The following is a 113,773-nucleotide window of genomic DNA, read 5'->3' as shown; positions in this document are numbered from 1 at the left end:
TAATAAAAGTTTTTTTTAACAATATATTTTTCTCAGTGTCTTATGATATGGGAATAAAAAAATGCTCTTCACACGGATGAACTTAAAGAGCACAGAACTTGCGATCAAATGTCAAGGTGTTGGATAAAAGAGAATGGCGATCAGATAATAAGAGCGAAAGGGGGGGCTTAAGGGGTTGGAGCTTATATGGCAGCCAGAGAGCCGATCGAGAGATGGCCGCCAATCATCTCTTTCCAACTTATCATAACTGTGCCAGACAAGAGAGCGCTTCTGCAGAGCGTCAGAGATGCTCAATTATTTAAAAGAGAGAGGTAACTGCAATAGAATTGAATTTAATTTAACAATTTTCATGTTTTAAAATTGAAATTAAGCTAGAACCATCTAAAATTCATAGGCTAAGCAAATCCTGAGATGTACTGCCACAAAATAAATGAATTTCGCAATCAACAGGTGGTCGGGCAACCGCAAAGTCCAATTTTCATCGACTCGTAGTGGTAAGCCGGCAAATCGCAGTGCGAGCCAGATGGAGATACAAACACAGATACAGATACACCGAAATACAGATACAATTTGATTGGAAGCCTTGAGCTGCTTGGGACACGCCCCTACTCCCTCACTCCCTCACTACCTACCCGACCACCCCCACCCCCCCTGAACCGGGACAGCCTCTTCTCTGGAGAATTTCCACGAAGCTGTTTAATTAGATTTTCCCAGTGAGATGTGAGCCGCGTGATTGAGTCACAGCTGAAATTTTCCCGAGAGAAAGTCTCGTGGTGAAAGTAGTGGTGGCATAGATGGGGGAGTCGGGGGGGGTGGCAGAGTCCTCGGTCTGCATCTTCGGCTTGAATTGAAGTTTTAATTAAAAGGCAACTACACTGGGATTGGGCAATCAAATGCATTTGCAGCACCTGTTTCCAGTTGCCAGTTTTCCAGTTTACAAGCCCAAAGCCGCAACTTATTAAAAACTGTCTGGCATTATGCTAATTAGCCGTGGCAAAAGGGGGCGGTCTAGGAGGGGGAGTGGCCGGAGGAGTAGGCGTGGCAGAAGGCTAACCAGAATGTCGCGGCAAATCAATCAAAATCCATGCCTCTTGAGGGAAAAAATAATAAGAAAAGTCCTCCTGATACATCTGATGATTTAAAAAGTATCCAAAAATTAACAAAAAAAAGTGGTTGCCAAAAAAAAAAAAACAAAAAAGAAACAAAACAAGGTAAGATGAAAGAGAAAGTAACACTGTCATAGAAAGAGATAGCCGCTGATTAGCGTAATAGGACGCCGCGGTTGCCTAATTTTAATGCAAATTTCAAGCTGGCGCCCAGAAGTATGCTGCAGAAAATTTGATCAAATTTCAGGACCAGGACCAGGCCCACCGGACACCCGCACTCCGCCCTGGTGTCAGGTCAGGACCTCTTGTGTGTCCTTCGGGGCTTTGGTTAAATTTGAATATTTAATAGAATCCCTATCACCAAAAACTTAAAGACCTTCCTTCCATAAAAGATTCTTAAAATTAGGAATAAGGTTCTATCATAAATATAATTAATAAATAAATAAAAATAAAGCTGACCTTCGATTTGCGGGGGCAGGGGTTATTAAAAGGAATGGAAGTCGGAGCGTTGGAGCGTCGGAGGTGGCCATTTCCGTTCATGTTCCATTTCCGTTTCCTCTTCACGGTCACGCCTTAAAGTGCCCATCGAGATTCAGATGCAGCCTCTCCTTCACTTTTTCCTTTACTGTTTTCCACGCTTTTCCTTTCTCTTTCTGCTCTCCTTTCTTTTTTTTTTCTCTTATTCTCTTTGTGGGAACGGAAAGAATTTATTTTGCTCTCGACACTTTAACTTTTTCCTTTTTGGCCTTTTATGCGAGCCTTATTTTCCCAGCCAGCCTGGGGCATGTTTCAGGACGACAACAACAACAACAAAAAAGAAAATCGAGAAAAACTTGAAAGTTTCGTGGAAATATTTCTAGAGGGGAGGGGAGGGGAGGGGGCCTGTTAGTGTTATGGCACTTATTAGTGGACAGCTTCTAATTTGTTTTTAAATATGCAACCTCGGGCGATCTCTTTCAAGGATCTCTTTCCTTAATAAACATTATCTAAAGCACATTTCTGCCAGGATATTTAAACAAAAAATATATATCCTGCAATCCGACAGGTTCAAGTGGAATGATACTGAGACACACGGTGGCAACGGAGGATATCTCCGAACAGGAACAACAAGGAGCCGCGACATTATTAGCTCTATTCCTGCCTGGTTGCAAAGAAATGCTGCCACTGAAATAGACAAGCAAACGAGCTGCTCCTTCTAGCAATATTGCAACAACAACAACAAAAAGTGGCACTGACAGTGGCAGTGGATGCAGTAGCAGTATTTGCAACAAAAGTAGCAACATTGACAACGCCGTGTTTATATGCAACATTGACAACTTGGCGTGACGCGAGTGACGCGAAACGAAGTTCGATGCTGCTGTTGTTGATGTTGCAACTTGCAACTGTTGTTGTTGCAGTTGTTGCAGTTGTTGCAGCCATAAGCATAAGCATAAGCATCGCCATTACGGCTGCCTCTTCTGCTGCTTGCAACCAAGTCATAAAAGTTGTCTGACTCTGGCGTAGCCCAAGGTGGAGGCGTCTCCTATCCATCCGCCCATGGAATTTTCCATGTGTGCTCTTCTACAACAACAGCAAGAAACTGTTGTACAAAAAAAGGAGTAGAGAGTCCTGCAAAATGAAATGCAAAATGCAGGGACACCAACAGATACACTGAAACAAAAAGTGTTCTAGAGAATACCAAATCTATATTAAAGAAAGAAAGAAATATGCTCTTTAAAGCTAAAATATCTAAAAATTACTATTAATAATTTTTATTTATAAATTTTATAAATTTCTAATATTTTTTTCAAGTGCATTTCAGTGGCAGCTGCTTTGGCATAAAGCTGACTCCAGTTTTTGCCAATGTGACTGCCTGCAGTCTCTATTTTTTTTCGCCACCTCTGTGTGAACTTTTTGTAGGTGTATTAGTTCGCCAGCTATGCCAGGATATATGTAGGTGTGTCCTTATGTGTGTGTTGGTGAGACTATATTACATTTTATGTCAAACGCGTACGCTTTCAATATTGACAAAGAGCGTCCCTGTTGCCGCGACTTTCTGGATGCGAATGCAAAGGCGAAAGCGTCACCTGTACCATATCCTACATCCTACACACATCCTTATCCCCATCCGTATCCTTGTTGCCTTGCCAGCTTGTCAGACTAATGTTAACTTATTTTCGTATTTTTGTTTTTTTCGTCAGTCCTGACATTCCTGACTGTTGCCGCAAGTTATTCCCGACATGCTTCCCAACCGAAATTTGCCAAAGTTATTTTCAAATAAAGAGAAACCGTAATTTCCCAACATTTCTGCCAACATTTATTTTACATATTACTTGTTTCTAGTTTTTTGGCCAAAAATGGGTTCTGCAGATCTAGAATGGCTCGCCCAACGGCTTGATGGTCAGCTGATGGACCTGGACGTGGGGGGGCGTCCCAAGGGCGTACATGATCCCATCGGCAATGTCGTCCGGACTGAGCATGGGCAGTGCACCGTATCCTCCGGGCAGGATCTCCGTATCAGTTACCAGAGAACTGCACGAATCACATTTTTTTTGTTCATACTCGAGTAATGATAGGTTACTCTGATTGATTTTAAAATTTGATTCATGTGAACAGAGCGATCCGAATGCTTCGTGTCAATGATTTGGAACAATTTTGAATCACTATCGCATCAATTGGGAATGATTTGTTTTGATTTGTTCAGAAGCAAAGCAATACCCGAAAATGATGTAAAATCATACACATATGATTGATTCTGATTCGCCTGCTGAGCTTAATGAGCTTTAATCTGGAGCCTTTTGAGGCTGTATCTGGAGCCTATATGAGGCTTAATATATTTATAAGGTTACGTGGAAATTTGGTTAAACTGATAGCTTTAAAACTGAGAAACTAGTTTGCGTAGAAACAGGCTGCCAGACGGCAAACGGAAATTCCTATATTGACTCAGGAGGTGATCCTGATTAAGAATATATATACTTTATAGGGTCGGAGATGTCTCCTTCACTTGATCCTCCAATTTGATCAATTTTTTCTTGGGTGTACTGCGGAAACTGAGGGTGAAAGGTCGTATGACAGATCTGGACTATGGTTTATGGGAGCCTCAAGGCTAGGGTCTGCCTATTTATTACGTTATCAGCATTTTGGTGATTTTTGACCCCTTCATGCATTTTATTGTGAAGCATTGTGAAGAAATATTATGATAATATGAAACGTCATTATTTCGCTGAATCCCTGTCCCCTTAGTTGATAGAGAAGCTGAAATTCTGTCTATTCTATTTGTATATTAAAAAAATTAAAATAAACATTACTACAAGTCTCTGGTTTCAATCATACATTTTTACTCGAGTATACCTCAATGATTTAAATCATCTGCCTGGATCGTAGCCTACTTCAACAATCATTTTGTATCAAAGTCAGTCAATTATACCTGACGATTTTTTTGAAGCGATTTGATTCAAACCGAGCTAAACTATACGATACAAATCACATCAACCAGAGAACTGCAACGAGTATGATTGAGTATGATAAAATCATCTTTAACAAAAACAGATCAAATCAAATCACATCATATGTCACAACATTTCAAATCGATTCAAGTACAAGTCAACTTTAAATCAGTTGATGTGATTTGTATCGTATAGTTTAGCTCGGTTTGAATCAAATCGCTTCAAAAAAATCGTCAGGTATAATTGACTGACTTTGATACAAAATGATTGTTGAAGTAGGCTACGATCCAGGCAGATGATTTAAATCATTGAGGTATACTCGAGTAAAAATGTATGATTGAAACCAGAGACTTGTAGTAATGTTTATTTTAATTTTTTTAATATACAAATAGAATAGACAGAATTTCAGCTTCTCTATCAACTAAGGGGACAGGGATTCAGCGAAATAATGACGTTTCATATTATCATAATATTTCTTCACAATGCTTCACAATAAAATGCATGAAGGGGTCAAAAATCACCAAAATGCTGATAACGTAATAAATAGGCAGACCCTAGCCTTGAGGCTCCCATAAACCATAGTCCAGATCTGTCATACGACCTTTCACCCTCAGTTTCCGCAGTACACCCAAGAAAAAATTGATCAAATTGGAGGATCAAGTGAAGGAGACATCTCCGACCCTATAAAGTATATATATTCTTAATCAGGATCACCTCCTGAGTCAATATAGGAATTTCCGTTTGCCGTCTGGCAGCCTGTTTCTACGCAAACTAGTTTCTCAGTTTTAAAGCTATCAGTTTAACCAAATTTCCACGTAACCTTATAAATATATTAAGCCTCATATAGGCTCCAGATACAGCCTCAAAAGGCTCCAGATTAAAGCTCATTAAGCTCAGCAGGCGAATCAGAATCAATCATATGTGTATGATTTTACATCATTTTCGGGTATTGCTTTGCTTCTGAACAAATCAAAACAAATCATTCCCAATTGATGCGATAGTGATTCAAAATTGTTCCAAATCATTGACACGAAGCATTCGGATCGCTCTGTTCACATGAATCAAATTTTAAAATCAATCAGAGTAACCTATCATTACTCGAGTATGAACAAAAAAAATGTGATTCGTGCAGTTCTCTGACATCAACTGATTTAAAGTTGACTTGTACTTGAATCGATTTGAAATGTTGTGACATATGATGTGATTTGATTTGATCTGTTTTTGTTAAAGATGATTTTATCATACTCAATCATACTCGTTGCAGTTCTCTGTCAGTTACCCCAGGTGCGATGCTCTAAGGAGGGAGAACATAATTATTAGTAACCATTATTATTTTTAACTTGTGATTAGTATATATACTAGATATTAGCAAATCAGGAGAAGTATCTTTGGAAGAAAACGTTGCGGATGCTTAAAATTAATTCCAACATGGCGTATACTTAATATATAACTCATACGCCATGTTGGCCCAATAAGGGAAAAATTTTGAAAAAACATTTTGTTGCCAGATTTTGATGAAAAATGATGGGAAATCGATCCACAAATCGTTTAAGGTATTCCTTTTAAGAATCTGATAAGAATTAGCCGAGATATAGTCTTCCCAGCGGGCTATGGGCCCAAAATCCACATTTTGAAGGGGTCTCCCCAGAAAAATGATGAAAAAAATTGAAAAAATATTTTGTTGTCAGATTTGGATGCAGATCGATGGGGAATCGATCCACAAAGCGATTAAGGTATTCCCCGCAAGAATCGGATAAGAATTGGCCAAGATATAGCCTTCCTAAGGGGCTATGGGCCCAAAATCCACATTTTAAAGGGGTCTCCCCAGAAAAATGATGAAAAAAATTGAAAAAATATTTTGTTGTCAGATTTTGATGCAGATCGACGGGGAATCGATATATAAATCTTTTAATGTATTCCCCTTGAAAATCGGATAAGGATTGGAGAAGATATAGCTAATAAACTCACCGTAACCTTAATTTTGGTCTTGAAGCCCCTCAGCTCCTGGCGCAGGACCTCCAGCAGGGCCTTTATGGCGTGCTTGGTCAGAGGATACATGTTGAGGACCTGCAGCTCGTCGCCCGGCGGATTGATGACCGTCTCCCCCGTGAGGCTGTTCAAAAGGACGACGTGTCCTGCCACGTCCCGCTGCTGCATCGAGCGGAAGGCGCGTCTCGTGCAGTGGACGGTGCCCATCAGATTCACATTGAGGGTCTGCTGCAGGTGCTCCACGTCGAGGGTCAGCAGTTGGCCCGGAAAGAGGCAGCCAGCATTGTTGACCAAAATGTCGCATCCTCCGAACTGCTCCTCGACCCAATCAAAGGCGGCGGTTATCGAATCCAGGTCCCCGACATCGCAATGAATGGTATGGAAACGGGCCTGGTGTTCCATGGGCATCTGCTCCTTGATGGCCTCCATGCGTTCCACTCTCCGGGCCAGGCCCACCACCACCACTCCGGCCTCCACCAGTTTCCGGGCAACAGCTGCTCCGATTCCAGAACTAGCTCCCGTAACAATAGCCACACGATCCTGCCAGCGATCCATTCTAGAAGATTCCTGTAGATTATCTCTGTAGATTCTTAGCCAGCTGAAGAGCACAACTGAGTCGAGCTAGAACTTGGCCAAGGCTTTATATATGGCCAAGAGCCAAAAGCCAACAGACTGTCATGCAAATTAATTATTTAAACAGAAAATAAAAAAACAAACAAACAGTGACCCGCCCAAGCCCGCAGTTCACACGTGACTTGAATAATTGAATGAATTTTTATGGATTTTGTAGCGCAGTTACCGTCTATAGAGGTAATTGAGACGTTTCTTAACGGATCGCACAAATAATAATAATCGCTTCCGCATAATAAATCATATTTTTTATTAGTGCAAAAAAATAAACAGTTTATAAATAAATTTAGAAAAGAATCCGATATGATCTGCCTCTCTTTATTGGATGATATTTTTTAGGCAAATAAATAGGCATATTTTTAAGGCCATTCCTCTTAAAAACTATAAGTTAAAAATTAAAAATAGTTATACAATTTCTTTCAGTGCCCTTAGCCCTTTTCCAGTTGCAGAAATTATTCAGTTCATAAGTGTACTTGGCCTCAAGAACCAGTGTGTCGTAATGTTTTAAAAATTCACAAAAAAAAAAGAAATGGCAAGTGCGAGGTGTCCTTTTGATGTCCTTCGGCCTTTTGTTCTGCCTAGAAGGGCTCACCCATGGGCTTGATGGTCAGCTCGTGCACCTGAACATGCGGGGGCGTGGCCAGGACATACATAATCGCACTTGCCACATCCTCGGCCTGCAGCATGGGCAGCGTTTTGTAGGCCTGCGGCACCAGTTCCGTGTCCACTAGTCCAGGACTGATGCTCTGAGGGAATAGGGTATTATTAGACAGTATTTTTTATGATATCTACTTTTATCTATTTTTGGAACAAAATCATTAAAACTAGAGATCGTTAAAATAACTATTAAGCTTTGATATTTTGTTACCTTAATGGTTTTTAGTTTATGATGGAAAATAATGGAAAGAAATTAATCCATGTCCTTATTTGTGAGTTAAAAGGCTTTAAAAAATTCCTAAAAAATCGACAACCTCTTAAAACTATGGTGAGTATTAGAAGTCTATCCAGAAGTCTATTTATGAGAAGAAACCCCAATAAATACCCACCGTAACCTTAACCTTCGTTTTGAAATCCCTCATCTCCTGCCGGAAGAGCTCTGTGAGGGCCGTGAGGGCGTGTTTGGTGGCAGGATATATGTTGAGCTCCTGCTGGCTCCCGGGAAGCGGATTGAAGAGATAATGACCCACGATACTATTGATAAGCACTACATGACCTGGGACCTTCCGCTCCCTTAGGGATTCGAAGGCCCTCTGGGTGCACTGGACCACGCCCATGACATTTGTCTGCAGGACTTGCTGGACAATGTCCAGGGGCATGGTGAGCAGCTGTCCACCGGATAGCTTTCCGGCATTATTCACCAGGATGTCCACACCACCCAGATGATCTCTGATCGAATCGAAAGTAGAATTGACGGCCTCCACGTCCGTGACATCACAATGCCGGATGTGGAGACGCTGCCGTTGCTCCTCCTCGGGCAGATCCTGACGCAGCTGCTCCAGCCGATCCAGACGACGGGCCAGAGCCACCACCACCACTCCGGCGGATACGAGTTTCCGGGTAAGCTCTGCTCCGATTCCCGAACTAGCTCCAGTGACGACTGCCACGCGATTCGTCCAACGCTCCATGGCTAAATGAAATCCCCAAGAGCTCTGGAAACGATCGAAAGCTATCCGATCTTAGACACTAGACGGGTTTAGTACACGGTAAGAAAATTCTAGGTTTAAGGGGATTTTATATGAATATATTGGATTTATTTTAATTTATTTGTAAGCTAGTTGGTCTTTAAAAATTAATAAGTTCTTTGAAAGATTTTTGTAGAGAGTTCCCAAAGATAATAACAGATCTATTAGGTATAACTTAATTTTTCTCAGTGTTGATTTTTTCACCTGGCTCATATTCCATTACCTAATCCCATAAACCGCAGATTGTGGGGATCTAATTACCAATAAGCAGTACTACTCGAAGACCACAAAAGTGACACTGGATATTAGAAACTCAGGTGGTTGAGAGGTTTTCGTGGGTGATGTATTCCACTCCTATACCCTATATCCAGATAAACTATCTTATATATATTTTTGTATAATAAAGCCTATAATTTATTTTGGCTTTGTTGGAGCCTGAAAGCCTGTGAAATATTTGAGCCATATTTGAGGCATTTGGCCTTTGGCGGCATCAATCAGTGTTTTTGGCAAATGTGGAAACAAAACAAAGCACTTGCAATCATAAATAAATTTTGCTACCTGATTGAATCTATGAATTGGGAAATTATATATAACTTAAGGTGGACATAGTTCTTAATTTATATTTTATAAAAAAATGTCAGAAAAATAAATACATAAATTATGTTATATGAAAATAAGTTTGAGGGCAAACTTTGATCTTCACTTTCTTTAAATTATAATCCCTTTAACCCTTAATTTCTTAATTGATAGAAGTGCCACCTTAATAAAGATTTAACCCACATACCCTGGCATATATAATATATAAAAATGTTGTATTTGGGTGCTTCGGGGCAATTTTTGTCGTAAGTTGTTTGCTTTTTCTTTCCCCTTGAATGGCTAAATCGAAGTTGTATGAAGAGAAGCCCGTAATGAAATATTGACGGGTCGTATTCGCAACTTTGTCGCAGCTGCAAGCTCAAGCCCAGCAAACAAAAACAACAACATCAACAATAAAAACAAAAAAAATATCACAAACAAAAAAAAAAATGAAAGGGAAGAAGAAAAAAAAAAACTTAAGAAAAACAACAAGCCCAACAGCTGCACAAAAGTTTTTCCTTTGAAATATAAATAAAAATCAATTTGGACGCATTTTACAGCGACGAAACTCAAATATCGAAGATGGTTGACGGTATCAGGGGGTAGGGGTGGAGGCAGGAGGTTCTTTAAGGGGGTGGTGCCATTCACCCACCTTGGCAAGCAAATGCCGGCAATAGTTAACAAATGCCGTTTAAAGGACAACCTGGAGGGAGCTGCTATTTACACAATAAAAAATTTATTTATTTAATCAATTTTTAAGAGTTTTTATAATTTTAAACACAAAAATAAAATGAGTACAAAATTATTTAAACTTAACACTTTTTTTAACTGTTAAAATAAACATTTTGAAACTCATTTTTTGGCCAAACTTTTTAGAAAACCTTTCTTTTGTAATATCTCTCTTTTAATATTTAAAAGCTTAATTTTAAGGGTCTTAGTTTTATAAATATTTTATTTATAAGATAGACTAATTAATTTGTATTTTTTATAAAATAAAATTTAACTTTTGAAACCCTTTTTCTATTAAAACTTCAAAGACTAATTCTCATTGGCTTTTAGAGAAATATCAATGATTTGTTTCTAAGTACAAGTATGTTCAGTATTTTTTTTTTTAAATCAACAAATTGCTTCTAAATTATATTTTTTATAAATTCTAACACTTTCTTTAACTATTTTCTAAATGAAAAATTAAATTTTTAATAATAATTTCCAAGCCTCTACTTTTTTAAAAGAAATACCTTCCCTAGAATTAATTTTTTTGGTGGAGCGATTTTCGTCAAGGGATTTGACGCTTCCAAGGGGTGCCAGCTCTCTCAGTTCCCATGTCCCGAGTCCTGGGTCCTTGGTCCTTAGACCCGAATCCTGGCTGTAGGTGGCTGGATGGCAGTTGCCTGCCACCTAGTGCCTAGGTCCTGGGCACACGTGCTATTTGCTCACGTGTTTATGGAAATTGAGCAACGTATTTCGAGTGGAGCGTCAGCTCAAAGCGCCGTTTGTTTGCCGAGACGAGTCGAAAGAAAAATGCGCATGAAAATTCCACTGATTACGTATTTGCCAAGGAGTAGGCAAGGACTAGGCACAACCAGGAGCAGGAGCTGGTAAAAGGACTGAGAAAGACCCAAAGACAGGAGCAAACAAGGCAAAGTGGGTGCCGCAAACTTTTCGGCAAACAAGGATCTATTAGTCGCATTAGACTCGCCAGGATGCGCTGTGCCTTCCCCTTGGATTTCCGTTTACCACCGCCTCCCTCCCTCCCTCCCTCTCTCGCCATCCAGCAAGTTCCTATCCGGAGAGCTAGTATCCTGGGCATCCCTGGTGTCCTTAGAGTCCCTGGCATCCTGCAAATGCATTTGCGCCAGTGGTCAGAGTTCAATGCATATGCACATGCAAATTGGAAAAAGGATAAAGGGGAACTGCTAAAAAGGAAAAACTGTTAAAGGATAGAGGCCAAATCAGAAAGTGAGGAAAAGCATAAGGAAAATCAAAGGACAGGAAAAGAAAAGAGACTTTTCCAGGGACTAGGGCAGAATGTTTAAAAACTTTTAAATTTTTGTTCAAAAAGGCGAGGGGCAGAGATTTTTATTTAATTTTATTTGGTTATGTAAAAATCTAAAAAAAAATAATTAAAATAGAAATATGTCTTAAGGTTTGAATAAACTAATTTTAAGATAATTTATAGTATTTTTTTTTAAGGAAATATATTAAAAGAAGATAAAACAAGAGGAGTAGAGTTTCCTAAAAATACGATATCGGTACTTTCCTTGTAACTTTCTAAACTTTAAGTTTATAAAAATAACAAACACTTAAATAAAAAAGGAATACCAAACCTCCTAAACAACTAATTTTGGTACTTAAATAAAGGATAGTATTCAATATAATTTAGTATCCTCTTGTTAGTCTCAAAAATTTCAAAGGACTCTATGGTTTCTCTATAAATTGTATTTAAAAGTGCCCTATTTGGTTTAAATTATATACTCGTTGTTGTTGCATTGAAAAGCAGCTGCTGCTGTGATGTTGCTCTGTATCCTTGATCCCTGAAAGTCCTGCAGCACTTGGAGGTCCTGGCATTCTTGTGGTAGTTATGGCAGTGGCTGCCGCCGTGCCTTTGGCCATAATTCAAATTTGCAGTTTTCTATGCTAATTCGTAGTGATATCGCCGAACAGGAAGGTCCTTCAAGGACCTGCCTGTATATGGATGTGGATGTATGTGTGTATGTGTGTATGAGGGTGTGTGGTGGAAATTTATGCAGCCCTGGTTGGATGTCTGGATGGCTGTTTGAATGGGCACATATGTGGAGGGATACGGGACAAAAGGAAAAGGGTTATTCCAAAATTCAAATTTGGAAAACGAAAATACGACGAAATAGGAAATACAGGATGCACAGGATACACTGGATACGGGATACGGGATACTGGATGGTTTGAGGCATCCACAGAAGGCGACAAGTGAAATGTGGAGGAACAACGCGACATTTTGGCCATTTGCATTTGGCCTTAGCTTTTTAGCCAGGAGCCCTTCGGCCCCAGCTGTTTTCATTATGCCAATTTGTCTTGGACCCAGGTCCTTTTCGCTCCTTTTCGTCCTTTGCATAATTATGTAAGCAGCTGGCAGCTGGCAGCATTCAGCAGTCAGCCGGCAGGCGGCAGTCGACATCCTTTCGGATTCAGGCCATTCGGGTATGTTCTGGATGGTTTATGCGTTGGCGTCCCATTTGGATTTTATGGCCAAATAGCAGGTGTTTCGGCCAACACTTTGCCCGGCAACTCGACCAGAAACCCGGAACATCTGAGCCACTTTGCCATTTTGTGTGTGTTATGGCCGCCTATAAACTGGCCAAAAATAAAAAAAAAACTTAAAAAATAACCACAATTCCCCCCCAAGGAACTTGCAACAATGTCACTGTTGCAACTCACATTGTAGCAGAGTTTCTTAAACAAAAAAATAAAATGATTGATTTGATTTTAATGTTTGTTAAAAATTTATTCTCATCCAGTAATTAGTTGTTGGGATTGGCTTTCGGCCAAAACGGATATCCTGGTATCCTTTTCAGCTTAGTTTCAGTTTCGCTTTATGACGGCTGCTTCCGTTTTCCATTCGCTGGCCAGGATCCAAGGATAATGCCACAAAAATTTCTCCTAATTTATTGCCAAAAAAAATAGAGATAGCTTCTAATTCCAGTTATCCTTACATTAAATTTGTAATTTAAATTTCAGGGAAAAGGGAAACTGTCAGTCAAACGTTGGCAATATTATTCAATAACTTGGCCAACACCCTCGGGCAAAAAAAAAAGGAGGAAGGAAAAAGCCAGATGTCAGAATCTCATATTCGTAAACAAGTTGATTTCAATTCGGCAGCTTGTGTCATTTATTCAGCTCATTTATTGATTCATATTTGTGGCAGCAGGAGACACGTGTTTGCCGCCAGGATCTGCCACATACTCGCTGCCATCGAAGGATATAACAAAGGACCCGAGACGTGCAGGACCAATGCTCAAGTGGCCAGAGGAGTGCATGGAAAGAAAAATGCTTCTAAAGGATAATAGTTTCAAGGACAATTATTATGATTTCTTATCCACTTTTTAATAAAAAAAAATTATTACTCCTCAGCCTAGTCTCTTTAATAATTTTTTGATGGATCATTCTTTATTTTTTTCAGTGTCTTGATAGAACTGCCAGATGGCGGTCAGATCTTGCTGGCATCAATTTGCTGACAGGATATTTTCATCACGTGTCCGAGCGAGGATGGGCGGCAAGGATTCAGGATTTCAGGATTCAGAATTGAGGAAGCAAACTCATTAGGCCGAAAACAGGTGCCACTACACAAAAAGAGTCCTGTATGAAAAAGGCCAACCAGAAATATGTAAGGAGAAAAATTAGAAAAGGACTAAGGACGACTGAGAGGGTGGCAAGGATAAAGGGGAAGGGTAGGGAAGCTAAGGCGTGGCACGATTTGAATGGCTGAGGAAAAGAATCAGATTTATTTGACTGCCTGAGCTCTGTGGCTTACACTCCGGCCACTCAAAAGCCAGTCACGTCAGCCGCTGCTGCTCCTTGCTGCTTCCTCCCCCAGGACATCCCCCAGGATACAGAACCCCTTGCCATGCCCCCGAAAAAAAGAAATGAAAGAAAAGAAGCAACCAAGGAGCTAAGTGGCATAACACAAAACACAGCGCAAAAGTTGAACATAATATTTTATGAGGACTTCATGGCCAAATCTCCGCTCTGCACATGTGTGCCCTGTATGTCCTGATTGCAGCAGTCCTGGCTCTCGGCTACCAGCTACCAGCTACCAGCTCCTAGCTCCAGGATTCAAGATTCAGGACTCTAGATGCGGAATACTGGTTTCTATATCTCGGATCCTGGCTAATGATAAATGGCCTGAAACGGCGCGGTCGGAAGGAGTAAGCCGGGGGAGGGCAGGGCATGTGTATCAAATTATGGCCAAGTAGTAATAAAATGTTGCAAAAAGACATCCTGCAACTGCAACAGTGGCAGAGGCAACTCTTCGTGATAAATGAAGCCAAGGGCAAACCCACATTGGGTCACCGAGTTGTTCCAAAAGCCCCCAGGCCCCATGCCACATGTGGCAAGTTGTCTTCCAAGTTTCTGGCCAAAAAAAAATAAATGTATTGACTTTAATTTTAAACTCTATTTAGATAAGACTTTTTTTGTGAATTTTTTTAAGCGAGAGATTTTACAAATAAACCGATTCTCTGTTTATAATTCCTGTCTTTAAGAACTTTATCAGAAAAAAATTAATAAAAAAATATTTATTTAAGCTAAGTTAAAAATATTTCATAAAAATCTATATACTTTGACTATAAATTTAATAGATTTTGATGGAAAATAGACAGCAGTTATAAAAAATATATAAGCCTGAAAGTAGAACCTTTACAAAAGAAGTTATTTTTGGGACAGCTATTCCTCATATTTAATAATAATATAAAATAAGATTTAAAGTAAAAAAATTTATACAAAACTACTGTACAAATTAGGTTGAAAATTAATTTTAATGAATTACTTTCAGGAAGACTAAAATCTGGCCTTTAGAAGAGAAATAAGCAAACCCTTAAGTACCGGGTATCATTATACGAACCAATAAGCCTTTTCTTTTTCATAGAAACTCTATATTATTTTAAAAATTGTCAAAAAAAATAAAAGCCCTTTTAAACCTCCCATAAGTGAACAGCAAACACATTTTATTTAATATTTGTCATTTCAATATTTATTTTCTCATTTGACTAGGTAATGTTTCCATCGTAATGCGTTTGTTTTTTGGTTTGGTTTGTTCGGTTCATAATAATTCATTATATTGTATTTAGTTGATCGGATAATACCATTTTCGCATATTTGTATAATAGCGCCAGCCCCGGCCCCCCGGCAGGCTATATCTGGCTCGATCCGGAACCAGATCGGCCCAGATGCCCCCAGATCGGCAGGGGCCGTCGACTAGTGTATAATTAATATATATTTTTGTATATATATATATAATATATAACATGTGAGAGTGTTTCTGTTCTGTTTGCTGCTGGGGTTTCTGTTTATCTTCATTTTGTTTTAATGTACATAGAATACATAATATGTTGTAGACGATATATAATAGTTATGTAGAATTAAACATAAATAATGTAACATACAATATAATATAATATAATAATAATAATAATATATATATAATATATGATGAAGGGCTTCTTAGGGATACAATATACATAATTTACTATTATCATTAAATCGTGATTCCATCTAGAGTCGTATATATCTGAATGATTTTGAGGAATGGATTTTGAATGGGCCATTTTCAATACTTTAATTTATATATTTTTTTTGTATTTATTTTTTTTTGGTTTTTTAAGGAAATCGAACAGAGGCAAGCGGGGGAGGGCGGGGGGATCATAGAATATATTTTCATTTAACACTCAATTAACAAATCTATTTATGCAATTCTTGTCTAGTAAACTCAATCCATCAATCAATCAATTAATCAATCAATCAATACATCTGGCATATATGTAGTTATGAAATATTTTTCATTTCGTTTTTATTTTTGTTTAAGTTTTTTAGCTTTTAGTTTTAATGTTTTTTTTTATTTATTTTTAGTTTCTTGCTTCAACAAAGTATGATTCTTCTATTTTGTTTTGTTTTGTTTTTTTTGTTAAATGTTTTTCTTAATTTCTTTACCATAGATTTGAATATAATTTAATTTGATTCACAACAATAACATTTGAATATGCATTTCCGTTTCCGTTTCCGTTTTTTCGTTTTTTCGTTTCCGTTTCCGGTTTCATGAACTCTTTCTCTAAAGTTATTTTTTAAATCAAATGGTATACGTAAAGCTTACAGTGTAGCTGATGGATAGCATAGTTTTCCAGAAATTCCAGTTTGTTTTTTTTTTTTTGGTTTTTCGTCAAGTGTAGTTTAGTTAAGTAAGTAGTTATTTTCTTGCAGTGTATGTGTGTGTGTGTGCGTTGCCCTCCAGTTGAGCTTCTTTTCTTTTTGGGTTTTAAGTTGTAAGATATTAGTTGATTTTTTTTTTTTTGGGGGGGTTGGGGGGAAACAACGGCAGCACTCGATGAAATTGCTTTTCATTGCTTACATCAGACTACATCCGATTACGTAATAATACATCAGAGAATATATATATGTTATGTGTTATGTATATGTATGGGTTTTCACTTTACGTACTGAGTCGGAGTCTGAGTCGGAGTCTGAGTCTGATATTGATTAACTTTAACGTGATTTAATGGCTAGAAGTAACGCAGTTTCGTGGTATCTTCTCTGAAAGGACCTTCGCTGGCTTGTCATGATCCTTGCCCCCGGCATCCTTGCATCCTTTGTCTTCTTTGGCTTTTTACACTGTCCTCCTGCTGGCTCTGGTGCTCCTTCTTCTCCTTTAGATCCTGCTAGTTGGATACTTGCTTCTCCTGCTCCTGATCCTTGCTCCTGATCCTTGCTCCTGCCGCCCTTAACTTTATTGTCAACTAATCTTTACCTAACTCTCTCTCTCTCTCTCTCTGATTTGTGTCTTTTTTTGCGAAAAAAAAGCGATGAACACGCTGCCCAAGGAGAGGGGCTAAGGGCTAAGGGCTAAAGGCTAGAGGGGATAAATGGCATCAGACGCACATGAAAATATATATATATATATATGTATATATTATTTAGACCCAGACATATCTAATATAGTTTTTTGTTTTTTTTGTTTTTTTTTTGTATATATAACAAGAACGATTTGGATTAACCATGCTGGGGGGAGGAATATCTACAGAAAGCCCGGATCCTGGCCAAAGGATACTAGCCAGATTAGTTGGTGTCCGTGTCAGAGTCGCTGGGCGGGACGGGAGAGGCAACCGGCTTGCTGCTGGCCGAGCTGGTTGTCTCCTCCCGGATGGGCCGGGTTGCCGCCAGATACGCGTTCGTGGACTCGCCGTGCGTGGTCTCGATGCCAACCCTGGAACAGAAAAGGAGTTGGAGTTATGGATTAGGGATCACTTTCAAGAGAAAAGATAATACTCACTTGTACTCGTGTCGTGCCAAATAGCGGACATACTTCTCCGGCGGCTCATCGGCGTCCGAATCCTGGACACTCACGGAGCGCACGGTGGTATGCGAGACCTGCGTGGCGGGCATCGTAAATTCCACGAATGCGTACGGCGCCAGTTCGCTGGGTATCTGATCGTAGGAGGTGAGGGCCATCCGGCAGACCAGCTGGTGAGTGGTATAGGCTCCTGCAAGAAGGACAAACACAAGTTATCCTTGATCTCTCTCAAGGATAATAGACAAACTCCTAAGCAAACTCACCCTGACCCTCCTTGGGCAGTCGAGGACACCGCCAGACAATGGCGCGATGATGATGCTCGTACTTGGCCTGTCCGGATGTGACTTCAATGAGGGACTCCTGCAGGGTGTCCACTGCTCCCAGGATCCTTTCGATGCCCTTGATCTTACCCGTTCGTCGATGGGCCGACTTCACCGAACCATATCTTTAAAAAAAGGGATACAAAAATTACAAAAAGGACATGTAAGAAGGACAAAACGCACCTAAAGTGCTTCTCCACACGGAACAGATAGATCCAGCACTCGGGTATGGGGAAGCGCACCGACACATCCTCGCAGGGTATCTGGCCCAGCTTGCGGGAAGTGAAGCCCGGCACCAGGATATCGGCCCGGAGCTCCACCTTGTTCCCAGTTACGCACCAGGTGGCCTTCAGCTGGAGCGGAAGTTCACGATTCTTGGGCGGACGAACGCGGAAGCGCAGCAATTCAATGTAGTTGGCATCAGGTGGTTGGAATCTGTCGAGGATTGGACAGGATTATGGGACTATTTCAATGAGAAGTAAGGAATTAATACTCACTTGATGGTACGCGTTCGCTCGTACTCCTGCTGATTGACGACGCTGTGGAACTCGACGGCTTCCAAACGGATCCACTCCTCGGTGGCCACTGGGATGATGTCGTGCCGACCCACCACCTCCTTGCCCTGGCGCCACATATCGTTGACGCCCAGCTCGATGGTCGGCATGCCGGTGAGGAAGGCCAGGAAGAACAGACGCACACGGGCGATCTGCTTGAGGATCTTGCCCTCACTATCCTGCTCCACGGTTATCTCATCCACGGCCGTCACCTGGACCTCCTCCATTTTGTAGGTGAGTGCCCGTTCCCTCAGGGCTGGCAGCTTGAAGAGCGCCTCCTCGATGCAGACGGAGAACTGTTTCATGTCCTCGTAGTTCATCGAGCCGATCTTGAAGAGCTGCGACGACTGGGGGGCATGCTCGACGGGCAGGCCCAGTTTCTTGAGATCGCTGCCGAACTCCTTGACGCCCTCGTAGTCGCCGGCGATGGCGTATTGTGCGAACTTGGTCAGCTTGTTGGTTATCCGCTCGGCCTTGGTCACCTGGCCGGGCCGGACGCCGGGCCGTTCCTTGTAGAATATGTACTGCAGCTTCATCGTGAAGATCTTCCCAAACTGATCGTACTGCTGGGCCCCGATCTCCGACACCGAGTAGGACGGCTGGAGGGGCAGCTCCTGGAACGGTTGCTTATCGCCCGCCTGGTTGAGCAACTGCACCACCGGCACATCGTTCTGCACCACCAGACGGACAAAGATCTTCTTCCAGAATCGCTGGCCGGTGATCTTCTTCTTGTTCGGCTGTCGGAGCTGCATCTCCCATCCGGGACCGATGTAGTGCAGCCTGGGGAACTCCTCCAGCGGCTGGGACACATCCTCGTCGTACAGCGGCGTCTGTGGTGTGTCCTGGGAGTCGGTTCGCTTCATCGGAGTCTCGCCCGCCGGCGGTGGTGCTGGCGCCGGGAAACCGCTCACATCCTCAAAGGGATTCACGGTGGCCGGCGGCGATGTAGTGGCCTGATTGGAGATCCTGGCTGGGGGTGGTGGTGGTGCCAGTTGCGGGGCCACGCCACCCACACCCTCCGCCTTGGGGCGGATCACGACACTGAACTCCTTGTCCACGGACTCCACGGAATCGGCACGGGCGGGCGCCTGCATCGAGTAGAAGTCGTCGTCCTCGTTGCCGAAGCCATCGTCCGCCGAGTTGGCATCTCCGAAGGCATTGGCCGAGATCGTGGCAGACCCGAAGGCACTGTCGCCCCAGGCTGAAAGAGAAGGGAGCTCTGGGATTAGAATATCCTGAGGATGGGGGTCCTTCACTTACCATCTCCGCCCGTGGGCGTTATAGCGCCAGATCCTCCAAAACCGTCCAGGATACTGATGTTGTCCTTCTTCACGGAATCGAATTTGGCCGAGAAGGCATCGAACTCGTCCGGCTCGGCGGCGAATATGTTGGTCACATAGCTGGGCGCCACCGGGGGCTCCACCGCCGGTTCCGGCTCTGCTTCCGCCTCCGGTTCCGGGTCGTCCACCGCAAAGATGTTGCCCACCACCGGCACGGGCGCGAAACTGGGCTCGTCCTCCTCCTCGGGACTGGCGAAGGGATTGGCGGACAGCTGGCCACTCGCCACGGGCGCGAAATCGAGTCCGGTGTCCATTTGCTCGGGCTCTGGCTCCAGTTCCGGTTCCGGCTCGATGGCTAGCTCCACTGGCTCGGCCACTGGTTCGATTTCCGGAGCCACCTCCGTCGGCGGACTCTCCGGCTTGGTTTCGCTTGGTTCCGGTTCCGGCTGCCGCACCACCTCTACCGGCTCCTCGTCCTCGTCATCGGACCTGGGCAGGTCCTCCACTGTGGTGATTTCAATGTCCGGCGTGGGTGCTCTCTGGCGGTTGGTGGCATCCTGGGGAGCGGCCATGTGATTCGACTGCCGGTCCTTCACGGTGGCCGCCTGGGGCTGGGAGGTGATGTCGTGGGTGCTCTCGTCCGGCCGGGTGAGCAGGGAGCTGAAGATGGGCTCCTCCCTGACCGGTTCCGGCTCGGCCTCCGCATCCGTTTCGGACTCCAGCTTCTCCGGCGGCGTCACCGGCAGATCATCGTTCAGCAGATCCGGTTTCGGAGCCACCACCGGCTGTGGTGCCGGCTGCTCGAACAGACTGAGAATGTCCTCCTTGGTCTTGGGCGGTGGCGGCTTCGCCGGCTTGCTGGAGGTGCTGAACATGTCCAGCAGATCATCGGCATCCGCCGAGGCGGCAGCAGGAGCGGGAGCAGGAGCGGGAGGATTGGCGGGCACTGCGGCCGGCGGCGGAGGACGCTGGGGCGGCATATGGCCGGCCGGGGGAGTGGGACGTGGCGGTGCTGGGCGTGGCGGTGGCGGGCGGGGCGGCTGCTTGGCCGGTGAGGCGGGCATGGGCGTGGCACCCTGCAAGCTGGGCACCGCCGTCGGCACCGCAAACGGATTATCCAACGGATTGGGAGGCGGAACTGCCGCTCCCGTTACTCCGCTGATCAGGTCCACCTCCTGGATGTGGGCACTGGAACCGCTGTCCACGGAGACGTCCAGCAGATCGGCCAGCCCGGAATCGGGTGTGGGACTGGGCGAGTGGAGGTCCCGCATGGAGACGGGACTGGGCGATCGGGTGGCCGGTATCCGGCCCAGTAGCTCCGAACTGGTCTCCTCCAGCTGGCTGGAGACGGTGCTGATCAAATCCTGGGTACTTTGTGGCGGTGCCTGGGGGCGTGGCGGCGGCGGGTGGGGATGTGGGTGTGGGTGTGGGTGTGGGTGTGGGTGTGGCGGCTGTTGCTGGGACTTCTTGCCCTCGCCGTCCTCCTCCTCGGCACCGGACTTCAGGCTGAGAGCATCGTCCTCCGCCTCGATGGTGGTGCCGAAGAAGCTCATCGCCGGATCCAGATCGTTGATGGGAGCAGCGTCCGGTTCCACTTCCGCTTCCGGTTCGAGATCATCGCCGCCAAAGGCAAAGGGATTCGAGGCTCCTGCCCCAGCTCCTGAAACGGATATAAATTTTAAATATTTTAAGATTTAAGATTTATTTTTAAGAGCCACCCACCTGCCCCGAAGGGATTATCGGATGCCTCCTCCGGCTCTGATTGCATCAGGAAGGGATTGGCGGCCATATCGCCGCCATCCAAGTCGTCGTCCATCAAGAAGGGATTAGCCATGATGTCTGTTTATGTTTTTTTTAGCTGTCTGGTTACTTGTTTTTAAGATTTAGTTGCTTAACTTTTTTTAATAATAACTTAGCGCTCGATCAGTTCACTTTCGAGCAGTTTGATTTCCGTCTCCCCTGGTCCTAGATTCTCCGCAATGGAGGTGTCGAACGGATCGATCTCCGGGGCGGGCACTGCCGGCTTGGCGTGCGTCGATGGTGTCAGTACCTTGTCGCCCAGTCCCAGCTCCTGGGCGTCGCTCAGCACGTCGAGGACGTCGGTGACTGTTGGCTTTGCGGTTTCCGGCAGCAGTTCGTTCTCCAGCAGCTTCAGTTCCGTCTCTCCTGGCCGGAGATTGGCGGCAATCGATGTATCGAACGGATCGATATCCTCCTCGGAATCGCCAGCACCACCGCCGGCTGAGTTCGTTAGCTTCTTGCGCTCCTGGGCCGGGGTCAGGACCTTAATATCAATATTCTCCTCAACGGCCAGTAGCACTTCCGCCGGCACTGGAGTGGGCGGGGCACGGGGATCGAAATCCGGATCGGAGAGACTGTGCCGTAGGGTCGTCGACTCCTTGATGAGATCGTTTTCAATGTGCTTCAGTTCGATGTCGCTGAGCTTCGCCTCCGGCACGTACGACGTGTCAAAAGGATCAACGTCCTCGGTGTCCTTCTCTTCGATCGACTTACTCACTGGAGCGTAGTACGGAGTTAGTGGCTTCTTGTTGGCACCGGCCTCATTACCCACACCGAGTAGATCCGGAGCTGGCACCAGGAATCCCACACTCTTGGCCTGGATGTTCAGACTCAGCGAGGACTTCCGGCGAGCGGCGTCGAATTCCGGTTCCGGTTGGATCTGATCGACCTTAACCTTCGCGGGTTCAGTGGCAGCAACTGGAGGAGGGGCGTTGTCCTGGTCGTCGGCCCGGGGATCGAAATCCGGATCGCTGAGCGAGTGCTTCAGACCACCGCCGGACTCGTTCAACAGTTCCCGCTCCAGGAATCGCAGTTCCGTGGCCTTGGGCTGCACCAAAGCCGTTACCGCCGATGTATCAAAAGGATCAAAGTCCTCCGGCTCCTGGTCGACGCTCAAAGTGGGCGCCAAGGGGGCGGGCACCACCTTAGTGAGATCGGTGGCACTACCAGCCAGAAGATCTCTCGCTGGCGCCGCTAGCGATGCTCCTGTACCGAAGGATGCGTCCTCGTCGGCACGGGGATCAAAGTCGTCGTCCTCCTCGAGTACGGTGGTCTTCTTGATCACCTGCTCGGCGTAGTTGGTGTTGAAGGGATCGTCGTCGGGGTTCTCCTCCTCGTCGTCGGAGACGTAGATGGCACCGGGTACAATGTGAGGTCCTGTGGCAGGACGAACTGGCGGTGGTGGACGCTTGGGTTTTCCTTAAAAAAAAAAGAGAGAGAGAAGGAAAAGGTTATGGATTTCCAGGATCTTTCCACTACTTCCGGTTAGCTCACCTGTTTCCGGTTCCGGTTCCGGCTCGAACTCCGCCCAACTGGCTTCGGCAAAGGCTTCTGTGGGCAACTCCGCCGGCGGCAGGATCACCTGACTTACGATGGTCACCTCCTCCCTTTTGGTCAGAGACTCGGCAGCTAATTCGGCAAACTCGTCGTCCTCCTCGTCCTTGAGGGCATCGAACTCGGATAGATCGGGTATGGGTCCTAGTCCCAGCTCCTCCTCCTCACCCCCGTCCTGCTCAGCTCCGTCGTCCTGCTCCTTGGGCTTCGGTAGGAGATGCAAGTGCAGGGAGACACTGAGATCGATGGGTGCCGCCGATTCCGGCAATTCCTCGTCAAGATCGTCGAGGAGATTGTGCTGCGGCTCGGTGGCAACAAGGAGATCCGCGTCCGGATCGGCTAACTCGACACTCTCGCTGAGGAGTAGATTCTGGATGCCCTTACGGAGTTTTCGCTTCGGATTCGCTAAGGCGACGGCGTGATCCCGATCTACGCGACCGGAAAGGACCTCTACGGCTGCACCAAGGCTGACTAGCTTCTTGTTGCCCTTGGCCCGGTCGGCGCCGACTATGACCTTCTCGGCGTAGGCGGTATCAAAGGGATCCGGCCCGTCGTCCGGCTGGAGGATGGGCGAATCGGGTACTACGGCTAACTGGAGTTCACCACTGGTTATCGCCTCGATGTAGTCGGTGGCGAAGATATCATCGACCTCGTCGTCGTCACCGGCCTCGTCCTCGGACTCGGATAGCTGGACAACCGCCTCGGCTAACTTATCGCGCTGCGCCTCGATCTGGGCCAGACGCTGTCGCTCCTTCTCGAGTCGCTCAGCCTCGAGGCGGGCGGCCTCCTCCTCCTCCTGTTTCTTCTTCTCGGCGGCGGAGGGTAGACGCTGATAGAAGGACTCCTTCTTGATCCGATCTAGCTCGTCCTGGGTCTTGTGAAGGATGCTATCGACACCGGAGGTGAGAGCCTTAAATTTGGCCCATTCCTCGTCGTTGGCACCGGAAGTATCCGCTTGATCCGCGCCGGTGGCTTGTTCAGGTCCTGCTCCTGTTCCTGTTGCGGAACCAGAACCGGAACCGGAACCGGATGTCGACGCTACAGGCTGGTGTTGGTGATGGTGCTGAGATGTACCGGATGTGGAGCAATCAACGTCTGATGCCGCACCGTCGGATTCACCGGCGTCCGATTTGATGGCCGCCGCCTCCTGTTTGGCCTTAAGATCGCGCTTATACTGCTCGAGCTCCTCCTCGGTGAAGAGCTCCTGATCCTTTTTCGACTTCTTCTTTTTCTTTTTTAGACCCTTTGGTAGCTTAAGCATTATCTAATTGCGGAGACATCGAGATCGGTCTGCAAATAGGGTTGTGGGAGTCACTGGGAGTCGCACTTTTCTGGCATCTACGTAGGACTTTTATTTTTCTATTTTTCTATTTTGTTTTTTTTTTTTGGATTTTCTATCTGGATATCGGGGATTATATATGGTATATCTATAGGTTGGATGGTACTGTTATTTGGTGGAGCGGAGGTAGGATTATGTAAGAAACGAAAACGAAATCAAAACCGGCTCTATATATTATAAAATATCTATAAAAAATACGGGTTTTTTTTAAGCTTATTTTTAATAAATATTTAACGAATACTACTTAATTCTAAAACTATTAACTCACTTTTTTTTCATTGCTTATTTCTTATTTAATTATATTATCTACAAATGTGGTGGAAGTATTTTATTTTTATTTGAGATTTTAAGTGTTAAGGCGAAAATCCCGATGAAAGATGGCATGAGAGTGAAGAAGAAAAAAGAAAGTCCATACATACATACATCATAGCTCTGTCCCGCTTCCACTCAATTGTGTACCTATGCATAAACTTTAGCCCCAAAAAAGCTTTTGGAGCGAGTAGAGCTCTCTCGCTCTCTCTCTCCCACTATCGTGGTATGGCGTGAAAGCTCTGTTTCTGTTGGGGGGAAAGGAGCGGAAATGTGTGCGCCTGCCCCAAGAAGTAGGCAACGATATATTTATTCTTTTCGGAGATAACTTTTATTTACAATTTGCAATTCAAATTTTTTGCAATTTTATGCATTTTTCTTGTCTCTAGTTGTTAGTTTTTAGGGTGGACTTTATTAGAATTATAATCTTTTAAAAATTATTAGTTTAATAGATAGTTTTTTTTTAAGAAATAGGCTGTTGAAAGCTCTTCTAGGCCGTTTTTATGCCATAGCCCCATCCTCTTTAATGTATAAACTTGGCTAAAGGCCAAAGTAAAAGTTATTTGATCTTGATTTTTGATTTTTGAAGGACGAAATAGATACTTTTTCTTGTAGGTGGATGATATCCTAACCTCCCACCACCTCCCACTATTCAACAAATAACGGGGCAGTAGTACCTTTGAATCTTCTTCTTCTAGCTTCTTTTCCTTTAAGCGATACTTTTGTTGTTTTTGTTGTTGTTGCTTTTTTGAGGGGCGAAAAATCGATGATTCAGAGACACACTTTTTGGCCAAAGTGTAAGCGAGATAGAGCAAGATTTTGCAAGAAGAAGAAAAGCACCCACGCACACTCACTCACACACACACACACACAGACACACATACACAGAGGATGGATACAGAGGCCACGAGTTTTCCCGATTATTTTCATATATATTCTTTTTTCTTTTGATTGGCCAAGAAAATTAATCTTTTATCTAGAATCTATCCATTTTCACTTGAAACGAACAATAAAAAATAACTGTAATAATGTGCTTTCTTTTTCGCAATTTGTTTATTTTACCGTTACTCATGGGAAATTATGCAACTTACGTCTCACTCTTGCGCACTTTTATCTCGAAAGAGAACCTCAACTCGACATGGCCAGAAAAAAAAAGGAAATGGAAACCGTTACACTCGGTTTTTCCGTTTATTTTCCACTTTTTCTTTTCTATTCTTATTTTCTTTTTCTCCTTTCTTTTACTTTTTTTGGGAAGGATTAAAACGAAGAAATGAAGAAAATTATTTATAATTAATAAATAACGATAAAGTTTATAGATTCTAACGGTCTTTTTCGGTTTTTCTTTGAAGTAGATTTTAGCGTTCGCTACGCCTTCGTAATTCTCGTATTATTTGTCGGTTTACCTCTGATTTGAACTATCGGGAAATCTAGCACAGAATGAATAAAATGTCATGAAATTCCATAGGAAGTGCTTTTTGCTAGCAGCGACGCCGACAGAGACGCGGCAGAGCGGTTATCCTTCAAAAGCTTTATGCATAAAGCTTGGCCGAAAGCACTTTTTCCGCTTTAGCCTCTCGCCCAGCTGACGCACGCCTATCGCCATCCTGTTCCTCCTGCGGGATATTTATAGCTCCAAAAGCTTTGGCTCCCCCGCGAAAGTGAGAGAGTGCGACTACAGGCGAGAGAGGGAGAACGAGGCCGAATCGATGCCCGCTGGCACAAAAACAATGCTCGCTGTCATCTACGTCACAGCGGCATTTGACACTTGACATTTCGAACGCTTTTGGCCGCGCATGCTCAGTCCCATCCAGGGACTCGCACTCAGCCCTGGATGCCGTTACTCGCTACTCGCTGCCACTGAAATTCAAAAGCACACGGCTCCAAAGTGACACTTTGATGACGATTGACGGGGATTTGGGTTACAAATCCTCAAGGCTAAAGGATAGCAGCAGGATAAGATACAGAAATCGTTTCCACACATATGGGAAATCCAAAAAAGTTTCAAGGATTTTTACAAGGACGAGAATCGGATGCAATTTGGTCAAGAAATAGCCAATAGCCCAGTGGGTTACAAGGGGAAAAGCCAGATTTTAAAGGGGTCTCCCCAGGAAAATGATAAAAAAAAATAGAAAAAATATTTTGTTCCCAGAGTTTGATGCGGATCGATGGGGAATCGATCCACAAAGCGATTAGGGTATTCCCCGCAAGAATCGGATGAGAATTGACCGAGATATGGCCTTCCCAGGGGGCTATGGGCCCAAAATCCACATTTTGAAGGGGTCTCCCCAGGAAAATGATGAAAAAATATTTTGTTGCCAGGTTTTGATGCAGATCGATGGGGAATCGATCCACAAATCGAATAAGGTATTCCCCGCAAGAATCGGGTGAGAATTGGCCGAGATATGGCCTTCCCAGGGGGCTATGGGCCCAAAATCCACATTTTGAAGGGGTCTCCCCAGGAAAATGATGAAAAAATATTTTGTTGCCAGGTTTTGATGCAGATCGATGAGGAATCGATCCACAAATCGATTAAGGTATTCCCCGCGAGAATCGGCAAAGAACTGACAAAGATATAAACATTTCACTCTTCAGAATTAAAATTAAGGCACTTTTGTGTTTAATTAGTTTTAAAAAAAATGCACACTTATTCCTGAGTCTTAAATATTAATTAAATAACATCAATATGGTTTTAGGGGCTGAGGTCAGTGTTCCATGCCCAGTATCCAGGCCTTTCCCGATAAATCCGATCTAAATCTAGGCGGACTAACAGGTGTGTGTGGGTTGTGACTTATTTTTTGGCGATAAAGATCGTAATTAAGAGCCGGGCAAGTGAGTCACTGGAGCACATTAGACCGATTTTCACATACATATTTCATGGGCTGGTGCGGCACTATCTTATCGGGCGGATACTTAACACAAATATCGGGGATTGGTTGTCGATTTGACATGTCACCTAGGTGGGACCTAGGTATGTTTCCGCTTTTTTGTGGTTTTTTCGTGGCCATAAACCCAAAAATAAAACGAAAACAAACAATCCCCAAGAGGATAGAGAGAAATTCAGACCATTTTCCCGGCAGAGGCAGGCCATTTCACTCGGTTTGGTGGGCAGCTCTCCTAAAGCTATCTCTTTCCAATTGAATGCGACTCTGCAGCCGGCAACTGTTGAACCACCAGGACTGTATGTCGCCGTACACCTGCGACTTGTACTTGAAGGCGGGGTCATGCAGCCGGGCGCACAGGTCACAGAACGGTGATTTGCTGGCCAAACTATAGTGCTCCCGCCACCAAAAGTAGCTAACATACTCCGCCGGATCCCCGCCCACATAGTCCATGTGGAGGGCCAAGTCGGCCACTGTCTCGAACTGATTGGCATCGATGTAGGAATGTGGTGGCAGTATCCTGGAGTAGTCCGCTCCGCCAAACACCACGGGTATGATGTTACGCCGTAGTGCAGAGTACAACTTCTCCGTCACATAGTCATCGCAGATGGAGTTCTCAAAAGCCAAATAGAAGAGGTAGTCCGTGTCCAGCATCTCATCACAATAGGGATCTCCGCGAGCGCAACTGGAATTTGGGCATTTTTTTTTAGTTTTTATTTGAAGTTTTTAAGAAATTGTAGAGTTTTATGTGATTTTTAAAAGAAAAGGTCTCTAAAAAATCTTAATTTTTTATGAAATCTGATAGTAGCAACCTTAAGGAGTTAAGGACAAAAGCGGAAAGTTTACAAAAAAGTACATAATGTCCTTAAGACTTAAGAAAGATAATTTTCAAAATCTACAAACTTTTAAAATGCGAAGACCTTAGGAAATATTTTTCAAAAAAAAAACCCACCTGAGAGTTCCGCACTTTCCGTAAATATCCACCGTAAAGTATTCCTTTAGTTTCTCCGCCAGGACCTCTCGCCCCGACAGCGTCTCGCAATGGGAAACAAACCAGGCAGCGGTCTTAGTCTTTCCCGGCCACAGATCCCAAATCTCCGTATTATTAAAGCCACTTGGTGGTTTCCGCCAATGTGGATGAGGACTAGGAGCCACCACATTACCCGTTTCGGTGTCCACCACCTGGCCGTAGGGCCAGACGATGTCCGAGTCCAGGCGATAGGTCATCGTCAGGTTGTAGAAACCGATCTCGTCGTCCAGCCGGTGCTTGGTCTCGCCGGGTGGCTCCATCAAAGCGAAGACATAGGCCTGGTGAGGACTCCGTGGGGAGGGAACTGGTTCGAAAATGGAATACATTTCGGCGGCGTGGAAGACAATGGCATCGTACATGTCCAGACTGGGCAGGTAGTCGTGCTTGTTGCTCAGTTCGCAGGTGTAGACAGGACACTGGAGCTCATCACGCAGCTCCTGCGGACCCAGAGTGTCCCAGGATAGTTTCCAGCGCGGATCCCCAAAGAATTTGTTCCAGATGAGAATGGTGCGTGTCCTGGAACTGGAGGTGGGATGTTCCTTCAGATGTTCGCGCAAGATCATGTACTGATTGAGGATCGGGGAGCGGGAGACCCGGTGGACGATTATGAGTGTCCCAGCTAGCAGGAACAGGAGCAAGAGCAGCGGGACCCGGGACCCGCTGAGCAACCGATTCGATCGAACAGCCATCGACATGTGCCCGGGACGGTCAGATAACGGCCGCCCGTCGCTCTTGCAGCTACAGTGATGACTGGCTAGAAAGGAAATATGTATTAATAGTTATATTTTGTTTTTATTTATGTTTTTTTCGGCTATATTGGTTTTTTTTTATTTTTTAAATATTTTTAAGGTCGATTTTTCCAGTTTATACTTAAATTAAAAATTCTATTAAAGTTTATCTATTTTTGTTAACATTTTGGGTCTTTTTTAATTAACTTAATTAAGAGTTCTTTAAGAAAACTATAGAAATGTCAAATTAAATAAAATTTATAGATATGTAGAGTCTTTTCGGAAGACAATAATAGTTTCTTAAATTTTTTTTTTTAAATAATATATTATTAATATAATAATTATATATTCTTTATTAGTTTATTCTAACTAAGCTTCAGTGAATAATTTTTAAATAAATGAAAAATAAAGCTCTATAAATAAAGAAAATCATATAGTAAACAGTCTCAGTACTCACCTTTCCTTGGCAGCCAGTCTCCACTGTAATCATAGTTTGTGGAGAAAGGTGCGAGGGCGATAAGACCGGGCATTATTGATTGCCCGGCCGATAAGTTCGGGAAACTCATAATTCCAACTCACTCTCCTAGCAAGTTGGGTAAATAAAGTGATGGCCAGATTAATCGGGCGCAGCGATAAGGCTGCCTACCTGCCACATAGTACTCCTCCACCTCCAGGGACTCCTCCTCCTCCTAGGACTCCCCTTCCTTCTAGTCCTCCTGTTGCTCCATAATTAGTACCATTATATGACCAAGGAGTGGGTGATATCCAGACATCGTTTCAGTGTCCAGGTTAGTAAGGTAAACATCAGCACAAAGCCGCATACCAGGAAGCTCCTGACCAGGTTCAGCAATAGCTTCATGCTCCGGCCGCCAATGAAAACCAAATAAAAGTTGGCCTATGAAAATTGTGGGAAATTTTTGATGGAAAAATTGCAAAATCAAAAAAAAAAAAAGTAGTGGAAGGAAGGAGAAATTTCCACATACCCTGTGGAAAAATGAACAGGTGAGAAAAGGCGCACTTGACGCGACAACTTTGTTTGCTTTTCTCCAACTGCCTGGGACTTTGTGGCTTTCCTGGCTTTCGTGGCTTTCAATGTTGACCAATTTTCCATAGTTTCCCCCCCCTCGTCTAATTGCAGTGGTGCAGAGAAATCTCCATCAATTATCCTAATGCATATTCCCCCGATGTCCTGCCATCAGAATTAATGGCACATTGTCATGAAAGCGCCGCCGCCACCGACAATCACTCAGAGCTTGGAGCTCTCAAAACACACACATTACAAGCGAACAACAAACAGAATAACAAATACACTGAAAAATAATGCGGTGGACGAAATGAGCCATCATTAAAGTTAAGTGGAGTGGGCCAATAATTATCATTCAATTGGGGGAATAGGGGGTATCCAACCAAACACTACAGAACTAATCATACAGCGATGGTGTTGAAGTGATCGATCAATTTCGGGGATTAGGAACCAAAACAAGAGCTTAAGGGGATTTAGAATATATATTATAATGTTAAATAGTACCAGCTATTGTTTTTAATTAAATATAATAATATAAATTATAAGAAACTCTCTTCTGAAGCTCCAAATAGCCACTTTAGCAAAGTATTCAATAAAACATAAATAACTTATATCAAGGATAATAATGTACATTTAAAATATAGGTAATAAAAACATATTCTGCCATACAACCAGCTCTTTTTTTGACACAAAATACTCCCAGACTTTATCTTTATAATTCGCTATGAGTCGGCCCTCCAACCATATAATTCTTGTATATATAAATACCATATAACAGAAAGCGAGATAAGTGCAAGTACAAGATAATTTATTGCTTGGCGCACACAAAGAATTCAGCAATTCGAATCGAGAATGTCCGAAATGGCAAACTCTTCATTTCATTTTCATACAATAGATGCCAAAAAAAAAGGAAGAAGCCATAAAGGCTACAATTTAGAGAACAAATGACGAGAATTAACACAAAAAAAAATATAAAGTACACATGTTAGGAGCTAGGGTTACATATTTGGATAACAGAAACACATGCTAGAAGTAAGTAAATATATAAATATATACAAGATGAACATCCGCTACAGGTCTACAAGTACATAATTATGATTACTATCACAATGGGGGCCGGCCATATGCGATCATCATATGCCGCAGCAGGAGCGGTGGGTGCCTGTATTCGGATCACCCTGACCCTCCGACTCTGCTTCCTCTGAAATGCTTAAGGCATCCGTATCGGGACTCTGTAGTCGCAACGGACTAGAGTCCGGTTCGCGTTGGCTTAGCTGCTCCAGCATCAGTTGGGTCAGCAACTCGAATAGCTCGGTCACGCCCTCGTTCTCCTTGGCCGAGGTCTCCACATACTGGGCGCCCACTGTCCGGGCATATTGCATCGCCTCCTGGTGCATCACCGCCCGCTGCTCCTCCAGATCAGTCTTGTTGCCCACGATGATCAGAGCGATGTCTGTGCCGCGCATTTGGCGCAATTCCCGCACCCAGGACTTCACCTTTTGGAACGAGTCCTGATCGGTGATGTCGTAGACGAGTAGGGCGCCGTCCGAGCCTCGATAGTAGATGGGGCCGAGGGCATGGAAACGCTCCTGTCCGGCCGTATCCCAAATATTCAGCTGCGCCTTCCGGCCATCCTCCAAGTTGACTTTCCGGGTCACAAAGGACGCCTGCAAGGTGCTCAGATGCTGCGAATTGAAGCGATCCTCCATGTACCGCAGCACCAGTGACGTCTTGCCCACACATCCTGCCGGATAGCAAAACAAAACATTAATAATAATTATAGGCGTACATATTAATTTTTATCGCTAATTAGATTTACCTTCGCCCAGCAGAACTGCTTTGAAATTGAGCGTCGGACCGCTCCTTGGCCTGTTCCTTGTGCTCATTGTTCTACCTCTGGCTGTTCACCGGATCCTGGGCCTCCTGCAGGGATTCGCATCGGGTGGTTCACGGCAATGGGGGATTCGGAAAACAAAAAAAAACAGGAGGAAATTGCCCGAAAATTTTTCCAGTCGTGCGTCAAGAGTTAGGGATGGGTAAATGTGTAAAAATATCTTAGACTGTAAGTCATGCTAGTTATCGATAAATACAGGGTTCCTTATCCAACACTGTTGTTTCAAAAATAACCAAATTACCTTACATTTTTAATATGCAACAAAATTAATGGTTTCTTTTAGGCTCTCTATGTATTTTGCACAAGGAATTTTATTTTTTAATAGGCTTTGTTTCAAACACGTATTTAATCGATTTCCTGACCACCGACCTATCGCTGTTGCTCCCATCTCTAAGAGCAAGAGCAGGAAGAAGAAGCAGCAAGCAGAGGACGAGGCATAATATTTTCCCCGGCTGTTTGTCTATTAAAAATTCACTTAACATGGCCTACGACCTCAAAAAGGAGTCCGAGGTGAAGGAGTACATCGATAAGCTGGGCGTGGAGTACCGGTTCGGCTGTTATTCGGAGAAAAAGCCGGAAGGTAAGCGCCGCAACAGCGGCAACACAATCACCAGACCACCGCTATAACCTACGTTTCCTCCAACACATATAACCGAATTACAAAACAAATCACGACCTGTGATAATAGATTTAGCCTCTTTTTACAGTCTGCCACCTGCTGGGCGACTATCTGGAGGGTATCAAGAAGGACTTTGAGAAGGCATCGAAGGTATACAAGTCGACGTGCGATGACTACGGTTACGCAAAATCATGCTACAAGTTCGGCAACTACAGTTTCCTCGGCAAGGGTAAAAGTGGTAGCAAGGGTGATCCCAAGGTGGCGTATCAGTACTACGAGAAGGGTTGCAAACTAAACGATTCGGATGCCTGCCTGCACTCGGGCCTGTTGCTCGTTTCTCGATCAATGCCCAAGGAGATCGACCGAGACGTTGCCAAGGTTACTTCCTCTATTTATTTATTCTGTTATCTATTTACTGACTCATCTTATTCGATTTGTAGGGCCTCGAATTCCTTACCAAGAGCTGTGACATGAACAATGCCACCGCCTGTTTCTATCTATCTGGGATGCACATTTCCGGAGTACAAAAGAAGCCAGAAAATGCCTCGGCGGCTGCTGCGGGTGCTGCTACAAGTGATGTCCCCGGCAGCAATGGATCGCCGGTCGGTGGCAAAAGTCAACTGAATGACTCTGATTATATTGTGCTTAAGGACATGAAGAAGGCGTTCCAGTTTTCGCGAAAGGCCTGCGAACTACGGAACATGTATGCATGCGCCAATCTTAGCCAGATGTATGCTCGCGGCGACGGCATCGAAAAGAATGAGAAAGAGGCGGAGAAGTACAAGAAACTGGCCCTAGAGATGCAGGATGAGGTTAAGAAGCAGCAGGAGACGCTCGGCTTCCAGCAGGGCGTTGGCATGCCAAACTGATCCTGTGATCCAGTCACTGATTTCCTAACCCAATCTTCGCTTAGTCCAATCTTTTATTTTAATTCGTCTCCAAGTGTATTTTTATGTTGGCCAACACAACACAACACAGCACACACACACAATTCACACACCATTTGACAATCCTTTGTTTCTATTTTGATTTCTGTGTACATAGAAGGCATTTGCTTGAGAAAGATGGCAGAGACGACGATGAGAAATTCTTAGTTTTAATTGTTAAAGTTATCACGTGACGAATGAAATGAAAATCCTTAATTCTGTTGATACCTTATATATTCAAAAAAAAAAAGAGAAAAACAAACAAAAAAATATATACAAATCAAGTCCGATGAAGGACCTAGACCACAAGGAGAATTTTCTATTTTTTTTTTTTTGCTAACAAGGGCGGTGGCTTTATCTTTGAAAGGCTTGTCGTAACACTTGTGCGCGTGTTTTCAGTTGACAATATCTCAGTCTGGGGGCAATTCTATAAATCAAAATCACAAATCGAATCAATGAAATTTTTCAGCAATTAGAAATTGTCTATGAAGTGCATTTTCATTGTCAACCGATAGTGAAAATGCAATATAGTTTCTAGCTGATAAGGATGAGTCTTTCAGAGGCTAATTAAGTTTTTTCTGGATCTATAGTGTTAGGATCTATAGAGATAATATAATAATTAAATTGAATGTGAATCACTATTCCACCTGGTATACATATCTTTGTATAGAACCTTTTGGAGATCGTCTGATCTACTGTCTATTTTAATAGATGGTCGCTTAATTAAAAACGCTCATGTCCAATTAGTGGCTGTTTAGTCAGATCCATTCATATCTCTCGGATACAGATGCACAGATACAGATACAGATACAGATATGTGTACTGTATACATAGGTATTTGGGTATATTTAAGTACATATCTCCGCCGGTCGGAGATGGGCAAACAGCACGATACTATATGTCACGTAAATCGGGTGGAACTATGTTGAAAGTTAAACAGACTCGTAAATTGTTTGGCGAAGCCATCTCTCCCCAAATGTGGATGGATATATCCGACAGCTCTTTCTGATAACCTGCCTGGGTAATGAGTAATAATATTATATATTTATTTTTTTTTTTTCTGGTTAATTGGGGTAAATAGAAATGGAAGCCTGAAAAAAAAGACCAGGTGCCAAGCCCCAAAAAGCGATGGCACGAGTCTGCGCTTATCTCTAATTAGTTGATCGCTCTTCCATGACTTGACCTTTACCGATCTTCTCTCATTTCTCTATCAAAATGAAATTAACAAAATCAAATGCTAAATACAAAAAAAGAAATAGTAAAAATAAAAACAGAAAAAAAAAGAAGAAAAATCAAATAAAACACTGACGGAACAATGCACCCCCGCACACAGAAAAAAAAAAAAGAAAAAAAAAACCTAAAAACACAAATACTAACATGAAAGCATGCTTTTCACTGATTGCTGGTATTAGTCGAAAAGTCAGTTAAGCGGCATTATTGTTGCACAAACACACACAAACATACACACCCATACCTACACACATCTATAGAACAAATCAAGCTGGGCAAAAAAAAAAAAAAAACAAAATCTGAGCTCGGTTTGGACTAAAGCGCTCCAAACACCGATTCAGAATCAGTTTAACGTCAACGTCGGCGGCATCAAGACAATATAACACACAACAACACAACCCAAAAAAAAAAAAAAATAAATAAACTAAATTCATAATCTCAAAAAGCAGAAAAAAATAAGCAAATCTACAAAAGAAATTTATAAAAAAAAAAAGAAGAGAGAGACAAAGAGGCGCTTATATTTGACAGCTAACGGAAACGGAAACGAGCTTGAGAATAAGACGCGAAGTGCGCGCGCCCGGAACGATACGAAACGAAACACGAACACAAAAGAGAAAAAATCCCCCGCTTCTTAACGGGATCTTGCTAATAAGAGTGAGAGTGTCAAGAGCAAGGATTTCACTTAGAAAGAGATAGCCAACAGGCAAGCCATTTCTTTCCGTTCGATTTCCATTTCATGCCTTTTTTTGTTCCTTTTCCTTTTTCTCTGAGCTTCCATTTTGTTAAGTAGCTTTGATCATAAAAAAAAACAATAAAAAAAACAACAGAAAACAAAATGGCCAACGTCACTAGCGAACATGTTGCTGCAATCTTGTTGCATCGAACATCGAGCCTTGTATGATCTTGATATTTTTTTTATTTAAGCCGGCAATTTAATCTAATTTAGTGTCTAATAAATAGTTAAATAGTTTTTACTTGTTTTTTGATAATATTTATTGTTAAAAGATAGACTTCTTATGATCATAGCTGCTTGTCTTTAAAAAGCTATCGTTAAAATCGCTTGTTATCGATATCATTGTTCACAGATAGAGGCACGATCATTAAACGGATTATCGCAATGCAGGTTCATCTCGCCGAGGCGTGAGCTGTGTGCCTGTGTGGGTGTGGGCCTCTGTCCGTTGCTTTTGTCCGCTTGTCCGCCTGTCCGCCTGTCTGCCTGTCCGCTTGATAGTGTGTGTGTGAGGGCGGCTTCAATTGGCTTCCTCAGCGGGCTTCCAACCTCCTTCTCATCCTCCTATCATCAACCCACCGCCCACCGATGCCACTTGGACTACGTGCCTTGTGGATCCGATCTCCGTACCTCCGTCTACGTCTACGTCTCCGTCTCCGGACCAATTGAGTATACCGCCGCCCGCCAGTTTGTGTCCCACTCGCACTTGCACCTTTTTTGGGGGAAAAAAGAGACTGGGAGGCTGGAGCATAGAATAGAATAGAAAGGAAACGAAAAGGAAAGGAAAAGGCAGGGAAAGGAAAAAGGCAAAAAAGGCAAAGCCAAAGAAAGGAAGAAGAACGAGAGCTACGAGAAAATCAACACCAGTGAAGTGGGAAGTGACAGAGATTGAGATTGAGATTGAGATTGAGATTGCGGTTCATACAACGGCGCATCGCAGTTTACGAGTGTCCATCACCACTACAACACCGAACACCGTGCAGCAATGGAAGACTATTGGGGTCTTAGCAGCACTACGGGTACATTATCAACTCAAAAAATAAAAAAAAAAAACTAAATTAAACTATTAATAAATTATAAATTAATAACTAAAAAAAAAACGAATCCTTTTCAAGAAACAATAATCTTAAAAAAAAGGTGTCCCTAATAAAATATTTTTTATCATAAAAAAAAACTACAAAAAAAAAAGAAGGAAACCCAAAAACCCATTCATTAGAGATTATGCAAATTAAATTATAATTTTATTTTTTTTTTCTGTTCTATTGTTTTTAATGTTTTGTGTGGCGGCGCCAGCGGCGGCAAAAGAAGAAACAAAAATTTAATAAATCAATTAAGACCGAACCAAATGGAATAATTTTAAATGCAATGCAATTATGTACATACAATGTGTGCGTGTGCGTGTATCAGTGTGTTAGTGTGTGTGTGAGTGTGTGACGTCATAATGGACTTACATATACATATATGTACATATATATATATATACTCTAAAAGCTAAAGCCAAAGCTTAGCCGATATCGCCGACATCGTCGTCGGTTAGAATGAAACATTGTTGTTTTTGGTTTTTGGTTTTTTTTTTTTGTATTTTTTTATTCTGCACGCTTTGCTCACGATCTCACAAATACATTTATATATTTTCTATACATATATACCCATATGTGTGTGTAGGAGAGTGTGCCTTTGGGTGTATATGTGTGTGTGTGTGTGTGTGCGCGTAAACTAAGGCATATGGATCAATTGTCTAAATTGGCTCATTAAGTGAATCTTAATGACATTTACTATGCACAGCAACAATAAAAAACTGTGCCCAGCTTGTCTGTTTTTTTTCTTCTTTTTTTTTATTTATTTATTTAGCTATTTTTAAGTTGAAGTCTTTTTTTTATGACTCTATTAGCTAGTACACCCAATTGTACCATGCGGCGTATACGCAATATTTCGAGTTCGAAGCCCACTATGCGTATGCTTGATATTTCTTTCTTTTTCTTTTTTCCAAAAATTCTGTATTAATCTGTATCTTTTATTTATTTTTTTTTTTGACAATCAAACAAACAGATGTGCAATCGAATAGCTGGCGATTTGAATCGTAATCGAATACCTCTTTTTGTGAGCCAGCAGCAAATCAAGCGTAAAGTCAAAACAAACTAGCTGTCAAAACAAAAAATAATTAAGTCGAATCTAGTGAAAATAAACAAATTAAATCTTTAACCTTTTTTTTTCGTTTTTTTCTTTTTTTTTTTTTAATATTGGCTTGGGTGCAGGTAAACCCGAACATAATAGAGCCACAGCCTCTCAAGTAAGACTAACTAACTAAAAATGGAATACACCAATACAATGCCACAAAACACACACACACACACACACACAAAACCAGTCACAGTGAGAGATATATCCGCGTTGATCGGCTGAGCTAAAATATTTTTTAAACGGAACACAAAAGTCATATTAAAACGCATTGTCGCGGTGATTTTCCTTACTTATGTACAGAAAATGAACTTACATATGGGCATAGAAATCTCCCTGATATATATAAGATAAATATATATATATTAAAGGAATATACATATATTTTCGTGGGCGGTCAAGTCGTTTTTAAATAAAATGAACAGAAAAAAGCGAAGAAACAATTGTGACAACGAGGCGGATACGTAATATGCAGTCACCTAGCCAAAGTCGCATGTTATTTAACTTATTTTTTTTATGTTTTAAGATAATTTTTATGGGAATATCTTTAATTTTTATATTAACCAAGATATTTAAAACAAATATTTATAGTAAACGTGTTTTTTATTCATTAAAAATGAGAGTTTTCTTGCTTTTTACTTTTTGGAATCATAATTCTTTGATTAAATGCTTTGTTTTATGGGTTTCTTTTAAATATATTTATGTTTTTTTTTATTTTAAAATAATTTTTAGGTTCTTAACTTAAATAGTATATATTTTTTTTAATTTTAGTAAAACAAAAGTTAATAAAATATTTTTCTTGATTAGAAACATAAAAAATGTTCATAAAACCAATTTCAATAAATTGACCAAAAATTAATTTTTTATTTGAAAAAATAAATCAAATGATATTAAATATATGTTAAAATATTAAATTATTATTCTTAAATCTATAATCTATACTATTTATACTAACTATTTAATAACCTTAAAAATCCCCATTTAGTTTTTTTTTAAATGAAAATGTTTTTCCTAAGTCTAAGTTTATAGCTTTAAAAATATTAAATTATCAATAAGAAAGCAAAACTCCAAAAATTCCTGGAGAACTCTCTTGTTTTGCAGGCACCCTCGGTCGGTAGTCGGTATGGCTTTCTGTTTATGCGTCGCTCATTCAATTAAAGTGAACTTAATTTACCGTGATTGAATGTTTTGCTGATTGTTATCCACGCTAAATTGATTATCATTAACAGACTCATCCCTGCCTCCCTTCCTTTCCTTAATTTTTATTAAATTATTTTTCTTTTATTTATTCTGTCCAAAGGGAACGCTGTAAGTGTTGATTAAGCATTATTACATTATGCGGGTTGACGGTTACAAAATGCGTTTGTCTCAATTGACCCCAGACTCGGATAGTCCCCTCTGCAAGTCCGCTTCAGGGGCAACTCCCATGACTCCCCAAGACTTCTCTACATATCACTTATAGTCTTCGCCAGACATGCCCCAATGCATGCAATGCCTTGCCCCATAACTCCGAGACATGCCACATGCCACATGCCAAAGTCAATGGCTTCGGCAATAATATTTGTGGGGAAAATTCTTCTCAATTATATATCGATATTTATGCAAATTGTTTGGGAATTATTGGGAGTCTTCCACAAGGGAGTACATAAAGTCTACAAAGAAAGAGTGTTTTAAAAGGTAGTCATGAGTATCTAAACTCTGATGACCTCTTTGTTTGCTTTAATTATTTAACATAGATAACATATCGATAATTATCGATAATTGTATGATTAAATCAACTATTCAAAACATTGCCCGAAAGCCCCCAATTCACTTGATTGGATCATTGGATCAATGTCGTTTCATATGCTTCACTGATTACCATCATCGTTCCGTTCAAGCTATCTAATTATTGAATATATCTCGACCTACGGTCATCTACAGTTCCCCTCTGGCATCGGGGGCTATGTCTCTATGTCTCTATCAAGTTAGGCCGCCCAATCGATTGACATTACGAGAGTGTTATTGTGGATGGGCTTTAGCTGTAGTTGGGCCTGTTGTTGGCTCAGCCCATTTATTTATTGTTCCAATTTGCGGCTCCAAGTCGGCACCGCTTCTTGTTTTAGTTCTCTGGTATTTTTTCTTTGTAATGGGTATTACTACGCATATGGGGTATACGGGTTTTCTTGATACTACACTTTCAGCTGCACCTGGAAAAAAAATCAACAATGAAAAAATATATACCATTTGGATATAAATATTACTTACATAGGAAAAGTATAATTGTTCTATTATGAGTTATACTATGAGTTCTATGAGTAATCTATTAGTGTGACCGTTTGTCCAGCTGTCCGCCTGTCCGTCTAATTATTTAAACAATTAAATTATTTTTATAGACTATATTGATTTACTTTTTGATTTTTATTATTATTTTAAAAATTCTTAACAAAATCTTAATAAAGAATATAGTGTTTTGCTTCCTTGTCCGTCTGTCCGTCTGTCTGCCTGTCCGCTTGTCCGTCTGTCCGTTAGTACTCTAATCCATTATTTTCTTGTGAATCTGTTTTAAACATTCCCCAAACAGATCTGTTTTTAGAATCGTTCTCTTTATAGGTTCTTTCTCGGTTCGGATTACACTACACTTATGTACATTTTTAGTATCAGTTACGGTTTTGAGTTTCAATTTCAGTTTGCGGCTTCAGTTTTGTGTTGTTTTGCAATTCAATTTGATGACATCAAAGGCGTATTTATCGCTTCCGCTGGCGATCGCTAGTCGGAGAGGTTTGTCACATATTTGATCGATGATCAAGTACAACTAGTGCCGCGGGATCTAGGGGGACCGACCGGCGATCGCCCCAAATATATTATAGTAATAATAATAGTAAGTAATAATAAGAAAGCGAGGCTTCGTATTTCGGTCTTCGTATATTTGACACACACTCTCTCTTGTAATTGTGTGTATCTGCATCTGTACATGTATTTGTATCTGTATATCTGAAGCTGAGGGGCCATCGCACACCACATGTACATATGAATGTATCTGTATCTCGTGCAGTTTCTATTTCGGCTTCTGTTTTGAGCCGTCGATTCCTTGGGGTTCCGATTCCGATCGGCCAGCCAAGCCAGTCTTGTGGTTTTTCTTGCAGCTCCGCACTTTCAGTTCATTACCGGCGCTTGACTTCGACACAGAAAAGCGAAAAGTCGTTGGAAAATTCGTGGAAAATACGGTTTTCTTTTCTCCATTCCATTGTGGACGAAGTGTGGTGGCTTTCGTAAAAGCCCACCCCCAAAAAATAATTATAAAACAGCATGAAATGTGCGATCAAGTGATTTAATTTTCTTACTATTATTTAAGTTATTATTTATTTTTTTTGTATATTTTATAATTGATTGGAGGATCGCGGTCAACTGTTTAAAAATAATTATGGCAATTGAACAATCATAGGATAATTGATATAACCAATTGATTTAATCGCCTTTGAGGCCACCTAAGATTGGATATAGATATTTTTTTAAATTTTATTTTTTGTCTATCCGATAAGTAGGCAACATTATACTATAATGTGATGTTAATTAATGTGATTGTGTGTTTTTGTGTACTTGTGATTTCTAGATATAAATTGCACTCAGCCCGCCATCGATGACTTCCCCAGAGACCTGTTCTCGGAGGCGCAAAGACAGTCCGGTGCTGTTGTACTTCATGTTATAGCCAGTTTATATTTATTCGTAGCCTTAGCCGTAGTGTGTGATGAGTACTTTGTGCCAGCAGTTGAGAAAATATGTGCAGGTAAGAATATAATATAATTTATTAATATTATAATTAATATATAAGCAAAAAAAAGAGAAGATTTCCGTCTTATTATCCGCTAGTTTTGTGACTTTCCTAGGCATTTGTTTCGGGTTATATTTTCTTAATATATTATGTATATTTTGACCTTTTTTTTAGGTCTGTTTAAAGTCCATTTACTTGTCCCTAAGATGCCTTAGAAGATTCTCTATTCCTTAAACCTACTTCTAGACCTCTAATTTGTCTTTAAATTTCCCCTAAAATCCCCACTAATTATATACAATATTCAACTTCAAATACAGCACTCAACATGTCCAACGATGTGGCGGGAGCCACGTTCATGGCAGCGGCCACCTCCGCTCCGGAACTCTTCGTCAACGTGATAGGGACCTTCATCACGGAGGGCGACATCGGAGTAGGAACGATTGTGGGATCGGCCGTCTTTAATATCCTGGCGGTGGCCGCCTGTTGCGGCATAGGAGCTGGAATGGTAAGATATAGATTTCTATATAATATTTATATTTTTTATTCTAATATCTTCTAATTTCAGACTATACCTTTGGACTGGTGGCCTTTGACCCGAGACAGCATCGCCTATGGAGTCACAGTGGCCATTCTGATTTGTGTAATGCACGACGAGAGGGTCGAGTGGTATGAGGCCTTGATTCTGGTTTCACTGTACGCCGTCTACTTGGCGGTCATGTATTTCGACAAGTCTTTCCAAAAATGCGCCAAAGGTAAGGGTTCTTGGTAATTTATTTAAAAAATACAAGAGAGGTTATATAACACACTAGCATATAATACTAGTGGCATAATGCATTACATAATTATTCACATAGCGAGTGCTCACTGTATAAACAATATTACACAGGTGGCGTGAAGCAGGCGCGCTCGCGCAGCCGGTCCTCCAACTGCAGCATTCACACAAAGAACAGCAATGAAAAGGAACCAGGTACACTGCAACAAAAATATACTCAATAAGCATTACAAAAATACAAAATATACACTGAAAACATTGGGCATAATAGTAACTATACGTACGTATAGAAAACTATACGTTCTCTATAAAATGTATTATTTTTTACCTAAACTGAAATATTAAAAACATTTCTGCATGACTCTTTACGATATTCAAATGTAGAAACCAAATTTATTTCGAATATCCGGAATTTGGCCTCTTGGGAAGGCTGTATCTTGGCCAATATCCATCCGATCCATGAAAGGGTTACTGTTTTGGAATCCTGGATCGATTTCCAATCAAACTGCATTCAAATCTGGAAAGCCATTTCATTTTTCAATTTTTCGATATTTTTCTGATGGAACCCCTTGAAAATGGGCGCATTTCCCCAATTAACCCAATTTGGCCTCTTGGAAAGAAAGTTTATGAGATGAATTTTTTATTTTTGAATAATTCTTTAGTTGTTATAAGTACAAAATAATTGAAACCCCATTCTCCCCCTAGAACTCGTTGAAAATCGCATTTGCCAGAACATGGCCAGCATCCAATTAAACGGAGGACTCAACAACGACCAGGCCAAATCCACTGGCGGCACAACTGGCACCACCACCACCTCGATAACCACCACCAGCACTAGCACCACCACCACCACCCTGTCCACAATTACCACCACCACGCACAGTGTCGTGGGTGGATCGGGAAGTGGACCAAGTGCTGCGGGAACTGGATCTGGAATTATAGCACCGATGGATACCTTGGCCGAAGTTGAGGCCCAACCAGCTGCGACGACTGGCGAGGATCGGGAGGAGGAGGGCTACTCCCTGCTGACCTATCCCAAGGACAAGAGCTGCTTCGCCCAGTTCACCTGGCTGATAATCTGGCCGATCCACCTGCTCTTCCGCATCGCCATTCCCGACTGCAAGAAGGCCAAAAACAACAAGATCTTCCCCCTGACCTTCATCATGTGTATCGTTTGGATCGGATCCCTATCCTATGTAGTGGCGTGGATGATAACGATTATTGGTAAGGATAGTACCTATTAGTCTTTAGATTATATTAAATTTTTTTTATTTTTTTTTCAGGTGATACACTTAAGATACCCGACTCTGTAATGGGTATTACGTTCCTGGCAGCTGGAACCAGTGTACCCGAGGCGGTTTCCAGTGTCATTGTGGCGAAACGCGGTAACTAATTGAATATAATATATTATATAGATATTATTAAATATATTTTAAATAAAATATCACTTCCAACTAGGTCATGGATCAATGGGAATCTGCAATTCGATTGGATCGAATACGTTTGATATTTTATTGTGTTTGGGAGTACCGTGGCTGATCAAGGCCGTCTTCTTTCCAATACAGCCTGGCCAGAATTATGTGGCCATTAACTCGGCCGGACTGGAGTACTCGGCCATAACCCTGCTGTCCACACTGTTTCTGCTCTACCTGACCTTCTCCACGAACAAATTTAAGCTGGACAAGAAGGTGGGCACCGCCTGCCTGGTCATGTATCTGGTGTTCATGGTCTTTGCCTCCCTCATCGAACTCAACGTGTTCTTCCGGGTTAATCTGCCCACCTGTGGCAGGTCATGAATATCCTGAAAAAAAATCTCCTGAAATACCCCCATAAAGTTCCCTATACCCCCATACACTCTAAAAAAAGAAAACAAGTAATAAGAGAAACAGAAAGATGTATACCATAGATGCGGATTATTTTGTGGAGAAGAGATACAAACACCTGGAGAGGATCAGTCGTTTAATTAATTAATATGTATTTTCTGTTCTATTCTATCTACCTTGATAGTTGAGTTACGTTATACGTTATGCTGTTATTGTAATAATACTTTTTTTTTATTATTATTATTATTATTAAAGTAGACTCTTTTCACCAAAAACCAAAAACCCAAAACCAAAAAAAAAAAAATGGAGAGATGCCTGTGGAGAAACCCTAAAAAAAAAAAAAACCAAATCAAAAACCAAACCAAACAAATTCAATAATGTATTTATATGATTAATATATGAGATTTAACAAAGAACAAAATTTATTATTTAGTGTTTTATTTATTGGGAATTTTTTGGGAACAAAAGAGGCCTTGTCTAAGCAGTATTCTCATTAGTTCGAATCATTCTAATCAAAATTACAAAATTTTAAAGTCCTTTTTTTACATTCATTTTGTTAGCAATGTATTTCGGGTTGGAGGGTCACTATTACGAAGTCCAAGTCATTGGTAAGATAAGGATTAAAAAAATAACAAGATATAGGTTGATTATTAAGGCCAAAACTACTAGGAAGTAGAATTTAAATATTTTTGTTTAAAAAAATATGTAAAAGAGTTTAAAAACATAAATTAATATCGTTAATCGATTGTTTTCTTTGAGATACAACGCTGCCCACATAAGTATGCTACAAATAATTCGCATGTCCTTAGATCGCGGCAGAAATCCAAACAAGCATTCCCAAGACCTCAACTGTACATTGCCCGCCATCTTGGAGTTTCCCAATCTAATGAGAAAGAAAAGCGTCGGATTGACCATCAGTGTTTTCCTAATCAGCATTTATCTCTTCGTAGGCCTGGCTATCGTTTGTGACAATTATTTAGTTCCCGCCATGGAGCGTCTTTGCTTTTGTACGATTTTTAATTTTATTTTTTATTTATATTTATTTTTTTTAAATGGATTTGTCGGAATAGTAACGATAGCATCGTCGCAGCCCTGCGCATGACGTACGATGTGGCGGGGGCCACTTTCCTGGCAGCCGCCACTTCGGCACCGGAACTCTTCGTCAACTTTATAGGAACTTTCGTCACCCATGGCGATATTGGGATCGGCACCATTGTCGGCTCTTCCGTTTTCAATGTCCTGGTAATTGCCGCTATTTGTGGCATCCTTACACCACCGGTTAGTTATATAGTTTTTTTTCAACAAAATTATTAAAATATCAGAAATATATATCCTTTTTAGAGCCAGCTTGATTGGTGGCCAGTGACGAGAGATTGTATTTGGTATATCATAGCCATTGCCATTCTGACGGCTACTCTCTGGGACTCTCTGGTCCTGTGGTACGAGTCCATGGTGCTACTGATCATGTACATATTTTATCTGATCGCCCTCATCCTGGATCGTAGGATTCAGGGCTCTATTCGCAGTATGTCCTTGTCTATTTTTCCTTGAGTACCGGATATTTATAGTAAAATACTCCCAGAAATGCACGTAGAATCCGAGCTAATGGACGAGGATCCGATGGAGCGAGAGGAGGAGCCATTGAAATCCTTTCGAGATCACGTTTGCGGAAAACCGGAGCCAGGAGCTCATTGCTGGGCCTGGATCTGGTGGGCCTTCAAGTATCCATTTATTCTGATCTTTGCACTAACCATACCCAGTGTGCGAGGCATTTATTTTCTGTCCATGATCATGTCCGTAATTTGGATTAGCATCATATCCTATATGTTGTCCTGGTTCCTAACGATCGTGGGCTATAACCTGGGCATACCGGACTCTATAATGGGTCTAACGATATTGGCAGCCGGTACTAGTGTGCCCGAAGTGGCCTCCTCCTATATTGTCTCCAAAAAGGGTAACTATTATTTTCTAAATTTGTATTTAATTTTAATTCTTATATCTTATCAGGATATGGATCTATGGCCATTTGTAATGCTATCGGATCTAATACCATTGATATTTTAATATGTCTGGGCGTTCCCTGGTTCCTGAAGAATCTCATCTCGATGGACCATGTCTATATAGACTCTACAGCTATAATGTTCACCACTGGCATGCTATTTTGCACGGTATTCGTGATCTATTCAACATTTCTGTGCACCAGATTCGTGATGGGAAAGCCACTCGGTTGGATCTGTTTGATCGCCTATATCCTGTTCCTGGCGGTGGCTTGTACTTTGGAAGTAGTACTCAACGATAATGTCTACTGTGACATGAGAGAGCAAAAGTATGCCTCACTTCTGAACAAATTGTTCGATTCGGATCCAAAATTGCTAAAATAATAGTGGGAAATATAGTGAGATGGGCCGTGGACGAACCTATATTCACTTCATGCGCATCCCATCACATTTCTGACTATTTTATTTAGAATGTTTAGTCGAAAAATCATTAATAAAGAAATAAGTTACAAAGGTATGTAACTAATAACCTCTTCACTTAAATTTTTAATGATATTTCGACTGATATAATTCCAATTTAAGGCAAATGGCCAAGTTAATTGATTCGTTGGGCAGGTGGAAAAAAAATGCCTTGGAAAAATAATGGCAAATCTATATAAAATCTATCGCTGATCAGACGAAAAAGCTATCAGTAAGGTGGTGACGTCAATTAGACCATGTTATGACATCAAGCAGCTACAGATACTTCAATATCACGCTGTCATTGGTAATTCACCCGTGTATTTGGACTCCCATAATTTATATTATTGATAAGACATATATATTTTTTAATTTCTTTCGACCACTTGTGTAGATTTTGTCAAGAATTGGGGATCCCTAGAGATTGTTATGGTTTGTCCTTTTAATTTCTTGAATTTGTAAGACTTTCAACTAATTATTAATGAAATATTTAGTTTTAACTCCCTATTAAGTACTTTTCTCTCCAAAATCTCTAAAATCTTTAAGAAAATCAAACATACCATTACTTTTCTAAGCAAAGTGTCTTCTTCCGGCAAATGGACACTTAAACATCTCCCTGATCTTTGGCCACATTGCTCTAAAGAAGTGTCCAAAAGTGATTAGATTTTAGGTTTTTCGCTTTAAAACTGACCAATGGTGGACTGGCCGATTTATTATCCCCTCGAGCCATCGGTATGTGGGTGATCTGATACAGTTTAAAAAAAAAAAGAAAATAAACATTTAGAAAGAAATCGGACGTGCCCACGGGTGCTTGAGAGGACTAAGTCGCCACTGGAACTGTGGAGTGGCCAGTAATCTTGATCAAACTCTCACTTACGATGTCCGGCACTGGATTGACTCGGACTCCTGATAATTGGTAATCGCCAATCGGCGAAAACCACTCCACTTCGCCTCTATCCGGCATTTTGGCAACAAAAGAAATTAAAAAAAGGAAAAGTGAAATATAATCGAAATCGTACCAGATTCTATGACATCACTACCGATTATATATACCACTTTTTTTTTAGATTTAATTGAAACTTGTAATGAAAAGTCAGACAAGTTCTTAATCGGTTGCTGCTCCCGAAAAAATTATTAAAAGGCTTTAATCGCCTTTCTAATTAAGTTTGATTATAAGCTGAACTATATAGCTTTCGGACTAATTACTCTATAGCCAGTAATAATAATCAAGTGCCCCCCATATAAAAACACAAAATCGATTAATTTTTGTAGGCAGGCGCAAAGTTATTGTCGACACTTTAGGTTTAAAACATATTATGGGCTTTTTTCACTTTTCTTTTTAGTTTTATAATAGAATAACCATAAATATCTTAACAATTTATCTATTTTCTTATAAAGAAAAGATTCTATAATGCTTTAAAGCCTTTATGTTTATCTATTTGAAATTAAATGTCATAGAAAGTATTACTTAAATTACAATTAAGATCTTGACTGGCTTTTTTGGACAAACGATTATTAAGGCATTATATCAGAGTGACAACTGAATCTTTCATAACTTATGAAGTAATTACTGGACTTAGATAGATAACAACTAAATGAAAAAAAATTGGAAAACTTCCATTCAGATCCAAGGCGCCCGAATAGCATTAAAGTCCAATGTTTAGACCCTAAATTTCAACCAAAAAAATCAACTATCTTTTTGGCATTAAAATTTAAAGAAAAGTACCCCAAAATCAGTTAACAAAAAAAAGCATGTGCTTCGAGTACAAAGGGAGTCTTTTCTTCCAAAAAAAAAAAAGAAATATATATAAAAAAGTAGCTTATCATAGAGTTATTGATATACCCATGTACTCCGATAGGACCGGACAATATATAATCGGACTCCTGGTGGCAGGTGCCATGCCTCGAAAATTCTACGCCATTGTTAACGACGTATATACGATGACGTCTAAAAATCACCGAAAATATCGCCGGATAGGGGGCTCGAAGTTGAAAATAAAATTCAGTAGCGTACTGATTTGATTAGTGCCTGATAATACTTTCTTCGTTTTATTTTCTTTCATTTCTTCAAGACTTCAAAGCCTCTTCATAAATATAGATTTTTCGACTTTTAATTATTATTTACAATCCTTGGGCGGCTTTCAAATCTATAAAAAAAACTGCTACAAATGACGTCGTTAGTTTTTTTTCTAAAAACAGGAATGATTTTTACGAAGACTGTATACTAGGCGTATACGTTATATTGTATTTTTAGGTAACTTTTTGTCTAGTCTACTGTTGGTTCTTTAATTAGTTTGAAATAGTTTTAAAAATAGTTTTTAGAAAAGAAAATAAATACTTGTTTAAAATTAGAAAACAAAAAAATTTTATATATAACATATTATTCTCTAAAAAATAAATATCTGAAAGATTGATGGAAAATTAGCTCTTAACCTAAATGATTTTCGCCAAGTCCTGGTATGTTTTCCGCCAAATTAATACTTTATTAGTGAAGTAAAGTGAATAAAATAAATCCAGAAAAATATATAACAAAATCCCCGATAAAAATGCTACGAGACTTGCTAAATAATCGGTAATTTAGGGAATCGAATCAGTTATCGGCGATCAAAACACACTCTCTGTCAGCATAGAGATTTTTATTTTTAATTTACGACTTGACAACGCCCCCGAAAAGCCTTCCAGACCAATTGTTCTATATATATATACACTTGATCCGGGAATAATGAAGGTGGAGAATAGTTGCTCGTAAAAAAAACACTTGAGATAAATATATAGTTAGTCAGTAAACTAGTCCTACTTTACTATTACTTCTTAACAAGTTCAGAGTGTAATTATAGATTATGCTAAATTTATGAAACGCACTGTACATATATGTTTATATACATAAGTAGGCGGCGGGCAGGTCGGTTAGTGACTACTGCCGATAGATTGATAAAATGTCGGGCCAATTGTTATTTTTCCTTCTTATCAGAACGGTAACTCGTATATTAATGACTCCCCACATCTACACACACACAGTCAGATTGAGAGGAGAACTTACCCAGACATTTAGGTAGTGCTATGTACTAGGTATCGACTAGGGTATACCTAGGGATTTTTATTTTTATTCCTAGTCTAATTTTTTTGAAGGTTTTCTTTAAAGTTTCATATCTTAGTTGCTTTTTTGCTTCTTTATTAATTTTGGATATCTTAAAATATATATATTTTATAAAGATTTTTCTATATCTGTCCGTCTGTCCGCTTGTCCGTTAGTTGAGAATCACAAAGGGCCTACTTCTATATATATTTAGCTAAGGTTTCTTATTTTCTTCTCCTTTTTGTATTAACTTTGATTTTAAACCCTTTTTTCCATAGCTTCTTATAACTGTCCGTGTGTCCGTCTGTCCGCTTGTCCTTTATTTCTTAGTAACTAAAGGACTTCAAGATACTCTTTAATTTAAAGGCCTTGATTTTTTGAGTTCTCTAAGAATTATATTCGATTAAATAAATGTTACTTTTGTTACCTTGTTACTTTTGAAAAAATAATAGCCAAGTCATTTTGGAAATACCCGTGACATAGGTATCCTGAATTAATAATTATAGTTTCAAGTAATTCCTTTTTTGGTGAAGCAAAATACCCGGGTCTTCCCCTCAATGTTTGCCTTCTTTTTTATTTTTTTTTTGAATGAATCTCCCGTATCATTCGTGTAGACCCCCTTGTAATTTCCCCATTTCCCCAACTTTAACGACCGATACGCAAATGTTCGGATATATAGTATACGCTATATAGCTCTTTAGGTAAAGATTAAAGAAAGAAAACAAAAACTGGGTAGAATTTTAAAGAGAAAAAAAAGGTAAAGTGAACTGAACTGAAGTGAAGTGACTGACTAGACTTACTAGAGAGATATCTTTTATAAAACCGTCAATACAATACGAAAAAAAAAAAAAAATTGCCCGCTCTGCCAGGGCCTCTGTCGCTGCCTCAGTCGACGCTGACGCCGACGGCGACGCTGACGCTGACGCTGACGGTGCTGTCGACGTTTATTATTAAGACGGGCGCACGCTGGTCGCACTTAATTAGTTGTGCGATACAATTCTAGCTAAGCGGTTTGCCGGAGGAGGCCAGCAGCCGACAAATACCGTAAACGGTTCAAATCGAAACAACAACACTAAGTAACGGTAAACGGTCAACCGGAAGCTAAGAGTCGGCCATTTTGTAAAAGAAACGTTGCGCATACGCCGCGTGTGATACAAAGAAATATTAAATATTTAGGCTGTTAGGTCTTCCAACGAAATTCGAAAATAAATTCTAAAAAAAAAAAATTATTTTATTTTTAAAAATAAATAGAAAATCAAGTGTTTTTTTTAGTAGCACGTGTTGTTTTTTGTTTTTTTAAACGTTTCATTGCCAAGCCAAGCCATTGCCCTAGAAAATCTGATTTTAAATTTTTAATTTAAAAAAATGCATAGAACTGGCGCCCTTTTTTTGGGCCTAGGCTTAATATTATGTGGCAGCCTAATAACCCATACTGAAGCCAAGGGTAAGTTACATTTAAATATTAAAATAAACACTTTTTAAATTAAAAATCGTACACTTTAAAGATAAATCTTTCATTTTATGAACTATATATTTTCATGAATTTATTTCTATACAAAAAAAATTAATTAAATAATATAATTAACGAGACATCCGTTGGGCCGAAAAATAAATAAATCTATGGATCGATCGATCAATCAAATAGCACTTATCCATATTCGACAGGAAATGGATGCTTCCTTGGCAATTAAATTCGTTTTTTATCGTTTCGAGGACTCCCTGATGGATGTGTCCCAAAAATCTGATGTTCTATTTATTTTTTTTTTTTTGTGGGGAATTGGGAATGGGGTCTGGGTTTTATAGGTACACTAGCCTTATCTGGAGAATCGCTGGAGTGGCCGGCAGTGATTTACGAAGGAAGGGGGGATTCGTATAAAAAAGTATACATGCGATTTATGGCCCGTACATGCATGAGGATTTTCGGATTTTCTGATTTTCGATTTTGATTCGGTTCGAGTTCAAGTGTATCATTCTTTTTTTTTTTTGCGCAATAACTATTTATATGTGTAATGTTTCTACTATACTGCCATTAAGCAAATCGCAACACTATCTGAGGGGGTAACAAGTGGCAGTTAGAATTTCTACCCAATACACCCCATTATCGCGGGCAAGTCAATTCAATTTCCTTTCGGATTTCTTATGTCCACTTGTAGTATTACGATTCGTCTCTATAGATACTATAATATGTGCTTTTGTCATGGCTCTTTAGTATTGACAGTATTTTAATCAAGATTCTTTTTTAAAACAAAAACAATGCCTACAAAATATTTACAAAAAACAAAATGCAATCTGAAATCAAGGGCATCTGCAATACTTGAACTTGATCTTGAGAGGTTGATCTTTGCTTATTTTATTTATTTTTTATACCCTTGCAGAGGGTATTATAATTTTGGTCAAAAGTGTGCAACGCAGTGAAGGAGACATCTCCGACCCTATAAAGTATATATATTCTTGATCAGGATCACCTCCTGAGTCGATATGAGCATGTCCGTCTGTCCGTCTGTCCGTCTGTCTGTTTCTACGCAAACTAGTCTCTCAGTTTTAAAGCTATCGAGTTGAAACTTTGCACACACCCTTCTTTCCTTTGCAGGCAGTATATAAGTCGGAACGGCCGGGATCGGTCGACTATATCCTATAGCTGCCATATAACTGATTGATCGGAAATGCCATAACTTTGGTGTTTTTTAAGTTGGAGGGTTGAGACTTTCCACACATGTTATATTTGACCGTTATTATATCTTGTGTACAAAATTTCATAAGGATCGGCCGACTATATCCTATAGCTGTCATAGAACGATCGAAATTGGCATAACTTTGGTGTTTTTTAAGTTAGAAAGATGGGATTTGGTACAGATTCTATTTTGGGGAAAACAATCTGATCTGCCAATTTTCATAAGGATCGGCCGACTATAAACGATCCGCCATATATCTAATAAAATAAGATGGGTGGCGCCACCTAGCGGACTGCGACTGAACTGCAAGGGTATATCAACTTCGGCTCCGCCCGAAGTTAGCTTTCCTTTCTTGTTTTAATCTAAAACATCTAAAGATAGTTTTTATGAAAAATATCTGATCTATATAAGGGCTGAGTATTTATTTAAAAATTAATACCGAATCTTGTCTGTCATAATTCCCAAGAAATTCCCAAGCAGTCGTTATTTTTGGATTATCCTAAAATGGTTTATGTATAAATTACCTTATTTATTAGTTATTAATAATATAAAATAAATAAATAACCCGCTGAACCCCTAAAACCCCAAACCCAAATATAGGCCAGAACAAGTTCTCTGCAAATGGAAATGTTTGGTTCTGGTTGGTTCCAAAAAAAAAAGGAATGTTTTTCTAAAACTGGATTATACAGAATTCTAGGAATATTCTCACACTTTTTTTGTGTTTTGGCGGGAACACCTCACAACCATTCGAATGCCAAAAAAATTAGAGTTTTGTGCCAATTCATGATGATCATAATGGTGTGGCAAGACAATCATCGCCATAATCGGCTTACATAATGTTCGGAGATCGAAGATCGGAGATCAGAGATCGGTGGCAGAATACACAACTATAGTGGTATTATACGATCAGTTAGTCAATTTTCAGGTGATTCCCGGTTAATTCTTTGGAAACGGAAACCCTCATCCCAGATCTATAAATCCCCCGCGATCCCAAAATGAGATGTGATATGCGATTTAATAAGTACATACATATGGTTGGTAATTCCGAATCGATGATTTTTTCACTTGAATGATGAAAAGGAATTCTGTTTGCTGACGTTTGTTTGCACTTTTTAGGAAATGGCATTCCACCAGGGGAATTCTAAATTCTAAACAATTTGAATCCTATTTAAAGAATCAAAACAAACATCGCATCATAATTAAATAAAATGTAATTTATTTGTATTTTCCCAGCATCTTCGAGCTGAAGTTCGAGTTCGAGCATTACAATCATTATTTATTTAATTTATTTATTTTTATTATTATTCACTTATTTATCTCTAACTAGTTTCATTACACTTTGCTTCTCTATCATTTTTCTTTTACCTTTTTTTGTATTTATTTTTTTGTAAATCATTTTTTTTTGTTTTGCCGGCGCAAATAAGTAAACAACGTGAGACAAACACCATCCTACATGGTACCGGAAATGGAGATTTTTCTTAATTTTTTTCTTCTCTGGATTATCCATTATATAGTCAGCATTATCTAGTACCTATTAGTCATAGCCATGTGTCGGTAATCGTTGGACAAAGTCGAGTTTTCCTGAAAAATTATTTAATAAATGTTGGTGGGGGAGTCACGACTAAACGAGGGTATACTTTAAATTATTATGAAGATATATTGCTTATTTTGTTGAAAACTACATGGCTTATACAATTCTTATTTGTTTACAATTTACCTACTACAAGTACTAGATAGGGGTCTAAATTAAACAGAAATTAATTGCAAATAATTCACAACCATTGACACTCTTAGCATCGGATATTAATTTAATCGGACGTTTTAATTACACATTGGAGTCTCTGGAATTAAATGCTTCGCCTGGCATTTCCTATTTACAATTAAAGATAAAAAAATAAATTGGGTCAGTGGGTCTAAAGCCAAGTTTTGTTGGCCAGTGAAGGCTCATAGCCATATAACTGGCGGCGAACCAATAAATTGTATTTACCAAACAATTAGCCAGGCTTTTTAGCATTTGCATTTTACAAAAAGGGGGGGGGATCTGTAAAGTGGAATGGGAACTCTTCTGGCTACCCTCGCTGGCTTTGGGTAATTGGAACAAAGAAACAAAAAATAAAAATAAAAAACAAACATAGCTTCGACGATTATCGATTACCAAGCAGTCGATGGGCCTTGGTAGCGTAAAATTGCACAATATTTCCGATCGCATTGGATTCATACTTATAACTACTATATAGTATTTTGTGGGCGGGGTCTCTCTAGGTCTGGGGCTGTGGGCTATGTCTGGGCCTTCCCCCTTAATCGCCGATATAGCCCTGATCGAATAGGGCTTTGGGTCTAAGCCACAAACAAATTTCCCCGATTTCCGCAAGTACGTTTTTATCGAGTAAGCCAGAGCCAGAGTTACTTTGTCTCTGGGCTGGCTTTCGAAGCTCTGGGTTTTCCAAAAGCATCTCATAAGCGTTTTTCACTTAGAGAAATTATATATTTACTAGAAATTTAATTATAGTTTTTTGATTTATTTTATGGATAATAATAAGATATATAGACTAGGATCTACGAGATCTAAATGATTTATGAACTATTTTTGTAACTGCCTATAATTTATTACAAAATATAAACCTTTTAATGAATTTTTATAAAAGATCTCTCTCTAAGACTTCTTAAATAATATTTAAACACAATAATTTTAATATTATTATACTCAAACTTATTAGTTTTTAAACTTAAAAACTCTATTTAAAGCCCTAAACATAGTATCTGACAGTGACCTATTTTTCTCCTTATTTTTATTTATTTTTTTTTTTGAGGTTGAAGAAAATTCTTCACTTTTCCCGGCAATTGTTTAAAGTGTGTTTAGAGTGTGTGTTTTGTGTGTGTGTGCTTAGTGTGTGTGTCTCCGGGCCAAAAACAAGTTCAATAAACTCGTTTGCTCGGCTCTGACTTCGGGCCTTTGGGGCCCTGGCTAGTCGGCGACACGTTCTGCCACTTGCCACTCCGAGTTGGTAGTTGCATTCCATTGCCAGATGCAATGCCAAGTCGGTATCCCAGTCCCCGTGTTAGTCCCAGCCAGTTAGTCAAGACTTTTCTTCTCGGCGAGTCTCATTGCGAGTCATGCGAGTGGCAAGTGCAAGTGGCGCGTGGAAAGCCCATAATTGTGGTTGCAACTTCAATCGGCCATCTGACCCACTGAATCTGAGTGGTGGTCTGAGAGCAGGGAGTATGTAAGATCGCCCAGCTTTGTCTTCTTTTTTTATTTTTATATTTATTTTTTTAATTATTCAATTTAATTGTGAACAATGTTGCAGCTGCAACAGTTGCGTGTTGCACAGTTCTAATAAAAAAAGAAACAATTGCAAATCAAGTGCCGCCATCGAGCGTATCTCGCACGTGAATTTAGAAGAAGTTTCTTGAAATCGGGTCAAGAGGTTGCTGACGTCACTTCAGCAACAAAAAAAAAAAAACCAAAGAAACCAAAACCATTTCAATTCAAAACAAGTTTTTTTTTTTAAAGTTTACTCAATCTAAGGCCTAAAAGTTGTAAAAAGAAAACAGCAGTGGCCTTATTTTCTCAAGGAGAGTTTAAAGCTTTGTTTTCTTTTAGATTTCTATAAAAATTAGTAATTTTGAGAAGTTAAAGAAAGAGGTTTTAATTTAAAAAAGAAAGTTTTAATGTGATTTTTATAGTATAAGAGCTATAGACTCTCAAACTCGCGGACAAACTAACGGACACGCGGACATGGCATCATAAATGAAAGGATTCTGCAGTTTTTCTTAAATATTTTAAGAAATCTTACAGGTTTCAAGCAAGTTATGGCTCTTACCTTTAGTATTTGATTTATAACCTCCCAAACTCACGGACAGGCCAACGGACAGACGGACAAGCCCTCAAAAAAAGAGCCCTTCCAAGTCCCTTTTTCGAAGTACGATCTAAATTTTCGCATCACGTTTTCGCATCGTTTGTGATCACAAACAAATTATTAATTAGTGCCCCTGATCAGCTTATCAGTGATATTATTACCCGAGATGTCGACATGGAGCTGATACGAGTATCTCTCTACCGGGAAGAGGGACTTGGTCAACAAAAAAAAAACCTGGTTAAGTGAAAACGAAATGCCAGCGAATGCGACTGGCATTGGCAATTAATGGTTGTATTCGTATTTGTATTTGTACTGATGGCTGACAAACTGGCTGGCTATGAGGGGGTGTATAAAATGATATGAATGATAACAAAACTGGCCCACAGACCCCAGACCCCCAGACCCTAGTCCGAGACTCGAGAAAAGAGCCCAAAAGTCCGGCCCCGACCCTGCCAAAAAGGAATGGGGGACTCTACAATGAAAAGTAAGGTGGTACGATAAGGAAAAACCTCCTACCCTGTGGTCTATGGGAGTACAATCTAGGGGGGGTATATATCATAAAACAATTACACAAAACAAAGCCAGACAAACATAAACAAATGATCATCATCAGAGCGTCATCGTCGTCGTACAAAGTGTCCATGACTGTCGGATTTATTTTGGGCCGTCAATGCAATTGCTGCTTCCCGCTAAAAACTTAAATGGCAAAAATGTGAAAACAAAATATAAACAAACTGGTATCAGGTTTAATAAAAAAATAATAATATAATAATAACAACAATACTGTAAAATCTCCAAATGAATCAAATTTACTGCCAATCAGAACTCACAGCTAACTGGCATCCGACTTAATTGCAGCCAAACGGCTATATAATTGGTTATCTGACCACGATTCGGTATGGAATGTTTTTGTTTTTCCGAGTTCTGGGCCTTATGGCTTTTCGTGCGAACTCCAGAAATTATAATGAAATCATAATAGTCACTAAACGGTGTCTGTGACTAACGATGATCCCACGAACATTTATCCAAAAATGCCTTCAAAAGATTAGAGGGCTATAACTTTTTATATCGATCATTTAGAGATTATTCCAAGTAGACTCTTCTTTTTTACATTTCTTTTTAAACTTTAAGGTTCTTAGAATTCTTAGAATGGTTCTAGAATTTAGATCTTCGAAAGTTGAGAGCAACAATCGATTAAAATCGATAGGCATTTTCTAAAACTAGGTTCTTAAGTCTTCTAGAAATTTAACTTTCAAAAGTTATAAGCAAATATCGATTAAGATCGATAAGATATCGATTAAGTTAAGCCCAAACCTCGATTAAAATCGATAGGCAGTTGTAGAAATGAGCTTTATTAATTTATTTAGTTTTTATATTATTTTCTAAATGATTTCTTAAGCAATTATTTAGTTTTTTTTTCCTTTAAAACTTTACCAATAAAAACTGGTTACTTAAAATCCAAAAAAAAAGTAAATCTTTTAAGCAATATATTAATATATTTAAATATTTATAATTTACAACAAAATGAATATTATTTCCAAGCAGATTAAATCGTAATATTCATAATATCCCACTCACGTTTAGAGATTTCTGTTCTATTTTCATGTCTAGTGATAATTTTGTTATGAAACTGGAAATAAAAGCTAGAATTAGGTGAAAAAAGGTGTCTAGGCTATAAATTTTTAACTCAACTATAAGTTAAACACTTAAATGAATAATGAAAAATATATTTAAACTTAAAAGACAGTATCTCTTTGAATAAATTTCACTTTAAATGAGAAATAATGTAACTAATCAAAAAATAACAGATTCTATAGTCGAATATACCCTTTGATTTTCAAAAATATCTAATGATTGCCTGATTATTCGATTTTGATTGCGATGTCAGTCTGATTTCAGTTCGTTTTTGTGCTTTTTTCTGAAACTTAATCTTATCGTTCCGCTGATTTTTCCAAAAGACTCCAGGTTTGAGATATAAGATCTCACAAAAGTCTGATGACAAATTGATTAATTGTTTTTTTTTTTTGGTTTCTTGATTCCAGCTGGCAACGAGACAAGTTTCTTGGAGACATCTTTACGGTATTTTGACGAGCAGCTACTCCTGGACATCCTGCCACGTGCCTCGTGTCCTGGCGAAGATGAGGGCTCCCCCATGGACGAGTTCGCCGACCTATTCACGGGTAAGTTCCTTATTTCTTATAGATAAGATGACCTAAACTACCGGATTACCGGATGAACTTGAACTTGTCCGTGTGTCCGCATGTCCGCATGTCCGTATGTCCGCTTGTCCGCATGTCCGTTGTCTTGGCCCAATGTCTTTCCTGCTTGGCTATCAGTTTACCACAAAACTGATAAGAATCCAATTCAATGGCCAATAAATCAGGCAGTAACGCCTGCATAGTCTGTTTATAGAGTCATCACCAGAAAGCAGGAGATTGGAGGAGTTACTTACGGACAAGCGGACACACGGACACACGGACAAGCGGACACACGGACAAACGGACACGCGAGACTGTCATTTGGGAAAGTCTTATCGGTTTTGAACTTGAATAGCATTCACACTACAGACCACTTACAACCCAGATGTATGGCGATATCTGTGGAGGGAACGGGTCTAGATTTTAATAAGAGCCCCCGAGCCGATAAGATTTCACAACTGGTTGAAGAAAAATGAAAAATATATACCCATATGAACTAAAAGCTTAGACCTAAAATTAGGGAATGACTGACTAGGTAGTGGGGGGATCGATATCTAATCCATTGCCAAGTGATTTTTTGATTGGGAGATCTGGGGGTAGAGGCGGCTTAGATCCCTTTGGTGGTAAAGGGAAATAGTTTATTGTTTTATTAATCAGTTAATACTTAATTTAATTAATTTATTTACTCCTGCACAGTGGAACAACTTCGCCAGGGCTGGGTTGTCTTGCACGTTTTTGCTGCAATTTATTTCTTTATCCTTCTGGCGATCATCTGCAATGATTACTTCCTGCCCACGGTCGAGTGCATCTGCGAGGATCTGCATCTGTCCAAGAATGTGGCAGCTGCCACTTTTATGGCCACAGCCACCTCCATGCCAGAGTTCTTTACGAACACCATTAGTACCTTGATCTTGGATTCGGATATGGGTCTCGGGACGATTATCGGATCTTTGATGTTCAATACCCTGGGAGTGGCGGGACTAGCGGCTCTGGCTATTGAAAAGGTGAGTCATTAAGAGTCTAGAGTTTAGACATTTCTTGTAAATGAATCATAGCCATATAATAAGGATAAACCAATCAGAAATTGAAAAGTTGAAAAGACAAACACTTCCTTCCATCGTATCAGTTGATATTCAATGACATACTCTTCTAAAAATAATCTTTTCCATTCATATTCAAAGTACTTTGTAAATTACCCCGATCGATAAGACCGTTCCTAATCAAAGCACCATAAGAATAACTAATTTATGAATTATAAACTCAATGACTAGTGACTAATCTCAAGGAATACCCAATATTTCCAGCCCGTACAATTGGATTGGTGGCCCATTGCCAGGGATTGTTTTATTTATATTTTCAATACGATTATCCTGCTGGTGTTGGCCTGGGGCGGCAGCATATCCTTCACAGAGTCCTGCATTATGATGGGATTTCTGGTGCTCTACTATCTGATTACCTTCAATAATAACAAGTTTATGCCAGCGATTCGGGTGTTTATTGAGGATCGTATGAACTGCTGTTTCTCAACGCGATATGGTGAGTTTGGTTTTTCTTTTTTAGTTTATATTTAATTAACAAAAAACTATTTTTTAAACAATTTTTTAGACCTCACGGAACCCCCAGAGAACAGTGCCAAGGCTCAGCTGCCTCTTAAGAAGGATCCCCTGTCAGGAGATGGTCTTTTTGTGGTTAACCTTCCGGAGAATACCTCATCCATGTCCTCCACTGCCAATCTCACGCATCCCAAGCACTGTAGGTTTCTTTTTCTTTAAATATTTTTTTTGTTTAAATATTATTTATAATTTATATTATTTTTAAAAGGGAATGGCGAGGACGATGAGGATGATATGCCGCAGAGCATTTATGTTTATCCCCATGATGCCACTTGTCTCATGAAGTTCTGGTGGATCTTCGTCTTCCCTATTAAGTTCACCCTGTCCTGGGTGATTCCACATCCCATGAAGTACCGTCGCCTGTATCCTTTGTCCTTCATCATGTGCATCCTGTGCATTGGCGCCAATGCCTATCTGATTGTCTGGATGTTGACGGCCTTCGGTGTGGCTATTCATGTGCCCACCATTGTGATGGGCCTCACATTCCTGGCCGCAGGATCTACGATGCCGGAGGCAGTTTCTAGTTTAATTTCCTTAAGGAATGGTGAGTTTTTTTTAACCTGAAAAGTAAGATAATTATTTAATAAAAAATTATATATTTTTAGGTGAAAATGGTATTGGAGTTTCGAACTCGCTGGGCGCCAATTCGCTGGCCATCCTGCTGTCCTTGGGCGTGCCATGGTTCATCAAGAACTGCATCCATTACAGTAGCGGAGAGCCCCAGCAGGTGGGCACCCAGGGCATCGAGTACAATATCCTGATCCTGATCATCTCCACCATCGCCCTGTTCGTCATCCTCAGCTTCAGCGGCTATCGCCTCACCAAGCGAGTGGGCGTGGCCCTCTTCTCGGTCTACGCCGTCTTCATAGTCCTTCAGATCCTGATCGAAATGAATGTCTTCTTCCCACGCGTCTGCAGCAGTTAGTCCTGGCCACAAAACTAGAAAAAAGAAAGAAATACTGGTGCTGGCACCAGGAGATTATCCTCTATATATATATTATTATATATTCTTATATATATATATTTTTTTTTTGTTTGTTTTTTATATGAATAGTTTACGCTTTGATTATTACGTAAGACTGTCTTCTTTAGGTTTAGATTAGATAACAGCGACAGCATTGTATATAGTGTATATATATAGTATATATATAGTATATCCATGTATATATATATATCCCAGTAGCCAGTAGGACGATCCACAAATGTTTGAACCGAGAAACGTTGCCAAAGCCCAAAACGAGATACTAGCAGTTAAGATACTAAGTGCCCGCCAAATTAAACACAAAACATCTTCCTGCCGAGGGTCCTTAAAATACAAAATATAATAAAATCATAAAATATCTATTAAAAACAAAGAAAATATAATAAAATTACAAAGACGATCTGTTGATATTCCGCTGTATGAGTAACCTTTAGGAAATATTTGTTAACCCTTGATAATGACACCCATTGATACCATTGTTATTAATTTATAAATATATTCTAAGACAAATATTATCAAATCGCTGGTTTTTTTTCTTCAAGTGGGGCACTCTCGAGTGGAATTTGATTGGCTGCAAAGGTCTCCTTCCCACCTGATACTTATAATATATATATAAACACACACCTTGATTGGCTTTCACTTTGCTTTCTTGTATTTTATATTTTTGTTTTTTTTTTTTTAGAGGGATTTACAAGCCCTACGCGCAGTGGAGGAGTGATGGAGTGTGTTGTCGGAATTATCTTGGAGTTATACATCACAAAAAAAATAAACACACAAAAGAATCATTAAATGAGATCAAATATCGGCTAACATACAATAAATATACACCACACACATTTTACACATGACGAACAATTAATTCAAATACAAATACAATTATTAATTAGCAATTATAAAGAAAATCAATAGCGATTTAAGGAAAAAAATACTATTCTAATCCATTGGTGTGTATCTTAGAGATATTTATATATATATATATTATTATTTATGGGAGATTAAATCGTTTTTGTTTCTTGTTTTGTTTGCTCACTCGCATTGTGGGCAAAATGTCTTGGATTTTTGGAATATTTCGGCATCGAATCGGGATCAAAAGGGGGGGAAATTGGAAGTTAGGAGAGAGATGCTGCCACGCGTGCTTAGTACTTAAGAGTTAGAGTGTGCATTCTGATCTCTATAAAATCAATACACACACAAAAAACACAATACAACATCTCGCACAAGTTTTAGAAACCTGTTAGAAACTAATACACAAGTGTGTGTGTGTGTCTGTTGTCCTGCAAGCCTGTTTTCCTCCTCCTCCTGTTCCGCCTGATCATCCTGTTCCTCCGTAAACAAATCAGTCTGAGCAATTACAATTCAAATGTGCCTGTTACAGCTTTCAGCTGCTGCCTAACAACCTGTCTTCGAACCAATTGGCACAAATCCTAATCGATATGCTGGCCGCATACGGATGACTGTGCTCTCTAAATGGTAGCAAGGATCAAAGCGCCACAATGAGCAGCGATAACTAAGCAGCATCGCCCAGCCTTGGACATGGGCGATGGCTAGTGATACTACTGGTGATGGTGGTGGTGCTATCGATGATGATGATGGGACTTCCATCCCACAATTAGGTGCAGCAGTGATGTCCATTCTTGACATAGTAGTTGTGCATGGCAACGGTGCCATTTTTGCTGTAGCTACCGCTGGAGGAGCTGCCATTGTACTGCATGCAGCTGGAGGTGTTGCCTCCGGTGGCACCAGAGGTCGAGCTACTTCCAGCCGCATTGGCCGCCTCCTCAGTGGTGGGGGCCGCGTCGAAGGCCTTGATGGGATTCTGGATGATTTTGCAGGTAAACTGGCGATGCGGTCCCGGTTCCTAATGGTCAGATTCGATATATTATTATTACTTTTAAGAAATTATGGACTTACCTTGGGTTGGATGGGAAAGCAACACCAAAGTATGAAGGCTATGAAGGCCACCAGCGTGCCCACCAGCAGTATAAAGTCTTCAATGGTCTATAAAGGGATATATTTTACTTTATAGATTATAAAAATAGGGTTTAGAAGTCCATAACTTCTATTTCTAGGCAAAAGTACCGGGTATCATATCATTTTTTAGGATGTAAAGCTTATATTTGAAACAAAAACCACATAGACAATAAGATAAACTCTCATAGCTTGGTGTTAAATAAGAATCCTTATGAAATAAATATAGAAAAGACCTATAGGACATAAAAACCATCTATTATAGAGTCTGAGGAGTACCGGGTATGAATATCTACCTTTCCATACCCATAATCACCTGCTACCCCTTAAATTCTTCTTATATATAGTTGACCCCACACTACACATCCGATTGGAAGTAATATTAGAGACAACTTAATACAAGAAAATGGATTTAAAGCCCCCCATTCTTTCTAATTCCAATAAGAATTTCTCAGACAACAAAAAACAGTGACTGCCTTATGTTTTGTCACAAAGCTGACAAATAGAACCAATTATTGGGATAAAGAATATAGGAATATACTCTCCACTTACCGGCTCCTCGCCCAACAAAACATGATTTATCAAATAAACGAAATCATCGAACGGTGTCATATTTTTCTGGGGGGACACTGACTCTGACTCTACTACGGGTCCAGCGGTTGCAAAAACGCTTTGGTTTTTGGCTTTAGCAGTTTCGTTTCCTATTTGGTGGAGAACGGCTTATGACGGGCCGTCAATGAGGAACAGCATGTCCGCTGTCCGTCCGGATTATTTGGTAATCACGGGCATGGCCACCGAAAAATCGGCAGATAGTTTTTCACGAATTTTCCCCAGGACAGCAAAGTTCGGCCTCGCGCCAGTGTTGCCAGACTGTCGTTCGGGCCTTAAGGATGTGGCCACCCTGCCTCTGGTCTGCTTAAATACCGACTCTGAAAAATATACTACACTTATCGATAGGTTTTTGTAAAATTAAGCGCTTAAATTAAATATTTTAAAGGTTAAAGCGGTTCACTTTATTTATTTTGAGTCTTTGGAAAGTTATTTTGGAGGAAACATACATATATTTTTTAGAAATAATATACTATCACCAAAACCTATCGATATACTATCCTGGTATATCCTTAGAAAAGCCCGCGAATTTTGAATTTATTCAAAAGCTTTTACACTTGGAAAAATTACTAGATATTAGTCTAAATTTCTTTTAAATCCCCCCTTTAAATAAAAGACACTTTTAGTTTTTATATTTTAATCAATTGTTATGCAATTTATTTTATACGCTATGTAAATATAATTTGTTCACAACTGGTATATAATTATTATTTCCATTTTTTGTTTTCTTATTTTCGTTTTGATTTTTAAGCAGCTGCTTTCAACAATTGTTTCGTTTTCGTGTTTGTTTTTATTTATTTGTTATTTTTAAGGGCAGATCGAAGGATCTGCTCGCTATATAATTTAGTTTTGGATGATTCTGCGAGAGTGGCTCGTATGCATGTATTTTTTTTTAATTTGTATTTTTTATAATTGTAATTCGGCTTAGCTACAACTAACGGGGGCGATTTTAATGTTAATTTTAATTTATTTTTTTGCTGTGCACACAGGGCGGCACAGGTGGGCGCCCCCCTTCTGCTCCCCTCCCTCCAAACTTTTATATTTTTTATATATATATATATATATATACTTTTTATTTGTTTTTATTTTTTGTTTGCTTTTAGAAATGTTAACAAATTTACAGACTTATATTGTTATTTCCATAATCATGTATTTTTTTCTTTATTTATAAAATACATATATACTATACGTATGTATAGGCATATATATACTCATATTTTTGTTATATATATATGTATGTATAGATGCATTATATAATATGCATTGAAATGTGTCAACAGGATGTTTTTTTCTTTCATTTTTTTTTTTGGGAATGAGGGAAAATGGCAGTTAAAAAGGGGAAAACCAGAATTATGTCCTCTTCCATCATCGGTCGACTTAATTTTATGTAAAAACTGATTTCTCTAAAATTCGTCTTACATTCTCGTTAATATCAATAATTTTTTCTCTTGTTTCTGTTTTTTTTTTGTTTAAAGTAAGAAAAAGTGCCACTGGAACCCACTTCTATTTTTCTCTCTCTGTATTTCATACGTCTTTCGTGTTTAATTGCATTTGATTTTATTTTTTATATGATTAGGTAATAATTTACCATTTTTTTTTAGAATTTAAATGCTATAAGTAAATACCTGCCTGCCTAAAAACTTTTGACTTTCCCGCCATTTTCTTTTTCTGTTTCTTTTTTGGTATTACTTTTTTAACTTGGCTTTTAAAAACTATTTTGGCTTATTCCCTTAGATACTCCAACTACACTACACTACATACGTTTTATTTAATAATACACTCAAAAAAAATTCCACAAAAAAAAAACGATTAAACATTTTTTTTTAAAACAACATCCATACACTCACACAAATACACACACACACACACACTACAAACACACTGAGAGACACATTTCTACTTAAAGTTAATATTTAGAAGATCATTTGTATATATATTCTATACATACAGGACATACAGGACATTCTTCCTTGCTCCTATATATAGTATAGTGATTTTTTTTTAATTTTAAATATTTGTTAACTTGGCTAATAACTCTCGAAATATTTGTTTTCAGTGCAAGCTACAACAAAAAACAAAATGTGGGTGGTGGGCGGTTTTGTTTTCAAGGATTCTGGAATGCTCAGAGCGAGATAGATAGATACGGTAAGAGTAGAAGAGCGAAAGAGACGGTTTTCATAGGTGGTGGTGTTTGCAAGTGTGTGTGTTTGGTTGTTAGTTTTTCAATTTTTAATTTTAATTATTTTCAATTTTTTATTTGCATCTGCACAGCAGAGAGAATAATTTCCTTATTTTGTTGTTTTTTTTTTTTTGCAATTCGCTAATGGGCACACCTGCGGTCAAAATAATGGCGCTGCCATCTCTGAAAATTAAAATATAAAATCCCCTAACTGTGTGTTGTAATTTTTTGTTTATCTAAAATGTAGGTTATTATTTTTTATTTGGAAAAAAAAATATTTGTTTTAAAATTTTCTTTAGTTTACAATTTATTTTTTATTTTTGTTTTGTTTGCTTTTTTTCGAAATTCTAATGGCACTACAATTATTTTGCCCACGACTGTACTTATGTGTTGTATGTATGTGTGTGTGTGTGGGATTGTTTTTATTTTTTATTTTTTATTTTGTATATAAAATGTTTGAGTGTTTTTAGTTGCTGTGCTTACAACTTTTTTGAGTTTTCTATTTTTTTCGTTCGACTGTGCGTGTTCGAGTGTGACATATTTTTGTATTTTATTTATTTTTTGGGCAATTGCAATTTGTTTTAATATGTATATTTTATTTTATTTTGTTTTTATATATATATATATATTATATATATGATGTATATATGTATAGTTGTATATAAAAGAGCATTTCGTTTCGTTTCATTTTAACGCCTAACAAAGTGTTCGATTTCTTTTCGTTTTTTGTCATTTTTTTACGAGTTTTTTTACGTGTTTTTTAAATGCAGTTATTGACCTGAACATTGTTTGTTGCTTTTTTTAAAATTAATTAATCCTTATTTCCATTTTTCCACGCTCTATATAATAATGTTATGTATTTATGTATGTATGTATGTATTTTTGTTAATGCTTTTATGTTTTTTCTTTAAATGTATATTGAATTTTATTTATTCTTGTTTTTTTTTTTTTAAATAGTTGAACAACTTTTATGGCTTTCACTTTGTTTTTTTTTTAAATTTATTATATATGTATAATTTTGTTTATATTTTATTTTTATTCCATATTGCTTGCTTTCAAGAACTTCAGTTTCTTGCAGTTTTTTTTCTTTAAGTGTAAAAACTTGTAATTTATTTTGGTTTTTTTGTGAAATGTTTTCCTCTATAACTCTTTCTTTCTTTCCTTCTTTCCTTTTATTTGGTGTTTTTTTTTGTTTTTGTTGTCTTGTGCTTTGTTGCTTTTGTTTTTTTTTATTTTTATTTTTTAGATTTCTGACGTCACAAAAATTTTACGTACAATGTCGCTGTGGTTGTTGTTGTTGTTGTTGGTTCTCGCAACGGATTCTCAAACAAAAAATTAAATTAAAAAATAATAAAAAATTAAAACTTTTTGTGTTCTCTTGCAGTTAAAAAAAAAAATATATATATGTACACCGAGAAAAAAAATTGATGAATAAATAAAAACTCACACACTCTTTGTTTGATTTTTTTCTTTTCGAAAACAGAAAATCGAAAGCTACAGGCGATACACTGGAAACAATCCGGACAACCTTAATTGTTACAAAAAAAAAAATAGTTTGAAAAAATAATTGATCTCTCAGCATATCGAACTTGAACTTTCGAATTTTTTTGAATATTTTTTTGATTTTTTTTTTGGGTCGGGGCTGTTTTGAAGGCTTACAATATCGGTTCGTAAATAAATAATTGGCGCTTAAAACTAAATCGTTGGCTTAACTTAGGCTTTAAAATATACAATCTATGAATAGTGGTCACAAATAAGTATTTGTTAAATGGTAAATAGTCGGTACTAATAATAATATATATTATATAACAATAGGCAACAACACAGAGCAGAGAACTGATGTAGGTTATATGTGTGTTTTGTGTATTTTGGCTCCAAAACCAGAAGCGATTCAAAAAATAAAAGAAAATTAGATAGTCCAAATAATGGGTTGGGAATTATAAGAGGAGTTTCGAACTCTTTTTTTTCTTATTTTTTTTTTTTTAAATCGCTTCTGTAGCAGCCTTTTTTTTCTTTCTTGTAGCAGCTTTTGCAATTAAAATCAATCAGGAGATTTTTACCTTTTTTTTTACAATTTAAATTTAAAATGTGTTTTTTTTCAGTTTTGTGTGCGTTGTTTTTTGGCAAGTGTATAAGTGGGTGACAGAGACAGAGATAGGCTGGGGCTGGGCTGGACTGGCGGGTGGACAGAGATAGAGATAGAGAGAGACACGACTTAAGATTAAACACAAAAATAGGCAGGCTTTGGATCCTTTTTTTCTCTGAATTACAAATTTGTTCGATTGGTATTCCTTTTGGTTTTTTTTTCTAATATTTTTGTTTTTTTTTCGCTGAAAATCGCTATCGAATCCGCCACGTTTGCATCCATTTTGTAATTCCCTCAACGCGTCCGCCGCCTGGAGCTTCCACTTCGACCTGTGTGGTGGTGGGAGTCCTGGCGCGGATTGGACAATTCTTATGACGTCTCTAAAAATCATACCTTGAAGGTCTTTTCCCGTCGATCCCGCTGCTGTTGCTGCTGCAACTGTTGCAACTGTTGCTGCTGCTGCTGCTGCTGCGAGTCTCGCTGATGGTGTTCCCTTTGGTGCGAGTGACTGCGATGACCTGCACCACTGTTACCTCCATTATTGCCACCTGGTTGCAGCATGGAGCTCATGGAGCCGGCACTGCAGAGGGCCGTGGAGGTGACATCCTCGCAGGCATAGCTGGCGATGCGATGATCGCTACGGGATCTCTCCCGATCGTGACTGCGATGATGATCCTGGCTAGTGGCACCTCCGGTGCCGCCTCCTCCCCCGGTGGCAGTCACCACCACACCGTTGCCTCCATTTCGTTTGCTGGGCGCCGCCTGCTGCTGGGATCTGCGATTCCCCAGACGCTTCAGCTCATAGTCCCTGGCATCGGCCACATCGAAGGTGGCCGCCCTCTGGCCTCCGCCAGCCGTCTTGCTGTGCTTGCCCCCGCCCAGGCCGGTGGAGGTGGCCTGCATCTCGTACGCCTGCGGGTAGTACTCGTCGTACTCGTGCTCCTCGCACAGATTGGCATTGCAGGTGATCTGCTCTCGCTCCCGATCCCGATCCCGTTCTCGATCACGATCCCTATCCCGATCCCTATCTCGATCTCGATCCCTTTCCCGTTCGCGATCTCTTTCCCTTTCCCGTTCGCGGTCTCTTTCCCGCTGTTCTCGCTCCCGGCGATTCTTCTTCGGTGGCAGGGGTATGGGCGCCTGCTGCTGTCCCGGCGCCGCCTGCTGGCCTTGACTCTGTGCTGGGGTTTGGGTGGCCGCCGCTGCGTGCAGCGATGTGGATGAGGCGCCGCGACGCACCACATCCACACCGCCGCCGCAGCAGGCGCACTCCTACAACTCCGTCACGGAGTACAGATCGCTGTGGTTGCTAATTGCCACACTGGTTGCAGCTGCCGCAGCAGCAGCAGCTCTCTGCTCTCCCCGCTTCAGGGATCTGTAGAACATGGCCTGTTGCTGCTGTTCTATCAGCAACTGTTGCTGCTGCTGCTGTTGCTGTTGCTGCTTCGTTGTGAAGTTGTTGTTGTGCTGTCGCTGGTAGAAGGCCTGTTGCTGCTGCTGTTGCTGCTGCTGCTGCTGCTGGTGGTAGCTGCTGTCGTAAGAGTGCTGCTTCTTGGTGATCAGCTGACTGGGATACTGCTGTTCTATATAACTCCGGGCATTGTCCAGGGTCTCCGCTCTACGAGGTCTCTCCCTCTCCCTTTCTCTCTCCCTTTCCCTTTCCCTTTCACGCTCCTGTTGCTGCTGCTGTTGCTGTTGCTGTTGCTGCCTCAGACTGGCAGATTTCGGTGGCAAAGTCTGCATGTGATTGGCATTACTGGTATCGATGGCCTTTTTGTGCCTGTTTTTTGGAGGCAGCGTCGGTGGCTGCTGTTGCGGCGATTGCACGGCCACTGGTTGCAACTTCTGGGTCTGGGGACGTTGCAGGGACCGGTACTGCCCCAGATTGGCGGCACAGAGCGGCTGGGCCGAGATCTTCGACTGGGAAGTGGGAATTTCGGGCAGTGGCTGGTTCACAATGGAGGCGGGGTTGAGGGAGCGTTGTTGCAACCTCGGCGCTGCTGTCGGCAACTCGCTGCTCTCAATACTGTAGACAGCCGATGGCGGCAATATGTGGGTGGTCGGTGGATGCAACTCCCTCTGCTGCTGCTGCTGCTGCTGCTGCTGCTGTTGCTGTTGCTGTTGCTGCTCCCGTTCTCTCTGCTGCTGGAAGGCAATCAGTTGCTGTTGCTGTTGCTGCTGCAACGCGAGCAGTTGTTGCTGCTGCTGCTGCTCCTTGGCATAGGAGCTGCCAACGCCCGTGGTGCCGGGGATTTCCGTAAAAGTATTCACTATCTTTGGTTTGGGCGGTGGCGGTGGTGCAGGTTGTGGTGGAGCTGGTGGCACCACCATTTGCTGTTGCTGTTGTTGCTGCTGCTGCTGCTGCTGCTGCTGGAGTTGCTGTTGTTGCAGTTGCTGCTGTTGCTGTTGCAGCTGTTGTTGCAACTGTTGCTGTTGCTGCTGCTGCTGTTGCAACAAATACTCCTGCGGTATGCAGTCCGGCTGCTGGCAGTAATCCTTGGAAACGGTGGCTATCGATGGAGTCTTGGCACTTCGCAGATTCGGCGAATGAACGGCCGGAACATTGGCCATCGCCGACGTGCCACTCACCGCCGACACACCCTTGAGGGAGCCCCCATACCGGCCCACATGCCGCAACGTGGCGCACTTGTTGACCGCCGCCGCGCCGGATATGATGTTCAGATTATTGTTCTGCCCCCGAACCGCCTTCGGGCCGATGCTAATGTACTTGGGATCGAACCGATTGAAGCTGTTGTTGGTCACATCCCTAGGATCCCGATCGTCGCCAAATTCCCCGTCCAGACCATTCCCAGTTGAGCGACAGATCCCGGCATTCGAGGTCTGGGCGGAGAGCACGGAACGGATGGAGCTGCCGGTGGAACGGGGCAGGGTGGCCGAGGCGAATATGTTCTTCAGAGAACTCTGGTGCTGATTGATCTGACTGATTGATTGATGTTGCTGCTGCTGCTGCTGCTGCTGCTGCTGCTGCAGCTGCTGCTGCTGTTGCTGCTGCTGGACTGTGTTGCTGCTACTGCCTGCATGGGAGCTGCAGGCAAGCGAATCTCAGTAGAAGTCGTTCGATTCGAGCGTCTTACACTGCTTGCTGAGCGTCGCGTACTTTCCGTTGTTCGGTCCCGGCAGGTATGACGCGGACTGTTGATGATGCGACGGCAGTCGTCCCAGAGTATGGTGACCAGACCTGCAACATAATATTTAAAATAAGGATTAGTTTGGGCTTCATTTTCTATAGTTTTTTGGGGGAAAATAGTTGGGAGATAGATTAGTTAGTTAGCCTGGCGGATATTTTATAGAAAAGATGGATCTTATTGGGGAATCTATTCAAAGAGAAGTAAGGGGAGTCCTACAAGGATATTTCTTGATTTTATAGAAGAGATTGTACTAATTTTGAAACCTATTTTGGAATAAGAACAGGGAAACCTACACGAACCTATTTTTAACTAAATTATTTAAATATTTATCATAAAACCGAGACTTAGACCCTTAAGGATCTTACTAATTTCCCTAAAATTCTTCCCAAAAAACTATATATTTTCAAGCTAATATTTTATACATTTTTAGAAGACATATTATTTAAAAAAAATAAAATATATACAAAAAAAACAACATTAAGATATAATATCTAAGGTTCTTGCTTTAAGCATTTTAGTTTATTATTATTATTATATTATATCCAATATTTAATACAAAAATAAAATATAAAAAATTAAAAAATAAATCTGCAAGCAAGTCTTGAAGAATTCAAGTCCTGAAAAGAATTTTTTCTAAACACTTATCTTAAAAAAAAATAGCTCGAGACAACTCTTTTTTTAAAAACACATCCTTTAAACATTATCCTTTCCATTTTAATTATTAAATATTCTCCTAAAAAAACCTCTTTTATCTCAAAATCTTTAAGGAATCTTAGAATCCTAATCTTTTCTATTAAAATTTCGATTTTTTATTGGTTAGTAAGCCACTTGTGGGGGTTCTTAGTGTTTAAATGTCGTGTACAGTGAAGCCTCTTAAAAAAAAAGAGGCTGGTAAGTAGTGGTATGTGTGGGTGGGTCCGTGCTTGCGGTCTTCATTGTTGTGTGTTTACTGTAGTGTGTGTTTGTGGGTGTCTACTGTCGGTGTTCTCATGCAAGTGCATTACAAAAACAACAAAATACAAAATTATATAAACTTTTAAGCAAAAAATATAAAAAAAAAATGTATAAAAAACAGACAAAAAAAAAAACATTAAAATTATTGAAAAAAGCCAAATATTCTAACAGTCTCAGCTAAAATTAAAAAAAAGGCTCTTGGCATTTAAATGGAATGGAAATCGCTAATCTTATTTAAGTTTTTATAAAAAAAAATACAAATATAAATTAAGAAAATAGAAAAACATAAAAATAATATAATATTTTGAACAAAAAGTAAAATTTTAATATTTCTTGATTAGCGATTTTGAAAAAAAAAAAATGAAAAAGAAAAGGATATGTGGTCTAAGGAAGGAGGTCAGGGGTCAAAGGTAATGTTTCTTTTTTTTCTCTTTTTTTTTTTGAAGGGAAAGAGGTATGTGGGGGGGGTTGTTTGAAAAGAAATCATATGAAATTAAAGATCATGCCTTGTGCCATGCACCAAATCATAGCAGGGCGGCGGTGACGGTGACCTTTGACCGCTGGCCCCTCCCATTAGTGGCATAGCACCCGGCCCCGCTGCCGCCGCCACTGCTGAGTTAGTTCTATGTTGTTGTTGTTGCTGTGTGTTGTTGTTGTTGTTGCTGTAGTAATGGTTGTTGCTGTGGTGGTTGTTGCTGTACAGGTGTTGTTGTTGTTGGTAGCCGGCTAAGGTGCCATGCTGTTGATTTTGGTGGTGGTGGTGGTTGTGGTTGTGGTGGTTTTGAGATGAATTGTGGCTGGATTGTGATGAAGGTGATGCCACCAACCCTTGTCTCAGGCCAGCCGTTCCATTACGGTACGGCGTCACGCCATTGTGTCCATTTGCTCCTCCGCCGATGCCTCCGCCTCCGCCTCCTCCTCCTCCTCCTGCACCGCCCATGCCGGTACCACCGCCCGTCAGTGGTCCAGTACCGCCCGCCGCCGCCTGTTGGTGATGCAACAGTGTCCGATTTATCGTTCCAGTGCCCATGGGCGCCGTCGGCGAGATACTGGCACTGGGCGCATTCGAGGCCGGGAATAGGGGCGCCGTCTCCGATTTATCCGCATCCAAGGGAGGTCTGTAAGTGGGTCAATAGAACCATTAGGAGTCTCACTAACCATTAGTACTCATTCCCTTACCTCTTCGTCAAGTAGATCCAGGCATGTGAGTCGGCATAGACCAGGATTGTCAGCAGGAAGGATGTAAGGAGTCCGGCCACCATCATCAGACTGAGTCCCAAAAGTCCTCCCCCACATAGTCCTCGCAGCGCCTCCTCATAGTGCCGGTCGATGGCCCGACGATCCAAAGTGGCCGACAAGGTGGTGAGATTACGGTGGGTCTCCTCCAGATCGTGATCCATGGCGGTCAGGGTGCGTTTAATGTCAATGGGTGGATAGGTCTCCTGAACCATTCTACAAGTACGGAAATTCCAATCCAATTAGTATCTAGACCCTCTGGAGTATATATTTCTGACTCACCGCTGCATGAGCTCCACACTCTCCCTGGCCCGATCCACCAAGTCCCGGGACTCGTTCAACCGAAGAATGAAACGATTTCGAGGCGTTCCACAATTCAAGAAATCCACGTACGGGCTCCGCTACAAAATTATACAAAAAAAATAATAAATAATAGTTATGAAAAGTGGATGGGGAAACACCTACCATTCCGACTTGACGGCACATGTAGTCGTGGGGACGCATACAGAAGTCACCGGCCGCCACACTGGAGGCCAGATAGATGCCCGCGAGGAGCCAGCAGATGATGATGCAGAACAGGCCCGAAACGCTGAAGAAGATCAGGGTGCAACGGGAGCGGCGAGCCACACCGATCACCAGGACAGTGCACAGGAGTAGGAGGATGGTGAGGAAGGCCAGAGTAGCTGGCCACCGGATCGATTCATAAAATTCACCCAACTATAAAGAGGATTAGAGAAGTTAATTCTGGAAGAATAATCTCGTAGAGAAGTCCCGATAGCCCACCTGAAGTAATCCCATTAGGGAGGTGTCGTTCTCCTGGCCCTTGGCCTTCATGAAGTAGTGGACCATGCTGTCCAGGGAGGCCACCGCCCGGGAGGTGTTCTCCGTCACCAGGCGGGATGTCTCGATGAGTAGCATCACCACGGTCTGGTTGTATTGGGGCTTCTCCACCAGCTGCTCCACCCGGTGGCCCGCCATTCGTGTCTCCAGATCATGTTTGATGCTCTCCGTCTAAAAAATAAATACAAATTTTTATTTTATTTTATAATATTTCTTTAGAAATAAGAAGAAAGTTCAAAAGTTAATGACCAAAAATAAGAGGGAGGGAGAAGAGAATAAAAGAAGCCCCCAAAGAAAATAGTTTCCATCGTAATACTTATACTTCCGGACAAGGATAGGGAGGAGTGGGAGGAGTAGGATGATGGGGAGGAGTGGGAGAGAGTACCCTCACGCACATCACTAGCCACGCCCCAGCCCTTTGGCCGCCTCCTTTGTGCCAGGGATAATTAATAGCGTTTTACTCAAGGATCTCCTCAGTCGGAGCAATCCCAGCCATCTGTTTGGCCCTCTCTCTTCTCGCCCTCTCTCGTGTCCCACAGTTCCCGTTACTCGTCCTGGTCTACCTTTGATGCTCCACAAGCATACACCCAAGGAGAAATGTTAGTCAACAATAGATTTTTTCTCAATATATTTTTTTTTAATAAAATATATATATTTTTTCATTAAAAACTTAAAATTAAATAAAATAATATAATTAAAATTATAGTACTACCCCCACTAACATTTTTCTTCAGGTGTATAGTACAACTGCTCCTCCTTTCTCCTCTCTCCTTATCGACTCGTTTGCCTCTCTCACTCCACCGGACTCTCTCGCTCCCTAGGCCACCCCTCCACCTTCTTGTGTGTCTCTGTTTCTGTCTCTCTGTTGACCTGCCTCTTTGCCCCCCCGCCCCTTTGTGATGACAAAGTTTATGAATAGCAAAGCTTTGGCTGCGAGGACACTTCCCCTTGTCCTTATATTCCTTGTATTTTATACCGTTGCCCCAATCCACCATCTCTCCGCCCACCGCTTAGGACCCCCTCGTGGCCACCTAACTGTCAACACAGGAGCAGCAGCCAGCTTTTAGGTTGATTATAATGAACAAGAAAAGGAGCGAAAACGAAGGAGGCTGTAGCAGTAGCGGTTAAAAAAAGAGAGAGAGAGAGAAAAGGGAGGTGGGAGAGTGACTCTAACGCTGACTCTGACTCTGTTTACGGTAACGGTAACGCTAACGGGAAAGTTTATGAAAGCCAAGAACTAGGCAAGGTTTGGGAAGAGGAGAGAGAGAGAATGGGGATTTGAATGGAGAGCACGGAGCAGGAGCAGGAGCAGGTGAGGAAGTAGGAGAGCAGGCAGTTGGTATAGCCGAACCACGAGATACCTCTTCAGACTACATGCCCCCACCCCCACTCAAGGAAATGGTTCTTTAAATTAAGAAATCCTCTTACTAATGTCCTTTTCAAAGCTATCCAAGTTCCACGACTAACTAGCAACTAACCATATTTGCAACTCTGACTTACCTGTCTCTTGAGGGTGAGCACCAGGCCCTCGACCTTCTTGCCAGAACCAAAGGCCTGCAGCAAGCCGTTGTGGAAATCATCATTGCCATACAAGCCTGTAACGATTAAAGTCATAAAGATCAATGAGTTAGTGAGATCAGATGAGATATGTACATATATCATAAGATTAGTGGGTCTACGGGGCAGGTCAGTAATGTGACACACATTTCCCCCCATTTCTGAATCAATTAAGCGCATTGTACGCCGCTCGGTGGCTAATTAAATTATTATTTCATCGTCGCCGCCAACGATGACGCACTTGCCCTCCGGTTTCATTTGGTTTCTAGCTATCCACTCTGAAAGTTTTCAGTTTAGATTGCGGGGTTTAGGCCGCATTGGAGTTCAGTCCAGCCTGTAGCATTCTGGCTAAATGCCAACCGACCACAAAACACGCGATGCACCAGGATTTGGATGAAGTACGTACGTGCCTTGGCAGAGAAACAACAACTTCCATTAGAATTAGACCTCCGGGGGCAAGGAACTGCATTATGCTAAAGCATTGCTGACCGGAAGTGGCCCTAGAAACTTATCAGTTTCACTAATAACACTAATAATAGTTTCTCATCAAACTATTAATATTTGTATAAGTGGCGCCCAAAACGTGGGGCCCAACAAAGTCCCTACGACAAGAGAACCCCCGAACATCCTCAGAAATGGCTAGGTATGTATATATTTTTGAAAGTACTTACCCAATCCAATGGCCGCACAGGTCATCAGGGTGATGATGACCAACGAACAGCTCTGGCACCTCTGGGCGCTGGGCTTCCTCTGGCGGCGGTCACAGCAGCGGGTCAGGAGGTAGAGGAGCAGTCCCAGGAGCGAAACGATCAGCAGGCCGGCGGGAATTGAGGCCAGGATGCCCAGGCTCTGTAAATATAATAAATAATTCATGAAATTATGATAAACTAAGGCAGTCTATAAAATATTTTTTAAATTTTTTTCATCATTTTCCTGGGGAGACCCCTTCAAAAAGTGGATTTTTGGCGATAGCCCCTTGGGAAGGCTATATCTCGGGCAATTCTGATCCGATTCTTGCGGGAAATACCTTAATCGCTTTGTGGATCGATTCCCCATCGATCTGCATCAAAATCTGGGAACAAAATATTTTTTCAATTTTTTTCATAATTTTCCTGGGGATACCCCTTCAAAAAGTGGATTTTGGGCCCATAGCCCCTTGGGATGGCTATATCTCGGGCAATTCTGATCCGATTCTTGCGGGGAATACCTTAATCGCTTTCTAGATCAAATCCCCACCATTCCCCATTAAAATCCTGATACAAAATATTTTTTAGATTTTTTCCAAAATTTCCCCGGAGAAAGACCTTGGGAAAAGTCAATTTCTTCGCCAATTTGCATCCAATTTAAAAAAACTTAAATTAAAAAGAAGAAAAATCGAGTGTAGTCTGCCTTATTAGTCGTTTTTCGTTTTGATTAATAAACAAGAGTCCTGTCGACGGAGCAAAAGGAAGAAGCTTTTGAATGAAATGCAGACGTGGACTTGGTCCTGGGACCAGGACTCCTTTGTCCTGGACATTGACGAAACTTTTAATTGAATAAGTTGCAACTCGATGGTGTGTCCTTGATGGGGATATTGTCGCTGTTGTTGCCACTAGTTCTGGCTTAAAGCAATTTGTTGTTAGTTGGCTTCGCAAAGTGGCCTGGAGTGGAGTGTCCTTCGTGTCCGAAATTGAATTGAATTGGCAAAGGGGCTGTGGTGGGGACTCACTACTCTTCCAGCTAACTTCATTGGCTTTCATTAAAAAAAAAATGTAAAAAAAAAAAAAGAACGTGTGTCTCTACGTTTTGGGTTTCAAATTACACGACCAGGACATTGGATATCCCATCGAATTAACCCGAAAGGAGGTGGAGGTGGAGTAGGTGGAGTTCTAATGAATGGCAAATGAGTCAGAAGACTCGAGAGAAACCACGACTCCCGAGACTTCTCCTACAAAAACGGCAGCCACTTGAGACGTCCATTCCAGTTGAGTTCCAGTTTTGGGATTTCAGGGCTTTGGACGTCAGACAGTGGCTCTTGGTGGCTCAGTTTCAGTCTGTAGAGGGAAGTTGAGGTAAAAAGGCTATAAAAATTAAAGTGCCTTGGATCCACAGTCCTCCTTTTCTCATTCAGAGTAAAGCCATTTGGTTTAAATGTCATACAAAAAGGCAGATACTTGAGGGCTGAAGAGTTTAAAGATGAAAGGAGCACCGGGTATTGGTTGTTTTGATTGAAGTTTAATGAGTTTATGAACTAGAAGCTTGAGGAATAGCTATAGCTATTAGTTTTCTATAGTTTTCAGATGTTTTTTCAATTAATACTATTTTATTTAATATTTTTAGAGTACCGGGTATGAATATTTTTTAAAAACTATAGCTTTAAGCTTCTAAAACAACTATTAAAAGCTATTTTTCTCCAAAAACTTGGTTATTTTTAGATGAAAGTACCGGATATTACTACTCTCCTTTGTTTTCTTTACTTTTTCCATCAAATATCTCTTAAAATAAGATGATGGGAGTACCGGGTATGAATAATTTCCAAAACCCAAAGCTTTAAGCTCTAAAAACCCCTTTTTAAAAGCTACCGGATATTAAAACTTTTCCTTGACTTTAGGCTGTTTTTTCAACAAAAACTCCATCCTGACTACCCATAGCAACTGAAGTAGCCAAGAGAACCTCCTCGGAACCTCCACAGAAATCAAAAATAATTCAACTAGACGTCCAGTAATTTGCAGCAATTCCCAGCTGTCAATCAGCGTTCAGTCAGAATCGGAATTGGAATCGACACCGGACGCAGTATCGTTACATATTCTATATATATTGTATATAGAATAGGGAGGGGGTATAGCTATATAACTACTACTACTACTACTACTAATAGTACTTGGACTTGTGCAACCTTTTGCGCCGCTGGAGCTTCAACTTGTATTTATTATTTATTGCACTTGCTTCATGTAAATAATCATTAAAACTAGTTACAGTTGTTGTTGTTTGTTTGTTTGTTGCTTGTTTTGTTGTTGTTGTTGTTGTTGTTGTTGTTGTTGTTGTTGTTGTTGTTGTTGTTGTTGTTGTTGTTGGTGTTTGTGCCCCAGCACTTGGCGTGTCCTCGCAGTTGAATGACACTTGAGAAAAATGCCCCACCACTTTTAACTTTCTTTCTCAAGGCACTGAAGAAAAAAATTATTAAAAAATATAACAAAATTATAAATAATATTTTAAAAAATATAAAATAAATATTTATTAAAAATTTAATATCTTAGTTATATTTTTTATATATTTTTTATTCATTTTTAGTTTTAAAACTTAAAATAAAGTCTTGAAATTTATTTTTCTTCAAGTTCTTTTCAATTTTCTTATATATTTATGACATGCTTCCCCCCCTTTATGTTCGTCCTTGTTGGTCCTGCAATCTACTAAATGAAGCCACCCCCTTTTCTAGCCCCGCCCCTGGCCACTAGTGTGGCGCTAAAAATGGCAAAAATGACGCGCTGCCTTCGATGCCTGCCTCCAAATTGAATTAAATCAAAGCCAATTGCCAGCAACGTGGCAACTACACCAACAACAACAACAACCACACTAACCTTGAAGCTGAAGAGTCATCATCTATCCCCCCCCTTTCCACCCTTTTTGCAGCCAGCCATGTAATTGAAACCCTCCCCCCTTTGGCCGTTTTGGGTTGGAAAGTGTGAAGACTGACACCCCCTCAAAGGGAGAAGCTAATTGGAAACTATATCACTAGGCATATATGTTTGTATGTATATATGTCTGTAGATCTGTCTATATCTGTAGAGTATATATAGTATGGATATATATATTATATATCCATAGAAACAAGATGCTAATATCATCACAATTAGCACTGGGAAGAGCCAATAGACTCAGGAGAGCTAGAAGACTAGAGAAGACTAAGAAAAGGTAGAAGACTACGAAGAGTTAGAAGACTAAGAAGAGCTAGAAGACTCAGTAGAGGTAGAAGACTAAGAAGAGTCAGAAGACTAAGAAGAGTCTGAAGACTAAGTAGAAGACTCAGTAGAGCCAGAAGACTAGGAAGAGCTCGAAGACTTAGAAGAGGTAGAAGAATGGAAAAGATAGAAGACTAGAGGAGACTAAGTAGAAGACTACGAAGAGCTAGAAGACTAAGAAGACCTAGAAGACTAGAAGAGCTGGAAGATGGAGTAGAGCCAGAAGACTAAGAAGAGCTAGAAGACTAAAGAAGAGCTAAGTAGAGCTAGAAGATTAGAGAAGACTAAGAAGAGCCAGAAGACTAAATGAAGCTAGAAGACCAAGTAGAGCTAGAAAATAAAGAAAAGCTAGAAGAAACTAAGTAGAGCTAGAAGACTAACTAGAAGACTAGTCCAATTCTTCCATAACTTTCCAATTCTTCCAGGAATTAAAAGATTTTAAACTAAAATTTTGTAGAAAAAAGCGGTAAACCCCTTAAAAAACATTATTATGATAAAATAGAAACCAAAAAACTCCTCTTAAAACTCATTTCCTTAAAAGATAATATTTTTCAAAAGAATTCAAAACATTTTCAAAAAAAAGTCTATAAAAATGAGTAATTTCTGGGAAAAAATTATCAAAAAATAAATAATAAAATAAAAAAAATAAAGATAAAAACTCATAACTTAGGGGTACAATGGATGTTCTTTGTATTTTGAACTTAAAGAATGAGAATGAGTCATAGAATAATATTATATAGACATATAAGATATATATATGACTTATTAGAACTAAAAAATAAAAAAGAATAATTTTTTTTTCACCCAAAAATGATCAAGTTCTCTTTCAAGGCGTGGGTGGAACGAGTTTCCATGTCTCTCTCTCTCTCTCTCTCTCTTTCTTCCTCCTCTTCCTCTTCTTGATGTCTCTTTTGGGTGGAAAGTCAGTACCAGTTTTTCCAATACCTGCCCCCCTCCCCCCACTTCCTGCCCCATGGCCCTAAGCGATAAACAACAGTTATAATAAATGCATGAATATGAAGCGATTCTGGTGGGGGAGCCTCTGCCCCCACTCCCCTCGACTCAGCGGGCCATATAGATAGTCGCTTCCGCTCTGTCACTCTGTGCAACATCTATCTCTCCTTGTCACTCCCCCTTGGCGGGGCACTCTCCCCCACCCACTTCAATCCCCACTTACGACTTTACAATCAGTAAGCGATAAGAAGGAGGGTTCTTCCAGGGAGGAGGGGTTCCTGAACCCCATATGGTCGCAGGAGCAGGCCAGGTTACTGCGATTTCTTGAGAAAAATAAAGGGGGGGGTTCTTTTTTAATCATTTATTAATCATTTTATTAAAAATATACTTTAAAAGTTTAAAATTAATAATATTTTTCAGTACTATACTCTTTTATAATCTTTTTTTAAGAGTAAAACTAAGTTTAATATCATTTATAATTTATTTTTAACAAGTTTTGATCCAAAAATTACAGATTTCTTATACTAATATATTTATTTAATATATTTAAGATTTTAACAAAATAATCTATTATCTCTCCTTAACTCTTTAGGTATTTATTATATAATTAAATAATAATAATAAATTATATACCCCCTATAACAAGTACTCTATAAACCCCATATACTAGACCCTATAGATTATTTATAAATATTTTAAATATTATATCACAAGTACCGGGTATTGTTTATACTTCTTCTACTTATTTTTAAGAAAAACTATTTAAGAGTTGCTAAAAATATACTTTTTCCTAAGAATATCTTTAAAATAATTCCAATTTTATAACTTAAAGGACTAAAAGTACCAGGTATCACTTCTTTTTCAAATAAATATCTTTAAAAACCACCATTAACCTCCGAATTACACCTCTAAAATCCCTAAAAACTAACAATTTATTTGCTTGAAAGACTTTTCTTGTTAATAACCAGATCTTATAAACATGCCACATGCCACATGCCACAGAGTAGGGAGAGTATGTGGTATATGCCACACAGGAAACCAGCGCGACACAGACCAAACATAAAAATCCAGAACCAGAGAAGTTGATTCTAAAAAAAAGGGAGGGGGGAATATGAATATCAGGGGATATAGAAGCTATAGAGGCTATAGAACTATGGGGGATAGAGAGGAAGTGGCACCACTGACGTGGCATAATTCCGTATGCAAATCCCATCGAGAGTGCCTCGCAATGAATTCCCAATGATCTCTGGGCTCTGACCATTTATGATCAGCTGGCAGAGTCTTGGGGGATCATTAGCTTGGATTGTATCTCGTTTTTGGTTTTGGTTTCTTGGCCTGGAAGCTGAAATTGAAACTCTATCCAGAAACCAAAAACCAGAAACCAGAAATCGAGATGCCCACGCACAACTTTCACACCCGAAACCCCAGGGAATGGGGAGCAGGATTGGATAATAAAATAAAAATAATATCAAAAATAGACATCCACTAAAAATATCTATACTTTTATTGAACTTGAACTTTGTTAGAGAGATTAGTTCTCTTTAGAGATCTGTTTTTATTAAGATTGTGGCTCTTTTTTGACGTCATTGGGGTTTGAAATCAGAGAAATAATCTAAACTAGCAGGTCGTAGGTGAGATTTTTTTAGATTTTTCACAGATTTTCACTCTCAGATGATTGGAACTGAGTGGAATCAAGGTGTTGATAGGTTTTGGGGCTATAGGGTGCTATATTATAGGGAATATATAGCATAATATTCATATAATAGCATTAATTAGGGGGTATACTATAACCTGGTACTATATAATACCATTAATGGTGATATATATTATAACTTAGTACCATATATACCCCTATATACCTCTAATGTGATAACCCCTCAACTCATAACCCATAAAAAAAACGAATAAAAACTACTTTCTCTTGAGATAGTTTTAAAGTCTAAACTATAGACCTCATAGTGCCCCTATTTTATTTATTGATTTATGGATCACTTTCCGGATTAGTAGAGTGGTCTCTGGGTGGTCTTTCTGAAGCCACTTGGATGGAGATCTTGGCCAGAATCCCCATTAGCTTCGAGGGATAAACAAAAAAGCAAAATCAAATCGAAATCAAATCGCATTAAAAACAAACAAACCAAGTCCAAAAAGGGGGTAAAGAGTACAAAAAAATAAACAAACAAAATGCAAAAAAAAAGGGAATAATAATAAATAAATAAAAAAAAAATAAATAAAGAGAGAGATTATGTATTCCATTTCCAAGCATTCCCCCATTGACTTGCCAGATACAGATACAAAGATGCATCTTGAAGATACAAAACAATCTGTGTGGCAAGTGTGGCAGGCAGACAAAAACAGGGAACATCTGGCAGCGGTAGAGGCAGCTGCTCCTGTTTTCTTATTATTTTCCGGCGGACAGACGGCAAACTATCCAACAGATAAGTCTGAGTGGGCTGACAGATTGCAGTTGGCATAGCCCACAGATACAAAGATACAAAGATACAAAGATACAGATACAGATGCTGGATGCAGAATGCATTTTCTCCAAAAATCCCCAAGCGCCTTTCGAGAGTTGGGAAAGTGTTGATGCCGTCACAAAAGGTTGACAATTCACCAGAGATACAGATACATTTGCATACAGATACAGATACATAGCTATATACATATATAGAGCAGAAGCAGAAGCAGAAGAAGCGAACAAAGTAAACCAAGAAACCAGGACAGAGTTAAGTAAACCTCTGCTTGATTTCCGATTTTTGTTTCATTTTTATTTTATTCCAAAATATATATATATATGTTTTATAGAAATATATTGTCTGTTCTTGTCTCTTTTCTTGTCTCTGTTCCTGTCTCTGTTCTTGTCCTGACATGTCCCGTTGTCCGCCTGTCCGTCTGTCCGTTAAAGATTTTTGCTTAAAAAGCTATTAGTTTGAGGGTTTTTGGGAGGCTATATAGTAATATTCTATATCCCTATACCCCCAAGTAGTACCATATAGCCTTAAAACTAATTTTATGCCCAAAAATTGTCCGCCTGTCCGTCTGTCCGCCAAATAGCTTACTTTAGAGAAGCTTTAGGGCTAGAAGAGCTCTAAGAATCATGATTTTCAGGACTATATATTAATATTCTATATCCCCAAGACCCCAAATAGCTAAGCATAGACTTCAAGCCAATACCCTACCCTACCTTGTCCGCCTGTCCGTCTGTCCGCCAAATAGTAGTGTTCTTCCTCTAGCTCTCTTGTCTCTAAGGCTCTTAAGAGTCTATCTGTACCTTCTATAGCTCTATTTTAAACCAAACTCTAAGATAACCCTGACCGCTTGTCCGCCAAATGAATATTATTTATAAATTATAATTAAGAACCCCCTCTTTTCTTCTGGCATACTCCCTCTCCCTCCCAAAGTAGCCCTAATTTTAGAGCCATGTCGCCTTGAAACGAAAGGCACCCTATGGAAAGTCCAGAATCTATCATCTGGTGGATGCGGGTTGCTTCCCTTCTTCACCCGCACTATCTATAGACCGCCCCCACCCCCTTCCCGAGAGAGGGTTACCCCCTTTCTAGTTATTATTGTCCACGTCCGCCACTGGCTGAAGGTTGAATTGATCATCTGTGGCAGCATCTGTAGCAGCAACAGTGGCAGAGGCGCGTAATCAATGCAATGAGTGGCTCGTAATGGCAGAGGCAGAGAGGGACAGAGAGAGAGAGAGAGACTAGAGATGGGCGAGCGTTGATTAAGAATCGGGACTCAAGGACTAGTGATGGTACTACTGCTAGAGGGAGAGAGAAACAACATTGCCCCTCAAGTGTTAATCGCATCCCGTTATAATCCAAACGCGTCATGTAAGTCACTTTTTTTTTTTTTTATTTTCTTTTTATTTTGCCGGCTAGAAGGAAAAAGTCTTGGAAGCAAAAGCCATCTAGCCTTGTCCCACCAATTAGACAGTCATTGGACTAACTACAGTGAGAGAAAAAAGGGGAGAAACATGTTATAACTTGTCTGTGCAAGCTTTTTCTTCTTTATTTATACATTTTTAGGTTATTAAGCTTAAATAAGTTTAAATTTTAAATTTTAACATGTCCTAACATGTCCGCTTTCATGTCTAAACTTGTCTGTGCCAGATACTTCTTGATTTTTGGTATTAATTTATAGTTAATTAAGTTAATTAAGCTTCAAAAGTTTAAAATTTAACTGGAAAACATTATTTTTGTATTAATTTTAAGATATTTAGATTAAAAACTTAAAAATGTAACTTCTGGAGGGCAGTCGAAGCTAGAAACATGTACTAACTTGTCTGTTTTCTTGTCAGAACATGTCCATTCATGCTCCTTCTTGATTTATTATTAATTCTTACTCTCTTACCCCCCCCTTTTCTCTCTCTGTGCTCCCCCCTCAACTTTTGCTGACGCGCGTAAAAGCTACGCCCTAAAATCCGACCCTCCCCCTCCCACCGCCGGCTTTTGCAACAAGGGGGGTGAGGTGGGGTGAGGGTAGGGGAGCCTGCTGCTGCTCCAGTGCAGCCTGACCTACATCCACATTCGCGATTACAACAACAACAACAATAGAGCTACAAAAACAACAACAGAAATCCGAAAAAAAAATATCCGAAGCCATAGAGCTCTCTGCCGCTGCCTCTGCCTCTGCCACCGTCTCTGCCTCTGCCAGCTGACCTGAATTTTCGCAAAACGAGGCGGCGGACGTTGGGAAAATACCGGCTTTTTCCCAGCATCACAGAGGAAATGGCCAAAAGAGGCAGAAGGAGAGCAGAGATGTCTGCTAATTTTAATCAAATTTTCCCTTTGGGATTTTTTTTTCCTTTTTTTTCGCAATGACGCGACTGTTGGTCCTTCTGCTGGAAAATCCTTAAAAAGGAACTTGAAATTTGCATATGTTGATTGGGAAACCGGTTAAAAGGGCGTCGTCCTGTCACGCCCCCACCTCCCCTACCACCACCACCACCACATCCCCCTCCGACCACAATAGGCGGCAGATAAGAAGCGATCGGTTCAAAAAAGATAATAGTTATAGAGGGGGGTGGGGGGAGGGAACAAAGAGGACCAAAAAGGGACCGAAAAGGAAGCCGGAAGTGTGCAGCTGCTGCTGCTGCCCCTAGCTCCGATCCCCCCTCCACCACCTACGTGGTTATAACCCCGCCCCCTTTACGCGGCCAGAGGCGTCACATGTAGCGCACATGGCGGTACAAAAAGGAAACGGAACAGCTGCAAAGGAGCGCTGCAGAGAGCAAGATAGAAAGATACAAAGATACAAAGAGAGCGCTAGAGAGAGGGAGAGCCAGATAAAGAGAGTGCCAAAGAGAGTGAGAGCGAGTGAGAGAGCAAGATAAATCAGGAGCCCACGGTGGAACGAAATGAGAAATGAAACAGTTAGCCAGGAGGCAGGAGGGAGAACAAAAAAAAAATAATAAAAATTATCCATGCGTTTTTTCTTTTCTTCTTATCGCTCCCTTTTTTTCGGCTTTTGTTCCTCTTCTTCCTCTTTTTATTGCAATTGCAAATGGGACACAGGGACACGGGGACACGGGGGCAGGTAAAAAGAACAAAAACCCATAGAGAGAGCGAGAAAGAGATAGCAAGATGGTGGAATAATCGGGGGTGGGAGAAAGTAAAAAGAAAGAAAGGCGAAGAGGCAAGGGCGAAACAAAAGACCGCATCCAAAATTCCCAAATTCCAAAATAGACTGTCTCGAAAACTCGAATTCTCAAGTGGAGAGTGCTCGAGTTGGGCTCAAGTGGCACTTACAAAGGGGAAGTGGAGAGGCGAGGAAGCGGGAATGCCCCATTATGCCGTAAGTATTCCCTATTCCCTAAACTCCAAAATAATGGAGTCGAACCCTAGCCCTTGGCCTGGGGAGGTTTCCACTTCAGGAGCCAAGTTTGTTTATCATTTTGTGGTAAGTGCGTGGGAAATAGTTGGAAAGTGTAGTTAGAATTCTCAACTATCGAGTTTTTGCAATTTTTTTTTGCTTATAATTCGCAACTGATTGGTTTCTGATACTCTTTGGCTTCTATAATTCGCAACTGTCTAGTTTTTCAAGATTTTTTTAACTCTAAAGTCTATAATTTTAGTAAGAATTCTATATAATATACTTTTTAAAGTAGTTTTACTTCCTTATTTTGCAATTGTTCATTTTTTGATACCTTTTTCCAGTTATCATTCTCAACTACGGAGTTTTAGAAGAAAATAATTAGACTTAAAACTCTAAAACTCAAAACTATTTAGCTTTTAACACTTATTTTTAAATATAATCCTAAATTTGTAAGCTTCTGAACTTATAATTCTCAACCAAGCAGTCTTGGCAGCCATATTAAATTTTCTAAACTTGAAATCCTATGAAAAGATTAGTCTTATGATAGAAGAAAGTCTTTAAAAAAGTTTTAATTTATATATTTATAGAAAAAAAACCTACTCCAGCACCCCTATAATTCCCAACTCTTAATTTTTAATTAGGGCCTAAAAATTATGGAGTTATTTATGTTGGAAATTCCGAGCTATTTTCGCTCGTAAAGCACCCCACGCATGACTCATTTAATGCTCCAGATTGCAAATGGCTTCCCCCCCTCGATCCCAAGACTACATGCATTAGCATTACCGTTATATGTGTGTAGGTTATCGGTGCAACGGTACTCACCTCGAGGTAAACATCGCTGTCGGGATTGAAGGTGTCGTTAACCCGACGGAATGTATAATTCACGTGCGGAATCGAGTGCAGGATTTTGACGAGGATGCTCGGCTGTTCCATTTTTATGTTGTTGTTTTTTTTTCTTTTCTTTCGTCCTGTTGTGTTGTGTTGTTGTTTTTGTTATTTCTTTTACCGTTGTAGTTGTACTAGTGCACACACACACATGCACGGCACGCGCGGCCACAAAGGACTCGCTCTCTCACTCTACACTCTACGCTGCTGCTGCTCCCCCTTACTACTAACGGTGATTTGGGGGGGAGGAGGTGGAGGATGAGAAATTTCTCTCAGTGCGAGTATTGTATTGTGTCTGTGTATTGCGTGTCTGTGTTTGAGCGCGCCCGCGTGTGTGTCTGTGTGTGTGTGCGTGCGAGTGTCTGCCAGCGAAGGACGTCGCTGCTTTTGACGTCACAAAACACGCCGCTGCGAGAGAGAGAGCGCCTTTTCAAACACGGCTGTAAGTAAAAAACAAGAGAGAGAGAGCAAACGTTAGAGGATGCGAAAGAGAGAGAGCGTGTGTGTAGCGGCAGTTTGCGGGGGAGAGCGTTGTCCTTGCTCTCACTCCCACTATCTTTCTCTCTCTCTCATACACAGTCTCCCACCCACTCTCTGTCTCTCTCTTTAAACGCGTCCTGTCCGCTGCTCTAAATTTTCACTTTCACTTTTCACACACCCAAAAAAAAAAAATTTTTTTTTGGAAAACAACATAAAAAAAAGACAGGGAATTCGGCAATAGATTGCAGAAATGCAGCGATTTTTTTTATTAAAAAAAAATACCAGAAAAAAGGACGAAAAAGGACACTCATGCAACTACTATCGCCTGGGGTTTGTTTTGATTTCTCGTAACTGTAATTTGTGGATTATCTTTGCAGCTTACTTCCGGCACATGATTATTTCATTTGAATTTTTTTTAATATTTTGTTATATTTTATATTATATGTTATTTTTTTTTTATTTTTAAGATTAACACGTAACGCCGATCTTGGATTTTTTATTTAATTTTTTTTTTTTTGAGGAGTTCCGCCGAGTCCAGGGCGTTGTTTCATTTACCGTTTCGTTTCGAGCCGCGACCCGTTTCAATTCCGGTTTGTTCCGTTTCGCAAACTCCTGCGCCTCCTGGATCTCTTCCTCTTCTATTCCGCTATTTTATCTTCTTTTTTGCTTTGTCGTCCTACGCGCCGCAACAAAAACCAACCTTACTCGATGAGTTTCGAAGAGAGAATGAACCGTTAGAACCGAGACCGAGAACAAGCCGTGCCAGCGGCAGGCCCCAACACAGCTCTCTTTCTCTCTGGCTCTCCCACGCCCTCTCTGGCACGAGAACTGTGGAGAGAGAGAGAGCTATCTAAAATCTAACCTACCGACCTGTAGATACTTTATCTAGAAGATGGATGAGTTTGGCATAGAAGTTAGTAACTTTTTTTTAGGTTATTCTGGAAGACCGTTTTGAATCTTTTGTTTAGAAATATTATTTTTGAAAAGTAAGAATATTGTCTTGAAACCAATATGCCCCAAAGGTAGAGTGCAAAGTGCAGGCTTCTACATCTGCAGAACGAGGAGGCGTAAAGGGGGCGTGGTATGGTGGGGATTCCTCAAAGAGTTGTAGCGTAGTCTCAAGAAGTAAACAAGAAGAAAGAATTGGAAAGAGAGAACCGTCTATCGATAACGATAAGTCGCTGCAACTTGAACTCTTTTTTTTTTATAATATTTAAAAAAACTGCAATTGCAAGCTGTTTTTCCTTTTTTTTTTTTTGCTGATAATTCAGATTTAAATAATATATATATTTTTTTATTGAAATGTCTGTGCCAGTTCGGAGTCTCTTCCTCGTCGAGAGTTTTTATTTGTTTTTTTTTTCTGTTTTTGTTTTTTTGTAGTTTTAGTATCAAAGTCAAGCAAAACGAGTTTGCCAGCAGAAACTAAAACACAATAACAACTACAATGGCGACAACAACTAACGAGAATAACCGCTTTAAACAAAAAGCACACACCATAAAAAATTATTTTTTTATTATTATATTTTTTTTTTATTAAATTTTTATGCCTAATTTTTATTGAGGTAAAAAAAAACTACAATAAGATAAGATTAAAAACTAAAATAATTCTAATATTTTCTTGTTAAAAATTTCTCCTTGTGTAGACGTAAAAAAAAGGCGGAGGAGTGGGGGGAGTTGCATGCCCAGCCCCCCCCCTTCTACTTCTTCAGGTTTTCTGTTTTTTTTTTTTCGTAATTCGAGGCACTAGAAATTCTTCGACTGGCGTCGTATTTTCGGTTTCTTCTTTTTAAGGCAGTTTTTTTTTTTATCGGTCGGGGAATATGATTATTAACAATAAATATTTGTTCAATGGCGGCGACTCATGTTTATTGTTGTTTTTGGTTTTTGTTGCATTCCCTGGTGATGATAATAGACAAACACACACACAAACAAACACACACAAACAACACACACAACACCCTTATCAAGGAACGCACATGTGAAGTGTAAATAAAAAGTTAAAATTTATTTGAAACTCATTTAAATTAAATAAAATTAAATAAATTTAATTTTATTCATGAACTTGGCTTTTCTGGTATTTCATTTATTTTTAGCAAACAAAAAAAAACGAGAGAAAAAAGGACAAACAAACGCAAAAAACGCCTTCCCACCGAAGGCATATACACACTAGAAGCCACTTTTAAGGGAAAATCAGCTTTTTTTCACACCTTTCAGTTGCGAATTATAGATTCCCGAGCCCGATTCCCGATTTATTGGCGATTTACATGTTCAGTTTAATTTAGAAAAGACTTTTCAACTCCAAAAAGATGAAGAATCTCGGAACCGAAACCACTAGAGGTGGAAGACACGTCCATGTAATTATCGATAGAGGTATTTTTCAGTTACATCATCTATCGGATTTTCGGCAGTTATCGATGTTTATGGATGTATTTTGTTTTATTAATAAATAATACTGTTAAAATTTGTACAAAATTTATAATTTTAAATAAAAAATACATCATTTAAACAGTCTTTAGGTATAAATATATTTATTGAATTAAAAAACATGAATACTCTAAGTACTATCGATATGTTTTTAAGGCAACTCACGCTAACAGTGTGACCTGCCTATGTAAGTATTCCTTTAAATAATATTTAAAGTTTTAGGAATAAAATTAGTTTCTTTCATATAATTCATTAAAACATAATTTTATTGTTTAAAATCAAAATGATATGGTTTTTATTCAGTCCAAGAATTCGAGATTCTCCAAAAATAATAATAATAATACTTTATAGTAATACTATAAGTTAAAACAAAAAGAACAATATTTCTAATATTGTAGGAACTAAGAAAATTTGTACCATTTTTACCAGGTACCAGAGAACCCTTTGGGTATTACGAATAAATATGAATAATTATGGAAAAGACCTATCTTTCCTTGAAAAAGCGAGCGGTTCTGGCCTGGACAGCTCCGAAGCCACCGTTCTCCTTGCTCGCCTCCACAATGTGCTTCGAAATCCACTCCGGCAGCTTCGACTGGATCTTCTTCCAGATGTACCTCTCATCCAGTAGATAGACACAGGCATAGTCCCCGATATGACGGATGGCCCTGCCGATGCACTGATTCACTGCCTTGAGGCAGAGATTCTCGTAGAACTCCTCGCCGGCTCGACTGCCTAGGTGCTGGTCCAGATGCTGCATCCGGGTCTGCAGCTCGAGGGACTTGCGATTGGGATAGGGTAGACCCACAACCAGTACGGCCCGGCCCAGGTCATCGGTGAAGTTCAAGCCCTCGGACAGTTTCCCGCCAACCACACTGAGCAGGAGGGCTCCTCCGGACGATTTGTCCTTGACGGCGCTGGCATAGTCCTCCAGAAGCTGATCTGCAGATCCCGATTCCTCCCGAAAGATCTTCTTGCGCTGGGAGATCCTCTCCAGAGTTCCCGACTTCTCCAGATGGCGATAAACCACCTCCAGATAGTCGTAGGACGGCAAGAAGCACACCATTCCACCAGGGATCACCTGGACGAGATTCTGCAGCACCATGGCGAGTTCCTGGAGCTGAAAGGGAAGATAGAGTATTGTATTTAGGAGGACCACCTGGATATCCTGCCACTTACCATTGCGGGATTGCTGCGTTGCAGGAAATTGAATCGCAAAGCAGATCCATTTGGGCCATGGGAGACCACGAACGGCAGGACGGCATTATCGGGCACCACATGACCGTAGAAGTGCTCCACGATTCGAGTCTGGTAGCAGGAGAAGAGCTGCCCCTTCAGCTCCTCCGTGGGCTTCATCGTGCCGCCAGCGACGATGACCTGTTGGAATGGGAAAAGGATTAATTTGGAGGACTGGGAATGGGGACACACCCACCGCTCTAGCCAGTTGGACGACGTATCCGAACTTCTCGGCCGGTTGGATCAGAAAATACTTGAAGATTCCATTCTCAAAGTCAAGGAGGATCCGACCAGCGTCGTTGGGGTTGAGGAGGGTTTCCAGAAACGCCAAATAGTTGCGAACTTGCGAGGATTTGCCCGACGGCAGGGACTTCTTTGGAGAGATCTTTGGTAGCTCCTTGGTTGCGATCTCCTCCAGCTTGCGCTTGCCCTGCTTTGGCTTATCCGGCTCGTTCGCTTTCACCTCCTCTAGCCTCCTCCTGCCTGCCTTGGGTTTCTCCTTCTCCTGCTGCTCCTGGACGAGTTTCTGGAGCATCTGACTGCGAACGGATGGACCAGCTGGTGGGTCATTTTCGCTCTGTTGGGGGGCACTTTGTAGCTTCTGGGTGTAGGACTGAACCTTCCGGGCGAAACGATTCTTGTCACAAAAGGTCAGGATGCCGGTGAGATCGAGATTGAAGAAATCGGCCTTGGAGGTGAGGGTGCAGCTGTCGAGGATTTGGGCTGGAACCATTGTCTCATGGAGCTGCAGCAGCATCCTGGCGATGAAGATTAGTTGATTGATTTTCAGTAGGTTCCTGGCACTGAACCGATTCTTGTAGAAGTCCCTGTAGTTGATCATCTCCAGCTGGGCGAACTCCATGTCCGAACGGGTTATCTCCGCCCCATGAATCTGGGCCACCGAGTCCAGCAGATTGTGGGCCTCATCGACAATAACGATGGAACCTTTCAGGTTGATGCCCAGCTGCTCGCGGGCGGATTTGTCGAGGAGCAACTGATACGGCAGTAGAATCAAATGGGCCTCGGACAGAGCAGCCCGGGAGGCGTAGTAGGCACAGGCTCCTGTGGATGTACCTTCGGCGGCCAATTCTTCAATGTCCATGGGCTCGCTGAGCGCCAAATCCCGGAGAGATTCAATAAGATGCTGACCCTTCAAGGGACAACGACTCGGCTTCGATTCCTTGCCGGTGATGCGGATCTTCTTGCTGGTACTCGGCTGAGAGGGGAGTGCCCTGGAGGTGATCATGTCCAGGCAGCGTTCGTTCATCATGGCGACACTCTTGAGGGCCCGGACCTGGCTGTTGCAGCACAACTGCTGGCGGGAGCCCATCGAGATGCAGCGCACCCAGCTGAGATGCGGCGTCTTCTTGACCTCCGCCATGATCTGGGCCAGCTGGGAGTGGGTGCGGCTGCAGAAGAAGATCTGCACCGACTGGAAGGTATCGCGGGGCGGAGCCTCCTCTATATCGGCTGTCTCGTGGAGGGTCTCATTGTCCGTGTCCGAGTCGTCCTCCTCCTTCTGTGCATCATCTTTTTTGGGTGGGAACTTCTTCCTATTTCGGTTGTGGATCTTGACACGATCCTTCATCTCCGCCAGCTGCTGCTCCTTGTTATCGTGCAGCTCCTTGAGACGCCTGAGGGTCTGCATCTCGAGGACTTGCTCCTGGACCTTGCCTTGCACGTCCAGCCAATCCTTCGCCTCCTGGCCATCTTTTTTGAGTCTCTTCACCAGTTTCTCCATCATATCGACCCGCTCCTGGAGTTCCTCTTTAACGAGCTTCTCGTGCCGGGCCAGCCAGGTGAGAGCGCCGCAAGTGAGAGTCAAGGACTTGCCCGTACCGGTCGGGCTCTCGAAGATGCCCACCTCGCCGTTCTCCAGAATCTGGAACAGTTCCTGCATCAACTTCTTCTGGATCTCATAGGGTTCATAGGGAAACCCGAACTGGTCAGCTTCGGGAGTTTCCAAACGCCCCACGGGCGTATAGTGCGGCATTATTTTGCTGAAAATTAAAATTAATTCGAAATGAAAATTGTACTTGTTGTCGGAAAAGTTGACAGAAAAGTGAAAATGAAACGACGCGCCAGGTAATAGAAGTAGAAAGAAGAAGAGACAGGGAGTACCGAAGCACAGTGTGGGAAAACGAATATTTAGGCATTGGCTACTGAGATTGGCAACTCCAAGGAATCCATGACAAGGCAGAATTTGTTGATTATTTATATTATATGAAATTGAAAGATAACAAATAAATAAAAACATATTGACAAAGGAATCAAACAATAAAATAAAACTGAAAAATATATATTTCTTACATAAAAACTAGTATTTTAATGTTTAGCCTTTTTATCGGGTTGCCATTTACTGAGCATATCTAAAAAGCTATCGATAGCTGAACCGCGTTATCCAGCACTAACTTATCGATGTGCCAGGAACGCTTCTTCCACCTCTAGGGCAAAGGACAAAGAGGCAGCTGATAGTGATGTGCCATAAATACATCGATAAACGAGTTTTTAGCTAAGAAATACAATGTTTTCAGTATATTTTTGTCGATTTCCGATAATTCGATATGAAGATGTACTTTCGACATCCCTAGGACAAATTCAAAACAAGTGGAGCGTCGTGTGCAGGTGTTTTGCCACACTTGGCCGAGTTATTGTCGAACGAAAGTGAATTGAACGGAAGCGCTTGCACAGCTGAGTTTTCAAAAAATTCCCGAAGTCACCGCTAAAATTTTATTTTTCTAATAACTCAAAGCACGAACAACATTCCTGAAGTGCCACCACTACTATAGGCTGGCCTAGCTAGGATAGGCAAAAGAACCGTTTGGCCAGATGTTGCGGACATAGCGGTATATTACTTTCGTGGTAAGCAATCAATATACGGTTAACTGGGTAGGGGAGGGGACTCCCCCAGAACGGTGTGTGTGTTGTCCCGTTACACCGTTTTGCATTCCGCATCGAATTAATTATTCAATGCAAGTTTCTTCCTGTTGATGCTGCCCTGCTGACGGCACCACTGTCATCGCTGTTTCCTTACGGTTTATTGACCGACAAGTGAAAAGGCCTACGTGCCCACTCTTCACTCTCTCGCTCATCCACTCTCACCATTTTTTGTTTTTGTGTGTTCTAACTGTTAAGTGTGTGTGTGTGTGTGTGTGTGTGATAAGGCGCAATAAGTGTGTCACCAGTGGTGTAGGCAGGACATAGTTAAGGGGGATTCTCGTCTTAAAATTGAAATTTATTTTTTAATATTTATTATAAATTGTAAATAATTTTATAAATTTTTAATAAAATGTTTTTTGTTTTTAATTTTTTTTAAACAAATACAAGTTCTTATTGAAAATATTACCTATAAGGCAAGTAGTTTCTTTTTTATCCTTCAGAATCTTTAAAATATAGTTCTTAAATCCCCAGGATTAGTTGCTAGACCCCCTTTTGGTGCGCCCCTGCTTTCCACAGACAGTTGCTTTTGGCTTTTGTGTCAAAGTGGAGCAGAAAAACAGAAAACCTTTCGGCGGCTTAGTCCCTTGTTTGTATGAGTGAGTGAAAGGGCAATACACATACAAACAAACAAACAAAACACACACACACACACACACTCACACACATATGTCACATGTTGTCATTCGTTGGGAAAGGCACAGCACATTAGCATTAGCACAATTTCTAATTGTGCATGCTTTTCAAAAAACTCATATTCAAGTGGCATTTTCTATGGCGGCACCTCCCCCCTTTCTTACTCACTCCCCCACCTCTGGGCCGGTCAACCCTTTTTGCGCCTCATTTGGCATTGCCTACTTTGTGGCACAATTGTGTTCTGGCCCGCCTTTGCCGCCTTTCTCCGCAAAATAAACACGCCAATTATTATTTGTGCACGCATACACGTTTAGCGTGGTTAGGGGGGGTTAGGGGGTGGTGTACTTGATATCAAATGAAAACTTGTATTGAAAAATTCATAATAATGAGTATTAAATAGAGTCCATTAAAGAATATTTAATTTTTCAGCAATTCAAGATCCTTTAAAGAGCAAAAAATATATCATTTTACAACACTGTCATGATTCTACAGATCCTGTATTGAAAAATGCATAGTAATAAGAAGTACATCTTTAGTTCACCAACACTGTTATAATTTCTTAATCCCAAGATCCTGTGTTGAAAAATGCCTAGTATTAAGATGTATTTAGCAAATAAACCCTTTGAATCATGTTTTACTTTACAACACTGTTAATTAGCTGCTAAATCATTAAACTTAAGATTTAAGATAGTTTGTAACTATTATTTATTATAAAATACTTGTTTTTAATTTTATGTAAAAAATAATATTCAAATTCCTTTGGCAACAGCTGGTTTAAAAATTGATAAAACTACCATATTTATTCCATTCCAATAAAAAAAAAATAGCCATTGTAGCCGGTAGAAGCGTGTTCTTGTTGATTCAGCTGTTGATTGATTGATGGCAAATCGCCGCAAACAAGAGAATACACATGCAGATACATTAATTTCACTCAAATCATTGTCCGTTCGTCTGTCCATCTGGGCTGGGCCTCTTTTATTCCGCATTCCATGATAGCTTGTAATCGAAAATTGAAATTAATCATTTTGATTCAATTTCGGTTTTAATTTACACGAAATTCCGCTTTAAAGTTGGATAACATTCTAGAAAGTAAACCCATTAAACACTCCCCATACTAGTGGACTGGCACTTCCGATTATAGTTCAATGCATTAGCCAGAACCCCTGTTCACTTCAATCATACAACTGTCATATTCTGCACTGATATCCCGCGATATGCCCACGATTCTGAATAACCACCCACTGTATGTATCTTCTTGTTTTTTCGTACATGTTTATTTACTTATTCGAGTGTCAACTCGTCACTTTTTGCTCATGCCCGAATAGATAAGCAGAATATTGAAATAGAAAAGTGCACACACTCCTATCAATATGTAGATACATCTATCAAAATTATAATTACGGGCGTGGGCGTGGGCGGGTGTCGGGGCGTGAGCAGTGTGGCAGGGCTTTTCCAAGAGGGCGACTCCAACCCAGCCCAGTACTCCTACACCCTTTTCTGAAGGTACTACCACTTTTGCCAAAAACGAACTTCGTAACAATAGAGAATCAATTCACAATGAATTTAAGGTATTCCGCTTGAGAATCGGACAGGAATTTCCAAAGATATAGACATCGGAAGGGCCCATATGGGCAGATCCAGGATTTTGCAAGGGGGGCCATCAGAAAATTTTGAAGAAAATTGAAAAAATATTTTGTGTCAGGATTTTGATACAGAATGGTGGGGAATTAATCCACAAATAGATTAAGGTATTCCGCTCAAAGATCGGATAAGAATTACCAAAGATATAGACATGAGAAGGGCCCATATGGGGAGATCTAGGATTTTGCAAGGGGGTCCATCAAAAAATTTTGAAGAAAATTGAAAAAATATTTTGTGTCAGGATTTTGATGCAGAACGATGGGGAATCGATCCAGAAATCGATTGAGGTATTCCGTTTGAGAATCGGATAAGAATTGCCAGAGATATAGACGCGAGAAGGGCCCATAGGGGGAGATCCAGGATTTTGCAAGGGGGTCCATCAGAAAATTTTGAAGAAAATTGAAAAAATATTTTGTGTCAGGATTTTGATGCAGAATAGTGGGGAATCGATCCACAAATCGTTTAAGGTATTCCGTTTCAGAATCGGATAAGAATTGCCAGAGATATAGCCATGAGAAGGGCTCATATGGGGAGATCCAGGATTTTGCAAGGGGGTCCATCAGAAAATTTTGAAGAAAATTGAAAAAATATTTTGTGTCAGGATTTTGATGCAGAATAGTGGGGAATCGATCCACAAATCGTTTAAGGTATTCCGTTTCAGAATCGGATAAGAATTGCCAGAGATATAGCCATGAGAAGGGCTCATATGGGGAGATCCAGGATTTTGCAAGGGGGTCCATCAGAAAATTTTGAAGAAAATTGAAAAAATATTTTGTGTCAGGATTTTGATGCAGAACGATGGGGAATCGATCCAGAAATCGATTGAGGTATTCCGTTTGAGAATCGGATAAGAATTGCCAGAGATATAGACGCGAGAAGGGCCCATATGGGGAGATCCAGGATTTTGCAAGGGGGTCCATCAGAAAATTTTGGAAAAAATTGAAAAAATATTTTGTGTCAGGATTTTGATGCAGAACGATGGGGAATCGATCCACAAAGATTCCGCTCAAGAATCGGATGGGAAATGGAAGAGATATAGACCCTCGACCTGCAGAATCGAAAAGGGTATAAGGACTCCTGCTCCACCCCGGGATGGCGGCTCCTTTCTAACGTTTTCCGATGACACTGTCTGCCGTACTTCAGCGTTGTTTATCGCGAGTCGAAATATGCAAATTGGAGCTGATGGTCGAAGGGGTACGAAAGATGTACCAGTTACAATGGTTAACGACATGAATACTACTAATTTTTCTATTGAGAGCCACCGCCCGCGGCCCACACCCACTTAACCGGAAGGGCTTTGATTGGACGAGTGTGGGAGTAGACTAGAGTAGAGTAGAGTGGGTGTGTTCGCTGGGAATCTGATATATATATATATCAGAAGTAGGGTATACTAGAAGGTATAGTTGAATTTTAATTATATTTCTAAATATTTTCTTCAGAGAGCCCTAGAAAGTATGCTATAATTTTTAACATTTCTTTGAAGGATATGTGTTGGCTTTGTATAGTACTTCGTTCCAGGGTATTCTGTACTTCGTTACCCTTGGAGAGACCTTGGTTTATTGCTTCATTGCAATGTCGAACAAACGACTACAAATCGCGGCCTGACGTGATAACAAATAACCGCAAACCCTTGTTGCCAACAGAGCTCGTATTGTTCGGTTGTTCAATAAATGTACATAATTTGATGCGCCCCATCGGTTGGATGGATGCCTGCCTGCCTCATTCCTTACCTACTTACTGCTTGCCACATGCCACCTCCACCTCCACTGCCACTGCCGCTCATCCCGTCCAACAATGGGCTATGACGACGATGACGATGTCGATGTGGAGGAGCCATCAATGTCAACTCGTGTAGTTTGCTTCGTTGCCTCCGTGGGGCAACTTCAGCTAGCGGGTTAAAAAAAAAAAAAGGACTCATTGTCCTGTCGCTATTGTCCACTCGCTACTGTCCAATCATCGGGCATGTCCTCATCCGCCGCCAATCGAGGCCTGATCGTCGAGGGGATTCCGCTCGGTATGGGCCGTCAGTTTACGCCCCGACTGACCATGAAACGGGTCTACAACACCAAGTGCTTTCGCCCGGAACGCTATCGGCATGAGGTGGCTAACCATTATCGGGACTATAAGCTGCAACAGCATCTCTACCAGCAGCACCACGTCGGCCCCAATCGTCGGCGGAGGCGACGTCGTCCTTACGGATCGGAAAGTACTCGAGTGTCCGGCACCTCATTAGCGTCGGCATATGTGCAGTTCCGCGACGTATGGCCCACCCATGTTCACAACTTTCCCAGGTAGTATCATTACCATTAGGGGTACAGTGAGAGAAATTGGTGGTACTATGGAGATATGCAGATATTATTTTCTAAATATAATTGGATTGGATAGTTTTTTTGCTTTTCTGAGGGCTTGAGTTTAAAATGGTTTGGAAATTTGGAATTATTTTCATCTCAAGTACTGGGTATATATATTTTTTCAAAGAAATATGGTCTATATCTTATCTAACTTGTGTATTATTGGATTAAAGTATAGTATTTCATATTCATAAGGTCTGGAGATCTTAAATCGTTAGAAATTATAGAATTTCTTTATTCCAAGTACCGGGTATGAATATTTTTATTAATTAATTATTAGTTATTATTTTATTAGATTTGATTAATTAGATAGTATTTCATATTCATAAGGTCTGAAGTTCTTAAAGCCTTAGAATTTCAGAAATATTTTTCTCCCAAGTACCGGGTATAGATATCTTAGTTCATATTATAAGATATTATTATTATTATTTTATTAATATTAGATTAAAATACTAGATCTTATTGAGATAAGATCTCACCTTCGTAAAGCCTTAGAGTACCGGGTATTTATATCTTATTTAAAAAAAAAAAAAACCTAGAAAAATAATATTTTCCCCAAAAATCCTCGAAATATTTTCTCTATCTGTACCTCCCCAGCAATTTAAATGCGACGTGGGCGTGGTAGGGGGTCGGCTCTTTGACAGTTGCTGCCATAAATATAGGTTGGGTTGCTATCTGCTGCGGTTGGCGTGAAATTTCCGCCGCATCTCAAGTTACACGGCCTTGGCTTCTCGTCAGCAGAAACTGACGTCAGCGGTCGCCACCACTACTGCCACTGCCATCACGGTGGTTTAAAGTAAAAGTCTGTTTTTGAAAAAAAAAAAAAAACGGAAAGGAGGGTTGTGAACCACAGAATGCGGACGGATATGAATCCGGATACGGATACCGGTGCACTAGTAGCTGGCAGGATGGCAGGCTGGCAGGCAAGTCGGATTCCCGCAGGATGCATCCGATGCGATGCTATTTTAATGTCTTCAAGTCGACACTGTGTCAGTTTCTGTGGCAATTAAGGTGCCAGGACTTTGCTAATGAACTATCAATTTCCTAAAGTTTCAATTAAGGAGCCCCGCTTCGAAACTTTTCCCCACAAATTAAGGAACTAAGAAGTTCTGAAATTCCTGAAACTGAAACTAGTTTGCGAGGAAACGAGTTGAAAAGTCTAACCATAAATAGGATTATGTCTTTGGGGGGATTATTAGGGGAGGAATCTCATTAAATAGATGGTTTCTTAAGCAAACTTTTCAAAGGAATCTCACTACAATCTCTTCTGTCTATCATTAGACTTATAGAGGGAGCTTTTGTGCTCGTAACTTTCGGAAATAGTTTCTGGAACTACCTCTGAAGTATAGTTTTTGGGGATTATTAGTTGGATATATACTTTAATGGATACTTAACTCTTTAAAAGTGATATCTGTAGAAACTCTTGAGTATTATTAGCATTATAGAGGGCGCTGTTAAGCTAATAACTCTCTAAACTCATTTCTGAAACTAGTTCTGAAGTCTAACCATGTCACTGGGGGATTATTAGAGGGAAAATCCATTTTAATAGTTAGTTAACTCTTTAGTAACTCTCTAGAGTCCTGGCCCCCTTGAGTATTATTAGCATTATAGAGGGAGCTAATGTGCACTACAAACTACTCCTAAAATCTAGCAAAAAAAAGGATTAAGTCTCTAGAGGGTTGTTACTAAAGGGTTATATCTACTTTAATGAATAGTTAGACCCTTTAGTATTTCTCTAGAATATACCAAGTCTATTATTAGCCTGATAGAGGGCGCTCTAGTGCGCTCAGAAACTACTCCTGAATAGAAATCTCCTCTAATAGTTACTTTCCTTAGCTTATTTCGAGTAAACTTTAAATAAAGAGTCTCCCTAGAATCTCTTCAGTCTATTGTTAGTCCTATAGAGGTAGTCCTTGAACCCGTAACCCAGTAATTTGCCTTTTTTTTTATCGTTTGTTTGATTTTTTGTCACAAAAATTAAAGCTCACAAACAAAAAAGAGAGAAGACGACTCCGAGACCGAGACCGAGTCCGTTACCGAGTGGCAGTGTCAGTATTTTGTGCCCCAGAGGGGTTGGCTTTTTTAATTATATTACCCGGACCACTCCGGACTACGGCGATGACTCCGGCTCCGGTGAAAGTGAAAATAAAGGTGTACAGAGTACGGGTGTATATTTTTTTTATTTTTTTTTTTTTGCTTTTTGGGGTGCGGGTATGGAATGGATTGTTTACCCGCTTGTTTGTCGTACGTGTTTGCATTCGCCATTGTAATTAATGTTTTGTTTGGACGCAGGCAGTTCTATTTTCTGCTCCATCCACACCACAGAGTGCCACACAGAGTTCCAAGTTGAGTCCAGCCTTTAACTAATTGGTGCCTTTCACTAATTACAGATTCGACGATACGTTTACGAGCCGGGGCCGAAGGACTGTCTGCACCACCGGCTTGCCCACTGACGAGCCATATAACGACGCAGTGCGTCGGATACGTAGCTCACAGAGCTGTTCCCAGCTCCGTCAGTTGGTCCAGCGCGCCCAGTTGTCATCCCGTATCCGGTTAACTAACAGCGATTGTGAAACTGGCCGGAGCAGTTGTAGTAGCCATGGGAAGACCAGCAACCGGTGGCGAAGCCAAAGTAGTAGCCATGCCATCAATTATCAGCTAAATATTAATATTGCTGCTGCAACCACGGAAACCCAACAAAGTCCGGAGACCGCGACGGAGACGGAGAAGGAGACGAAGAACCACCAACAACCGGTTGACTTTTACGGCTATTTGCAATTGGCCAGTGGGTATTATGAGCGAGGGGTTCAGGCCAATATAGCGTACCTGGAATCGATTGGACGGAAAAAGCAACACAAACAGCAACAGCAACAGCAACATCAACAACAACAGCGTAATGCAATAAAGGCACCATTGTCGGGTTTATTCTTGGACTCACCAACCAACCAGGCATTGGCAATTCCCGGCCAGAAGTTGACGGGTCGCTTGCTCACTTTACTGAAGAGTTTAAAGAGCAAGGTGATCAAAAGAAGGGGCCAGAGTCCAGAGCCAGGGATACGAGTGGATATTAGGAGTTTAATTAATCAAGAGGAGGATCAGGAGGATCAGGAGGAGGACCAAGCGGAGGAGGAGGAGGAGGACGATCAGGAAGCCAAGGAAGAGTCTCCTCCATTATCGCGTGGGAATAGCATGTGTGATTATTATGCTGAGGAGTCGAAACAATCATCATCGACTAGATATCCAAGTTGCCAGACACTGGGCGCCACATCAGCCACATTGGGAGCCACGGTCGAGGCCACGGCAGTGACTCTGGAAGCGATTGCCACACGAGTTCCAGCCCTAGGCGTTGCTGGACCGGATCATCGTTGTGTTTACGAAATTATAGATAACCTAAGTCACCTGAGTATCGGGGAAAGTGGTTGTCGTCCACAGCAGCAGCACCAGGAGCACCAGCAGTACCAGACCCTACCCCAGATAACCCTCACCGATTGTACCGCTCAACAGGTGGCGCTTTATAGTGCCAGCTTCGATATCATCCAGTTGCAGATACCCAACGAGGCCAGACCACCGACTAGAGACTAGAGATTTTTTAATTTAATTTATAGCGGCTGTTCAGCGGCTAGTATTTGGCGCCAATCGAATCGAAATTGAATCGAAAAATCAACCGATAGAACACATTCGAGATAGAGAGCCAAGAGTAGAGAGGGCCGGAGCTCCAGAGCTCTAGAGCTCCGTAGGCCAGAGACCAGAACAGAACGTAACGAATCTGAAAGGCGCGCGCACGTCAGCGGAAATCGTTTATATGCTAAATACAAATAAATAAAAAAAAACTACAAAAAAACTACAAAAAACTACAAAAAAATACAAAATAGAAAATAGGTTTTGAGCGAACAATGGTTGTTGGTAACAATATTGTTGAACCTGCAGCATTGAAAGCCACCTCAGAGAGCGGTTCCGAAGTAGCTATCCATAATAACAATCCAAGGGATACTGCCGATCCAACAGATACTCCAGAAACTTCAAAAGATCCCGAACAAACAACGAGTATTAGGATTAAACTTGAAGAGACCGAAGAAGAAGATCCTGTGGAAATTGAAATTGAAATTGAAAATTTACAAAATAACAATATGACGGATGCCGGGAAGGAATCTGGCGAGGATGCTGCTCTTAAACTATCAACGACAAACACAAGTGCCAGTTCACCGGTTAGTCCCAACTCCGGATCGAGTTCCCAGGGTCAGGGTCCGGGTCCGGGTCCGGTCGGAATGGCCATTGTGCCCACCAAGAGCGCCGTCAGTCAACGGAATGTGGATATTAAAATTGAAAAGACCAGCAACATGGAGGCAGCCACCCAGCAGCTGACCAAAAAGGTTCTCAAACTGGATCTCGGTGGCAAGAATCTCGACGATTTCTCCCTCAAGTCACCCAAATCTCCCATAGCTGGTGAGCATTCCAAGAATCTATCTTTTAATTATTTATTTAAATACAAAAATAGCATACATAAATATTAATAAGAAATTGTTGAAATAAAAACCGGAAACCGGTCGGAATATATATCATTTGAGCTTGTTAGCCTGGCGCCTCTTCAATTGACGCCTCGAATTCATCAACCTTAATTAGTTTGCTCTGAAAAAACTGAAACAAAAAAAATATATATATATATAAATCAACAAAAAACACTACGTTTCATCACCATAAAGTTTTCAATTCAATTTATGTTGGCTGCCAAAAGTGTGAAAAAAATATGAAAATCGAGTTACAGTTTCATTCAAATAGTGTGTTCGGAAAGTTTCAGTTTCAAATTTAATTTGCAGAGTTTTTAAATAGTTTTTAGATAGTTTGTTTTTTAATTATTTAGAGTAAATGGAAGCAAAATGTATCTCAATTTAAATGCGTCAAAAATAAGTAAGAATTTGAGGTTTTTTTTTGTAAAAAAATTGAATATTTTTGTTATTTATGAGTCTGGGTTTGAACCACAAGGGAAGAGTCAGTTTTTTTGATAAAAAATATTTTTAATAGCTTTTAAGAGTCACCTTTTTCTGATAAAGTATATTGACAAACTTGATATATTTTTTACATTATAAATGGTTATAATTGTGGTTCTATATTAATTTAAACATTAACTAGAAAGTAAAGTCTGTATAGTTTTGTTTTTTTTAAAGAGTTTAAGTTCAAAATCTAGGTTTTTTAAGTTTTTTTTGGATAAGAAATATTTGTAAAATCCTCTGGTTAAATATTTTAATTATTATTTTAAACAAAAAATAGATTTAATTGGCAAATTAGTTAAAAAAGAGCTCAAAATGTATGAGTTCTAGTTCGAAATCCCTTGATTCTTTTTTTCTGTTAAAAAAATATCACTAAAAGCCTATAGTTCCTGGCTTCTATTAGCTCTACATATAGCATAATATTTATATTTTTTGTTTTAATTACAAACCGTGTTTGCTTTATCGGTTTTTCAACGAAATACTCTCGGTTCTCCCTGCGGCTTGTATGGCTCCGGGTACCCATTATCAGTGGGGTCTATTACGTTTGGCCTCTTTTTTGTTTATTCATTAGCATATTTGTATATTTGTGTGTATATATGTATATAGTATATAGTATATATTATAGATTGTATGTACACATGTTGCCTTTAATGTTTGCGCAAATGCGATGACCTTCCCGCCAGATTAATTCCTTTCCTTATCTTTTAATATTTTTTTTTTTTTTTATTAATAATTATTCAATTGACTGTTTTGTTCGTTTACGGTTTTACGATGTATGAGTTATAAGTTGGATATTGTTTATATTCGTAGCACGATTGCCGCATCAAACATCGCTGACATCGTCGGTGGATGTGGAGGATCGGAAGACGCTGAGAGAGGCCTTATACCAGGGTATATTCCACCGACATCGACGCACCATCTTCGCCGTGGGCAGCTTCCTTCGAATGCTGCGCAGCCGCAACTCGCAGTACAATACGATAAGGAGTTCATCGGAGGGCGAGGACATCGATGAGGTTAGATAAGACCTTGATGAGGATAAGATCGATCATAACAATCAGAAACAGAAAACCGAATCACAAATAACTACCATCCATCATGCTATACATCCCGGACAGCAGCGACAATCGGAAGACTCGTTGAATATTTTTTTAGATAGAAAAAAAAAAAGATCATCTAGCATCCAGAATCCTGCTTAAATCCCCCAAAAAGAGCATATTTATTTAATCCGCCGTATTTATTAACTACTGTTATATATATATATATTATTAAAATATATATATATTTGTGCAACCAAGAGACTAGCCACCTGTTGTGTTAGCGTTAGAGATAACAAAGCCATATTAGTTCTTGTAACGGGATCCTTGAAATTATAGGATCCTGGCCACACTAAAACCATCTGCTGCTTCATCTTGTTCACTTTTTTCTAGAGCAGACTCGCCTTATCTTAACTGAAAAGCCCACTTTAAGCTAAATCCTAAAAACAAAAACAAAACACTAAAAACTTAAACTATAAACTTAAAAGACACCCAAAGCTGAACTAAACTCTTATTAAATGTTTAAACTTAAACTTAAATTATGTAAAGCCCAGCCCTCGAAAAATACATCTCTCTTCTGTTTCATAGTTTTTACATTTTTTTAGCTCAAATTAGCTTTAGTTTTGTTTAATTTTTATTGAAAATCAAGAAATAAATACCATTCCAAATAGGTTTCTAGACAAACTATAGAGAAATAATAATATATATGAGAGTGCTGGGTATTCCATAGTCGTTACCATCGACTATTTCATGTTTTTTTTTTGTGTGTATTTTTTTAAAAACTATTTAATTAATTAGTTAACATTCGTTTTTCATTGCAAAGGGAACAAAACTTATAAAGCCACATGTCGAAGAAATGTTTTTTAAAAAAAAGTTGATATATTGCGCATAGAAATAATATATTATATTATATATACATATATATATATGTAGCTACTATATATATCCATATATATGGGCTAGTTATAGTTTTAAAAAAGAATTGTTGTTGTCGCCAGAAATGAAAATACAAAAAAAAAATGTTAAATGTAACTTTGATTTGCAAAAATTCCCCACAAAAAAAAGACACATATTTAACAAAAACATATATACTATATAGTGTTAACATACGATATATTTTAGAATATATATATACTATTTTTTTTTGTTCATTGTACTTTAAAGTTTAGTGTTTAGAATTGAATAATTAGTGAATTAAGATTGTTTTTTTTTTTTTTTGTTTTTTGTATTATTGTGTACAGAAAGTGAATGGAAATCGAGACAAAAAAAGAAAAGATACAATTTGCTAGAATCGTTTTTCAAACGTAGTTCAATTCATGTAACATCCACACCAGAGAGATACACCTGCCCCGAGAGATACACGATTTCTATTTCATTTCGATTGTAAACAAATAAAATCTAAACGAATGCTAGTTGCCGCTTAAATGTTTTCATTTCCGGGAAATTCTATTATATAATTGTCCTCTCTTATACTGATATTCTGATAATTTTAGTTCCTCAAAAGGCGCGGCTCGAAGCTCCTCCGTTTACAGCACCTTTTCGAGCGCTGATCCCCCGGGCTCTGGTGGCCACCAGGTGGCAAGTGGCACTCACATATCATCCGATTCGGGGCCAGGTCATGGTGAAGTTCCACACCGGAAACGAGGGGACAGCCACACGACCTCCAAGTTGGCTAAGAAATTCCTGCAATTTTTTTAAGATTTTATTAATATTTATTATTTATTTTTAAGTAAAGACCTTTATGGGACCTCTCTTATAGGAGTTCTTTCTAAAACTCATTTATTTTCTATAAAAAGTTTTAACTTAGTTGATTTTTAAAGTATTTCTTTAAAAATTAATCGAGATTGTTTAAAAAAAAAATCAATATTTAATTTTATTTATCCTACATCTTTTTAATTATTCCAGAAAAGATAGAGATTATATCAAATATATTGAGTTTTTTAAAGATGAACCCCTTTATAGAACCTTTTTTGAAGAAGTCCATTTCAAAACCTATCTATTTTTATATAAAAAGTTATAAAATATAAAAAAGAACACTATGTTTTATATTATTTATTTTATCAAAATATTAAAATATTGATTTATTTTAAAGTAAAGAGCTTTAAAGATCTCTCCCCTTTTGAAGAATTCCTTTCCATCTATTTCTATAAAAAAAGGTTTAGGTTTAAAGACTAAGTAATTCCTTTAAAAATTACTCAAGAATATTAAAAACTAAACCTATAATATACCATTTATCCTAAATTTATAGAATTCTTCTTGAAATATAAGAGTTTATATCAAAATAATGATTTATTTTAAAGTAAAAACCTTTCTGAACCCCTTTTTAATAAGTCTACCAAAATCTCTATTTATTTCTACAAAAAAAAGTTATATCTTATTTTATCTTGAAATATTTCCATTAAAAACACTAAATAATACTACAAAAAATCACAATTCTTATATAATTTATCCTAAAACCCTAAAATTCTTTAAAAAAAACTCACCTGCGATGGTGGAGCTGCCACCACAAAGGTATCCTCGTTCACCGCCTTCTGTATCTGTGCCCTTAGGGCGGCCACTTCGCGGAGGTTCTGCTGGGTGACCACCACCCGGGAGGCCTGCGAGGAGGGCGGTATTGTGGGTCCCAGTAACCAAGTAGGAGCCACCACCTGACGACGCCACTTAACCGGAGCAGTCGCCACCAGACCCAGACCCAGCCAGAAGATCACCAACTGCCAGCGCATGATGATTGAGATGGAATGACAAGATTTCCGGAAGAAGACCACCACCAAGACGTGGTGGCTAAAGAGAACGTGTAGAACGTGGAGTTTTTGGAAGAATTTACATGTGAGAATTTATTTTGTTGCGGCAGTGAACACGAAAAACAGTGTTCTAAAAACATCATTCTTGGTTTTTTTTTTTTTTTTACATTTCGTCTGTTTTTTTTAAATGAAAAATTATAATAATTAAGTAAAAAAAATAATTAATCGGATGGGGAGGGAACACAATTAACTATAATGTCTAGGGATTCATTTCCTCGGCAGGGGCATCTTGTGGCTCCTCCTTGATATGAACATCGTCGTCCTCCTGGTCCTCCTTGCTGTTCTCATGCAACAGCACATACTCCCTCGAACTGAAGCCAAACTTAATGACATCCTTCTCCATCAGTTCGTAGTACTTTCGGCCATCGATCTTCTTGTTGTTCAGAAACGTTCCATTCGCCGACTCCAGATCGATGAGGTACAATCGGACGCGCTTCCCCTGACTTCCATCGTCCCGCTCAAACGGCACCAGACGATACTGCAAGGCGGCATGCTGTTTGGAGCAACTGGGATGATCCACTGCCAGGTCGACCACCTTCCGATCGCGTCCCACCAGAAAGCAACTCTGCCGATGGATGTGGAGCGTGGGTAGGGCCGTTTCGCCCTTAAATGGATACAGACGCCAGCGGCGTTTGGGCTTGCGGGCCTCCGGGGGCTCTGAGTATTTCACCACCACACCATTAACTTTGTTCGTGTCCTCCGTGAGGGCGCCGCTCAGTCCGAAATTGGGTTTCTCCTTCTCCACGGGCTCATCATCCGCCGGCCTGTTCGATTTCTCGTCGCCCTGCTTGCCCCACTCGTACTGCTCGTCGTCGTTTCGATTCCGGTTGTCCCGTCGCTGGTTACGATTCCGTCCAAAGTCGCGACCACCACGCGGTTTTCGGTCACGGGGACTGCGACTACGACTACGACTGCGCCTGTAAGGTGGAATTATGAAAGGAATTAGAGGATTTCTGAATGAAAGGATAAGGAGTACAGTGCTCACCTGGGGGGTCGTCTGTCGGGGGATCTCCGCTGCCGATCCCTGTCCCTGTCCCCCCTCTCTCTATCCCGATCCCGGCGTTCGTTGCTCCGCGGACGCCGCTCCTTGCTGCGCTCCCGTTCTCGTTCTCGGTCTCTATCCCGACCGCTTCGGTCGTGGCGGTCCCCCCTATCCCGGTCACGGTCTCGCTCTCGTTCCCTCTCCCTCTCCTTGGAGCGACTGTGACTGTGGCGACGCTGCTTCACATTCTGGCGACTAGAACTGCCTCGTTCCGGACTGTCCCATTTGGAACGCTGCTCCTGCAGCTCCTCCGTTGGTTTCTCCTCCGCCGGCTGGGGCTTGGAGCGCTTCTCCTTCTCAGATTTCTCCATCCTGCTGCTGTGACGCTTCTTGCGCTGGCTGCTGTGGTCGCTCTTGGAGGAGCTGTTGCTGTTGCGGCTGCTCGTCGATGAATTGGAGTTGTCGCGGGCCGGTCGCTTGCTTTTCTTCGGTTTTGTGGCCACCGCCTCGTCCGTGGCACTGGAAGAACGCCGTTCTCGTTCACGGCTGCGTCGTTTGCCCATTTCTTGGCTAAAATCGTTAGGCGTCACCAAAACAGGAGAAACCAAAAAAATTAAAAAATGGCTTGGAGTGTCAGCTGTCCGGGTTATCGATAGGCAGCCGGCTTCGTGTTAGTGATACCATAACGGTATTATTCTTATAATAATTGTTTTAAATTGAGGATTATAATATGATTATTTATAAAATAAATGCTTATTTTACTTGGACAATCATAAAATTATGATTAAAGCTTTGTGGCTATGAATTTTAAGTCAAATTTATCGATTTCTGGTATTTTTCTAGCCTTTTTCTGCCAAGGTGCTCAGATCTGCTAATTAGAGATGGACTTTTATCGATAACTCGGAATGTAATCAAAGCATTTCGGAGAACGCCAAATTTTTATTTAAATTCGTTTTTCTTAAACTAAAAACAGTGCATTGATTGATTTAATAATGTAAATCCGCGTGTGAATCGATAAAGGACATTCGGAAATAAAATTAAACCCGAAATGCTTTGAGAAACATCCTTAAAACCCAAAAATTACACTCTAACGGTAAATGGTCCTTGTCCAAAAGGACGCCATTCTCGGTGAGGCTCCTGGAGGCGTCTTTGAGGCACCTGTGGACATCCTGGCCCATAAACATGTCGCAGAGTAGTTGCCGTATTTGCTCGAGTCCGGAGACTAACTTTGATCTGTTTTCTCCAAAAAATGGACATCTTTTGCGACAAATTCGCTCCATAACCGGAGTGGAGGTAACCTTTTGTCCGTTTCCACTTTATTCTTTTTATATTTCTCAAGAATTATGTCCAACAGTTGATCCAGAACCAGGACTGGCCAGGCTGGATGTGCCAGGCATGCATGGGGGACTTGGAAGGAGCCATAAGATTCCGTCGTCGTTGCATTCTTTCCGAAAAGCAACACCTGGAGAGGCAAACATCCAGTTCCCTGGAGCCAGAGCCTCCAGAAGCCATACAAGAGGATGTCCTCCAGCCAGAAGACAATGCCCTGCATGAGATGAAGCCCCCCTTTGCATGCCGCCACTGCCCGAAGAGCTTCTTCACCCAAAAAGAACTCTCTGCCCATCGCATCGTACACCGGGATCCGGGCAACAAAGACACTATGATTGACCTGACTTGTGGCACTTGCGGCAAGGTCTTTCAACGCCGGCACGCCCTGGAGTATCACATGAGCGTCCACACTGGTGCTAGGAACTTTCCCTGCCCCCACTGCCCGGCGCGCTTTTCCCAGCGCTGCAATCGCGAAACTCATGTCCGGAACACTCACCTCAAGCTGCGTCAGTTCGCCTGTCCGGAGGGTGGATGCGGACGGAGATTTGCCCGGCGTCGAGAGCGCGACCAGCACGTGAAGTCGATCCATCAACGAGAACGGGATCTGATCTGTGAGGTGTGCCAGACGGCCTTCAGTCATCCTGTCAACTACAAGAAGCACCTGCTGACGCATGCCTCGGTGAAGTCGTTTGGCTGCCACATATGTGGCAAGTCGTTTAGTGCTCCAGAGAACCGGGACGTCCACTTGTTCGTGCACAGTGTCTGCAAGGCGTACGAGTGCTCGGTTTGCGGGGCGGGCTATATGCGGAGGCAGCAACTGATCCGGCACAGTGCCGCCAGTGGGCACAAGAATGAGAATATAAGGCGACAGAAGCCGCAGTTTAGTGCCGTCTTTACCCAAAGACCAATCCAAGCTATTAAGTCTGTGGAAGTGGAGCTGCCACTCGTAGAGGAGCTTGGTTCTCCAGATCTTCAGTTCTTTAAAGAGTTGGAAGAGTTTCGAGTGGAAGAGAGCACTCCCAGTTGATACTTTCAACAGGTATGGAAGTAATTAAGGGGTTAACACCATTAACTATTAATTACTAAACAAAAAAATGAAAAGATAATCGCAAGGCAGCTGTCTTGCTTCTTTTCGTGAAAAACGAGGGCAATATTATAATTTTAAATACAATTTATTAGCTTTTTTAAGCTCTAAAATGGATAATTTAGTTTAAGAAATATTTTTGAAAAGTTTTTAAAACAAAAAAATAGGGGTATAATATTAATCAAGCTTTAAATGAATAAAAAAAATAACAAAAATATTACCACATGCTAAGCATGAAAATAAAAAACATAAAAAAGCCAAGCAACTGACGAATAAAAAGTGAATGTCGCCGTTGCACTTAAAAAAAAAAAAGTAAAAATAAATAAAAATTTTAAATGAAAAGTATGTATGGTGGGGTCTCTCTCTCTCTCTCTCTCTAACCCCCTTTTTATAACATGAAATGGGAGGGGGGCAACTGGTTACAACAATACCGTTGAAATGAAATTATTTAACACCTTTTTTATGGCTCATTTGGTGTGTTAATGTGCGAGTTTGCGGCTTGACCCCGCATGACAGTTACTTGCCCTCTTCGTGTCGCTCTCTCTCTATCTCTCTTAACCCTTTACCCCCCCATTTTTCGCACATAATTCACACCCTTCCCCCCCTTTAATATTGATCGATCGATTGGCTTGTTAACTTATCGGCTACCCAGCCGATCAGCCATAAAGCTGTCATAAAGCCCCCCTTCTCTCTCTCTCCTCTTGCCTCCCCCCTTAAAACTTAACCCATTGTTAACAAAAATTATCTAATTTATTGTTGTTGTCCGCCTTTCGATTGTTGTGCCTGAATGAACTTGTCGACACAGTTAGGATTCCAAGAAAGAAAGAAGATTACACAACTTCTCTTTGACCCTTCCCTATAGTTTTTTTTTTTATATTTATTTTTTTTTTTATTATTTTTTTTATAAAAGGTATTACCTCAGTCATATATTTCATGGTGTTTTATGGGGTTAACTGTGTAAGGGGGCATATTTTGGGTTTTAAATGACATTTTTGGGTTAAGATATGAGAAAGAGTTCGACTCCGCTTGGTGGCTCATTCATAATTTATGTTTTCTTTAAATTTTTGGTTAAAAAAAAATAAATAAAATATTAAAAATTATATATACAAAATTAGAATTATAATAATAAGAAATTTATTCATTTATTTTAACATTTAAATGATATTTTAGGGCCTTTAAACTTGGGTATATGAGTGGGACTCGACTCTGGTTGGCGAAAGAATGATTTTTTTCATTAAAACTTAAAATTTTGGTACAAAAACGGTATTTTTTTTTTAATTGACTGTTTCTAATTGATTATTTTTAGTGGGAATTTCTAAATGACTCCGGTTAGTGGGAGTTTGAAATTTTTTTTTTTTTAATATTAGACTTAAAAGTTTTAAACTAATTATAAAAATGGTATTTGATTAGATTTTGGTTGGTAGATTTTAGTTTATATATTTTTTTTTAAATTTTAAAATACATTTTTGGGCTTTGGAATATAAAGAAGTTAGAATCTGGTTGAAGGACTATTAATTATTATTATTTTTTATTATTAAAATATATGATTTTTAGGTAAATAAAGTTAGTTTTTAATAAATTAGAGTTCAAACTACAATGCCCAATAAAGTTCTTAAGTTTTTTCCTCAAATCTTAACTTGTTTTTGAACAAAATGTGATAATTTGAACAAAAAAGAAACCCACAAGAACTCTAATAATTAGATAATTAGCTTAAAAAAAATGTAACTAATTCCGGGTAATTGAATTTAAATATGCCATGAGGTTGTAAGCTATGCTATACTTAGTAGTATGTAGTATAAAGTTAGTATATAGTATAGTTATAGTTAATAGTATGAGGTATAGTTCCTCAACCTGATACCCTCCACCCTGAAATCTGCCTGAAATTAATTACAATCGTATATTTTGATTTCATCACCACTTTGTCGTAGGCCCAGGGTTTGTTTAGTTTTATTTATTTGACTATTTTTTTTTTTTGGACGATAACAAATTCAGAGATTTCGTGCCTATTCAGAGACAGAGAAATAATTCCCATAATAGCATTATAATAGAAACCGAGAGACAATGAACCTGAGATTTCGACTGCAGGTGCCTAAGAGACCTTTCCGAAGAGGGCTCTTAAGAGTCACGTCTTGATGGCGAATTCTAGACGCTTCCGTGACGGATGTGGTGATGCTCCGATAGCTGGGATTCATGGGGGTATTATGCAAAAAAAAAAAAAAAATAAAAATAAAAATAAAAAACGAACGTGGGAGCTGGCGGGCGTCAAGTTCAGAGCTGTAGGCCTAGGTCAGGTTATTCGATCTGACAGAGATCGGCTGACACTACCGACTAAACCCATGATCAGAGCTGGAGCTGGAGCTGGAGCTGTCATCCTTTCACTTTTGTATCGTTACGTCGCTGTGCGTCTCATTTCTTTGATGTGGGTCAGCGACTTAAGGATCAAATGCCCACAAACTGGTTGAGCGAATCACCTCACCCGATTGCGCAACTCAGAGATTGGAGTTGGAAATGCGAATTGGAGTTGAAACTTGATGTTCCAAGATGATTAATTCGGCTGTAAGCTGACCATTCATCATCTCAATTCCTGGAGTGAATGTCTCCCAGGTGGAGAGATTCGTGCCCTCCACCTGCAATCGCATTG

General features: G+C 40.4%; 18 protein-coding genes across 29 annotated transcripts; 7 read left to right on the top strand and 11 right to left on the bottom strand.

Moving 5' to 3' along the window:
• Window positions 1–3,379: 3,379 nt before the first annotated feature.
• LOC6504824 (farnesol dehydrogenase) lies at window positions 3,380–7,192 on the bottom strand. Of its 2 annotated transcripts, none has more exons than XM_001966365.4 (3): window positions 6,500–7,191; window positions 5,787–5,825; window positions 3,380–3,595 (listed from the first exon to the last, which is right to left on the bottom strand). In XM_001966365.4, the coding sequence occupies exons 1-3, from the start codon at window positions 7,073–7,075 to the stop codon at window positions 3,458–3,460; spliced, it is 753 nt and encodes a 250-aa protein (XP_001966401.1). In that variant the 5' UTR covers window positions 7,076–7,191; the 3' UTR covers window positions 3,380–3,457. The 2 variants fall into 2 exon arrangements, with proteins under 2 accessions (XP_001966401.1, XP_044572808.1); XM_044716873.1 differs by lacking the exon at window positions 3,380–3,595 and adding an exon at window positions 5,250–5,746 and having other exon boundaries at window positions 5,811–5,825; window positions 6,500–7,192.
• Window positions 7,193–7,447: 255 nt separating this feature from the next.
• Window positions 7,448–8,791, bottom strand: LOC6504823 (farnesol dehydrogenase). The gene is made up of 2 exons (XM_001966364.4): window positions 8,197–8,791; window positions 7,448–7,896 (listed from the first exon to the last, which is right to left on the bottom strand). Exons 1-2 carry the CDS (start codon window positions 8,773–8,775, stop codon window positions 7,729–7,731), a joined length of 747 nt encoding a protein of 248 aa, XP_001966400.1. The 5' UTR covers window positions 8,776–8,791; the 3' UTR covers window positions 7,448–7,728.
• Window positions 8,792–15,609: 6,818 nt separating this feature from the next.
• Window positions 15,610–21,462, bottom strand: LOC6504822 (protein stoned-B). The gene is made up of 7 exons (XM_001966363.4): window positions 21,320–21,462; window positions 19,578–21,257; window positions 18,261–19,518; window positions 17,947–18,198; window positions 17,707–17,888; window positions 17,423–17,633; window positions 15,610–17,356 (listed from the first exon to the last, which is right to left on the bottom strand). Exons 1-7 carry the CDS (start codon window positions 21,429–21,431, stop codon window positions 17,209–17,211), a joined length of 3,843 nt encoding a protein of 1,280 aa, XP_001966399.1. The 5' UTR covers window positions 21,432–21,462; the 3' UTR covers window positions 15,610–17,208.
• Window positions 21,463–21,509: 47 nt separating this feature from the next.
• LOC6504821 (protein stoned-A) lies at window positions 21,510–26,109 on the bottom strand. Of its 2 annotated transcripts, none has more exons than XM_014904334.3 (3): window positions 26,003–26,109; window positions 22,892–24,241; window positions 21,510–22,816 (listed from the first exon to the last, which is right to left on the bottom strand). In XM_014904334.3, exons 2-3 carry the CDS (start codon window positions 24,210–24,212, stop codon window positions 21,510–21,512), a joined length of 2,628 nt encoding a protein of 875 aa, XP_014759820.1. In that variant the 5' UTR covers window positions 24,213–24,241; window positions 26,003–26,109. The 2 variants fall into 2 exon arrangements, with proteins under 2 accessions (XP_014759820.1, XP_014759821.1); XM_014904335.3 differs by lacking the exon at window positions 26,003–26,109 and adding an exon at window positions 25,691–25,828.
• A 1,077-nt stretch (window positions 26,110–27,186) lies between these two features.
• LOC6504820 (alpha-(1,3)-fucosyltransferase C) lies at window positions 27,187–30,103 on the bottom strand. Its single transcript, XM_001966361.4, has 3 exons — window positions 29,694–30,103; window positions 28,431–29,262; window positions 27,187–28,163 (listed from the first exon to the last, which is right to left on the bottom strand). The coding sequence occupies exons 1-3, from the start codon at window positions 29,800–29,802 to the stop codon at window positions 27,689–27,691; spliced, it is 1,416 nt and encodes a 471-aa protein (XP_001966397.2). The 5' UTR covers window positions 29,803–30,103; the 3' UTR covers window positions 27,187–27,688.
• Window positions 30,104–31,051: 948 nt separating this feature from the next.
• On the bottom strand, window positions 31,052–32,321 carry LOC6504819 (ras-related protein Rab-21). The gene is made up of 2 exons (XM_001966360.3): window positions 32,080–32,321; window positions 31,052–32,004 (listed from the first exon to the last, which is right to left on the bottom strand). Exons 1-2 carry the CDS (start codon window positions 32,144–32,146, stop codon window positions 31,394–31,396), a joined length of 678 nt encoding a protein of 225 aa, XP_001966396.1. The 5' UTR covers window positions 32,147–32,321; the 3' UTR covers window positions 31,052–31,393.
• A 203-nt stretch (window positions 32,322–32,524) lies between these two features.
• On the top strand, window positions 32,525–34,008 carry LOC6504690 (cytochrome c oxidase assembly factor 7 homolog). The gene is made up of 3 exons (XM_001966359.4): window positions 32,525–32,734; window positions 32,862–33,151; window positions 33,214–34,008. Exons 1-3 carry the CDS (start codon window positions 32,635–32,637, stop codon window positions 33,640–33,642), a joined length of 819 nt encoding a protein of 272 aa, XP_001966395.1. The 5' UTR covers window positions 32,525–32,634; the 3' UTR covers window positions 33,643–34,008.
• Window positions 34,009–36,015: 2,007 nt separating this feature from the next.
• On the top strand, window positions 36,016–44,608 carry LOC6504691 (sodium/potassium/calcium exchanger 3). 4 transcript variants are annotated; one of them, XM_001966358.4, is made up of 8 exons: window positions 36,017–36,678; window positions 41,430–41,603; window positions 41,906–42,093; window positions 42,154–42,340; window positions 42,475–42,555; window positions 43,066–43,584; window positions 43,644–43,745; window positions 43,819–44,608. In XM_001966358.4, the coding sequence occupies exons 1-8, from the start codon at window positions 36,645–36,647 to the stop codon at window positions 44,154–44,156; spliced, it is 1,623 nt and encodes a 540-aa protein (XP_001966394.1). In that variant the 5' UTR covers window positions 36,017–36,644; the 3' UTR covers window positions 44,157–44,608. The 4 variants fall into 4 exon arrangements, with proteins under 4 accessions (XP_014759775.1, XP_001966394.1, XP_014759776.1 ...); XM_014904290.3 differs by lacking the exon at window positions 36,017–36,678 and adding an exon at window positions 40,959–41,132; XM_014904289.3 differs by lacking the exon at window positions 42,475–42,555 and having other exon boundaries at window positions 36,016–36,678.
• A 58-nt stretch (window positions 44,609–44,666) lies between these two features.
• Window positions 44,667–46,925, top strand: LOC6504692 (sodium/potassium/calcium exchanger 3). Of its 4 annotated transcripts, XR_001408317.3 has the most exons (7): window positions 44,667–44,791; window positions 44,993–45,190; window positions 45,274–45,461; window positions 45,525–45,708; window positions 45,766–46,137; window positions 46,191–46,694; window positions 46,763–46,925. XR_001408317.3 is itself a non-coding variant. In XM_001966357.4 (6 exons), the coding sequence occupies exons 1-6, from the start codon at window positions 44,746–44,748 to the stop codon at window positions 46,562–46,564; spliced, it is 1,362 nt and encodes a 453-aa protein (XP_001966393.2). In that variant the 5' UTR covers window positions 44,667–44,745; the 3' UTR covers window positions 46,565–46,697. The 4 variants fall into 4 exon arrangements, 1 of the variants encoding a protein (XP_001966393.2); XM_001966357.4 differs by lacking the exon at window positions 46,763–46,925 and having other exon boundaries at window positions 46,191–46,697; XR_004310475.2 differs by lacking the exon at window positions 44,667–44,791 and having other exon boundaries at window positions 45,062–45,190; window positions 45,263–45,461.
• Window positions 46,926–50,687: 3,762 nt separating this feature from the next.
• On the top strand, window positions 50,688–61,633 carry LOC6504693 (sodium/potassium/calcium exchanger 4). Of its 3 annotated transcripts, none has more exons than XM_001966356.4 (7): window positions 50,688–51,159; window positions 58,290–58,427; window positions 59,142–59,449; window positions 59,750–59,981; window positions 60,051–60,197; window positions 60,267–60,602; window positions 60,664–61,633. In XM_001966356.4, exons 1-7 carry the CDS (start codon window positions 51,081–51,083, stop codon window positions 60,981–60,983), a joined length of 1,560 nt encoding a protein of 519 aa, XP_001966392.2. In that variant the 5' UTR covers window positions 50,688–51,080; the 3' UTR covers window positions 60,984–61,633. The 3 variants fall into 3 exon arrangements, with proteins under 3 accessions (XP_001966392.2, XP_044573129.1, XP_014759777.1); XM_044717194.1 differs by lacking the exon at window positions 50,688–51,159 and adding an exon at window positions 55,447–55,607; XM_014904291.3 differs by lacking the exon at window positions 50,688–51,159 and adding an exon at window positions 55,487–55,611.
• A 36-nt stretch (window positions 61,634–61,669) lies between these two features.
• Window positions 61,670–63,897, bottom strand: LOC6504818. The gene is made up of 3 exons (XM_001966355.4): window positions 63,561–63,897; window positions 62,952–63,038; window positions 61,670–62,898 (listed from the first exon to the last, which is right to left on the bottom strand). Exons 1-3 carry the CDS (start codon window positions 63,618–63,620, stop codon window positions 62,650–62,652), a joined length of 396 nt encoding a protein of 131 aa, XP_001966391.1. The 5' UTR covers window positions 63,621–63,897; the 3' UTR covers window positions 61,670–62,649.
• A 673-nt stretch (window positions 63,898–64,570) lies between these two features.
• LOC6504817 (polyhomeotic-proximal chromatin protein) lies at window positions 64,571–90,074 on the bottom strand. The gene is given in 10 exon segments (XM_044717193.1): window positions 64,571–71,081; window positions 72,492–73,103; window positions 73,165–73,437; window positions 73,504–73,622; window positions 73,687–73,938; window positions 74,005–74,232; window positions 75,562–75,656; window positions 76,290–76,467; window positions 87,153–87,655; window positions 89,903–90,074. Coding segments are annotated over 9 exon segments (4,680 nt in total). The 5' UTR covers window positions 87,264–87,655; window positions 89,903–90,074; the 3' UTR covers window positions 64,571–68,269.
• A 294-nt stretch (window positions 90,075–90,368) lies between these two features.
• On the bottom strand, window positions 90,369–93,480 carry LOC6504815 (ATP-dependent DNA helicase DDX11). The gene is made up of 3 exons (XM_001966353.4): window positions 91,549–93,480; window positions 91,296–91,493; window positions 90,369–91,236 (listed from the first exon to the last, which is right to left on the bottom strand). Exons 1-3 carry the CDS (start codon window positions 93,343–93,345, stop codon window positions 90,604–90,606), a joined length of 2,628 nt encoding a protein of 875 aa, XP_001966389.1. The 5' UTR covers window positions 93,346–93,480; the 3' UTR covers window positions 90,369–90,603.
• A 5,048-nt stretch (window positions 93,481–98,528) lies between these two features.
• LOC6504694 lies at window positions 98,529–102,857 on the top strand. Its single transcript, XM_001966352.4, has 2 exons — window positions 98,529–98,857; window positions 101,308–102,857. The coding sequence occupies exons 1-2, from the start codon at window positions 98,529–98,531 to the stop codon at window positions 102,497–102,499; spliced, it is 1,521 nt and encodes a 506-aa protein (XP_001966388.1). The 3' UTR covers window positions 102,500–102,857.
• Window positions 102,805–106,564, top strand: LOC6504695. Its single transcript, XM_001966351.4, has 3 exons — window positions 102,805–103,360; window positions 104,713–104,915; window positions 106,430–106,564. The coding sequence occupies exons 1-3, from the start codon at window positions 102,811–102,813 to the stop codon at window positions 106,484–106,486; spliced, it is 810 nt and encodes a 269-aa protein (XP_001966387.2). The 5' UTR covers window positions 102,805–102,810; the 3' UTR covers window positions 106,487–106,564.
• On the bottom strand, window positions 106,512–107,677 carry LOC6504814. The gene is made up of 2 exons (XM_001966350.4): window positions 107,420–107,677; window positions 106,512–106,619 (listed from the first exon to the last, which is right to left on the bottom strand). Exons 1-2 carry the CDS (start codon window positions 107,657–107,659, stop codon window positions 106,533–106,535), a joined length of 327 nt encoding a protein of 108 aa, XP_001966386.1. The 5' UTR covers window positions 107,660–107,677; the 3' UTR covers window positions 106,512–106,532.
• A 61-nt stretch (window positions 107,678–107,738) lies between these two features.
• LOC6504813 (FHA domain-containing protein DDL) lies at window positions 107,739–109,402 on the bottom strand. Its single transcript, XM_001966349.4, has 2 exons — window positions 108,723–109,402; window positions 107,739–108,654 (listed from the first exon to the last, which is right to left on the bottom strand). Exons 1-2 carry the CDS (start codon window positions 109,280–109,282, stop codon window positions 107,937–107,939), a joined length of 1,278 nt encoding a protein of 425 aa, XP_001966385.1. The 5' UTR covers window positions 109,283–109,402; the 3' UTR covers window positions 107,739–107,936.
• Window positions 109,403–109,564: 162 nt separating this feature from the next.
• LOC6504697 (gastrula zinc finger protein XlCGF8.2DB) lies at window positions 109,565–111,477 on the top strand. 2 transcript variants are annotated; one of them, XM_044717192.1, is made up of 2 exons: window positions 109,565–110,012; window positions 110,059–111,477. In XM_044717192.1, exons 1-2 carry the CDS (start codon window positions 109,902–109,904, stop codon window positions 111,073–111,075), a joined length of 1,128 nt encoding a protein of 375 aa, XP_044573127.1. In that variant the 5' UTR covers window positions 109,565–109,901; the 3' UTR covers window positions 111,076–111,477. The 2 variants fall into 2 exon arrangements, with proteins under 2 accessions (XP_044573127.1, XP_001966384.1); XM_001966348.4 differs by having other exon boundaries at window positions 109,567–110,012; window positions 110,074–111,477.
• The last annotated feature ends 2,296 nt before the right edge of the window (window positions 111,478–113,773 follow it).

The sequence above is a fragment of the Drosophila ananassae genome, chromosome XL (genome assembly GCF_017639315.1).
Source record: "Drosophila ananassae strain 14024-0371.13 chromosome XL, ASM1763931v2, whole genome shotgun sequence".
In the NCBI taxonomy this organism is placed as follows: domain Eukaryota; kingdom Metazoa; phylum Arthropoda; class Insecta; order Diptera; family Drosophilidae; genus Drosophila; species Drosophila ananassae.
This window is presented reverse-complemented; position numbering and strand designations above follow the sequence as displayed.

Coding starts and splice junctions, on each gene's coding strand:
- LOC6504692 (XM_001966357.4), top strand. CDS start 44,746: ATGTATTTCGGGTTGGAGGGTCACTATTACGAAGTCCAAGTCATTG. Junction 44,792..44,992: donor TTACGAAGTCCAAGTCATTG/GTAAGATAAGGA, acceptor GCATGTCCTTAG/ATCGCGGCAGAAATCCAAAC. Junction 45,462..45,524: donor GTGGCATCCTTACACCACCG/GTTAGTTATATA, acceptor TATCCTTTTTAG/AGCCAGCTTGATTGGTGGCC.
- LOC6504815 (XM_001966353.4), bottom strand. CDS start 93,345: ATGCCGCACTATACGCCCGTGGGGCGTTTGGAAACTCCCGAAGCTGAC. Junction 91,494..91,548: donor TCGTCCAACTGGCTAGAGCG/GTGGGTGTGTCC, acceptor CCATTCCAACAG/GTCATCGTCGCTGGCGGCAC. Junction 91,237..91,295: donor AACGCAGCAATCCCGCAATG/GTAAGTGGCAGG, acceptor CTTCCCTTTCAG/CTCCAGGAACTCGCCATGGT.
- LOC6504694 (XM_001966352.4), top strand. CDS start 98,529: ATGTCCTCATCCGCCGCCAATCGAGGCCTGATCGTCGAGGGGATTCCG. Junction 98,858..101,307: donor CATGTTCACAACTTTCCCAG/GTAGTATCATTA, acceptor CACTAATTACAG/ATTCGACGATACGTTTACGA.
- LOC6504695 (XM_001966351.4), top strand. CDS start 102,811: ATGGTTGTTGGTAACAATATTGTTGAACCTGCAGCATTGAAAGCCACC. Junction 103,361..104,712: donor ACCCAAATCTCCCATAGCTG/GTGAGCATTCCA, acceptor TTATATTCGTAG/CACGATTGCCGCATCAAACA. Junction 104,916..106,429: donor AGGGCGAGGACATCGATGAG/GTTAGATAAGAC, acceptor TGATAATTTTAG/TTCCTCAAAAGGCGCGGCTC.
- LOC6504690 (XM_001966359.4), top strand. CDS start 32,635: ATGGCCTACGACCTCAAAAAGGAGTCCGAGGTGAAGGAGTACATCGAT. Junction 32,735..32,861: donor TTCGGAGAAAAAGCCGGAAG/GTAAGCGCCGCA, acceptor CTCTTTTTACAG/TCTGCCACCTGCTGGGCGAC. Junction 33,152..33,213: donor TCGACCGAGACGTTGCCAAG/GTTACTTCCTCT, acceptor TTCGATTTGTAG/GGCCTCGAATTCCTTACCAA.
- LOC6504820 (XM_001966361.4), bottom strand. CDS start 29,802: ATGAGTTTCCCGAACTTATCGGCCGGGCAATCAATAATGCCCGGTCTT. Junction 29,263..29,693: donor AGACTGGCTGCCAAGGAAAG/GTGAGTACTGAG, acceptor TTTCCTTTCTAG/CCAGTCATCACTGTAGCTGC. Junction 28,164..28,430: donor GGAAAGTGCGGAACTCTCAG/GTGGGTTTTTTT, acceptor CCCAAATTCCAG/TTGCGCTCGCGGAGATCCCT.
- LOC6504819 (XM_001966360.3), bottom strand. CDS start 32,146: ATGAGCACAAGGAACAGGCCAAGGAGCGGTCCGACGCTCAATTTCAAA. Junction 32,005..32,079: donor AGCAGTTCTGCTGGGCGAAG/GTAAATCTAATT, acceptor GCTATCCGGCAG/GATGTGTGGGCAAGACGTCA.
- LOC6504814 (XM_001966350.4), bottom strand. CDS start 107,659: ATGCGCTGGCAGTTGGTGATCTTCTGGCTGGGTCTGGGTCTGGTGGCG. Junction 106,620..107,419: donor TGGCAGCTCCACCATCGCAG/GTGAGTTTTTTT, acceptor AAAAAATTGCAG/GAATTTCTTAGCCAACTTGG.
- LOC6504691 (XM_001966358.4), top strand. CDS start 36,645: ATGGAAGACTATTGGGGTCTTAGCAGCACTACGG. Junction 42,094..42,153: donor GCGGCATAGGAGCTGGAATG/GTAAGATATAGA, acceptor TTCTAATTTCAG/ACTATACCTTTGGACTGGTG. Junction 42,341..42,474: donor TTTCCAAAAATGCGCCAAAG/GTAAGGGTTCTT, acceptor AATATTACACAG/GTGGCGTGAAGCAGGCGCGC.
- LOC6504823 (XM_001966364.4), bottom strand. CDS start 8,775: ATGGAGCGTTGGACGAATCGCGTGGCAGTCGTCACTGGAGCTAGTTCG. Junction 7,897..8,196: donor AAACGAAGGTTAAGGTTACG/GTGGGTATTTAT, acceptor CTATTCCCTCAG/AGCATCAGTCCTGGACTAGT.
- LOC6504822 (XM_001966363.4), bottom strand. CDS start 21,431: ATGGCTAATCCCTTCTTGATGGACGACGACTTGGATGGCGGCGATATG. Junction 18,199..18,260: donor GAGCGAACGCGTACCATCAA/GTGAGTATTAAT, acceptor AATCCTCGACAG/ATTCCAACCACCTGATGCCA. Junction 17,889..17,946: donor CGTGTGGAGAAGCACTTTAG/GTGCGTTTTGTC, acceptor CTTTTTTTAAAG/ATATGGTTCGGTGAAGTCGG.
- LOC6504824 (XM_001966365.4), bottom strand. CDS start 7,075: ATGGATCGCTGGCAGGATCGTGTGGCTATTGTTACGGGAGCTAGTTCT. Junction 5,826..6,499: donor AGACCAAAATTAAGGTTACG/GTGAGTTTATTA, acceptor CTCCCTCCTTAG/AGCATCGCACCTGGGGTAAC. Junction 3,596..5,786: donor CTGACAGAGAACTGCAACGA/GTATGATTGAGT, acceptor ACTGATACGGAG/ATCCTGCCCGGAGGATACGG.
- LOC6504693 (XM_044717194.1), top strand. CDS start 55,502: ATGCGAGTGGCAAGTGCAAGTGGCGCGTGGAAAGCCCATAATTGTGGT. Junction 55,608..58,289: donor TGGTGGTCTGAGAGCAGGGA/GTATGTAAGATC, acceptor TCTTGATTCCAG/CTGGCAACGAGACAAGTTTC. Junction 59,450..59,749: donor CGGCTCTGGCTATTGAAAAG/GTGAGTCATTAA, acceptor CAATATTTCCAG/CCCGTACAATTGGATTGGTG.
- LOC6504818 (XM_001966355.4), bottom strand. CDS start 63,620: ATGACACCGTTCGATGATTTCGTTTATTTGATAAATCATGTTTTGTTG. Junction 63,039..63,560: donor TTTTGTTGGGCGAGGAGCCG/GTAAGTGGAGAG, acceptor ATCCCTTTATAG/ACCATTGAAGACTTTATACT. Junction 62,899..62,951: donor GCTTTCCCATCCAACCCAAG/GTAAGTCCATAA, acceptor TCTGACCATTAG/GAACCGGGACCGCATCGCCA.
- LOC6504813 (XM_001966349.4), bottom strand. CDS start 109,282: ATGGGCAAACGACGCAGCCGTGAACGAGAACGGCGTTCTTCCAGTGCC. Junction 108,655..108,722: donor CCCGACAGACGACCCCCCAG/GTGAGCACTGTA, acceptor TCCACCTTACAG/GCGCAGTCGTAGTCGTAGTC.
- LOC6504697 (XM_044717192.1), top strand. CDS start 109,902: ATGTCGCAGAGTAGTTGCCGTATTTGCTCGAGTCCGGAGACTAACTTT. Junction 110,013..110,058: donor GCTCCATAACCGGAGTGGAG/GTAACCTTTTGT, acceptor ATATTTCTCAAG/AATTATGTCCAACAGTTGAT.
- LOC6504821 (XM_014904334.3), bottom strand. CDS start 24,212: ATGCTTAAGCTACCAAAGGGTCTAAAAAAGAAAAAGAAGAAGTCGAAA. Junction 22,817..22,891: donor GGAACCGGAACCGGAAACAG/GTGAGCTAACCG, acceptor TTTTTTTTTAAG/GAAAACCCAAGCGTCCACCA.